Source organism: Scyliorhinus torazame, chromosome 14, assembly GCF_047496885.1.
Source record: "Scyliorhinus torazame isolate Kashiwa2021f chromosome 14, sScyTor2.1, whole genome shotgun sequence".
NCBI lineage: Eukaryota > Metazoa > Chordata > Chondrichthyes > Carcharhiniformes > Scyliorhinidae > Scyliorhinus > Scyliorhinus torazame.
In genome coordinates this window covers 104,561,835-104,706,013 of record NC_092720.1, presented here as the reverse complement: position 1 = coordinate 104,706,013, position 144,179 = coordinate 104,561,835, and the positions used below count along the sequence as shown (strand labels likewise).

Here is a 144,179-nt window from a genome sequence, read left to right as displayed (position 1 = left end):
CCGGAGCACCCATAGGAAACCCACGCAGCTACGGGGAGAACGTGCAGACTCCGCACAGACAGTGACCCAAGCCGGGAATCGAACCTGGGACCCTGGAGCTGTGAAGCAACTGTGCTAACCACCGTGCTAAAGTGCTGCCCATATATTGCATACATATGAAGCAACAATCACTTTGCACCAACACAAATTGTACAGTAAGTGTTATGGTCTGTTTTAGTCATTTTGGATTTATTGTACTGGAACCTTTTCTTGCATTGCAAGCAAGGCAAACAAAAAAAAATAACACAGCTCGATAGATACTCTGGAATTTTAAATGATTTACCCCATGGGCACAGAGACACTTTGCAGAACCTCTACTATGGAATCCACCCTAATGTGCATAATCTACATGAAAACATATTTTCTAATACTCCTATTACCTGCATATTTCTACAAATGAATTGCATAAAATAATGCATTAAAAACTTAACCTCTGCACATATTTTTGTTAGCTTTTCCATGACAAGTGTTGTAACTCCACCATTGGCAGAAAGATGTAGTGGGGCAAGATGGCAAATACAAATTCAGGGATATATAAATGAAACATACAATATATGGCTTTAAAATGGGGATTGAATTATGTTGCATGCCCTGATCCAATTATCCTCTGCCCATTAGCTTTCTCTGGAATGTCACATGAGATGGGCTAGTTAAGGGGAGAGCTAATCTCCATTAGGGCCCACAGGGAGAAGAGAGAGGAGGGAGAGGGAGAGGTTTGTGGGGGAGATTTTAAGGGTGGACAGGAGTTATGCAGAGGCCCCCGAGGAGGGGCTACTTAGGGAGCGACGGAACCTCCAGACGGAATTCGACCTGATGACCACGGGGAAAGCAGAGGCACAGTGGAGGAAAGCGCAGGGGGCGACGTATGAGTATGGGGAGAAGGCGAGTCGGATGCTGGCACATCAGCTTCGTAAGAGGGAGGCAGCGAGGGAGATTGGTGGAGTTAGGGATAGAGGGGGGAATACGGTGCGGCGTGCGGTGAGAATAAACAAGGTATTTAGGGACTTCTTTGGGGATCTGTACAGGTCTGAGCCCCAAGCGGGGGAGGAGGGGATGTGACGATTCCGAGATCAGCTGAGGTTCCCGAGGGTGGAGGAGGAGCAGGTGGCTGGTTTGGGGGCGCCGATTGGGCTGGAGGAGCTGGTTAAAGGATTGGGAAACATGCAGGCGGGGAAGGCCCCGGGGCCGGATGGGTTCCCGGTTGAATTTTATAGGATATAAGTGGACCTGCTGGGCCCGTTGCTAGTGAGGACATTTAATAAGGCGAAGGAGGAGGGGACCATGCCCCCGACAATGTCCAGGGCACTGATTTCTTTGATCTTGAAGCGGGACAAGGATCCATTGCAATGTGGGTCGTATAGACCAATCTTGCTCCTCAATGTTGACGCTAAGTTGCCGGCGAAGGTGCTGGCTACGAGAATTGAGGACTGTGTCCCGGGGGTGATTCATGAGGACCAGACGGGATTCGTGAAGGGTAGGCAGCTAAATACAAATGGGCGGAGGCTCCTCAATGTGATTATGATGCCCTCGGTGGAGGGGGAAGCGGAGGTAGTGGCAGCTATGGACGCGTAGAAGGCATTTGATCGGGTGGAGTGGGAGTATCTTTGGGAAGTGTTGCGGAGGTTTGGGTTCTGGGAGGGTTCATCAGCTGGGTCAGGTTGCTATATAGAGCCCCGGTGGCGGGTGTGGCTACGAACCGGCGGAGGTCGGAGTACTTTCGGCTGTACCGGGGGACGAGACAGGGGTGCCCCTTATCCCCCTTGTTGTTTGCACTGGCAATTGAGCCTCTGGCCATGGCACTGAGGGAGTCCAGGAAATGGAGGGGATTGGTTCGGGGGGGAGAGGAACACCGGGTGTCGTTGTATGCCGACGACCGTTGTATGTTGCGGATCCAGTGGAGGGGATGGCGGAGGTCATGCGGATCCTTCGGGAGTTTGGGGACTTTTCGGGGTATAAACTCAATGTAGGGAAGAGTGAGCTCTTTGTGGTGCACTCAGGGGACCAGGGAAGGGGGATAGATGAGTTACCGCTGAAGAGGGCGGAAAGGAGCTTTCGGTACCTGGGGATCCAAGTATCTAGGAGTTGGGTGGCCCTGCACAAGCTTAATTTGACACAGTTGGTGGAGCAGATGGAGGAGGATTTTAAAAGATGGGATATGCTGCCACTCTCACTGGCAGGTATAGTGCAGTCGGTAAAAATGACGGTCCTTCCGAGATTTCTCTTTGTGTTCCAGTCCCTTCCCATTTTGATCTCCAAGGCCTTTTTCAAACGGGTAAGCAGGAGCATTATGGGATTCGTGTGGGCGAATAAGACCCCGAGGGTGAAGAGGGTGTTTCTGGAGCGTAGCAGGGGGGGGCTGGCACTGCCAAATCTGTGTGGTTATTATTGGGCATCCAATGTGGCGATGATCTGTAAGTGGGTAATGGAGGGAGAGGGGGCGGCGTGGAAGAGGTTAGAGATGGCGTCCTGTGTGAGCACGAGCCTAAGGGCACTGGTGACGGCACCGCTGCCGCTCTCGCCGACAAGGTACACCACGAGTCCGGTGGTGGCGGCGACGCTGAAGATCTGGGGGCAGTGGAGGCGACACAGGGGCGAGGTGGGGGCCTCGGTTTGGTCCCCGATTTGGGAGAACCATCGGTTCGTCCCGGGAAGGATTGATGGGGGGCTTCGGAGCTGGCATCGGGCAGGGATTAGAAGAATGGGGGACCTGTTCATCGATGGGATGTTTGCAAGCCGAGGGGCGCTGGAGGAGAAGTTTGGGCTACCCCCGGTAAACGCTTTTAGGTGCATGCAAGTTTGTGAGGTGGCAGGTGAGAGAATTCCCGCTGCTTCCGGCACGTGGGATTCAGGACAGGGTGACTTCGGGTGTATGGGTTGGAGAAGGCAAGGTTTTGGCGATATATCAGGAGCTGCAGGAACAGGAGGATGCCTCGGTGGGGGAGTTAAAGGGCAAGTGGGAGGAGGAGCTTGGGGAGGAGATAGATGAGGGTCTGTGGGCTGATGCCTGGAGTAGGGTTAATTCTTCCTCCTCTTGCGCCAGGCTCAGCCTAATACAGTTCAATGTTACTCACAGAGCGCCTATGACAGGGGCGAGGTTGAGTAGGTTCTTTGGAGTGGAGGACAGATGTGGGAGGTGCTCGGGGAACCCGGAAAATCTCGTCCATATGTTCTGGTCGTGCCCGGCACTGGATGGGTTTTGGAGGGGTTTTGCGAGGACTATGTCCAAGGTGGTGAATGCCTGGAGGTGCCGGAGCTGCTGGAGGGAGTGGAGGCTGATGTCATGGCTTTTGCCTCTCTGATGGCCTGGCGACGGATTCTTTTGAGTTGGAGGTTGGTTACACCACCAGTAGTTATGGCCTGGGGTTCTATACAAATTTCTCCAGTTGGAAAAAATTAAGTTTGCCTTGAGTGGGTTGGCAGAGGCATGGTCGAGGCATATGTCCTGATTTCTCGAGGAATTAAGGGCTATGGAGAGAGAGCGCGGGTAAATGGAGTTGAAATCAGCCATGATTGAATGGTGGATTGGACTCGATGGGCCGAATGGCCTTACTTCCGCTCCTATGTCTAATGGTCTTATGGTCTTATGGTATGTGGATATTTGAGGAGCAGTTTGTCACGGCGGGTGAGGGGGGTCTAAAAGGGGAAAAATATACAAAATGTTAATTCTGTTTTGTTGAAATGTGTTGTTATTGATTACGTTTGAAATAAAATATCTATTAAAAAAAATAAACCGGAAGCTGTTGGTCAATGCAGACCAAAGAGCCTTTGGGAGAAGCAAAATAGTTTTGATTGATCTCCCCCTAGTTCTATATAAAGAACATGTTTACACATCAAATATTATTCGGCAATAAAATACCTCACTTGCTTGCGTGAAAATATATGCCTCTCAACTACTGTTGCCCAACATTTTCTTATATCGCCTTATAGAAGCAGAAATTATAAAACACACCATTAAATATTTACGTTTTAGCATAATTTCATAGTGAACAGGTTAACTAGGTATTGATTTCACGCTACAAACTCTGTATGAAATATCAACTAAAAAAGGTGACATGAATAGAATTGTTCAAAAGTTTTTGAATAATTTTTTGTGCATTTGGAAATTCCAGATACAACACTAAGTACATAGTGTATTTGTATAATGCCTTTAGCATAGTAAAATGTCTCACAATGCTTGACAGGAGTGTTATCAAAGAAAACCTGACACGGAGCTGCATAGGAAATATTAGGACAGATGATGAGGCCAAAAGCTTGGTCAAAAGATAGTTTTTAATGGGAGTTCCAATGGAGGAGGGAGAGGTAGAGATGTTAAGGGAAGGAATTCCAAAGATTAGGACCTAGGCTGCTGTGCAAATTGGCTTCATATTTCCTACATTACAACAATGACTACACTTCAAAGACAAATTGCTGTAAAGTGTGTAGAAACATCCAGTGGTTGCAAAAATGCTATTGCACATTTTTCTTCTTTAAGGAGGCACAGCCGCCAATGGGTGATCGATGAAAATCAGGAAAGAACAAGATTGGAGGACCAGAATTGGAGGAAAGCAGAGATCTCGGGGGTAATAGGGCTGCAGAACATGACAGAGATAGAGAGAGATGAGGCTATGTATGGAGGGTTTTAAAAATAAGGATGTGAGTTTTAAATCAAGGCATTGTTTTGGCAATAACTAAGAGCCGATGTAATTCAGTGAGCATAAGGCTGATGGTAGAAATGAATGATATTACATAGAATTTACAGTGCAGAAGGAGGCCATTCGGACCATTGAGTCTGCACCGGCTCTTGGAAAGAGCACCCCACCCAAGGTCAACACCTCCACCCTATCCCCATAACCCAGTAACCCCATCCAACACTAAGGGCAATTTTGGACACTAAGGGCAATTTATCATGGCCAATCCACCTAACCTGCACTTCTTTGGACTATGGGAGGAAACCAGAGCACCCGGAGGAAACCCACACACACACGGGGAGGATGTGCAGACTCCGCACAGACAGTGAGCCAAGCCGGAATCGAACCTGGGACCCTGGAGCTTGTGAAGCAATTGTGCTATCCACAATGCTACCGTGCTGCCCAAATATTCCATTAATATCATGAGCAAAATTGTGTTAACCATTGCATTCTGTAACAATCACAAGTTAATAGAAGTATTTTGATCATTTTTTGGGAGAGATGAGACGTCAGTTTCTAAAATTTGACATTCGATCCAGTTTGGTGTTTTCCTTCTCAGAACGTGGATGTCACTGACTGGATTTCATTTATTGCCCAACACTTGTTACCCTGAGAAAAGGGGTGTTGGGACCTTTCCTTCAACTACTGTAAGTGAAGTAAAGGGGCCATAGTCCCAGATGATCATAGGCTGCTTTCCCCTATGAGGGGGAGAGCTGACTGTTGGTGATTCAACCTGAGGATCACCACACCTCAGGCAAGGGGCAAGGTTGAGAAGGCAGCACCTTCATGAATAACATCCGCTAGTATGGGAATTGAACCCACACTGTTGGTCTCGGACTGCATCACAAAGTTGTCCAGCCAACTGAGCTAAACCGGCCCCAGCTGTAGTCCTTATGATAATAGAGGGCTTAAAATAATGTTGACTAGGAAATTTCAGGATCTTAACTCAGTGGTATTGAAGGAGCATGTTCAATGGACAGTGGTACGTGACTTGTAATTGCTGGTGTTCTCAGTGATAGAGGTCACAGGCTGGGAAACACTGACAAAATAAGCTTGTGGTCAGAGTTGTGGCAGTGTATCCTGTTCATAGAGTGCAGAGTGGTGTAGTAGATGGTTATCAAGAACATCAGCAGGGCTGCTGATCAAATAACATCTTGGATGGTGTCAAGCGTCTTCAGTGTTGCTGTGACTGAAACCATTCAGATGAGTGGTGAATATTCCATCAGGCTACTAACCTGAGTTTGGGGAGATGTTGAAGTGGCAATATGAGGTGACATGGTGAAACACTCCAGCCTTCTCTTGCATCTATTGGTCGGTGCAGTTAAGCTTCCATTTTGCAATGACCACTATATAAAGTATCTCAAATTTGTATTAATTTGACATTTGATTTGATATTTGTATTAATTTGACATTTCTCACATCTCTGGGTAGCACGATATCATGAGTGGCATGGTAGCACAGTGGTTAGCACCGTTGCTTCACAGCACCAGGGTCCCAGGTTCGATTCCCAGCTTGGGTCACTGTTTGTGAAGCGTGGGTTTCCTCCCACAAATCCCGAAAGACGTGATGTTAGGTAATTTGGACATTCTGGATTCCCCAACTGTGTACCTGAACAGGTGCCAGAATGTGGTGACTCAGGGCTTTCATGGTAACTTAATTACAGTGTTAATATAAGCCTATTTGTGACAATAAAGATTATTATTATGATGTAAATCTTCATTCCTTTTAGTAACAAGTTAATGTTCTTATTCATTCCCAACAAGAACTATGACTGTACAATATTACATTATTTTTAATAATTGTAACCACTGTAAATGATTAAAATTCACATTTCTATCCTTGCAGTACTAAAATCACATGTTCATAATTGTCCTTGCGCAATATTGATTAAATGTCCTTTTCCTATTATATTATTTGACAGTATTAATTTCCATTTAAAATACATTTTAATAATAGAGATTTCATCCAATTTAAATGTTAACCAAACTAAAAGTATGTTGAAAATGCAAGATCATTGAGCAAATGCATACACCAACATTATATCAAAAATACATGGAGAAGTTAAAATGTAGTCTTACTGCTTGATAGCTGAGTCAGTCCGAACATTAAAAAAAAATCAGAAATATTACGCTGACAACCAATTTAATATTGCCACTTGGGCTTGCAGTGTAGTGCATTTGTATGTACTGGAAGCTACATATACTAATGCACTGGGTCCTGTTCTTTACAGCCAGAAAGAATATGTACACAAATCGCACCTGTTTCCGCTAAACAAAATAATTAATAGCCATTCACTGGTTCGATAAGACCTTAAGATCGCAAGACATAGGAACAGAATTAGGCCACTTGGCCCATCGAGTCTGCTCCACCGTCCAATCTTGGCTGATATGTTTCTCATTCCCATTCTCCTGCCTTCTCCCATAAACCCTGATCCCCTTATTAATCAAAAACCTATCTACCTCTGCCTTAAAGGCACTCATTCCACAGGGTGATGCCTTGACCAATCAGAGTCAAGCTGCCTGGTTTAAATTTCAAACAATGCTTGGCAGTCAACTGTCTGTCACCACCAACTGGTGCATTCTCCATAGCAACGCCTCTACCAATCTGAGTTCAGCTGCCAACCATTCAGTACCATCTTCTCATATAAGTTGTTGTTTCCCCTGACATTGGCTTTCTTGCGATTTTCCTGATGAGTAAGAGGAATGTGTGGACAAAATGTATTTTTTCAGCAATACTCAAGTTTTGTTCGAAAATTCCAAAATCTATAAAATATTTGTGATAACCCTTCCGCCGCAGCAAACTGTTCAACGGCACTACAGAATAATTTAAATGAGGGTTTTAAACAGAGCAAAAATGGTCTCGAGAAATGCTCTTGAAATCAGCTTTTATAAGGCTGCATGTTAGCGCAAGAGAAGTTGAGCAGGATCTGTGAAAGGCCATCTTTTCATTCAGACGAATTGCTGTTTTTACATCAAAGCTCCTCCTCTGTTTCATGACATGAAAGAACCTCTTCACCCTGCGCTTTGTAAAGCTGTCACCTTGTCTGGTTCTTGAAACAACGTGCCAATATTGACACCGATTCTGAAGTAACAACTGTTTAGAGTCAGCGGGGTATCTATAGAACCTCCTGCCAAGACTCCGTTAAATAGGCAAGGAAGGCCATACTGCGCGATGTACGTTAGCACAGTTCTCCGGCCACCACGGGGGAAAATAGTCACTTCCATATTTTGAGGAATGGAAATGCTTTCATATTTCCAATTTATTTTTCTTGCAGCAAATGTGTGAAGAGACAAATCATTCTTCACAGTGTGGCTTTCTGTATAGTTATACCGAAGTGAATTGTAAGGCGTCGCAATGTATGAGGGATCAGAGGGTTGCTGTTGGAGTTACATAATGGGAGCTTTGGACAGATCCACCCCTCCCCATTTTTCTAGCCATCTATAAAAAGAGTAAAATTCTGTTATTTTTATTCCACCCATTTCCTTCCAAGTCATTTCAATCTGGCTGGAGTAAACAGATGTCCCTTTTGTGTTGGGTTGGCTATAAATTTGTGAGAGTGACTGGAGAAGGGCAAAACAGCTTTCCAAAACTATACAGCACAATATTTCAATGTCATAGCTGATATATTTTTTTAAAAATCTCTGCCTGCTGTCTATTTACTGAGGTTTCAGTTGATTTCGTAAAATATTCTGTCTGAGGATTCCTATGAAACCACTCGAGGGCTTAAATGTTCTCTCTTATCTGATCTGAAAATTTTAGGCCTGCCAATTAAATTTTGGCAACATGCTGTTGCCTGCAATATGATTTTGTTAGCATTTATGCAAAAGATAGTAACTAATTATAAGCACTGGTAATAACCATAATTAAATTTTCTTTAACAGTGAAGGAACTACTTAACTGGTGCTATTGTTGAGACCATTACCAGCCCAGCTGTGGATTGTGTTATTTGAGAAAAAAAAACTCAGCACAGAATTTATGAAAGCAGATTTACTAATGAGACACCCGCCCATATTGACAGCATCAGCCATGGAGCTGGTGTTGTTTTTAGAGGATATTCCACAAATTGGCTGAAGGAACAAAGGCAACAATATGTCACTGGGAGTCAGTGTGGAGTATGCCAAAAACTCAGAAAATATAGAGAGTCTGAAATTAGTGGTAATGTAGAATAGTACAGAGGTAAGACATAAATATCGCTGTAAAATACTGACAGAAGTTGCATAGAGACACAATGTAATGTCATAAAGGGCAGCGTGGTAGCACAGTGGTTAGCACTGTTGCTTTACAGCACCAGGTTCCCAGGTACGATTCCTGGCTTGGGTCATTGTCTGTGTCTGTGTAGCCTGCACATTCTCCCAGTGTCTGCGTGAGATTGCCCCGGGAGCTCCGGTTTCCTCCCACAAGTCCCAAAAGACGTGCTCTTAGGGAAATTGGACATTCTGAATTCTCCCTCTGTGAACCCAAACAGGCGCCGGAATGTGGCGACTAGGGGCTTTTCACAGTAACTTCATTGCGGTGTTAATGTAAGCCTAGATGTGGCAATAAATATTATTATTATTAATTATTAGGCATACCGCATACTGGGGAGGGCAAACTGCAGGTCCGCAATTGTTTTTTAAAAAATATTTTTTTATTCTCCTTTTTCACATTTTCTCCCAAATTTACACCCAACAATAAACAATAATCAGTAACGACTGTAATGTCACTCCCCATATCAATAACAACGATCCCATCCTCCCACCAAACCCCAGACATTGGCCCGCATGTTAACATAAACCAATGACAAAAAGGAATCAGGAATCACCCATAGTCACCATTAACATATACAGTTCCCCCTCCCCCCAACCCTCCCAACCCCCAACCCCCCTAATGTTCGATATGATCCAATTCTCGAAAGTGCATAATGAACAACGCCCATGAATTGTAGAACCCCTCTATCCTTCCCCTCAGTTCAAATTTGACGTTTTCAAGCATTACGAATTCCAGCAGGTCCCCCCGCCACACCAGGGCACAGGGTAGAGAGGTTGATCTCCACCCTAACCGGATCTGCCTTCAGGTGATCAACGAGGCAAAGGCTACAGCATCTGCCTCCGCACCCGTTTCCAACCCCGGCTAGTCCGACACCCCGAATATGGCCTCCCGAGGGCCCGGGTCCAGTTTCACATGCACATCTTTAGAGATTACCCGAAACACCTCCTTCCAGTAATCCTTCAGCTTTGGACAGGGCCAAAACATATGAACGTGGTTTGCAATTCACACACATCGTCTACCCCTTCGAAGAGCTGGCTCATCCTCGCCCTTGTAAGGTGAACTCTGTACACCACCTTCAGCTGTATCAGCCCCAAACACGTACACGAGGTGGAGGCATTCACCCTCCGGAGCACCTCACACCAGAACCCCTCCTCCATACCCTCTCCCAACTCTTCCTCCCACTTTGCCTTGATCCCTTCTAGTGGCTCCTTCTCCTCCTCCAAAATAGCCCTGTAAACCACCGATACTACCCCCTTCTTCAGTCCCCCTGTCGTCATGACCTCCTCCAACAATGTGGAAGCTGGCTCTACTGGGAAGCTCTGTATATCCTTTCTGTTTTATAAAAAAAAAATTTAGAGCACCCAATTCATTTTTTCCAATTAAGGGGCAATTTAGTGTGGCCATTCCACCTGCACATCTTTGGGTTGTGGGGGCGAAACCCACGCAAACACGGGGAGAATTTAGAGTGCCCAATTCATTTTTTCCAATTAAGGGGCAATTTAATGTGGCCATTCCACCTGCACATCTTTGGGTTGTGGGGGCGAAACCCACGCAAACTCCACACGGACAGTGACCCAGAGCCGGGATCGGACCTGGGACCTTGGCGCATGAGGCAACAGGGCAAACCCACTGCGCCACCGTGCTGCCCTCTGTATCTCCTTTCTGGCAAAGTCTCGAACCTGCATGTATCTAAATATTTCCCTCTGCTCCAGCCCATACTTCGCTCCCAGCTCCTTCAAACCTGCAAAACGACCCCCAAGAAATAAATCTTTTAGTGTTCAAATTCCTTTCTCCTCCCATCTCCAAAAATTTCCATCCCATTTCCCTGGCTCAAATCTATGGTTCGCCCGAATCGGCATTTCCCTTGACCCTGCCCCTAACCCGAAGTGCTGTCGAAACTGCCTCCAAATTCTCAACGAAGCTATTACTACCAGACTTCCTGAGTATCTCCCCGGGGCCGTCGGGAGCGGCGCTGTCGCTAGCGCCTTCAATCCCGACCCCTACACAAACTCTCCTCCATTCTGACCCACTGGGAGTCAACCCCTCTGACCCAGCTCCGTACCTTCTCCACATTCGCCACCCAGTAATAATACATCAGGTTCAGAAGACCCAAACCCCCTGTCTGCCTTCCTCTCTGGAGTAGCACCTTTTTAATTCTGGCCACCTTCCCTCCCCATATGAGGTAATCATCCCTTAAATCTCTCTAAAAAATGCCTTTGGCAGGACAATCGGCAGGCATTGAAAAATAAACAGGAATCGCGGCAGCACATTCATTTTAACCGCCTGTACCCTACCCGCCAATGACAGAGGGAGACCATCCCACCTTGCCAGATCAGCTTTCACTCTCCCCACCAAACTAGAAATGTTGTACCTACAGAGCCCCCCGCCCCAATCTCGAGCAAACTGCACCCCCAGGTATCTAAAGTGAATCCCTGCCTTATGGAGCGCGATTGTTATAGGGGACTCTATATTAAGGGACACAGATAGGTGCTTCTGTGGATGTGAAAGAGACTCCTGGATGGTATGTTGCCTTCCTGGTGCCAGGGTCAAGGATGCCTCTAAACAAACACAGGACATCCTGAAGGGAGAGGGTGAACAGCCAGAGGTCGTAATACACATAGGTACGAATGACATATGCAGTAAGACTGATGAGGTACTGCAGAAGGAGTTTGGGGAGTTAGGTAGTAAGCTAAAAAGCAAGACCTCTAGGGATGTAATCTCAGGATTACTCCCTGTGCCACGTGCCAGTAAGGCTAGAAATAGGAGGATAGTGCAGCTAAATATGTGGCTAAACTGGTGGTGTAGGAGGGAGGGTTTCTGATTTCTGGACCACTAGGATCTCTTTTGAGGCAGGTGTAACCTGTACAAGAAGGACAGGTTGCATCTAAACTGGAGGGGCACCAATATCCTGGCTGGGAGCTTTGCTAGAGTCACTCGGGAAGATTTAAACTAATACGGCAGGGGGTGGGAACCAGAGCATTAGCTTAGAAGGTGTATAACTGAAGGGAAAATGGAGAACAAAAGTAAGAGAACAACATCACCCTGTCTGCTCAAATGCAGTGGTTTGAAATGCATTTCTTTCAACGCCAGAAGTATAGTGGGTAAAGCAGATGAACCTAGAGCTTGTATTAGTACATGGAATTATGATGTTGTGGCTATCACAGATACGTGGTTAAAGGAAGGACAAGATTGGCAACTGAAAGTTTCAGGATACAGATCCTTCAGGAGAGATAGAGGGGGATGCAAAAGGGGTGGGGGTAGCATTACTGGTTAAGGAGAATATTATAGCTGTACTGCGGGAGGACACCACTGAGGGCTCATACAATGAGGCAATCTGGGTAGAGCTCAGAGGAAGGGGGCAATCAAAATTTTGGGCGTTTATTACAGGCCTTCCAACTGCCAATGAGAGATAGAGGAGCAGATAGGTAGAGAGATTTTGGATAGGTGCAAAAGTAACAGGGTTGTTGTGGTAGGGGATTTTAATTTCCTCTATATTGACTGGGACTCACTAAGTGCACGGGGCTTAGATGGGGCAGAGTTTGTAAGGTGTACCAGGAAGGCTTCTTGATGCAATATGTAGATAGTCCAACTCGGGAAGGGGCAGTACTGGACCTCGTATTGGAACCACAATTCCGTAAGTTTTAGGGTACTTTTGGATAGGGATGAGGATAACCCTCGCATTAAGGTGCTAAACTGGGGAAAGGCAAATTACGATAACATTAGACAGGAATTGAAGAGTTTGGATTGGGTGCGGCTGTTGGAGGGTAAATCAACATAGAACATGTGGGAGATTTTCAAGCAACAGTTGAGTAGGATTCAGGAAAGTCATGTTCCTGAGAGAACAAAGGATAAGTATGGGAAGTTTAGGGAGCATTGGATAACAAGGGATATTATGAACCTCGTCAAAAAGAAAAAGGAGGCTTTGTACAGTCTAAAAGGCTGGGGACAGTCGAAACCCTTGGGGGGTGATAGTAATCAACTATTTTCTGATAGGTAAAAAGGCTGTTTTAATGTAAATTTTAAAGCCCAGTTTTAATACCCATTTTAAAATAAGATTTCAATACTCATAACCTCAGGTCATGACAGAACACATAACTTCAACAGAAGCACAAAAGCCTGACACATGCATAAACTAATTGTAGATTAAAACAACATTTCTGCTGACCAAATTAACAAGCTATTGTTCTAATAAACAGATTTTCAAAGTCAGTTTGACATTAAGAAATAAGCTGTACCAGTAATCGAGAGCAAGGTCAAATAAGCACCATAGCAATATGAAGGCACCATTGTCCAGAATGTGGATAAAGCAAAGTCAGCAGAAAACCAGTAAAAACCAGTGTTGATAATAGCACAAAATCGCATTCCATAACATACACAAATATTCAAACATGAAACATTCAGAACTTATGTTGCACATTGAGGATTGACAGTTAACCATCGAATCAAATGTATTTGATTCTCACCCAAACCAATTAGGACGACATAGAGGTGTAGACAGGTGACTTTAGACTGATAAAATTCTCTTTAAACATGCGGGTCCGCAAAGCCATCTTTATTCCGGGATCATTCTATACTTTGATCTAACTACTCGCTATCTTTATTTTCATATTTTCACTTTTCCACTCTAACTCTTGAAGTAAATGTTTTGCCGTAAGCAAGAAACCATTTCTGTATTATTTTGAAAGTTAAATTGTTTATAAGTTACTTCTCATTAAGTCCTTTGCTAGCCGGATTTTATTGAGAATAGATTTAAGTTTCTCTCAACTGTAATCAAGTAGAGGCAATAAAAGATTCTTATTTGCATCCGAGACGTTCAACTCAAATTTCTACTGAGTTTCAGTGTTGCAAGACTTCACTAGACCTGCATGGTAGATCTCTACAGGGGGTATAAAGAAAGTAGAACATAGAACATACAGTGCAGAAGGAGGCCATTCTGCCCATCGACTCTGCCCCGACCCACTTAAGCCCTCACTTCCACCCTATCCCCGTAACCCAATAACCTCTCCTAACCTTTTTGGTCACTAAGGGCAATTGAGCATGGCCAATCCACCTAACCTGCTCGTCTTTGGACTATGGGAGGAAACTCACGCAGACACAGGGAGAACATGCAGACTCCGCACAGACAGTTACCCAGCGGGAAATCGAACCTGGGACCCTGGCGCTATGAAGCCACAGTGCTATCCACTTGTGCTACCGTGCTGTGCTTAGGAAGGTACTTAAGCGGGGAAATTAGGAGGGCTAGGAGTTTGGCAAGTAGAATTAAGGTGAATCCCAAAGCTTTTTATTCATATGTAAAAAGCAAGAGGGTGGCCAGGGAAAGGATTGGACAACTTAAGGACAATGGGGGAAATCTATGTGTTGAGCCAGAGGATATGGTGAGGTACTAAATGAATACTTTGCATCAGTGTTCATCAAAGAAAAGGACTTTGTGGAAGATGATTCTTGGGTAGTGTGTGTGGACAGTCTGGGCCATGTTGACATCGAAAAGGAGGAGGTATTGGGTCTTTTAAAAGATATTAAGGTAGATAAATCTTTTTTTTTTTTAATTTAGAGTACCCAATTATTTTTTTCCAATTAAGGGGCAATTTAGCGTGGCCAATTCACCTACCCTGCACATCTTTGGGTTGTGGGGGCAAAACCCACACAAACATGGGGAGAACGTGCAAACTCCACACGGACGGTGACCCAGAGCCGGGATCGAACCTGGGGCTTCGGCGCCGTGAGGCAGCAGGGCTAACCCACTGTGCCACCGTGCTGCCCTTAAAGTAGATAAATCTCCTGGCCGGATGGGATTTACCCCAGAATACCGAGGGAAGCAAGGGAAGAAATTGCTAGGGCCTTAACTGACATCTTTGTATCCTCATTGGCTACAGGTAAGATCCCAGAGGACTGGAGAATAGCTAATGTGGTACCGCCATCTAACAATGGTAGCAGGGATAATTCTGGAAAGTATAGGCCAGTGAGCCTCACTTCGGTAAATGATAGGAGAGAATTCTCAGCGACTGAATTTATACCCATTTGGAAACAAATGGACTCATTAGCGATAGACAGCATGGTTTTGTGAAGGGGCGGTCGTGCCTCACTAACTTGATCGAGATTTTTGAGGAGTTGACAAAGATGATTGATGTGGGGAGGGCAGTGGATGTTGGTTACATGGTCTTCAGTAAAGCCTTTGACAAGGTGCCTCATGGCAGACTGGCACAAAAGGTGAAGTCACACGAGATCAGAGGTGAGGTGGTAATATGAATACAGAATTGGCTTGGTCACAGAAGGCAAAGGGTAGCAGTAGAAGTTTCTTTTTCGAAATGGAAGGTTGTGAATTATGGTGTTCGACAAGCATCTGTGCTGAGGCCTCTGTTGTTTGTAGTATACATAAACGATTTGGAGGAAAACGTAGCTGGTCTGATTAGTAAGTTCGCGGATGGCATCAAGGTTGGTGAAATGGCAGATAGTGTTGAGGATTGTCAGAGTATACAGCAGGACATTGATAGGTTGGAGACTTGGGCAGAGAAATGACAATGGAGTTTAATCAAGACAAATGTGAGGTACTGCATTTTGGTAGGTCTAACATAGAGGGGAAATATACCGTCAATGGCAAAACTCTTAGGAATATGGAAAGTCAGAGAGATCTGGGCATGCAGGTCCTCAGATCTTTGAAAGTGGTAACACAAGTGGATAAAGTAATCAAGAAAGCATACGGATTGCTTGCCTTCGTTGGACGGGGCATTGAGTATAAAAACTGGCAAGTCATGCTACAATTGTATAGAACCTTGGTAAGGCCGCACTTGGAACATTGCGCACAGTTCTGGTCACCACATAAGCAGAACGATGTGGAGGCTTTGGAGAGGCTGCGGAGGAGGTTTACCAGGATGTTGACTGGCCTGGACGGCGTTAGCAATTTGGAGAGGCTGAATAGACTCAGACTGTTTTCATTGGAACAACGGAGGTTAAAGGGTGACGTGATAGAGGTATACAAGATTATGAAGGGCATGGATAGAGTGGATGAGCAGGCACACTTTACCAGGGTGGAGGGGTCAGCCACCAGGGTGCATAGGTTTAAGGTCCATGGGGCAAAGTTTAGAGGGTATGTGCGAGGCAGGTTTCTTACACAGAGGGTGGTGAGTGCCTGGAAAGTGTTGCTAGGGGAGGTTGTGGAAGCAGATACATTAACGGCATTCAAAAGGCATCTTGACAAATACATGGATAGGATGGGTATAGGGATAGAGGGAGACGGCACAAGGAAGTGCTGAGGGTTTGGGCCAAGGTTAGTATCATGACCGGTACAGGCTTGGAGGGCCGAATGGCCTGTTCCTGTGCTGTATTGTTCTTTGTTCTTGTTCTTTGCAAGTGCTAAAACAAGTGAAGAGGGCACTCAGAGAGTGCACATTTCTGCCATGGTGTGTTATCTTGATGTTATTACAATTACACAACTCTTCTTTGAGGTTTTTCCCTGCCTGGTTGTCGCTTGTAACTACAAAGCTGAAAAAAGATTTTTTTAAATTCAGGGCTTCCATTTCACCGAGGAGTCTTCAGGGCAGTTTACATCCAACAACCTGCATTGAAAACTCTGCTCACCTTTAGACAGCTGACAAATTTAATCACAGCAGCTGGGTCAATCAAAACGTTCTAAGTAGACCACCGGGGATAAGTGGTGGCCCATTTGGCAGCTCCTGCTCAAGGTGGTTTATTTGGTCCTTTTCCCCGTTTGCTGGGCGGATGTTTTGGTGGGAAAAGGTGTAGAGGTGATTGAGGAAAGTTAAACCCTGCCGGTGGTGCTGGTGGATGGATCCACGGAACAGAAGTGGGTCGAGAAAAAGGGACTTGTTGGAGCAAGCAATTCTTTGTGCGCCACAGGTGAAGATGGCAGAGGGTAAAGGGTCCGCCCTGCCTGCCCAGTGATTGACAGAGCAGCTGGTGGACTTTGTAAATGAGAAGTTCAGCCAGCAGAGGAGGAAAGTCCAGGAGGATCTGGCCAAGGTGGCTAAAAGCGGGGATCGATCGGGTGGAGCAGAGGCTGGAGTCCCAGGACCAGGCTATTCGGAAAGTGGAGAAGGCGGTGGGGGAGCACAAGGAGAGTTTACCTCGTTGGCGGCGGAGATTGGAATGATGCGAGAGATCCAGAAACGGCTAAAGGAGAAGGTGGAGGATCTGGAGAACCGCTCCCGAAGACAAAACTTAAGAATCGTGGGGATGCCCGAGGGCATCGAGGGAGCGAACGCTGGCTCATATGTAGTCAAGATGCTGGAGCAGTTGATGGGGGGGAGGGCCTACGACCAGCCCCTGGATGTCGACCAGGCGCATAGGGCGCTGATGAGGAAGCCGCAGGTGAACGATCTGCCGAGGACAATGGTGGTGCGGCTCCAGCGATTCTTCGACAAAGGGAAGATATTGCCGTGAGCTAGGCAGTCAAGGAGGTGCACCTGGAAAGGTAAGGAGCTCCAGGTGTACCAGGACCTGGGCGCGGAACTGACGAAGACGAGAGCCGAGTTTAATCGAGAGACGGCTGCACTCTTTAAGAAGGGGGTGAAGTTCAAAATGCTGGAGCCTGCCCGCCTCTAGGTGACTCACACCGACCGAGAACATTATTTTGAGAAACCAGAGGAGGCAACGGTGTTTTTAAGAGACAATGGACTCGCAGGAAAGGATGGACATTGAACTATGGAAGAGGTGAGAGGAGATGTGGGTTTTCACTGCCTTTTATGTGTTTACTGCCTTTTGTTTGTTGGCTGTGGGAGAACTTCTCTTCTTTGAGAGGTCCTTTTGGGTTTGGGGGCGGGATATTTGGGAAACGAGGAGGATGAGTGCACCTTTTTCTTATTTCATTGATATCTGTGCTATGGAGGTGAGCAAGCGGGAGGTGGAGGGGAATCAGTGGGGGGTAGGAGGTTTAGGCACCATGGGCAGGGGCTGTTAGGCTAGCTGGGTGAGCTAGTTAACGGGAGCACAGTGGGGGTTGACTAGGTGGTTAGTGTAGGTGAGGTGGATGGGATTTTGGTTTTGATTAGGGGAGGGGGCGGGGAAGGCTTCTGACAAAGGTATGGCTGCTGTGGTGCAGCCAGAAAGGAATTGGTGCCGGTGGACATCCGAGGGTGGGCCTTGAAGGTCGCGTGACTTGGGGGGGGCTGGCCGAGGAACGGATATGATTGATCGGGAGGGAGAGGGCAGGGTGCCTCCCTATCAGGTTTATCATATGGAACATGAGAGGGCTGAATTGGCCGGTCAAACGGTTGCATGTGTTCGCGCACTTGAGGAGCTTGAAGGCAGATGTGGCCTTTTTGCAAGGAACGCTTTTGAAGATCGGGGTGCAGACTAGGCGAAGGAAAGGGGAGTAGGGCAGATCTTTCATTCGGGATTAGATATGAAGATGTGGGGGGGCGGGGGTATCGCTGCTGATAAATAAGCGGCTGGAGTTTGAGGTGGGGAATATTGTGGCAGATTCGGGAGGTATTTACAATACCCAATCATTTCTATTCCAAATAAGTGACAATTTAGCGTGGCGAGTCCACCTAAACTGCACATCTTTGGGTTGTGGGGGTGAAACCCATGCAGACACAGGGAGAATGTGCAAACTCCCACAGACAGTGACCTAGGGCTGGGATCACACCCGGGTCCTCAGCACCGCAGGCAGCAGTGGATGGTGCGGTGTGATCCAGATCGCAATCCACCCACATTTAGAAATGTTTTTGAAGGTTGGAATGAACTGCCCCTTGCTTGAGGTGTGTGGGACCTGAAGACCCGGCAGGTCCAGTTCCTCAGAGAATGGAGTGCTCTTTTTAAAGGGTGCCCCAATCCCAGGCTAACACTCGGCCCCCCCACCTTATCGCTGGCATCAGACCCTCTTCCCCAATCGGCAGTACCCGTGAGTACCCCCCACCCTCAGGTGAGTGAGATCACACTATGGGGTCACAAAATGCCCCCCCATTGCTCCGTCTTCATGCCACACCCCCTTCATGCTCCCCACCCCATCTAATGCTCTTCCAGCCCCTCCCCTTCAGGCCACGCCCCATCAGGCCGTGCCCCTAGCCAGTGCCAACCTGGCAGTGCAAGGTTGAAAAAGCCACGGTGACAGGGTCAATGCTAGGGTATTTCCCTGCCATGTCCCTGATTACCCGGGCCTCTGAGCCCCCAGGCGTGGCCATCAGGTCTGGTCTTTGTTTTGTAGAGACAAGTAGTGATTCAGGCCAGCTTCACATTATGCTGGCTGGTGGGAGAATTGCAGGATCGGAAGAATCTAGCTTGAAACAGATCCTGCGCACATAAATAAGGATTTAAATAAGCTAACCTGGTTCACGCCCAGATCACGCCAGCTGGAACAGGCCAAGAGCATCGGAAACTGTTTGTTGCCCAGTGTGCATCCCATTTGGGCCTCTCCCGGCATTCTCTCAGCATCGTGATTTGCGGTGGGTGCAACGGGACAGGAGCATCACCCCAATTATTTTCAGTGTATTGTTTATAATTGACCTACGATATAGATGAAAGGGTTTTTTCGACCACACTTGAGTTTCCTCGCACTTAGACTTTTCATTCCTCGTGCCACAAGTTGGAAGGTAACTCTACGGTTTTCACCCCAGTGACTATTTTTCATTTGTGAGCCTGAAAACTGAATGCTTATCATGGTTTTAAACTATGAATGATCATAGTTCTCCTCATTATGTTATTATGCAAGATTGATCCATATACACACTTTCCAACAGGAGTTAAGAAATGAACAAATCCACAAAATAACTCAGTTGAAAATGAAGACTTGTCTGGTCTATGTGACTCAGTGCCACATCTGGCAATATATGAAGTCAGGGGTGAGCAAAAAATGACATTATCAAATGAAAGCAAAGTGAAGCAAACGGAGAGTTCTGGAAGAGTGATAAAAAATTGTACATACGTTTTTTTTGTCAGCTGTGTTTCTGACACGTATGGAATCAAAACAACATGTTTAAGAATATCCATCCCAAACTACTAAGAACTCTGCAGAAGTATATTTGCCGATTACCTGATTTGGAATAAGACCATAAGACATAGGAGCAGGATTAGGCAACTCGGCTCATCGAGTCTGCTCCGCCATTCAATCATAGCTGATGTGTTTCTCATCCCCATTCTCCTGCCTTCTCCCCATAACCCCTGATTCCCTTATTAATCAAGAACCTATCTATCTCTGTGTTAAAGACACTCATTGATTTGACCTCCACAGCCTTCTGCGGTAGAGTTCCACAGATTCACCACCCTCGGGCTGAAGAAATTCTTCCTCATCTCTGTTTTAAAGGATCGTCCCTTTAGTCTGAGATTGTGCCCTTTGGTTCTACTTTTTCCTACAAGTGGAAACATCCTCTCCATGTCCACTCTATCCAGGCCTTGCAAGTATCCTGTAATAGACAGTTATTCCCCACTGGGACACATCTCACTGTCCTAAGCCCAGAGAATGTGGATACAGATTGGCAAGTGCCAATATGTAATTATAATTTTCCAGCTCAGTGGAAACCATTCAAGCCATTGCATCCATGACAACTCTCTGAAAGAGCTACCCAATTAGTCCAATCTCCAGTTACTTCCCTACATCCATTAAAAAATAATTCCCAAAAATTCATCCACTTTTCTTTTAAAAACTATAATGGATTCTGCTGTTAACACTGTTTTCAGTAGCTATTCCATGTTCGAGCAATCCTTTGTATGAATATATATTTCCCTGATGTCTCACTTAATTTTCAGGGGATTGATTTTTAATTTAGACATACTGGTTTTCCCTATTCACCTTCTCAAGAACACTCATTAGTGACTCTGATTATTAATTTAAGCAGCAAAAATCACATAACTTATCAGCACAGGATGTTGCTAAACTTTGCACTCTCTATCTGCCTGTGACCATCTCATCCATTAGGGCATTTGAGATTTATCTTGATCTGTATGGGAAGATCCCTCAGTGAATGATTCTTTGTTCTATTAGTGAGTCACAATAGCTGATGAATTAGAATATTATTGACCTGAGTGAATTGGGTATTTGAGTGACACAGAGCATTAACTTAGTTCTGACCACCAATAACCAAGTATATCACCTCAGAACCAAACTGACCTTAACAGCGACCTTGCTAACCTCTTCCTCAATAAGGACAGTCAAATGATAATCTACAAGGAAACAATGAATGTGATCCAGTTTTCACTTTTGCAGGGGTTAACAAGAATTCATTTCCACATGGTTCTCCCAATCATTCACAGTTACTTCAGCTGAAATGTGGTCGTCCAGAAATAAACAACGCAAATGCCATTTACACAATTTTGCTGGTTTTCAGAGGTCTTCTGCTGAAGTTGAGGTGTATGGTTAGGAGTACCCCGAGTAAATTTACCCCTGGGATGCATATACATGTGACTTCTACTGAGCGTCCATTTTAACCTTGGTAGAAGAGCTACGGAAACCTTGGAAAAGCAACATAAACATATATTGTGGAAGGTAAGGAAATTCCTGGTGGGTGTTTTTACTATCCTGAATAAGAAACTATCCTTGTTTTTTTACTATTTTTCAGGATATTTTTACTATCTTGAACAAAGGAGCACTGAATAGGAAAATAAGCAGGTTAAAATTAAAGTTGGCTTTAGAATCATGTTGCATGACTTCCGGTGACGGTGGGTGGGAGGCAACCGCACACTGGAGGGCTCCCGCTGGGGAATAGAAATTTTGGGGTTTTAACGCCCGGTCCCAGGGGCAATGGAGGTTGAAAAAGCTGTAAGAAGGCACAGGGAGGAGAAATGTCCAAGATTGGGAAAAAAACAGCCGTGAAAAAGGGGGTTAATGAAAGCCCGCCGGTGAGTGGAAAAGTCAGCGCTGGAACTATAAGGAAAACAGAGGCTGGAGTACCAGGGGAGGCCGCATCGCTCACAGCAGAAGCAATTACCAAAGTGATGGTTGTGGAACTTGGAAAAACAGTTCACAAAGCACATGGAAGCAATGAAGAAGGAGATGGGGCGGTATTGAAAGTGCTGGTGGAGGAGGCGATTGCCCCGGTGAGGGCGGCAGTATCAAGGGCAGCGGCGGAGGCGCAGGAGCAAGGTGAGACACCGAAGGAAGTGGAAGAGGTATTATCGCAGCACTGTGATCAACTCATGGGGCTGTTTAGCACAGGGCTAAATCGCTGGCTTTGAAAGCAGACCAAGGCAGGCCAGCAGCACGGTTCGATTCCCGTACCAGGTGCCGGAATGTGGCAACTAGGGGATTTTCACAGTAACTTCATTTGAAGCCTACTTGTGACAATAAGCGATTTTCATTTTCATTTCATTTCAACTCACCTCGATGGGAAAGGAGTTGCGGAAGGTGACAGAGACCAACAAGGGTCTGCGAGCCAAAATGGAAGACATGGAAAACAGATCCAGGCGGCAGAATCTGAGGATCGTGGGTCTTCCTGAAGGGGTGAAAGGCCCGAGGCCGACGGAGTATTTTGCCACGATGTTGGCGGAGCTATTGGGGGAGGGGGAACGATCCCTCGTGATACAAATTGGATTGATCTCATCGGTCGTGGAGGCCTATACCAAAGACGAGTGAGCCGCCAAGAGAAGTAACTGTGTGTTCCCGTAAGTACAGCGTGAAGGAGAAGGTCCTGTGCTGGGCAAAGCAGAAGCGGGTGGTGCAGTGGGCTGGAGCTCTTATATGCATATACCAGGACTTTACGATGGAGCTGGCGAGGAGGCGGGCTGCCTTCAGCCGGGTGAAGGCTCTGTAAATCAGCAAGGTGCAGTACGGCATAGTATATCCAGCTAAGTTGAGGGTGACCTACAAATCCAAGAACTTTTATTTTGGGACGGCAGAAGCGGCAGAGGAGTTTGCGAAGGCAGAAGGACTGTGGCAGAATTGAGAAATGGGACTGAGAGCGGGTCGTGTACCGATGTTGCCTCATGTAACTTTATTTTCTCACTGCGTGTTGGTGTATGTACCAAATGAGTTGACGCTGTATTTTTGGACAAGGGAAGAGTTGGGACTTTCATTTGCAATAATGGTTCTTTGGGGTGTGGGTGTGTATGCTGGGGTTGTGTGCTAAAGGGGATTTCTTGGTTTTCCTGGGACCGGGAAAGGGGGAAGGAGACCCGGGTGGGGGCCTCCACGCTGTCCGGTTTAAGCCGGCAAGTGAACGAGAGTGAGGTGGGGGGAGGGGCTGCGGCCATCGGAGCCTGGCAAAACAGGTTTCGGTGAGTCTAGCCGGGGTGAAAAGTTGAGGGAAGGAACCGAGGTTTGTGGGGAGGAGTTTACAAGAGGAAGTGGAGGGGAGGCGTCTGGGAGAGGGGGGGGGGGGGTGTCTACAATTCATGGGTGCCATTCACGGTACTCCTTCGGGGATTGGATGGCATTGAATATTAGGAGGGGGGGGACTATATATGTCAACGGTGACTGGGGCGATTCCTGATTCCATTTTCTTTTTTTCTTCTTTCCTCCTTGGGAGGTTTAGTTTTATTTGATGCTTATATTGTCAGGTGGGCCATTGTTTGGGGGGTGGTGGGAGGATGGGATCATTGTTGTTAATAAGGGGGTTGGCATTGTATTCGTTACCGTTTACTGTTTGTTGGTGGGGTGTAAATTCTGAAGAAAATGTGAAAATGGAGAATAAAAATATTTTTAAAAAAAGAATCATGTTGCATAAATGTAAGGATCACATATTAACTACAAAATATCTTTGTCTTGTTGGATTTTATCAACATTAGAATTCTCAGTTCATCTGCTCTCATAGAGAGTTGCTTCATCCTGGAGTGTCTTGAGGTAGGAGTTTGACCTTTCATGAATACTTGCAGTAGCTCCGTCATGGCTGGAGCCGTTGTCAGATAAACAATGATACATTATGCTTTCGAACATTAAAGCTTCGCGTTTTTCCTGCCCCATTTAGCTATTTAGAACATTTATTTCCAAGCATCCCATCTTCACAGATCTGTTAACGCCTCCTCATTGTCGTTTTGTTAAGAACCATGTTTTAGCATTTTCCTGTCGACTTAAGCAATTGTTTCTTTACCACCTGTGTCAGGAGTCTCACTTGCTTTCAAAGCACTGGAAGAGGTGAAAATTTCACAAGAGGCAGAGTGAGAACCATTAATTCATGAGGCCATTAAAGGAGACCCTTCTATATAATAGTCATTGTAAGCCTTTGAAGTAGAAAGAGATAGCAATTCTTTCAAACCAGAAATCTTCCTTTCTGAAGTGACTGATGAGTAAACATTCTTTTTCCCAATTAAGGGGCAATTTAGCGTGAGCATTCCACCGAGCCTGCACATCTTTGGGTTGTGGGAGTGAGACCCACACAAACACAGGGAGAATGTTCAAGCTCAACACGGACAGTGATCGAACTTGTGTCCTCTGCGCCGTGCCGCGGCCGATGACTAAAGATAAATTCTTTAATAAATGGAAAGTAACATCATTTAAAATATATTTGGTAAAGGGCGGTATGTGTTGCAGTGGTGAGCACTGGGACTGTGGCACTGAGGACCCGGGTTCGAATCCTGGCCCTGGGTCACTGTCCGTGTGGAGCTTGCACATTCTCCCCATGTCTGCATGGGTTTCACCCCCACAACCCAAAGATGTGCTGGTTAGGTGAATTGGCCATGCTAAATTGCCCCTTAATTGGAAAAAGAAAAATAATTAGCTACTGTAAAAAAATTTTTTTAAATAAATACATTTGGTACAAATAATAAATGCTTGGGAGATAAAACCCTCCTTTTGTAAGCAGGCCTTTCAGCAGTTTTGTGTACATTACTGATTGGCTTAATGATTAGTCTAGGAAACGCACATTCTCCCCGTGTCTGCATGGGTCTCACCCCACAACCCAAAGATGTGCAGGATTGGTGGATTGGTCATGCTAAGTTGCCCCTTAATTGGAAAAAAATGAATTGGGTACTCTAAGTTTATAAAAAGAAAATGATTAGTTTAGGAAATGCTTTGGTGAAACGCAGGTTAAATAATTCTGGTACAGAGATAATACCATACTCGGTAAATACTGCAGTGAAAGGATATTATCACAGATATACCGGTATCTTTGTATGGGGTGTGGCATCTGTTCTATGACATGTGTTTCCCTGTTCTTTCCATATTATTGTATGGATTGTCCGTACACAATACATAAGACATTTATCTTATTCTTATTCAGTTCTCTGCCCGAAGGTAGGTCCTTGGCTGAATTACATTTAAATGCTGTGATTTTTTTCAGCTGGAACAGGATGGAATTCCAGGCTGTTGGTGTTAATTTGATCCTCATCCTAGCTGCTCAGACAACTGAGCTAATCAGCACCCCCAAGACACTGCTATGTAACCCTTCTTTTGAACAACCAGACTTAGATGTAAATGTAGTACAATAAAATGCAATGGCAGGCATTTTTTTCAAGTTACTTTTGTATGTTTTGAAGAAGAGGCTTATGATTTGTTTGTGTGTGTGTTAAGATATAAAATCCAATTCAAAACATGGTAAAATAACATGATCAGGGTCCTATATTCGACTCAGATTAACCCTTTCAAAATAGGGCAGAATCAGAATATGAAGCAATCTGTAACTCAGCTGTAAAAGTAAAACAAAACGGCATGGATTACATTTTTTCCAATTTTAAATATTTGTAAAAATGTCATAAAAAGCCCAGTAAATTTTATACTGCTGCATTACAATAACTGTTCCTTGCACAGTTTAATTATATTTTCATTACAATCAACCGGTCCATCCCTTAAACCTGTGTTCCTCCGTAATATTGATCAAAGATTATTATACACCAAAATGCATTCTTAGCATCATTGCATAAGTAACTCCTTAAGTGAGGTTTTATACATTGAAATGAAATGCTAACGATTGAAAAATAAATTCCTTCACAGAATAACATAATGTTAAGAAGCCCAAAAGCAAGTCCTCAAAGGCCATTCTTCTGAGCATCTTTGGACAGTGACTTCCTGAACATTTGAAGGCTTTTGACTCTATTGACCCATGACATTTCTGAAGAGTTAGCGACAAAGACGCTGACATCAGTCTAACGAGGAAAACTTGATAGTTTGGCTAATTGCCCCATTAATCAGGAAAGAAGTAGTAGGAGAAAGAGGCCCTATTCACACTGAAATCAGACGAAAGAAGACGTATAAAATTTATGGGAGCCCGCACACATCGGCAACCTATTACCCAGTCAAATACTTGGTACTCAACACAAGCAGAATGCATTGACAGGCTTAATAGTATATCATTCCCAAGATGTAAATCTAAATATTTATTCATGTTTTCTTGAAGATCAAAATGAAAATGCAAAACATTACATTCAGATCCATTAACCTATTAGCTTATTAACCTATTTGGGCAAACTACTGCGGTGATTTCTGATTAAATTCCATTATTATGTTTATAATTGAGTTCAAGATTTAAACATAACAGCTTCCAGGCTGAATTAAAAATCTATTCTAAATTTGTGATGCATATTAACACTGTTTATCGTGGCCAATGGAACTTGTTTTGGGGGAAGGTCAGCATGGCCAAAGGAAATGAGATGCCATAAAACACAGAAACGAAAAAGTCTAGTAAAGACTCATAAAAGTTATGATGGAGCTTGACAGGCACTTGAAACTTAACTGAATATTCCCTTTTCCAGGATCACTTCAGTTTATTATATAGTGTTCATTAACTTCTTCAGAACTTCTTTGTCACAGCAACTGAGACCATCTATTCAGCTGTCCCTTCCCTTAATTTGCCAGTCCAAACTTCCTCAAAGGTTCCCCTGCTTTAGTCGTGACCTTTTCCTAGCATCTCTCCCATCTCCTGTCTTTGGAAACCATGGTCTCAATAACAATCTCCCTGCTCTTTCCAAAATCCTCAAACCTGCTGTCGCCTGACTCTTTGTAATTCTGTACGCCAGACCATTATGGATGCTTAGTCAAGCTGGGATTGATGGATGTTTGGATTCTAAGGAATCAAGGGATATAGGGATTGGGTGACAAAGTGTAGTTGAGATCGAGATTCATCTTTATTAAATGAGAGCAGGTTTGAAAGGGCCATACGGTCTACTCACTCTCTTATTTCTTATGTTTGTCTGAAAAGGATTCAACACCCTCAATGTCCAACTCGTATGTGTGTTATAGACAGTAAATCATGCAGGTCAATGCCTCGTATCCCGGCAGCAGTCATGATGCTGTCATTCTAAAGCAGTCCGCTGTGCCAACAGCATTTGGCTCACCATGACTAAAACAAAGAGTGGTTACTGGGCAACAAGGGTTACATTTTACCAACAGGGCTGATCATAGAATCCCTACAGTGTAGAAGGAGGTTATTTGGCCCATCGCGTCTGCACTGAACCTGCAAATGACCACCCTATCTAAGCCCAATCCCCGCCCTATCCCCTAAGCACACCTAACATTTTGGACTTTTAGGGGCAATTTAGCATGGCCAATCCACCTAACCTGAACATCTTTGGACTGTGGGTGGAAACCTGAGCACATGAGGAAACCCACGCAGACACGGGGAGAATGTGCAAGCTCCACACAACAGTGACCCGAGGTTGGAATTGAACCTGGGTCTCTGGCACTGTGAGGCAGCAGTGCTAACCACTGTGCCACGGTACCATCCCTCCCCCCCATGTCTGATGTCTGATGACTCTGGTGTACAACCCACATATAAGTGCTCTATGCACTAAACATGAAAGAGATCATAAACTGTTTCAATCAAACCTTACTTTCTGTTTATTTAAAAATTGCCTCTGCTGGACTAAAAATATGACTGTTACAGATCACATGATTTGCAAGCTGGCTACAGTTCTGGAAACTTCCAATAGTAATTCTTGGACAAAGGTCAATCCTCATTCTTGTGAACTATTACACCTATCATTATGTGGGCCCATTGTAAACATGAACCAAGGGAGCATCAGACAATTTGTCTCTCAGCATGGATTTATAACAGAGAACTATTGAAACTCATTATATCTATGGAGCTGATAATAGCTACCATAATTCTCCCAATGTGAACAATATATTTTGACCAGAGGCATTGAAACTGATGTTACCTGGAAACTGACTCATCAACAGTTAACCCCTCATTACATAAGCTCCTCTGGCCTTTGTAAAGTTTTAAAATTACATTCTTGGACTCCCAGAAGTGTCTGCTGTTTAACATCCAGCCTGTCAACATAAAAACAGAATTTCAGGTTGACAACAAAGCCAGCCTCAAGTCTAAACCTCCTTGATGCCTGTTTCTCTGGAAAATTCCTGCCAGTGCCAATGGAGTGGACCCTCTCTATGTACCAACCTCACCTTGCTGCATCATCACCAGCTTTAAAGGAATTTTGCATCTTCTGCTTTCAGCCAACTAAACCCACCTGAACATTAAATCCTACATGAAAGAACCCTGGACTCTGATTGGACTCTGATATTTGCGTGAATTAATATCCAAGGGTGGGATTCTCTGACCCGGAACGCCTGGAATCCGTTCCCCAATGGGACGGAGAATCGGGCGTCAAGGGGAAATCTGGATCGGCTCCAGGCACCAATCCAAACGCAATGCTTTGACCCTCCTCACTGGTGGCGTGAACAAAGTCCACAATACGCGCCAGTGGCGGGATGTAAATAAATGAAAAAGGGTCCTCATGGCCAATTTGCATCTATTTAGCGGGCACGGTGCCCTATTTCCGGCCTCCTGCGATTCTCCGGTCCCCATGGCCGGAAATCACAATGGTGTGGACCACTTGTGGGTTTTTTACCAGTGTGGCCCTAATGTGGCGGACCTCGTTGTGGGCCAATGGTGCAACAGTTGCCCCCTTGGACAACCTCAAGGTGCACCACGCAAAGGTCACACTGGTAGAGACCATCTGAGCCCATCCAACAGCCACCAATGCATTGCCTGCACATGCCTCCTCTACCAGAACCCCCCCCCCCCACACTGAGACTCTGTTATAGGGGTACGCACTGAGGACTGTGCTGATGGCGCCAGTACGGAGGCCGGTGACCGATGCGGAAACCTGGTACAACGAGGCCCATGTGGCCACCCGGGCTGTCATTGAGCGGTGCAACGGACTCCTCAAAATGGGGTTCCGATGCCTCGACTGCTCTGGTGGTGCACTGCAGTGCACCCCCCAAAAGGTTGCCTGCTTTGTGGTGGTCTGCTGTGCTCTCTGCCACCTCGCACAGCAGCGGGGTGACGTGCTGGAGGTGGAGGCGGATGAACATGTGGCCACCTCCAGGACAAGAATGAGGAAGCGCCGGACCAAGAGGGGCTGGAGGATGAGCCCGGGGCAGACGCGCAGGACCAGCCCGATATGGAGAACAGGTGGCGGCAGCAAGGGGCCGGCAAGCCTGGTGTGCCAAGGAGACCCTCATCATTGTCCACCGCATAGGATGCGGCCTCATCCCTTCCCCCCTCCCCCACCTCGCCGATACCCTCTCCACCATCTCCCTCCCCTCCCCCTCCCCCTCCCCTCCCCTCTCCACTCCCCCCATTCCTCTCGTCTCTCCCATCTCCCCCCCCCCCCCCCCCCCCCACCTTGTTCCACCTCCCAGGGTTTGTATAACAGCACTCCAGGATGATGAGACTGTGTTGGCACTGTCAGCGGGTCCTAGTCACGGTCAGGGGGTGATGAGACCTGAGCGCTGGTCATTCTCAATCTATGCCATAGTCTGACTACTGCCTGCCTGCTGAGTGCTTGCTCACACCCATCACCTGCATGTGGTGTGCCTGGTTAGGCGCAGGAGAGGCATCCAGGACCTTCATGCGCAGGGGGGCTGGATCAGGGGATTGTGGTCGGCCCGAATTGCGGAAGAAAATGCCAGAGATGTCATACGTTCTCCCCGTGTTTGCGTAGATTTCACGCCCATAACCCAAAGATGTGCAGGGTAGGTGGATTGGCCACGCTAAATTGCCCCTTAATTGGAAAAAATGAATTGGGTACTCTAAATCTTTTTTTTTAAACAAGAGCATGTCAGAATGGAAATTCTGCTGCAATTATCTCACCTCCTGACTCCTCTAAGCCAGCACACCATTTATTAGGCACAAAACAGCAATATGATGAAATACTCTCCACTTGACCCAATGAGTGCAGCTTCAAGAACATTACTTTAAATGCCTTGTTATTTAAAAAAAAAAAATTTAGAGCACCCAATTCATTTTTTGTTCCGATTAAGGGGCAATTTAGCGTGGCCAATCCACCTGCCCTGCACATCTATAGGTTGTGGGGGTGAGATCCACGCAGGCACGGGAAAAATGTGCAAATACCACACGGACAGTGACCTGGGACCGGGATCGAACCAGGGTCCTCAATGCTGTGAGGCAGCAGTGCTAACCACTCTGCCACTGTTCCGCCCCAACAGTACTCAAGTTAACTCGACACCATCCAGGACAAAGCTATGTGCTGACTGCCACCTCATCCACTACCTTAAACATTCACTCCCTGCACCACCAGTGCACAGCAGCAGTAGTGTGTTAACATCGACAAGATGCACTGCTGCAGCTCAATAAGGCTCCTTCGACAGCACCTTCCAAACTCACGACCTCTACCAACTAGAAAGACAATGGCAGCTGGATCAGAACACCAAACCACTCCCCATCCTTACTTGGAACTACATCACCATTCCTTTATTGTTGTTGGGTCAAAATGCTGGAACTGCCTTCCTAACAGCACTGCAGCAGTTTAAGAAGGAGGTCCATCACCTTCTCAAGGGCACTCATGGATGGGCAATAAATTCTGGCCTAGCCAATGATCCCCACATCCAGTGAAAGAATAAGCAAAAATAAAAGTGCCACTCTTCACTTCCAACAACAATGCATCTCCTTAAGAGGTGCCAGCTAGCTTTAAGTGGTGCTAGCCACTCAGAAAATTGGCTCTCTGCTGTGCATTCAGACAATCATCAGTGAAGTTAGCACTAACTGGATGTTGAAATCATTGAAATGAGCAGGCAACAAGTTGGCGAGCTGTTTGCATAACAATCAAAGGGCACAGGTTAATCTTGTATTGCAATCCCGATCCCCGTTCTCAGGTGTTGTCAAAATTAGTCTCCATGGACTTGAGAGATCAGAGCTGAACGTGCATCTGGACATTATGCTGCTAATATCTTTGGATTACATCAGAAATTTCTTCACATAACAGTTCTTTACCACCAGGAAAATAAATCTTCTTGGGCGATAAGAGGCCCAAGACCAAACATTTCCTTCTTTGGAAAAGCATCATACCGTTACCTTGCAGGGAACCTATGGCAGTGGGGGCAACAAAGGTGAGGGGGGCACAGCTATTGTAATCAAAGGTTCAATGATTACCAAATAGTGGGCGAGACAGCGAACTCAAGTATGACTGAAGCCTGGGCTAGGTTTTGATGATTGATTGGGTCTTACTTGCAGTGGTAACTGGGAAGTGCTTGTTGATTTGCTGAAGCAAGACCCAGTTGTGAAATCTGTGCACCATTTCTGATTTGAAAGATCCCTGAAGGTTGTAAATACATTCTGGATATTTTCTTTCCTGTCCCATCTTTATGTTATCCACAATTGATTGGGTCAAGGTGCTCAACCACCAGAAGTATATAGTTTCCATGAAGCCTGGAATGGATCACTGATATACGTGTGCATGGTTTATAGGGTGGACCTTATAGCAGATACAGTACGACCAAGGATTCCTTTCTCTGCAATTGAGATCAGAAATAAACTGAAGCTAGAGCCGGGGATATGTGCGATTACCAAAAATGCAAGTTTGAATAATAAAGCACCATGGAGAAAAGCATTTTACAATCTTTCCAACCCTTTTTTATCTTGATAGATGAGAGGATAAAACAGGCTTTTATTTTGGTAAAGTTTGAACTTGAGCAATATGCCAAATATTATTTTGAAACAATGAAGAGTTGCCACCATGGCTATTCATTGAAAAAAATACTGTCCAGCAGTACATTTCATTTGTTAACTCGACAACAGCAAAGCAGAATTGCATCCACAGCACTCATTAGAGGCTTGCTTTGACAATTCTGGTTCAGACATTCCAGTTGTTCACTTTCTTTTAAAAAAGGGAGCATGGTCAATCCACCTACCTTGCACATCTTTTGCCTTGTGGGTGTGAGGCCCACGCAGACACGGGGAGAATGTGCAAATTCCGCATGGACAAATTCCACATTGACAGTGACCCGGGGCTGGGATCGAACCCGGGTCCTTGGTGCAGTGAGACATCAGTGCTAACCACTGCGCCACCCCAGTTGTTCACCTTTCTTGTATTGTTTCCTTTGAAGCACCACCTCCATGGCACTACAAGTAAAATAAACTTACAAAAGGTGCATACACAACAGATAAATCACTTTCAATGTACTGGCCATGACTGACACTGCATTTTCAACCTTTTTTTATCTTAATAGATGAGAGGATAAAACAGGCTTTTATTTTGGTAAAGTTTGAACTTGAGGAGTATGCCAAATATTATTTTCAGCATTCACCCTTTATTGAGAGGTCAATGCTACATCGACTCTAACCTAGTTTCTGTGCAGATAAGAAAAAAGAACGGAGAGAACAAGGAGTGGATATGATCACAGTATTTGGGAACAATTGTCCCATTTTAAGAGAACAGAATGCTGCAGGAGAATTATGCTTTTCACTGTAGTTTTCGGCTCCAGTAGCATAGAACATGCAACAAAAAAGTGCTAAGGGCATTGATCACTGATGTTAGTTCTAACAACATTTTTCTTGGAGCCTTCCTAAAGCTTCGTCAAACAAAATAACTTTAATCTTCAACCACTATCGACATACTGAACTATGAAATTTGTTAATCGAACAATATTGTGAACATTTTACTAATTGGTAAAGAAATAAAAGCAACTCAGGATAAAGAGGTTAGAATGACATGTCTATGAAGGCAAGAACCATCTTGCTAAATTACTTCGCTGTTAGGAAATCATTGTGCAAGATCTGCTGAAGCAGGCGGTATAGCTCGCAGTATACATTTTCTCCTTACACTTGTGGACTTCCCAAACTATTGGGGCTGGATTCTCCGTTTCAGGGATTATGTCCCCATGCTATCATGAAAAGTGTGGCCTTTACCGCCAGAGAAATTGGCATCTAAAGGCCACATATTCATAACCCTGCAGGGGGCTAGCAGGGAGTCGTGAAGCTTGCAGCTCCAGCTGCAGATACGGCCCCCCGCACTTCCGGGTCAGAGGCCGCGCATGCGCATGGTGGCAGCCTCACCATGCTTTGCGGACTCAGACCGCGGAGCTGGACCGCGGAAATAACTTAAAAGAGATAATTGCTTTATGGAGGGAATTCAAATGTGCTGTTTGAAAAGGGGAACAGAGTATCAATAACAGTCTTATACCAGTGAGAATGTTGTGTGCTGGGCCACGCCTTTGAAAAGGGGTTTCTGGTTTTACTTGGATTTTGTTATTGAATTGGAACAGTATTTACACATAGATTACTGTAGCTGTGTGGGGGTCTTTGTGTTTGGAGTTGATAAAAGTTCTTGCTGTTGTTGCCAATTTGCGTAGGAGACGTCAATAAGGTTGCCCCTATAAATATTGAGTGATATTGCTTTTCAAAGTCGCCAGGTATCAGATGATACCACCACAAGGTTCAACCGGATATTGATTAAAGATCCAACAACCAGTCAGTTAGTTCAAGTTCAATAATAGTTTATTTACACACAAGATTAACTCACACATGCAATATAAAAACACTACAAGCTAAATTACACCAAACACTATAACAACCTATGCTTAACTTTCAGGCACCCGGCTTTGGCAGAGGAACAAGGCCTTTGTTCGGATCTGGTGTGGCTGGGTCTGGAGAAGTAACTTTGGTTCTGCTGGGCTCATCCGTCTGGTAGCGATCGATGATCTTGAACTTGCTTCTGATCATGGTGCTGCAGTTGGCTTCAGGTATAGGCTGGGCAGTGTCTCTCTTTATCCTTTGGGGTTTCGCGCTCTTTTGGGCGGTCCTTAGCTTTGGACCCAATAAGTCAGCAGGCTTCGATCACTGCCTTAGATTTGAGCCAATAAAGGGGCGGGTGCCTTGATGGCTGGGCGTGTCCTGAGCAGTTGTTGACCTTGGCTGTTTGGGCTTCCTGGGTGAAGGGAGTGGCGCGATGTGTCTGGAATTGCATCTGATACCCGAGTACCAGTCCTTTGTCCTGGGGAAATGGGTCATTCGAATGCAAATCGGCTAGGGGTTTCGATACTGTCTGGTTCTCTGTTAGCAAATATACATTTAGGCTCTGAGTTTGCCTGAATCCTGTATTGGCCATATTTCCCTTGAGTCTTTGCAAGTATCCATGTTTACTTTGTAAGTGGCCATCCCAGATGGCTACAGTCCGTCCTCTTGATCCTAAACGCAAAGCGTGGTGGATCACAATACTGATCCTTCATCTGTTCTTTGGTATGCCGGGTACCCTTGGTCAAGGACAGGTTCTATACTACTCTGTCCTATGTATTGGAGCATTTACCTAAGTTTTTAATATGCATTCATAAATTCTAAAGGGGCACTATAACATTTCATCATTCATGTAACTTCTTTACACAAAGGGGAACCTCTAACTGTCCTTACCTTTAACTTACCTAGACTACACTTATGCTGCTAGCTAATAACCAAAAGGAACTTATATTACAGTACAAAAATTTTAAACAACAGCAGCATCACATTCCTACTTAACTTATCACATTTACCGAAACGCGAACTTTATCAGAAAAGGGTTCAAAAAGAGTGTGGGGTCTGTTGAAGTCCAACAAAGGGGGCTCGAAGTGTATATATCGGGGAGTGGGAGGCTCTCCTTCACCATTTTTGAAGTCTAAGTGTCTGAACGACACTGCAGAGTATTGCAATAACTAATAAGGCTTCTACCGTGTATGAGAGGGAATACCATCTTATGATGTTATCGCATCATGTGGGGGTGTCAGTGTTTATTTTCATGGGCGGTGTGGTGTCCGGGCTAGGGTTTATCGTGTGGTATGGTTGTGTTTGAGGCCAATGTGGTGTGGGTTACAGGGGCCATCGACGCGCGCAACTATAGTAGTCCAACGATGATCATAATGGAGGTCATCAGTTCTGTCTTCATCTTGTATTTTGATCCTTGTATCTTCGTATATTCCTGGGGGTGCAAGCATAATATCTGTTATTACCTTTGTTTAATATCTCGTTTGTCTGTCTGTTTCTCCTTAATATCAATTTCCCATTAGAATTGTCACCATTTGTGACTCCCTCATTTTTTTTTTGAACCAACCATTTTGAAGACAAGACATCCGAAAAGAACATTCTGTTAAAGTGCAGTTTGTGGTCGATGTGTTGAGTGGGAGGCCAATTTCTCCATCCAGCGCTAAGGTAGTTTTTGTAATAGCAGCAAATTTTGTTTCAACCAAGTGTGTTGAACATGTAAATAGCAGTTGCGGTTAGCGACCGAAGGGTTGCCGGAAACATAAGTTGAGTGCAGAGACTGTGGCAAAGAGCATTCTTTAAACCACATGCAAAAAAGAACAGATCAGGGGTAACAAAGACCTGCCAGAGACAGTAAAGAGTTTCAAAAAACTTTTCCAAGTCAGTGATAGGGACATGGGGTGTGTATGAGCAGGGCAAGAATGGGTTGAATCCCTGGGTAGGGCGGTGATCAGTGCCGTTGCTCCACTACCTGGGCTTGGCTGACCGAATACATCGGGGGCCCTCAGGCAGGGCGGGGATTAGTGCCGTTACTCCACTGCCTGGGTGTCCTTACACGAACGGAAAGAGTTTGTAACATATGGACTCCGAGAATGTGCAGACGAGTAATCATGACTGCATCAAGAAATTTAGTGGACGGGTGACATTAATGAAACATCCGAGACTGGAAGGATAAAGTGTATCAAGAAATTCGAGAAAGAAAGGCGGGCAGGCTCCATCAGAAAATAGGGCACCGTAAATCTCAATCGGTTCCTTTATCTCATCATCTGGACACCTCAGGGTTCCATTTCAAAAAGCGTCGGAAAGGGGTTACCATAACGGGAGTTAGACTCTGAGTCATCACCATCTCCCGGTTGCCAAACTCGTGTCTGGCGTTTTCGTGCCGTGGCCGCGTGGGCCGCCATGGGATGTGAATCTTCGTTCCGTATCAATTGACAAGAGTTATCGCGGTGCCAATGGGGAATTCTTTGGTCAGAAGGGGCGGTAGCTGCAAAGGGCAAATTTCTATCGTCGAGCGGTGGCGGTGGCTCTGGTTGTGGCAATGAAAGGGGGTATGAGGGGCCAAACATATCTTGGTCGGGGTCCCTGGGGCTGGAGCGACTGGGGCCTGGGCGGTTGTGCCATTGGTCATTGATTCCCAGTAAGTCTGGAGCGCTGTCACTAGCGTCCGAATCAAGTTTAAGGTGGAAATTCGTTCCTGGGGGCGGAGAAAAGGTCAGGTCTGTGGACATGCTGTCCTAGCTGGGGGAGGGGCGGACTATATTTTTAGTGGGCGTGGCATAATCGTCTGCTATTGCCAGGGAGAGTGAGTGGCTACACTGGGTTCCATAAACCTTAAGTTGGTTGATATGAAACCATTCTGACTTTCCATTAGGAGAGAGGAATGAACTGGGGTTATATAGGGAAATCATCACCTGCTGACCGACTGGATACTCAACGGGGTGTACTGTTTTATCAAAGCAGGCCTTACTCTGTGATGCACCATCAATTGACGACAGACGAAGAGTCGGGAGAAAAACTGTGGCTTTAATCAGCTTAAAGACACCTGCTGGCAGCCGGTCCCAGAATGAGGGCAGGGCTGGAGGTTGGCACCTTTATACATGAGCCCGAGGGGAGGAGCTACAGGCGGAGCCAGCAGGGACAAGCCCAGGCACGTAACAATACAACAGTACAATACAGTGGTCGCATGGGTCGCATGCGGTGGGTGGTGTTGAAGAAGGCGGCCCCCACAAGTTACATGCAGCGCTGCCGAGCTTACAAACAGGTCGGGCCTGGCAGACTTTAGAGAAAGTGGCCCTTCTTACCGCACCTGTTGCAGATCACGCTCCTCACTGGGCAGCGTTGCCTGGGGTGCTTACCCTGGCCACAGAAGTAGCATTTTGGGCCTCCGGGATTGGCAGGTTGCTGCTCGGCACAGGCTTGCGGCGCCCCCGGGTCGGGTGATGGTTTGCCCACGACGTCCACAAGGGTGCCGCGTGGTCGGAGGTGTAGGCATCCAAGTTGCGGAAGGCCACTTCTAATGAGTCCGAAATCCGTACTGTTTCTTGGAGGTCGAGTGTACCCTCTTATAGTAGGCGCTGGCAGATGTAATTCGATTTTATGCCTGCGACATAGGCTTCCCGGATCAGCAACTCTGTGTGCTCGGCAGCCGATACTGCCTTTCAACTGCAGTTCTGGCCGGGTACCCGCAATGTGCGCAGAAATTCGGCTTGTGATTCTCCGGGGTGCTGTCTCCTCATGGCAAGGTGATGCCTAGCATACACCTCATTGACTCCCTTAACATACTGTCCTTTCAACAGCGTTATCGCATTCTCGTACGAGTCAGCGTCCCTGATGATAAGGAATACTTGCGGGCTCACCCGGGAGTTGAGGATTCGCAGCTTATGGGTCTCGGCGACGGCGAACGCGGAGGACTCGGCGTACAATTCGAAGCAGCGTAGCCAGTGTTCAAACGTAATAGTGGGGTCCAGCTCCAGGCGATCAGGTTTTAGCGATGGATCCATCTGAAAATTTTAAGCTGATTAAATTGATGTACCATCAATTGACGACAGACGAGTCGTCGGGAGAAAAACTGTGGCTTTAATCAGCTTAAAGACACCTTCTGGCAGCCGGTCCCAGAATGGGGGCAGGGCTGGAGGTTGGCCACCTTTATACATGAGCCCAAGGGAATGAGCCAAAGGCAGAGCCAGCAGGGACAAGCCCAGGCATGTAACAATACAACAGTACAATACAATACAGTGGTTTACCACACTCTGCTTGTTCCTACCACCTAGTCGGACAGCTGCCGCGAGCTGGGCTTCCTTAACTTTTTCCATTACCTGTTGGACTGCTTTTTCCCGGGTGACTGTGGGACTGGCCAAATCAAGTCCTAATAAATATTCAGTTCCTTTCATGGTCATCCGGTCATAAGGGTGTGGGGGGTGAAACCTGTGGAACTTGATACCGTGATCCTTATAAACATAAGTGCAAATGGGACAACTGTGTCCCATGTAGTGTTGTGCTGTTGCACCATTTTCCTGATAGTCGTTTTTAGGGTTCTGTTCGTACGTTCCACAATGCCGCTGGAGTGTGGGTGATAGGCAATATAGAATTTTTCTTTTATTCCAAAAATCGTCAAAACGTTCTCCATCACTCTTCCTGTAAAATGCGAACCTTGGTCCGATTCAATGCTGCGGGGGAGTCCCCATCGTGTAAATATTTGCTGCGTTAAAATCTTGGCTGTTGCCTTAGCCGTGTTTGTCCCGAAGGGAAATGCTTCCACCCATTTTGTGAAGGTGTCGATCACCACCAACACATATTTAAAACCATTTCTGCAATAGTGGGGGGAGGGGACCAATATAATCTAGCTGTAAATTCGTCCATGAGCCATTAACAGGGCGGGTGTGTCTTAACTGACATTTCCTGGAGTATCTGTCTGGATTATTTTGAGCACAAATTAAACAATTTTCAATATAATGTGTGACGTCTGCTTTTAAATCGGGCCACCAGCACAAAGGTCTTAAGTGGGCAATGGTGGTTTCTATCCCGATGTCCGTGTCCGTCATGAAATTGACAAATAATCTGGTTCCTGTCCTGGGTGGGGACCACATAAATTCCATTTGTTAATACAATTCCATCCTGTACCGTCAGTGTGTCCTTGAATTTGTCGCAGGGGGCTGGGAAGTTACCATTTAAAATTTGCTGAAGAGTGTCGCCTGCCTTTTGGGCCTGTGCTAAATCTTGGATATTCATCTGTGAGACCTGGACTGCATGTACTGGGGCACTCTCGGTGGGTTGCCAAAAGTGACCGTGTCGTGTTCCTGCCTTTGCCAGGGCGTCTGCTTATATGTTACCGGGTGGGGAGGAACAATGATGGCTTCTGACTTTTATTGTGCCATATTTGCGGTCTTTAGCTGTTTCAAGAATGTGCTTCAGTAATGGCGCTGAGGGTTTACCATCGGCAGATATGAATCCTCTTGATTCCCACAGGGGCAGGAATTCCGTTAAACTGTTACAGACATATAAACTGTCCGAATATATATCTGCGGGGGTCAGGAAAGAATCTGAGTGCTGCACTATGTATGCGATGGCTGCTAACTCGGCTGCCTGCGATCCTAAATGTCCTGGTAATTTTAGCGATATCTCCTCTAATGCACGTCCCTGCGCGTCTTCCACATATATACCACATCCTGTAATCCTTTTTCCATTATCAACGGTGGAGGAGCCATCTACATAAATTTTTGAAGATTTATCCGTGAGCTGGGTTTTCTGCGGTCGGATGCCTGCTTTTGTGGGTAGCGATTTAGGAATAAAGGGTCCTGTGTTGTGCCTGGCTGCGATGATTTCACACTCATGTGGGGTTCCTTCATACTGCAAATTATCTGCTGCAAATGTGTGTGTCTTTGTCATTTTTACTGTGATGTCTCTTCCTTGTAAGAGTAGGGTCCAGCATGCTGCTCTAATCTGGCTAACTGAACCGTCCTTGAACCTACCATCTAACAGTAGTTAGGTGTGCTCGGTTAAAATCGTTACGGAGTTGAGGCCTGTGATGTATGTGAAGTACTGAACAGCCCAAAAAACTGCGAGCAAGTGCCTTTCGCAGGCTGAAAATCCTTGCTCCACTGGGTACAAAACACGAGAGGTATAGGCTACGGGTCCTAAATGATTGTGCTTTTCTTGGTGCAGTACAGCCGATATGGTTTGGTCAGTGGTCGCTACTTCAATGGCGTATGGGGAGTGTGGGTCTGGTACCTGCAAAGCGGGGGCTGTACCGAGGATGCGTTTTAATGCATCAATGGCATCCGTTTGCTGTGGAAGCCATTCCCAAGGGCGTTCTTTTTTAGGAGCACGGAAAGTGGGGCTGCCTTGGTGGCGAAACCGTCTATATGGTTCCTACAGTAACCAACCAGTCCTAAAAATGACCGTAGTGCAGTGACATTATGGGGCAAGGGCAATTTAACAATCAAATCAATCCGTTTTTGCTCTATCTCTCTTTTTCCGTATGTGATGACTGTGCCTAAATAAAAGACCTTTTCTTTTAGGATTTGGGCCTTTTTCAGGTTGACTTTACATCCAATTGTGTGTAGGAGATCTAATAATTCGGAAAGAAGCAAAACGTGCTCTTCCTTGGTATCAGTTTGTCGGAGCAAGTCGGCCACATACTGAATGAGGCATTCGGGTCGGGAAAATTTGGATAATCCATTTGCCAATTGTCGGTGCAAAATGGAGGGGGAGTTGTGGAACCCTTGCGAAAGGCCACGTATATTGCTGTCCTTCGAACGTGAAGGCGAATTTATGTTGGCAATTCTTAGCTAATGAAATGGACCAGACGTCATTGCTAATGTCCAGTACCGTAAAATACCTTGACTGTAGTCCCTACTTCAGCATTGTCTCGGGACTCGTGGCAACGGTGGGGGCTGCTAATGGGGTTACTTTATTGAGTTCTCTGTAATCGATGGTGAGTCTCCATGAACCGTCTGGTTTCTATACGGGCCAAATTGGGGCATTGTTTGTTGAGGCTACGGGTCGAATTACACCTTCGTCTAGCAAACTTTGAATTACTTTTGCAATTTCTCCCTCGTCTTGCTGTGGGAAGCTGTATTGTTTCTGGGGCTTGGGATCGGGACCTGTAATGGCGTCTGTTCCCGGGATTTTTCCACAGTCGTGCTTGTGCTGGACGAAGGATGCTTTGTGTTTCCTTAGGACCTCTAATTATCCTACCTGTACTAATGGCTTGTGGATCAATCGTCGCCTACTGAGCAGATTCTATGTTCGTAGTCTTGCTAACTTTTGCCTTAGTTTAATTGCTCTGTTTTATCACCTTTGCTCTTGAGTCGCCAGGTACCTTTATGATACCGCCACGTGGTTCAAGTCCGAGTAATGATCAATAATCCAATACACCGCTTAGTAAGATTTAAATCAAAGCACATTTATTATACACAGTAATCACTACTCATGCATAAATTCTACGTCTAAGCTACTTCGACAGCTAACAGGCCAATACTTAACTTGGAACTGGCCCACCAGGTCAGGGAAACGAATGGCCTTTCGTTCGGGTTCTGAGCCTGCAGGATTCAAAGTTGGTACAGATTGGTAGCTAGGAGCACCTATCTCGTAGCGAGCGTTGAAGTAAGACTTACTGGATATCGGTGGCGGCTGAACCGGTCACTGTCAAGGGTTGGTTCGCGTTGCTGAGTGACCCGGTCAAGAAGAACGATTTGAACTTGTACTTAATTCTTATAGTCCCCAGGGGCTTCCCGCCTTTCGGGGCGGTCCCTGTACCTGGTTCCAAGTGATTGGACTTTGTCCCAATCACTTGGTTCGATTTTCTCCAATGCTGGAGCGGTTCCCTGATCGATGGGCGGTCCTGAGGTGGTCGTTCACCTCCTTTTGTGTAGGCTTCTGCTGGCGCCAAAGAGTCTGGTTTTGCTTTATGTGTCTAAATGTTGCTCATTGTTCCCGGGGATTGCTCATTAGTATGCAGATAGCTGGTGTTTTGTTATGCTGATGGTTGCTGGTATCGATCTTGTCTGGCCTTTCCAGAGGTAAATGCACAGTCAACCTGCAGCTGCTCGTTTGTGTCCTGTTGGCTGACTTTCCCATCAGCCTTTGCCGTTCGTCATTTTAAATCGGGAGTTAGCCATTTTAAGTGGCTACATTCCCTCCTTGTGATCCTAACGCGAAGCGTGAAGGATCACATAACTATGTTGCTTTCTATTCCCTGACCTGGGGGGGGGGGGGGGGACACTTCCTTCATGGCCTCTGCACTGATCATAGCTATGCAAAAATTTTTAACTAACAATTCTAAGGGCGCTATGTCAAACAGGGACATGCATTACAAAACAATAAACTGCGGACCTCTAACTGTTCTTAATACACTACACTCACTTAAACATTTCATTATCCTAACTTCCTCATCCATACAAACAAAATCATAGCAGTTTATACATCAGTCTTCCTGGCTTGGCAGTCAAGCTCAGGATCATACAATTTGCTCATGAACAGTTCTTTACATTTCTTTATTTACAATAAACGCAAGTGAATGTTCTTTATTATAGATCGTGGGGGTCGGGGTCTGGTCGTATCCGAAAATAGGGGATCTGATCCTATATACCGGGGTTCGAGCGCGGTAGGCTCTCCCTTCTCCATTTCCATAGACGCATAGTCTGCACTATGCAGCAGAGTATCGCTAATACCAGTAATGTTTCTAATGTACCAGGTTATAAACCTGGCACACCAAGATGATGTGGTGTCGCTGGTGACTGGGCTCTGGGTACTGCGGGGAAATGAAACATTAACGGCTGGGGGGCTTGACGTCATGGGGTTCGCGTTCACGCGCAACCAAATGTCCATAAATATGATGCTGATCCATATGAAGGATGTCCTCATGGCTCTTCTCTTTCCTTTTCTTTCTTCTCTTCTCCGGTCCTGGAGCTTCTGGAGTTCTGTGGAAACAAGCATAGTGTCTGTAACTATCTTTGTTTAATACCTTGTACGATAGTGTGTCAGTCCTGTAGTGCCAATTACTCCCTTTATAATTGGTCACTATGATGACTCCCTCATTTTTTTTCAAAAATCGAATTTTAGGACAAGACACACTTCCCAATAATGAACCAGTGCGAGGCATCTCGCAGACTGCGCAATTTACCATCCAAATGTCTCAGGATTTAAATAGCATGTGGTTGGCAACGTAAGGGTTACCTGAAACAAAACAAAACTTTTTGAACTGAAAGTGCCAAAATGAGGTGCGTATGGGCCGCGATGGGCAAGAGTTGGATGGAGTCCCCGGGCAGGACGGCTACCAATGCCGTGTCTCTTCTACCCGAGCGTAGTTGACCAGAGGGCAGGGTTCCCAGGCAGGGCGGGTCCCAAGCCGTTTCTCCACTGCCTGAGCAACCGACAAGAATGGGCAAGAAATGTAGTCATCGTGGTGGGCTGCCGTAGTGGTTCTACCTTAGAACCAGAAGGGCAGTTATGAACGGGCGTCTGGTTCCTTAACCAGTCTCTACAGACAAGTCCTCAGAGGTTTCTGCTGAACTAGTGTCTGGCAATGGTGAGTCTCTGTAGGCAAGTCCTCAGAGGTTTTGGCCGAATAGGCGTGGGGCAGTGAGAAAAAATTCTCCTGTCGGACATACAACATTTAACAAACTTACAAACAACATAAAACATACGGCAGGTTCCATCAGAAAGGACACCACTTCTCCCAAGCGGTTCCTTTTAAAACATCATCTGGATACCTCAGTTCTCAGTTGCGAACAGGGTCGCAAAGGGAGTCAGACCCAAAGTCGTCATCTTCTCCCGGGTGCCAAACTCTTGAGTGTATCAGGACTGAAAGTGCTGCATGGTGTGAGGGGGGGCCGCTCTCGTCGTTGCGGACGAGTCGGAACGAGTTATCTCGGTGCCAATAGTTGGTGTCCCGCAGTGTGGGGACACATTCGGGGTCGTCAGTGTGTTTCGGTGGTCGGTGGTGGGGTTTGTTCAGGAAAGTGATCATGAAGGGATCACTTGGATTGTAGTCGAATTCGCTGGGTGTGGGTCCTGTTGCATGGGGATAGTAGGGAGGCGTGCTGTGGCTATTGTCCGAGTCACAGTCGCTGTCTCTGCTGCTGCAGTCAGTGGGCGTTCCGGGGCGGAGTGTATATTTCGGGGGTGAAGTCGAGGTCGAGTCCGTGGCTGGGCTGGACGTGTTGGGGGATGGTAGGGTTACGTCGGCTGTGGGCGGGGCATGGTGTGCTGCGTCGAGCATGACGTGGTGTGCGTGGTTAGACTGTGTTCCATATGCCTTCAGCTGGTTTATATGGAACCACACAGTCTTACCGTTGCGGTACTTTATTTTATATACAGAAGGGCTTATTTTATCCGCAATTGAGTACGGACCCGAGTATTTTGATGACAGGAATGTGCTGGGGTTATATACAGAGAGCATAACTTGCTGTCCTATACTGTACTCAGTTGTATGCACTGTCTTGTCGAAACAAGCCTTGCTCGGTTTCTTTCTGGTGCCCAATTTTACTGCGGCTGCTAGCTGAGCCGTTTTAACATTTTCCACTAATTGTTCTCCTGCTTTCTCGTGTGTGAGGGCCGTCACTTCGGGGCTGGTCAAGTCCAAACCTAATAAAAATTCTGTGCCTTTCATGGGGCGTCCGGTCATGAGGGTGTGTGGGGTGTAACCTGTGGAAGTAGAAATTGTGTTACGCAAAAACATCAGCGCAAAAGGGAGGACTGAGTCCCAAGTGGTGTTGTTCTGCTGGACCATTTTTCTGAGGGTGGATTTTAGGGTCCGATTCATGCGCTCCACGATACCATTCGACTGTGGGTGGTATGCGATGTGGAATTTTTGGGTGATGCCAAATATCGTGAGGATGTTCTGCATGACATGTCCCGTAAAATGGGAGCCTTGGTCAGATTCAATGCTGCGGGGGAGTCCCCATCTTGTAAAGATGTGGTGGGTCAAAATATTGGCTGTGGTTTTTGCAGTGTTTGTGCGGGCTGGGAATGCTTCCACCCATTTTGTAAATGTGTCAATTACCACAAGTACATATTTATAGCCATTCCTGCAAGGGGGCAATGGTCCTACAAAATCAATCTGGAGGTTAGTCCAGGGGCCATTAATGAGGCTGAGTTGAGCCTTTTTGGCATATCTGTCCGGATTATTCTGGGCACAGATAAAACAATTCTCGATGTAATGGTTTACATCTTCCTTTAAATTCGGCCACCAACAAAGCTGCTTGAGATGGGCTGCAGTGGGATCGATTCCCTGATGTCCATGACCGTCATGGAACAAACAAATCAGTTGATTCCTGTCCTGTTCAGGAACCACATAAAGGGTGTCTTTTAACACCACACCGTCATGTGTGGTCAGTTGTAGAAGCCAGTGCATTTTTGAACCTCTCATAGGGATCTGGATATTTTCCTTTTACAATCGCCCTGAGATTGCTGTCCTGTTTCTGGGCCTCCACTAGATCCTCGATCTTTGTCTGTGTCGAAAGTATCCGTGCCTGCATCCTGCCTTAGCCAGTGCGTCGGCTTTCACATTTCCAGGGGGGGCGGAACGATGGTGACTGCGGGCTTTGATTATCCCAAAAGTCCTGTTCTGGGCTCTCTCTAAAATATGACGGAGCAATGGGGCTGAGGGGAGGGGTTTCCCGTCTGCGGAAACAAATCCTCTTGCTTTCAACAGGAGCAGGAATTCCGTGAGGCTGTTGCAGACATAGAGGCTGTCCGAGTATATGTCTGCTGGGCTGGGGAAGGAATCTGGGTGTTCCACTATATACGCGATGGCCTCGAGCTCTGCTGCCTGCGCGCCTAAGTGGCCTGGCAGTTTTAACGATATTTCCTCAAGGGTGCGTCCCTGCGCGTCCTCGACATAGATACCTCAACCTGTTATGCGCTTCCCATCCAAGACTGTGGAAGATCCATCCACATAGATCTTTATGGGCTCACACGTGTCTGTGTGCTGGGGGCTTTGGGTTGAACTACCTATCTTTCTGGGGGGTGTTTTCGCAAGAAAGGGGCCTGTGTTGTGGTGTGGAGAGATAATCTCACATTCATGGGGGTTCTGGGGTACTGTAAGTTGTTGGCTAAATAGGTGTGCATCTTTGTCCTTTTCACAGTGATGTCCCGTCCCTGCAAGAGAAGGGTCCATCTAGCTGCTCTAATCTGGCTGACTGTACCGTCCTTGAGCCGTCCGTCCAGTAAACGTGGGGCAGCACGGTAGCCTTGTGGATAGCACAATTGCTTCACAGCTCCAGGGTCCCAGGTTCGATTCCGGCTTGGGTCACTGTCTGTGCGGAGTCTGCACATCCTCCCCGTGTGTGCGTGGGTTTCCTCCGGGTGCTCCGGTTTCCTCCCACAGTCCAAAGATGTGCAGGTTAGGTGGATTGGCCATGATAATTTGCCCTTAGTGTCCAAAATTGCCCTTAGTGTTGGGTGGGGTTACTGGATTATGGGGATAGGGTGGAGGTGTTGACCTTGGGTAGGGTGCTCTTTCCAAGAGCCGGTGCAGACTCGATGGGCCGAATTGCCTCCTTCTGCACTGTAAATTCTATGATCTATGATCTATGATCTAAAAGCTGGGTGGGGGTGTGCTCGGTGAGAATTGTGATGGGGTTCAGTCCGGTAATATATGAAAAATACTGCTCTGCCCAAAATACTGCGAGCAGGTGCCTCTCACAGGCTGAAAATCCCTGCTCCACAGCATCTAAAAGTCTGGAGGCGTAAGCTACGGGCCTTAACTGGTCGTGCCGTTCCTGGAGGAGCACGGTTGAAAGGGTGCGGTCTGTAGTCACTACCTTTATGGCGTAAGGGGAATGCGGGTCTGGAACTTGTAGTGCGGGCCTGCTATGAGTGCCTGTGCGGGGGCTGCTATGAGTGCCTGTTTTAGAGTCCACAGCATCCGTCTGCTGCGGAAGCCATTCCCAGGGCGCTCCCTTCATTAGGATGTCTGAGAGGGGCGCTGCCTTGCTTGCGAAACCGTCAATGTGGTTTCGGCAGTAGCCAACCAGTCCTAAAAATGACCGGAGGGCTGAAACGTTCTGGGGAAGGGGCACTTTAGCAATCGACTCAATCCTTTTATGCTCGATCTCACGTTTACCATGTGTGATAATTGTTCCCAAATATATCACCTTTTCTTCCAAAATCTGGGCCTTTTTGGGGTTGACTTTACAACCGATTGAGTGTAATAGTTCCAGGAGTTCGGACAGAAGCTCAATGTGCTCTGCCTTGGTGTCTGTCTGCAGTAGTAGGTTGTCTACATACTGTACCAGACATTCGGGGCGAGAGCATTTGGCTAAACCATTTGCCAGCTGTTGGTGGAAAATGGAGGGGGAGTTGTGGAAGCCTTGTGGCAGGCATGTCCACATGTACTGCTGTGCTTTAAAGGTGAAGGCAAATTTGTACTGGCATGCCTTTGCCAATGGTATGGACCAGAATCCATTACTGACGTCCAAAACCGTAAAGAACCGGGAATTGAGTCCCTGCTTGAGCATGGTCTCAGGACTTGTTGCTACTGTGGGGGCTGCTGCGGGAGTGATTTTGTTGAGTTCCCGGTAATCGATGGTCAGTCGCAATGATCCATCGGGCTTTCTCACTGGCCAAATCGGGGCATTATTAGTGGAGGCTACTGATCTAAGTACGCCCTGCTCTAATAAGCTTTCTATTACCTTTGAGATTTCTCCCTCTGCCTCTTGGGGAAATCCATATTGTTTTTGGGGTCTAGGGTCAGGTCCTGTTATTTGTACGGAGCCAGTCATCCGTCCACAGTCGTGATTGTGGGTCGCGAATGCTGCCCTGTTCTTTTGCAGAACTGCCCTAACCTGCTTGTCCGTACTAAGCGTGGTCGGGTTGAACCAAAATTCGCCTATTGCGCTAATTTTGTTCGCGTACTCTCCTATGTTGAGCGTTGCGGGGGCTCTTACGGATTTTGCCATCTTCCAGACACACTGGTTGACTGGATCGAATGAAAGATTATGGGAATTCATGAAATCGATTCCCAGAATATGTTCTGCTGTGTGGGGCAGGTCAACTAAAACTACGGGGTGCTTGGTGGTGATGGTACCGATTTGAATGGGGACAGGGGCTGTGATGTGTCCCTGCTGTGAGTGGCCTGTAAAGCCGCTGAGGGTTATGGTGGCTGTAGTGGGCCACGTGTCTTTTTGAAACAGGGTGGAGGAATTTATTGTGGTGCAGGACCCTCCTGTGTCCCAGAGAAATTCGCTGGGCTGTCCCCGAATTTTCGCTGCAACTACCGGTCGTCCGGACATATCCCAAAGGGTGTCGCAGACCCAACTGGAGGAGCCCGTACACCGTCAGTCCGCTCCGGTCAAGTCCGTCTGATCTGAACGGGCGCTAACGCTATGAATGGGCTCTGTCTTTTTCTTACTCAGAGTGCTCGTCTGCTGGGCTCTCTGTGGCTTTTTAGGGGCATTGCACTCTCTTGCGAAGTGTCCCAACTGTCCGCAGTTGTAACACTCCTGTGACTTGGGTGGGGGTCTGTTCTTTCCCTCATTCACCCATGCGGGGTTCTGGTGTGTTGTTTTTACTGCCTGCCTGCTTTTCCTCGGTATTCTGGACTGCGGGTTTACTTTGTACAGATTGCTCCCAAGCGCGGGACAATCTTTTTACTACCCACTTCTCGTTATGGGCCTCCTGTGAGATATCATAACTCGCGCAGGCTTTCTGTTCTGTTTCTGTGGCATGGGAGATAAGGGTACGGGTCCATTTGGCCATGTTGTCTGGGGACAAATGGGCACGGTCGAAGTCTCCAAAGACTGCTGCAAAGTGAATCCACAGGCGTCCAGCAAACGCTGTGGGGTGCTCGGATTTCTTTTGCCTACATTTGTTGAGGCCATCTACATGGTCGCCCCGGTTCTACCTGATTGCATCCAGGATCGCGGTATGCATTTCTGCAAGGGTGCCTCCTCCTACATTCTGTGGGTCGGGAAGGGCTGCCGCTACTGAAGGATCTGTAGTAACCTAAAATGGCTGATTCCCGATTAATTTGGCCAAAACCCGATATAAAATGGCTAACCGAAAAGGCTGATGGGAAAAGCAGCCAACAGGACTCAAACGGACGGCTGCAGGTAAAACAGTGTATTCGCCTCTGGGGGAAGCCAGGCAGATCAAATCATGCAGCCATTTAACATCACAACAATCCAGCCATCTGCATAGTGAACAGCCATCCCCGGGAACAATTGCTATACATTAACATTTGTAAAGCTACTCCAGACCTCTCGGCACCAAGAGAGGCTAACACAAAGAAAGGTGGGCAACCACCCCCCGATCAAGGAATGCCCCATTATTGGAGCATATCGAACCGAGTGATTGGGACCAAGGTCAAGGTCCGCCCCGAGAGGCGGGAAGCCCCTAGGAACTATAAAAATAGGGGCCAAGTTCAGATCGACCCTTCTCTTCCTGCTCGCAACCTTCGCAAGAACCTTCGACAAAGAAACAAGTAAGCTTGAGTCCAGCGATCGCTACCCGATAGAGACTCCTAGCCATCGACCTGTATCAGCCTTTGAATCCCGCAGGCCAGACCCAATTCGATAAACCATTTGTTTCCCTGACCTGGTGGGCCATTCCTAAAGTTAAGTATTGGCCAGTAGTGGTAGGTTTTGGTATAGACAGTAGGATTATTGTATAAGTATTTATTGCTGTACATATAATAAATGATCGTTGTTTTAACTCTTACTAAGCGGTGTGCTGTATTATTAATCATAACATGAGCTTGAACCACGTGGCGGTATCAGAAAGATACCTGGCGACTCGTGAGCAAAGGTGACAGAATTAGAGCTAATAAAACTAAGGCTAATAAGAGCAACAGATCTAAACTTAAAACTGAGCTTTACATGCTCTCGCTCATCCAGGCCGTACATGGTCGCCTGATGCTTAACTGTGGCAAAGAAATGGTTGGGGTCTGAGGTGGGGAGGAACGGTGTGATCTTATCGCATGCGTCCCGTAATTGGGTCACTGTTAAGGGGGTGGAGTATAGAAATTCCGCATTGTCCGATGTGGCTGTGCGCTGGGTGGTTACTGGGTTCTTTGGAGCTTGAGCTATCTGCTCTGTGGGGGGTTGGGGCGCTTTTCTCTTTTGTGGCTTTCCCTGCGCACATGTTCCCTGAACATATCTCTGCGCTGTTTCGTTCAATTCTTCCCAATCAGGGCCGTTTTTCCTGGTCTAACTTTTCCCCAAAGGTTTCCTGAAAACCTTTCTGAACAGAAAGCAGCGATTGCAGCTCTGCAATCTGCTTCCGGCACTTTGCGTGATCTAGCGTGCTTTGTCTTTGTTCTGTGGTGGCAGCATGGAGTGCTCTTAATGCTGCCTTGAGGTCACTACACTGTTTTTGTAATGCCTCTACCCTGTTTTTCCGTTTCTTCTCGTACCAGGACTGCACGTTGCGTGTCCTGATAGGCCTTTTCGTATTGAGACTGGAAGCTGCTCAAGTGCGCCAGACAAGACTGGTGAGCCCTTTTGGCGTCATCCACCTCTCCATCTTTTGCCGCCAACTTCCTTCTCAATTCCAAATTCTCCTTTTCTACCTCGCTTACATCGACCTTACTCATTCGATGTATGCCCTCAACTTCTTTACGGAGCGTCCTAACGACCTCCTCTGTGCCTCGCAATTGTGCCAAGCAGGACACAATTGCCATCGGCTTGCGAGCTTTCCCCAAGCTCTTTTTGTGGATCTCGCTCAGGTTCTCCCACCAAGTATGTCCTATACTCCCAGGACCTGATTCCTCGTTGTCACAGAATTCATTCCAAAGGGGCCATCCTTTCCCTTTGAGATATTTCCTGATCTCTTCCTCCCAAATGGGACATTGCCCCACTCTACTGCTGCTGGTCGCTGCGACCGCAAATTCCTCTGGGTTCATTAGGCGCTGCATTGCCTGCATGGCCATCTTTCCTATCCGAATGCTGCTCTTCAAATTTTGGGACAGGGGTATTAATCCGAATGCTGCTCTTGAAATTTGGGACAGGGGTATTAAGGCGGTGCTGTAAATACGGGTACGGCTTTCGCTACTTTCCGAAATACAAACTTCCGACAGTTTTGTCGCAACAAAAAATCTATCAGTTTTACCTTATCGCTCTGTTAGTTACGCATGCATACACGCACTTCCGAATTATGAGTATTGATCAGAACTGCTTGAACACTTGTGGTTTTTGGTTTCCAATTGGATCTCTAATTCAAATTCTTGGGTTCTCCCGGAGTGGTTTTCCCCTTCTAGATCGGGTCCCGTCAGGATGTCGCCAAATAATGTTGCTAACTTTTGCCTTAGTTTAATTGCGCCATTTTACCACCTTTGCTCTTGAGTCGTCAGGTATCTTTATGATACCGCCACTTGGTTCAAGTCCGAGTCATGATCAATAATCCAATACACCGCTTAGTAAGATTTAAATCAAAGTACATTTATTATACACAGTAATCACTACTCATGCATAAATTCTACGTCTAAGCTACTTCTACAGCTAACAGGCCAATACTTAACTTGGAACTGGCCCACCAGGTCAGGGAAACAAATGGCCTTTCGTTCGGGTTCTGAGCCTGCGGGATTCGAAGTTGGTACAGATTGGTAGCCAAGAGCGCCTATCTCTTAGCGAGCGTTGAAGTAAGACTTACTGGATATCGGTGGCGGCTGAACCGGTCATTGTCAAGGGTTGGTTCGTGTTGCTGAGTGACCCGGTCAAGAAGAACTATTTGAACTTGGGCTTAATTCTTATAGTCCCCAGGGGCTTCCCGCCTTTCGGGGTGGACCCTGTACCTGGTTCCAAGTGATTGGACTTCGTCCCAATCACTTGATTCGATTTTCTCCAATGCTGGAGCGATGGGCGGTCCTGAGGTGGTTGTTCACCTCCTTTTGTGTAGGCTTCTGCTGGCGCCGAAGAGTCTGGTTTTGCTTTATGTGTCTAAATGTTGCTCATTGTTCCCGGGGATTGCTCATTAGTATGCAGATTGCTGGTGTTTTGTTATGCTGATGGTTGCTGGTATCGATCTTGTCTGGCCTTTCCAGAGGTAAATACACAACCTGCAGCTGCTCGTTTGTGTCCTGTTGGCTGACTTTCCCATCAGCCTTTGCCATTCGCCATTTTAAATCGGGAGTTAGCCATTTTAAGTGGCTACAGTAGTCTCCTACTGTGAGCGTGGCGGGGGCTCTCGCTGTTCTTGCCATTTTCCAAACATACTTAATCACGGGGTCAAAGGAAAGGTTCTGTGAACTCATGGAGTCGATTCCTAAAATGTGTTTTGCTGTTCGGGCCATATCTACTATTACAACGGGGTGCTTGGTGTTAATGTTTCTGATTTGAATATCTACGGAGGCCATAATATATCCCTGCTGGATATGTCATGGAAATCCGCTAAGAGTGATAGTGTCTGTAGTGGGCCATTTTTCTCACTGAAACATTGTGGAGGAGTATAAAGTGTTGCGGGACCCTCCTGTGTCCCAAAGGAACTCTACGGGGTGTCCCTGGACTGTGCCTGTGACTACTGGTCTAGCTGACTTGTCCCAGAGTTTGTCACAAACCCAAGTTGGGGAGTCCGAACACCGTCATGTGCTACTTATGGCAGAATTGTCTGGGCGAGCGCTAATACTTTGTATAGGCCTGGCATTGTTCCTATGTGGGGCGTTTGCTTGCTGATTCCGTTGCTGGTTCGGGGGGCATTGCATTCGCGGGCATAATGTCCCATGTGTCCACAATTATAGCATCCTCGTGGTGCCTGTGCTCTGGGGTGCAGTCCATCATGTCTATCTTTGTTTACCCATGCGGGCTCCTGATGTGTCCTTATTGGATTCATGTTTGCTTCTACCTTCTCCTGCTCTGCCTTTTTATATAGGGTTGGTTCCCAAGCTCTAGAGAGTCTCTTCAGAACCCACACTTTGTTATGTGTGGCGTCTGAGGGGTCATAATTCGCAGAGGCTTTTTGATCTGCTTCTGTGGCGTGGGAGACTAAAATACGGGTCCATTTGGTTGTGTTTTCGACATTTAAGTGTGCGCGGACTAAATCTCCAAATACCGCTTTCAAGTGTATCCAAAGGCGTCCTGCGTATGCTTCCTTCTTTTGTCTGCAGCGATTTAGACCTTCTACGGGATTTCCTCTGTTATAATCAATTGCATCTAAAATAGCTGCCTTCATCTCCTGGAGGCTTCCTCCTCCTACATTCTGTGGATCGGGTAGTGCTGAACTAACGGATGGGTCAAGGCTCATCACTATAAGTTTCACTTCCTCCGGTTCGTCCAGACCGTACATAACTGTCTGTTGTCTTACTCGCTCAAAGAAATGGTGTGGGTGGCTGTGGGTTGGAATGGTTCAATTTTGGCGCAGGCATCTCACAATTGTGTGATGGATAATTGGGTGGTGTACACAAAATCGGGTTTGTCGTCAAATCGGTGACTTGTGCTGTGTGGTGACTGGATTCATGGGGTTGTGTGCTGCCTGTGCAGTCGGTGTTGCGGGTGCTTTCCTTTTCAGGGACTGGGGGGCTCTATTGTGATTTTCGGTATTTTCTATATACCTATAGGCAGTTTCATTGAGTTCTTGCCAATTGGGGTCACCTTCCTGGTCTAAATTTGGTCCAAAGGTGTCTCTGAAACCATTTTGCACTGAGAACAGTGACTGTAACCTTGAAATTTGCTGCCTGCATTTGGCGTGGTCTGCTGAACTCTGCCTTTGTTCCCTTGTGGCACTGTGGAGTGCTCGTAAAGCTGCCTTCAAATCTGCGCATTGCTTCTTTAACTGTTCTACTTGTTGTTCCGTCTCTTCTCTTACCAAGACTGCACGTTGTGTATCCTGGTAGGCCTTATCGTATTGTGTCTGAAAGCTGCTTCGGTGGACTAAACAAGATTGGTGTGCCCGTTTGACATCAGCCATTTCCTTGTCTTTTGCTGCTAGCTGCTCTTGGAGTTGCTCATTAACTTTTTCACACTTGCTAACATTTCCCTCACTCTTCTCCTCTTTCTCTACAAGCTGTCTGCGGAGCATCCTCACAACCTCCTGTGTGCTTCGCAATTGTGCCAGACAGGACACGATTGTCATCGGCTTACGAACTTTCCCTAAACTCTTCTTGTATATTTTGGTTAGGTTGTCCCACCAAGTTTGTCCTATACTACCAGGACCTGACTCTTCATTTGAACAAAACTCAGACCAAAGGGGCCATCCTTTCCCCTTTAAGTATTTCCTTAGTTCCTCTTCCCATATGGGACACTGCTCTGCTCTACTGGTCGCTGCGACCTCGGATTCCTGTGGGTTCACAAGGCGTTCCATTGCCTTTACTGCCATTTCTACTGGTATCTCTTTTCTGTATCCTAAATTTGGGACAGGGGGGCAATAGGGTGGCGATGCAAACAGCGGGTATGGCCCAAGCTATTTTCCGGTTCACAAAACCCAGATAGTTTTAGGCAACAAAATCTAACGAGTTTACCGTATATCCCTGATAGTACGCATGCAAATTACACACTTCCGAATCTTGGAGGTTTGATCAATACGGGTCTTACACTTGTGGTTTCTTTCACTTTTTGAATTGGGTTTCTAATTCAACGTTTTGTAGGTTCTCTGAGTGACAAAATCACTTCTAGGTCGAATCCCACTGGAGTCGCCAATAACTGTTGCCAATTTGTGCCAGAGACGTCAATAAGGTTGCCCCTTTTAATATTGAGTGGTATTGCTTTTCAGAGTCGCCAGGTATCAGATGATACCACCACAAGGTTCAACCGGATATTGATCAAAGGCCCAACAACCAGTCAGTTAGTTCAAGTTCAATAATAGTTTATTTACACACAAGATTAACTCATACATGCAACATAAAAACACTCCAAGCTAAATTACACCAAACACTACAACAACCTACACTTAACTTTCAGGCACCCGGCTTTGGCAGAGGAACAAGGCCTTTGTTCGGATCTGTAGTGGCTGGGTCTGGAGAAGTAACTTTGTTTCTGCTGGCCTCATCTGTCTGGTAGCGATCGATGATCTTGAACTTGCTTCTGGTCGTGGTGCTGCAATAGGCTTCAGGTATAGGCCGGGCCGAAGAATGCCGGTGTGCCAGGGCCAAAAGAGATCAAACACATGAGTGTCTCTCTTTATCCTTTGGGGTTTCGCACTCTTTTGGGCGGTCCTTAGCTTTGGACCCAATAATTCGTCTGGCTTGGATTACTGCCTTCAATTTGAGCTACTAAAGGGGCAGGTACCTTGATGGCTGGGCGTGTCCTGAGCGGTTGTTGACCTCGGCTGTTTGGGCTTCCTGGGTGAAGGGTGTGGCGCCAATGTGTCTGGAATTGTATCTGATACCCGAGTACCAGTCCTTTGTCCTGGGGAAATGGGTCATTAGAATGCAAATCGGCTAGGGGTTTCGATACTGTCTGGTTCTCTGTTAGTAAATATACATTTAGGCTCTGAGTTTGCCTGAATCCTGTACTGGCCATATTTCCCTCGAGTCTTTGCAAGTATCCATGTTTATTTTGTAAGTGGCCATCCCAGATGGCTACACTGTGTGTGTATACAAATGTTAACTAAATTCTTAGAATAAAGCTTGGTTTTTAGATTAAAAGTGCTTAAGAAGTCCGTTGAATAATATCTGAAAGACAGGTATTATTGTGTTCATCCCAGCCAAATTCAACAGTTATAGGTCAGGTGAACTCCATAATATACTTTGGAGTTTTCTAAACACTGGCACATAACAAAATGTTCTCTAATATTAGATGTACTGCATAATATGCTCTTTCATTATATGTAGCACGCTTACCTCTCTCATCTATATATGGTGCCTATGAGGAAGGGGGAAAAAATATATACATTTCCACATTTTCTTTACTTTGGCATATTCATGTAGAGTTTAGAGCCAGAGCTGAGATGAGGCACATTTGTTATGAAGCAAGCTATTTTTTAAACTGGTGAATTCTGCTTTGTCGAAGTCTTTGAAAACCACTTTGCAGGATCACATTCTTTTCCTCATGGCAGACTGTTACAGGAGGTGAAGTCACATGGGATCAGAGGTGAGCTGGCAAGGCAGATACAGAAATGGCTCCGTCATAGAGGACAGAGGGTAGCAGTGGAAGGGTGCTTTTCTGAATAGAGGGCTTTGACTAGTGGTGTTGCGCAGGGATCACTGCTGTCACCTTTACTGTTTGTAGTATATATAAATGATTTGGAGGAAAATGTAACTGGTCTGGAACAAAATGTAACTGGTCTGATTAATAAGTTTGCGGACGACACAAAAGGTTGGTGGAATTGCAGATAGTGATGAGGACTGTCCGGTGATACAGCAGGATATAGAACGGTTGGAGACTTGTGCTGAGAGATGGCAGATGGGAGTTTAATTGGGACAAATGTGACGTAATGCATTCTGGAAGTCTAATAGAAGTGGGAAACATACAGTAAATGGCAGAATCCTTAAGAGTATTGACAGGCAGGTCTGGGGGTACCGGTTTACAGGTCACCAATAGTGCCAAAGCAGGTGGGGAAGATAGTCAAGGCATACCTGCCTTAATTGGCTGGGGCATAGATTATAAAAATTGGCAGTCTTACTGCATCTTAGATAAATAACCTTAGATAGGCCACACTGGAATATATTGTTCAATTCTGGTCGCCACACTACCAGAAGGATATGGAGGCCTTGGAGAGAGTATAGAAGAGGTTTACCAGGATGTTGCCGGTATGGAGGGCATTAGCTGTGAGGAGAGGTTGGATAAACTCGGTCTTTTCTCACTGGAGCGACGGAGGTTGAGGGGCGACCTGATAGAAGTCTACAAAATTATGAGGGGCATGGGCAGGGTGGATAATCAGAAGCTTTTCCCAGGGTGAAAGAGTCAATTACTAGGGGACATAGGTTTAAGGTGTGATGAGCAAAGTTTAGAGGAGATGTGCGAGGAACGTTTCTATACACAGAGGGTAGTGGGTGCCTGGAACTCGCTGCCGGAGGTGGTGGAACCCGGTACGATAGTGACATTTAAGGGGCGTCTTGCCAAATACATGAATAGGATGGGAATAGAGGGATATGGACCCCTGAATTTTAGGTTAGACAGGCAGCATGGTTAGCGCAGGCTTGGAGAGCCGAAGGGCCTGTTCCTGTAATGTACTTTTCTTTGTTCCCACCTTCTGCATCACAAGTGCACCAATATTTGTCTGTGGGGCCACTGAAAATAATGGGCAAACCTTCTCATGAGAGTAAAGGAGAAGGCAGCAAACTGGCCAAGAGTAGGAGCACAGCAGCCAATAGAAATACTGCAGAGCATAATTCATATGCCTGCGCTTTGGGTGTGTGACCAAGAGACACACTACAGTGAAACTTCTGGTTTTATTGGACACTAGCAATCCTACAGATCAATGAGTTTCTGGAATTCCTTTCTTATATCTTCATTCTTTTTTAATCATAGAATTTACAGTGCAGAAGGAGGCCATTCGGCCCATCGAGTCTGCACTGGCTCTTGGAAAGAGCACCCCCCACCCTATCCCCATAACCCAGTAACCCCACCCAACACTAAGGGAAATTTTGGACACGAAGGGCAATTTATCATGGCCAATCCACCTAACCTGCACAACTTTGGACTGTGGGAGGAAACCGGAGCACCCGGAGGAAACCCACACACACACACACGGGGAGGATATGCAGACTCCGCACAGACAGTGACCCAAACCGGAATTGAACCTGGGATCCTGGAGCTGTGAAGCAATTGTGCATCCACAATGCTACCGTGCTGCCCCTGGAAACCCCAGACAGAGGTGTATAAATTAACATCTAATATCTTAATTGTGCTACCCAATGTCAAAATAAGGTAAATTCTGGAACACAATTTTATTAAATTATTACATTTCACATCACAATGCTATTGAGATAATTTTTAAAATACCCAGCATTCATGGACAAGTTATGCATGAAGTTTTAATTTCCATAAGGAAAGCTGACAATTAGGATGTTTTATGAAAACAGGACATTAAAAACCTAAACTAAAAGGTTTATATTGACTATATCTTGTGATGTGAAGCTGTGCAGAGTTAAGTCCTAATCACACTGTCTCAAATACACAACTGTTACATGACTATACTTCTTTCACAATATATGATATAACTTACAGCGCAGAAGGAGGCCATTCGGCCCATCAAGTCTGCACCGGCTCTTGGAAAGAGCACCCTACCCAAGGTCAACACCTCCACCCTATACCCATAACCCAGTAACCCCACTCAACACTAAGGGCAATTTTGGACACTAAGGGCAATTTATCATGGCCAATCCACCTAACCTGCACATCTTTGGACTGTGGGAGGAAACCGGAGCACCCGGAGGAAACCCACGCACACACGGGGAGGATGTGCAGACTCCGCACAGACAGTGACCCGAGCCAGAATCGAACCTGGGACCCTGGAGCTGTGAAGCAATTGTGCTAACCACAATGCTACCGTGCTGCCCCTAATAATAGCTAGAACACAATATTTAGGAGGGAATCTAATAAAGCAATGGATTGTTCCTTGTTCTATGAGTTTTTAAGATGGGCCAAATGATCTACAAGTTTCATTTTGGTTTACTTTAGCCTTTCTTGGGTCCACTGTTTATTTCTTTGGTTCAGAGTTGGTGTGTCGCTGTAATTATACTTCTCCAAATGCCTTCTGCTCTACATATTGTCTCATCTCAGTGTACCTTTCCAACCAGTGGAACATTTGACTTTAGGTCCATCCAACTACAAAATTAATATAATTGGATAGCATATTTTATAAAAGGGATTACAAAACTCCACAAGGATATTTATCTATATGGGTGAAATTAATACATAAACAATTGACTGTCAAAATAGTTTTATGATTAGAACAAAAAACTAGACACATTCAGAAACAGTGTCTCATTTACAATAAACATAGATTTGTCATACAATAACACGGACTCCATGAACATATAGTAAAAACTGAAATTACATTCAGAAATAATTCAATTTGAAGCAACACAATATATGTCATGAAATCCCTCCGTTTAAAAAAAGTTCTATAAAATCTTGCACTTTTCTTCAACTTCTTCAGCTCATTTCAGGTGAGATGCAATTTCTTGAAACTCCCAAAAAGGAGTTTTGTGCATTCATACCTATTCAGCAGATGTCCTTTTGCAAAGTCTAAAACAACTTTCAGCTTGCAGAGTTTCCAAATGTGCTTGTTGCTGTTTCCAGACTATTGGTTGCTATTTCTGCATGTTTTTGCTCTTCGGTTGCAAAGTTCAAGGGCTGGTAGCCAACATTGTGGCTCTGGTCAATCAATCCATTCAATTCTAGATTATGGATTTCTGCGTCAAATGTTGTCGAGTTGCTTTGGGACTCATTTTTCTCCCAGCAAACCAACTCCTAAATTAACAAGAGTTAGAATCCAAATGAATGAACAAATCAGATTTAAGCAATTCCATTTCTTAAAACCCCCACTGCCAACCAAAATCATATTTTGGAATGAAAATTACAAGTAAATTCTTTTAAAGTCTTCTTGATTTAATTTTTTCCGGTCTTTTCACATTTTTAATTCTTCAGAGAGAACACGCTTGCTGAATTTAATAAACTAGAGATCTGCCAGTTTCTGACTAAAGCCCAAATCAATTCCATAATCAGGAACCAAAGAAAATGTTCCCAGACACCAAGATCAGATTCAGTTCAAAAACGAATCATTTAAAGGTTGAGACAGACAGATATTTGGCCTCGCAGGAAATTAAAGGAAAGGAGGGGCGAGTGGTAAAATTAAGTTTTTAAAAAATGTGTTCATGGGATGAGGGCATCACTGGTTCGGCCAGCATTTATTGCCCATCCCCAACTGCCCTCGAATTGAATGGGGTGCTCGGACATTTCAGAGGGCAGTTAAGAGTCAACCACATTACTGTGGATGGGGTTGGTTTAGCACAGTGGGCTAAACAGCTGGCTTGTAATGCAGAACAATGCCAGCAGAGCGGGTTCAATTCCCGTGCCGGCCTCCCCGAACAGGTGCCGGAATGTGGCGACCAGGGGCTTTTCACAGTAACTTCATTGAAACCTACTTGTGACAATAAGCAATCATTATCATTATTATCTGAGTCACATGTAGGCCAGACCAAGTAAGGATAGCAGATTTCCTTCCCTAAACGATATTAGTGAAGCAGCTGGGTTCTTTATTTTTGCACAATCGCTAATGGTTTCTTGGTCACTATTAGATTTTTTAATTCCAGAGTTCTTTATTTATTGAATTCAAATTTCAACATCTGCCATGGTGGGTTTCGAACCAGAGTCCCCAGAGCATTACCCCAGGTCTCTGGATTATTAGTCCAGGGACAATCCCACCAGATCATTGCCTCCCTTTGGAAACCCAAGATTATGCATGATTATACTGAATGGCGGAACAGGCTTGATGGGCCATGTGGCCTACTCCTGCTTATTCCTATGTTCTTAAGAAAGGTTAATTAGCTCTATTTCTCTCTCTCTCTCCACAGATCCTACTTCCCATGACTGAAGGAAATTTTGAAAACAAATACTTACTGTGATATCGATGGTCTTTGGTAGCATATTTGTCTTAAACCAGGGAAAGACTTCAGAAAGCTCTTTCTTTTGGTCCTCTGTAAATTTGGGTTGGTTTCTCTGCATCATTTTCAGCTTCTCTCTGTCCTCCTTTAGAATTGTTTCAATGTCCCTAAATTGTAACAATTATGATCAGCATGCTGATTGCACAGCCCTTGTAGATAAAATTGCATCACAAAACGCCAAAAGCAAACCCCGTCAGTGATAATTATGCTTAACATATAAATAACAGTCTCTGAACAAGGTGACCATTACAAAATACCATATGTCAACAGGAGGAAAAAAACAATATACTTCAGCACTGAAATTTCTTTGTTCAATCCTCACAAGTGATGCTTCACCTGTCAATTTATAACTAAAGTCATTCTAATGAAAGCACAATCCATTTGAAATACTTGTTAGCACTCAATAAAAAGAGGAACAAATAAATTTTCATATGCTCATAATGCTAACAGGTTTGTAAAATTAAAACCTACTCTGTAAGCATATCTCAACTCAGCCAAGCCACTTTGATGTAATATTTTTCCATTTATTTTTTATCTAAAGCAACTAGTTAAACTTAAAAGACTGCGAAACCTGGCTCCACAGCCACCATTTTCTCAGCACTTCACGTGTTGTTTAGCCTCCACTGGCACCTATGGTGCATGCACACTACTGGTTTGAGCCAGACACCATTTTGGCGAGGGTATTAACACACTCGCACCACGGGAGAGTAGACAGATCGTGATATCAACCAGTGTCTTAACGCTGATCTGATGCCAGTGCTGACAATTTGGGGACAGTCCCTCCAACTCATGCCCTCTCTTAAGACTGGTGAGCAAGTGACAGTGTTTCTTCTTTGTCGCTCCTTACCCGCCCAGGTTTCAGTAATTGTGTATCTGAAAGGAGCAGTGCTCCGAAAGCTAGTGTTTGAAACAAACCTGTTGGACTTTAACCTGGTGTTGTAAGACTTCTTACTGAAAGAAGAAAGGCACAAGGGTAGGGCTGTGGCGAGGGGCGGGGAGTAAGCAAGGGGTACATGCTTACAAAATCTACTGCCTGTAACTTAGGAAAGATTGCGGCACAAGGGGGATTGGTTGTGGGAAGGTAAGTTAGGCATGAGGATACCATTATCTTTAATGGTTTCGGTCGACCACTGACCACACCGATGAGCACCTCCTCCGGCAGGAGGAAGACATGCAGGCATGCCTGTCCCATACCGGTTAGAACCTACTGCCTCCAGCTGTGTGTGATACCTTGTCCCAGGCATAGGGAAACGTGTCAGTAAATGCAGTGCAGTATATTTGGGTATGTGCCTGCAATGGTTGAAAAGCTGACAGTGTATGCAAGTTGTTTCCAGGTCTGAGGTTTGCAGCAGTGTGTGAGGGTGAGGTGAAGTTATGAGCATTATGTAGGAGTTGTGATTGATAGAGATCATTGGTAGGTCAGTTATGGGGCTGTGGTGCATTGAGCAGTGTTTAGATTAACTGTGCAGTCAGTTAGATATAGCATTTGAAAATAGGTTCACTGCCCTTGATCACTTCTACGAGGTCACTGAGCTTTTTCTAGCACTGCGTTCAGTCCTCAAGGCTCAAGACTCCAGGCAAAGACTGGAGTTTCCTGGTTATCTGTGGATAGGCAATGTGTGGGATTTTCCTAACCCATAATCTTACAGCCAACACTTGCCATGTTGTATTATTATTGTTTCCTACACCAAAATCACTTACAACTTCCATTGCTTTCCCCACCCACAATACACCTACCTTTTAAGCACAGTGTTGAGTGGCTGTACCCTATAATTGTTTTAAATTAGCAGGCAGCACAAACTTGGCATGTTGCTAGCATTGGCAGCATTTGGCATAGGGAAATCTCCAAACATGATCTCAGAGCCAGTTTTTGGGTCTGCTCAATTTCACAGCTATTATCTTATAAATTTTATACAACTTCATCCTACCATCAGGGGCATTACAATTAGACTATCTGCGCAATTTTACAACTCTAAATATAAATTCCATCATGCCACTTTTATGCAACAGCAGTGAGTTACTGAAATGTTAGAAATATAAAAGTGGGGAATAAGTCCCAGCTGCTTATCACATAACTAAAACATTCAGCAACTGATAAAACCCTAAAATCTGCAGGACAGCTGCCTCAAGGTTGTAATATGCACTAAGCACTTTAAAAAAAGTATGAAAGTAACTATATTCTTCCCCCAGTGTCTGCGTGAGTCTCACCCCCACAACCCAAAAGAATGTGCAGGGTAGGTGAATTAGTTTAGCTCAATTGGCTGGACGGCTGGTTTGTGATGCAGAGCAAGGCCAGCAGTGCGGGTTCAATTCCCATACCGGCTGAGGTTATTTTCAATCTCGCCCCTCACTTGAGGTTTGGTAATCCTCAGGTTAAATCACCACCAGACAGCTTTCCCCCTCAAAAGGGGAAAGCAGCTTTTGGTCACCTGATTTGACCTTACACAGACTATATCAGCCCTTCCATCTCTAGTGGAAAAATGCACTGTTCAAACAAAATATTCACTTTTTACAGGGTATAGGAAGGAGGCAGGAATCATTCACTAAGATTATTGTTAACAAAATGGTTGACAACATAAAAGGTTATAAAAAGGTTATCTATTTATCCATGCAATCTCTTTTTTTATTTTTCCAATTAAGAGGCAATTCTAGCATGGTTAATCCATCTACCCTGCACATCTTTGGGCTGTGGGGGTGAGACCCACACAGACATGGGGTGAATGTGCAAACTCCACACGGACAGTGACCTGGAACCAGGATCAACCCTGGGTCCTCGGCACTGTGAGGCAGCAGTGCTAACCACTGCACCACCATGCCGCTCCTACCCATGCCATCGCTTCTAACAAAGTTATGCTTCAAAACTACAAGTCAGAGGCAGCTCATTAGCAAATAAATAGAACCTTTTCAAATTTATCATCATTAATTAAGTGTGGCACAGAACCCACCGTTGATGTATATCGGGGTCAATTGGATAGACTTGCAGATAATAATAATATAATCTTTATTATTGTCACAAGTAGGCTTACATTAACACCGCAATGAAGTTACTGTGAAAAGCCCCTAGTCACCACACTCCGTCGCCTGTTCGGGTACACAGAGGGAGAATTCAGAATGTCCAATTCACCTAACAGCACGTCTTTTGGGACTTGTGGGAGGAAACCGGAGCACCCGGAGGAAACCCACGCAGTCACAGGGAGAACGTGCAGACTCTGCACAGAGTGACCCATGCAGGAATCGAACCTGGGACCCTGGCGCTGTGAAGCAACAGTGCTAACCACTGTGCTACTGTGCCGAACAGCAAGGAATTTAGATAGAAAATGTCAGTCACAAAGCTGTGTTCAAATGGAATTAAAATCACAAGATGCAGTGACACTGACAACATGATGGGCAACATAAAGGTCAAGTGAAAATTAAGCAAAATAAGCATCTCCATAACATTTTCAGCACAATTGCAGTTTGTGCCAAGCACACTGTTGAAAAGAGAGCTTCAACCACTCCACAAGATCTCCTTATGGATTGTTCGCACTCACCTTGATGGAAGTTGGTAGGTCATCATGGTTCTCTCATCTGTATTTGCCATTGATAACCAGACTGGGTCCTTCAGTACACAGTTGGTGAAGTGATCAATCTTCTTGGCTTTTCTTAGTTTTGACTTGTGGTCATTTTCTGAGGAGTCAATGCTTCCAAAATACTTGCTGGTGTTGCTTAGATGGCTGCTTCCTAATAATGATTAAAAAAAACAAAGCTATTTAGTGGAGGAAAATGGTTAGAGGCGAGACATGGAACTAATAAAGGGTTACTGTTGATCAGGCTTGCTCCTTCCACAGGAATATGCAATTTGCCGAAATGGAGTTTATTCTATTTCATCAAATAAAGACAAGTTCCATAAAACTTTAATACAAAAGCAAAATACTGTGGAGGCTGGGAGTCCAATTGAAAACAGAAAACGTTGGAACTATCAAGCGTGTCAGCCAACATCTGTGGAAAGAGGAACCTTCATCAAAACTGGGAAAAATTAGAAATGTAAGGCACGATTAAACAGCCTCATCAAGCCTGACGGCGCATCAAGGCTGTTAAATCTCGCGAGAGGCCTCTCGTGAAACTTGGGAAGCTCGGAATGTCTCGCAAGTTAGGTCTCGTGAGATGTTGTGATCTGGATCTTGCCCTACTGGGCGCAATCTAGATTTACATATTTAAGGGGCAGTTAGGCTCACTTAAATATGTCGGCACCCGATGCCCAGAGGCCTGGGATCGAACGGCCGCACCAGAGAGACCTCGCCATGGTGTCATTTTAGCAATAGTCCACACAAACATGGAGCAGGTCTAACGGTACAGGGGGAGTCTCCCAGGCCATCGGAGGTCCAGGATGATTGGGCTATGGACAGGGTGCCCTGGCACTTCCACAGCCACATGCACACTCTCGGAAGTGCCGCCCTGGCACTGCCAGTGTGCACCCTGCCCATATAGGAGGTGGGGTGAGTGAGGAAGGGGGCTCGAGGACCCACAGTCCCCCCCCCTTCCCAGAGAGATTGGGGGGGTTATTTAAAAAATGGCGCCCTGATTTCTTCCTGCACTGACGAGCTCAGGACGTCCCAAGTATTTTGCAGTACTTCCCGTTTGTGGCCATTTTAAAATCTCTGATAAAACATTGCGGGTTGTCAAAGCTCTGCTAGAGTAGAAATGATTATTCAGACAAAGTTACCTGTGTCAGTTCCTGACATTCCACACCCATTAGATGGAGAGCCTGAAGAGCCCGAGGCTGTTGATCTGGCACTCCCTGAGCCTGCTGAGCCAGATAGAGAATCCTGAAGTAGCAGATCTAATAGGTCAGTGGAAGTGGAGTGAGCATCACTGTTCTGGGCTTCGGCAGGTGACACAGTCTTTAAAAAAAAACAGATCAATTCAGCTGACTGGCAGCCATTCATTTTATGAATTACAACCGCTGAAATGAACAGTGCATTCAACAGATGTTTTGCATTGAATGAGGCAGTATTGTACAGTATTCGTGAACCAACATGAAATGAAAATCGCTTATTGTCACAAGTAGGCTTCAAATGAAGTTACTGTGAAAAGCCCCTAGTATCCACATTCCGGCGCCTGTTCGGGGAGGCTGGTACGGGAATTGAACCGTGCTGCTGGCCTGCCTTGGTTTGCTTTCAAAGCCAGCGATTTAGCCCTGTGCTAAACCAGCATGCTAATGGTCAGACATGGATACGATTACATTCTCTGTAAACTCTGCAATTGGGCTTTGCCATCTTGCAAGTAACTCTCCTGAAACACAAGGCTATGGGAGTAGCGACCTAGGCTTTGTCCACTCATCAAAAATGGTGTAGGGATTTGGAGGCAGAGAAAAAATAAAAATAAGAGAAAAGCTTTTGGACAAGGCCTAACATGTGGAAAATGCTTAGATGCATTCAGCTCTTGGACCCGATTTTGGGCTGTTCACCTGCCAACGGTGCACCCCTGCCTCGGGATTCCCGGCTGCGTGGGGTGGATTCAATGGGAAATTCCACCGACAGCGGCGGGACCAGAAGACCCTGCAGCCGGTCGACCACCTCCCACCACGAGAAACATGCCGCGGAGAGGCCAGAGAACCTTGTCCCTTGTATCCACTTCTAGCATACAGGGTTAATGCTGCTGCTATCTTGGATCTAGATGCAGTTGCGGAATCAAAATGTATTTCCCTTTGCTCACACACTTCAGGTGCAAAATTCTCCGGAAACGGTGCGATGTCCGCCGACTGGCGCCCAAAAAGGTGCAAATCAGTCGGGCATCGCGCCGCCCCAAAGGTGCGGAATGCTCCACATCTTTGGGGGCCGAGCCCCAACCTTAAGGGGCTAGGCCCGTGCCTGACAAATTTCCGCCCCGCCAGCTGGCGGAAAAGGCCTTTGGTGCCCCGCCAGCTGGCACGGAAATGACATCTCCGGGCGGTGCATGCGCGGGAGCGTCAGAGGACGCTGACGGCATTCCCACGCACGCGCAGTGGAGGGAGTCCCTTCCGCCTCCGCCATGGTGGAGACCGTGGCGGAGGCGGAAGGGAAAGAGTGCCCCCACGGCACAGGCCTGCCCGCGGGCCAGGCCACAGTGGGGGGCACCCCCCGGGGCCAGATCACCCCGCGCCCCCCCCCCCCAGGACCCGGAGCTCGCCCGCGCCGCCTTGTCCCGCCGGTAAGGTAGGTGGTTTAATCTACGCCGGCGGGACAGGCATTTCTAGCGGCGGGACGTCGGCCCATCCGGGCCGGAGAATCGTGGGGGTGGGGGCGCCATTCCCACCCCCGCCGAATATCCGGTGGTGGAGAATTCGGCAACCGGCGGGGGCGGGATTCACGCCAGCCCCCGGCGATTCTCCAACCCGGCTGGGGGGGGTCGGAGAATCTCGCCCCAGGAATATTGGGCGGGATTCTCTGCGAACCGGCAGGGCGGGCCACTCCGGCGCCGAGGAGTGGCGTGAACTACTCCGGCGGCAAGCCGCCCCGAAGGTGCAGAATCCTCCACACCTTCAGGGGCTAGGTCGGCACCGGAGTGTTTGGCGCTGCGCCAGCCGGCGGGGAAGGGCTTGGCGCCACGGCAACCGGCGGCGAAGAGCCTCTGCCGGCCGGCGCGAGTTGGCGGGTCAGCATGTGCTGGCGTCATCGCAGCGCATGCGCAGGGTGGTTCTTCTCCGCACCGGCCTTGGTGGAGGTTGGTGCGGAGGGAAAGAGTGCCCCCATGGCACAGGCCCCGCGATCGGTGGGCCCCGGCCACAGTGGGGGCACCCCTCGGGGCCAGATCCCCAGCAACCCCCCCCCCCCCCCCCCCCCCCGAGGCTCTGCAGGCCGCCCGTGGAGCTAGGTCCTGCCGGTAAGGACCTGTTGTGATTTACACCGGCGGGATCCGCCGAAAACGGGTGGCCACTTGGCCCATCGCGAGCTGGAGAATCACCTGCGGGGGGGGGGCCGCTGCCAGCAGCCACCGACCGGCGTGCCGCAATTCACGCCCCCGCCAAAACCCCAGGACAAAAATCATCCAATCTAATCCGAAAGAGGTAAGAATTAGAATCTTCTGGTTCTTTCTATTTTTCCAAGTCACTGAAATTCTGAACTCCACACTACAAAACAGTCAATGTCTATAAAAATGAAAAAAGCGACAAGACATTTTGCCTTTAAAAAAAAATTCACAAGGAAAAAATTTATATCTTTTTCATCTGTAAACAACTTACCAATTCTGCTTCATCCTTTGCCACAATGTCCACATTTGCAACATTGGCACTGTTGCTCATCCCTCCTCCATCAGCCATCGATCCACTTCCACCTACGATTCCAACAAATGCAATTCCTTCGGATGATTTGGGCATTTCTTCCAACTGTAGCAGATTCAACTGCAAAGGTGAGCTGCACCTAGACTGGAACAACGGAGGGGAAGTGGGGCCATGTGGTCCTCCTGATTGTGGAGTACAGCAACACGATGGGGCACCTCGAGACTCTGGGGCAGGTGCCTTCTCACCTTCTGCTGTTGGACCATAATGTTGTGATGCAAACTGCGGCTGAGACTGGAATGAAGTCTGTGCAGAAAATGGAGTTTGCGGCAAAAAGGCCGATTGCGAAGGGAACGAGGGCTGACCTGCAAAAAATGGCTGGTGCACAGCGTCGGTCATCTGAGGCAGCATGTAATGAGGGAGCACGAAAGCCACCATAGGAGTCACAAGGGGTGCGGAGTACGGTGGAGGCTGAGTGGTGCAATGGACACCCTGAGTATTTTCAAAGTTGTGCAGAGATGGGTCAGTGACAGGAGGCATGCCTCCATGTGCAGAAAATACAGACAGCTGATAGGGTGGCATGACTGTTGTAAATGGTATAGCTGAATATCTACTCTGTGAGACAGCAGATGGGTGCCAGGAGGGTAGTTTACGATGGTTAGTGCGAGATGCGGTACTGTCAGACAATTCTTGCTGCTTGATGCGTTTTGATTTAAGCTTCTTATTCTTCCCGCCTTTTTTGTACACCGGTTCTGCATGATTCCATCCAGCTTTAAATCCTTGAGAGCCTGTGGTAAGATGAAACAGTCAGAAAAGTTGCAAGAACTCGCTTCAAATTAAAACAAAAACATTTTTACTGTTGAAAATAAGTGACTAAAATGGGGCAGAGAGATGACTCAAATATTGATAGCACAACTGAAGCATTAATCCTGTAACATGCCATTTCACTCTTTTGGGGGGGGGGGGGGGGGGGGGGATTTCCAGTTGCGTCGCCATGGGAATTATTACGAGTGGGAGGGGATGTCCTGATGGGCCAGCAAAAGCTCCGTTGACTTTGGGCAGGAATTTCTGGTCCTGCGGCAGACAATACCAGAAAATCCCACCAATTATTCCTCATAGTTGCCAGAGACGGCAGATGGAGACATCTTCAAAGCTATTATATATGTGCATTTTACTACAGCAACTTTTGGAAGATAAATCATCATAGCAATATTGGCATGTTGTAATAAAATGAAACTAACTTGTCAAGCCACATGATTTAGTATTCCATGTCACCTTGCGTTAAATAAGCATTTCAACGCAAGTGTATTTTCTTACTGGTTTCTCAATTTGTGTACTGGGGTTGTTCAATTTATTCATCAAAACCTTTATTCACAAAGGATGGGATTCTGATAAAAATTAGCCAAAGTCTTTCATACAATTGCAAAAACTGGAATCCTCAGGACACATTAGGCGCTGACGAGGCCAAAGTGGGATCTTAAGCTGAAACAATGGCCCACATTTAGTGCAAGCCATTGGGATTCTCTGTTCCCACCGGCAGCGCGCCCCCGACAGTGGGCTTCCTGGCCATGTGGGGTGGCTTTCATGGGAAATCCCATTGACAAGTGGCAGGAGTAGAGAATCGCACTGCCGGCAGACGGCATGCGGCAGTGATACACATGGCTAGGGGACCGGAGAATCCAGCCCATGATCTTGATAATGGAGTGGAAGGATTGGCTGCCCAGAAGAGCGTTAAGGAGAGACCATTTAAATTGTCTGCCAGCACTTACTAAAGGAGATTGCATGGCATTTTGGCAGATAGTGCTTGACCTGGTGCCTTTTCCAAACAGTGGAGAAAATTACTTAAAATAGTGTATTAACTTTACTGATCAGTTTCTGCTGGAGGTTTGGAGAAGACTTTTGCGGACATTTTGGCAGGACCTTTATAACAATTATTCTGAGGATTTCACTTCAAAAGAATTTCACTTTATTGGATATCTTATAGGATTCACCAGGACAATGAGAGTACCCAAGTTATCAACACCTTGCTAGGGGTCCCCTTGGTCTAAAAGAGGAATGGGAGGACATGTGCAAACTCCACACACAGTGGAGTTACCCAAGGCCGGAATCGAATCCGGGTCCCTGGCGCTGTGAGCCAGCAGTGCTAACCACTGTGCAACTGTGCTGCCCTGAGCACCCGAGCTATCCTGGAACTGCTGCTGTGTGTCAGCAAGCCCACGCCACATCTTCAATGGAAGTTGGTGTGTGGAGTCCACAGAAGTGCTCAACAAAGATTGCTTCAAATCAGCACTAAACCTGCAGATATTGGATTTAACACCTCCAACCAAATCTGAATAATGCTAATCAGCAACCAGTCCCACAATTAGGTGCCCAAATCAGATTTTTAAATAGGTGCATATTATATTTGACAATATACATAATTTTAGCATACAAAAGTACCATTCTCATCCTTCTCCTTCTCAGTTGCTACACCAAATTACAGATCTTATGCCATTTAACACTGAAGGGAGTAACACTGAAAGGAGGCCATGTTTGCTGGCTCTTACCACAATCTCCTGAACATCCTTTGCACTGATCCTGTAAATACGATTTTCCAGAAGGTTCAAACGTGTTTAGTTTTCTCAGCTCCTTGAACTTGCTCAAGAATATCTGCTCTTCTTTTTGTGTATGAGCAGCTAAAACTTCTTTGGTGAGGCCAAGTTTCCTGTATGGTTCCTTTTCCTGGTTCATAGAAGGCACGGTGGTGACCAGTGCAGTAGATGCCATGTTCTCTGCAGGATCAGCAATACCAAGACCATCCTCCAACAGAATTTCTATAAAAATTTCAAAATTTTAATTGTAGTTGTAAGAAATCATTTCATTTTAGATAATAACTATGTAAAAAATGGGATTTAGCATCTCCATTATGTTAAGTCATATAGGTCAGGTATGATCTTTTCAGTGTGCTGTCAGGTATTCTTATCAAGGGTTGCAGCAATTAGTATCGCCACTCCTGGCCTGGGGTGGAGGGGAAAAATAAATCATTCATGCTACATAACGTGCATGCGTGTGGCCATGATTATGTATCAACCACAGTTATGGTGGCTAATAATAGTCGAATAGCTTTGAAGATTCACTAATGAGTGGCCAGCTATCAACAAAAGTGGAACCGTGTCCGAGGAGTTTGTGCCGTTAGAAGCGGGAAGCAACGGAATTTTTTAAAAAAGGGTTTGGTGTTACAACAACAACTTGCACTTAAATAACACCTTCAACATAGTAAAACGTTCCAAGTCACTTCCCAAGAATGATTATCGAACAAAATAAAGAAATTGTAAACTGATGATCGCTAGTGCATCACACTGCTCAACTAAAATTGATTCTGGAAAAATTATGCTTAAGAGGTTCATCGCTACATTTTTAACTTGATAAAAGTAGGTTCAGTTTCAAACAGCTTTTTAAAAGTAGTAACACTTTTTGATAAATGATTCACAATTAGGAATTCTTAAACTCTAGGGGTGAGACAGTGAATTTTATTTGATCTTTTCCTGCTTCAAAGTTTGCGTACTGAATGTGGGAGGAAAACAGTACCATTAGTGTAGTAAACCATGGCGTTTTATGGATGACCGTAAACTTTATCAAAGGGACAAGTTTTAAGAAGCATCTTAAAAGGGTGGGTGGGGGTATAGAGAGAGAAACGAGAGAGCGAGAGAAAGGTAGGGAGCACATTTCAGAATGACCCTAGTGGGCCTAGCTAGCTGAAAGTACAGCCATCGCATTGGAGCAATTAAAATAGGGGGATGTGCAAAAAGACGAGAATTGAAGTTACAGTTCTAAAATTACAAAAATACGAAGGCTATGTTCTTAGACAACTGCTTGCACATAAAGGGGGTAATTATGACTTTGGGTGAAAGATCCTAGATTTTCATTTCCATGGAATTCAATCGGATGAAAATCAAATACTAGCTGACTGAGCAGATGTTGCCTTAAACATGCAGAATATTTTTGTCTGATCACATCATTAAGAATTTACAGATTAAATGGTACTAGGACATGTTATTCAAACAATTGTCTTGTACATTCGACTAATACTCTTCAGCAAGTAATGTACAATACCTGCATCTGCCTGCAGTTTCTTGTCTCCCACATGGACAATAGTGCTACTGTAACTGCACTGGCTGGTGACACTTGCTGCCTTTCGTGGCAAGGAGAGTGGAGCAAGGGATGTACCAACAACAGCTCCAATGGGCACCTCTTTTGCAGCCTTAAATGGAACTCGCACAGACTGAGGTGGCAATGGTGATGCTTCTGCCAAATTAACAGAAGAATTCATTATTCACTCACTGAACTTCTATTCATTTCTATTTGGTTGTCATCAATATTACAGAGTAGAAACAAAGTGAAGAATTCAATAGCTTATGTTTTTAACGTACAAGATTTACAATCTTAAGCTACGAATGTATAATTTGCATGGACATGCAGAAGCTTGCAACTCCAAGACAGGACTGCTGTAGGTCAAGTATTCATATTTATACTTTGCTTGTTAATGAATTATCTTTGTGGAACAATTCAGAATTTTACTTTTGTGATAGGAGCCATAAAAAGTTTGGACTTGGTATACAGACAGCAAAATAAAACGTTGACACCCATGGTGAAAATGCATGCAGAAACCTACTGTCACCTTGATGATTAAATTAATCATATTCAGTTAAGTCAGAAATGTCAAGTTATTCTGCACATACTGTATGAAAGCCAGTTTAGATAAATATCAACATATTATGAAATACCTTTAGACACCTGCATGCTATGAGTTTTTTCTTTATCATCGTCAGATGCTGATGAAGACTCACACTTCCTTTTCAGAGTGCTTGGAATATTGTAGCTGTCCAAATATCTGCAAATACCAGAGGCACAAATAAGCTATGCTACAGGAAGTGAACGGATCAATCAGACATATATTCCCCTCACCCCAAGTTTAAAACAGTCTACTGCTACTATTCAACCCCAGCTACAAAAAAAAAAGTGCATGGCAAACGTGTGACATTTTATATGACTGCTTAATTGATGAAGGAGAACAACTGCATTTTAAGGCTTCCAGACCATACAAAACACAAGATGATTCAATGGTAGCACTCTTGCCCCAAGTCAAAAGGTTACAGATACAAGCCTTTATTCAAATTCTCGAACACAATCCATGCTGGTGCTTAGCTCTGAAGGAGTGCTCCATTGCCAGAGATGATGGCTGGAATTTTCCATCCCCACTGCCGTCAGATTCCCTGTGGTGAGGCCGGCGAGCCATTGAAATCTCCGCTCACACCATGGGACTGGAAGACCCTGCCGGTGTGAAGGGCTGGAAAATTCCAGTCAATGTCTTTCAGCTGTGATGTTGAAGTAAAAGTAGAGAATGCTGGAACTACTCAGCAGGTCAGGCAGCATCAAGTGAAAGGTCATCGATCTTTCCAAGGGCCGATGCAGACACTACGGGCCGAATGGCCTCCTTCTGCACTGTAGGGATTCTATGATCCCTTTTACAAAGGAGCTGCCACCTGCATAACTGCAGAAACACAACCAGACTTTCACTCACCTTATTACGCTGTCCAAGCAGTTGACTTGCTGGTAACAATATACTGGCTGTTTCTTGCATCTCGAATCATCCAGGAGCATGTTTTTTACGGCACTGCCAGGTGCAGCACCCTTGGATGAGCTGGCTTTAACGTCTTTGATTTGATTGTTAGTCTCTTTTTGTTGTGTTACTGCAAAACATACATACTTCTGGAATTAAGACAAGTTGTTTCCAACACAAAACTTAAAAAAGAAACAATAACATAAACTGACCTAAACCCACTGGCGTAGAAATTGGATCTTAGCCCAATTGTTTTAAAAAAAAAAAAAAAAAAAAGAAAAATACCCCTCAGTTAAAGAGGAAAAATAATGGGCTGGATTCTCCCAAAATGAGACTCTGTCCCCATACCGGTGTACAAACGGTGGAGTTCTACTCCCGAAATTCCTTGCAAAACATTAGACTAATTCATAGCCCTGCAAAGGGGCTAGCAGGGACCCGGAGTGAATCTTGCAGCTTTTGCTGCAGATACGGGCCCCCTCACTTCCGGTTCAGGGGCCGCGCATGCGCACGCCGGCAACCTCCAGCAGCCGTGCCGTGCTCTATGGCGGACTCGGACTGCGGAGCCAGACAACACAAAATAAGCCCCCTGATCGGACGCGTGCCCCAGCTTCAACCCCAGCACATACCATCCCCGGCCGCCCCTTGGTCTCCGATGCGCCCGCCCCCCGACCAGGGCGACTGCGGCCAGGCGAGCATCCCGACTGACGGCAGGTGGTTAGTTCCATGCTGTCGGGAACTCGGCCGGTCGGTAGCGGGCCCCTAGCAAGGGGCCCCCGGCTAGCAAGGGGCCCCGATTACGGCATCAATCTGGATTCTCTGCCCCGGCGCCGGCCACGATTACGGCGTCGGACTGCGGAGAATCCAGCCCAGTCTCTTTTGGCAACATTGGCACTGTTTCTAAGCTACAAGAGATGTAAGAAATATTTAAAGAATTGATTTGACATAAAATGTTATATAAATCCCTTTATCCTTCTTTAAGATACAGAGTATGCCTAAATTGTGTTTGAAGATGCTCCCTGGCACTTTGACAATACAGCTGATAAACAATGATTTACATGGTTGGTGTGGGCATAGTTCAGCACACACCATTATAAAATAATGAAAAGCCAAGTAATTCTATAGTTTAACAATTGAGGTATTGGACTATGGGAACCTGTGCTAAAAAGAATAGGTGACGACTTGACTTGCCCATTGGCTGTGGGTATGTCAGCTATCAAATTGACCTTTCCTCTTGTGTGAGCTTGGTTTGTGAATACTGTCAGAGTATTCAATATGATGAGGGGGGAGGAATTAAGAGGCTTAGCTGAAATTTTCAAACGGTAAGTTTATTTTGTGCAACCTCGCTAATTTGCTATTACAAAGATGAACTCCTTGAGGTCACGCAGCATTCACATTTTCACAGATCTGAAGAACCTGCTCTACAGTTTGATTTTGTTTTGAAGAAAACAAATTGAGGGTTGGGCTGGGGGAAATCAGAAGTGCTTGTGTCAAAAATAAAAATTTGGATAATGCGATTTTCTCTTTAAAATGACTGTCCTTCAGATACTTGCATCATAGAACATACAGTGCAGAAGGAGGCCATTCGGCCCATTGAGTCTGCATCGACCCAATCAAGCCCTCACTTCCACCCCATCCCCGCAACCCAACAACTACTCCCAACCCTCTTTGGTCACGAAGGGAAATTTATCATGGCCAATCCACCTAACCTGCACGTCTTTGGACTGTGGGAGGAAACCGGAGGAAACCCACGCAGACATGGGAAGAACGTGCAGACTCTGCAGACAATGACCCAGCAGAGAATTGAACCTGGGACCTGACGCTGTGAAGCCACAGTGCTAGCAACATATGCTACCATGCTGCTGTAAAACTGTAGTTCCTTGTGTTGCCAAATATACTTCCTTCCTCCCTTTCTTGCTTGATGTCGTTACTTAGACAAAATCAAAAATGACAGGAACTGAATGTTTACACACGAGGAAAGTACACTGTACTCAGGTAAAATTATATTTCTGTAATATTTAACAATAAGCTGCAGTGCTTTCAAATTGTTGTTTTTACTGGAGCTTTGAGTGATCCTAAACTATTGCAACCCGCCCAGGTAAACAGAATAATGCTGCTCCACGTCAACTGCTAACGTAACCACCAGATATGAATAGCTGCAACTCTAACACCTGCGTTTTGACTCAATACATGTACAGTCAATATGCATTTCAATGAAGATTATTTCAAGCCAATTTATCATGGATGTTTTAGATAATGACTGGAAAATAATTAAACCCATTACCTGTTTTGTGTCTGCGCTTCGATTCATTCTTTCCTCTGCTGTCAATGAATACGGTTTGTCCTTGATTTTTGACCAAATGCACATCCTTACAAATTTTCTGAAATGTCATCTGAAAGAAACAAAGCATTTCCTCTAAAATCACTGGACGTTTTGTATAGATGTTAGAATCTGCTTTTGACACGTGACAAAACTACACAAGGAACGAGCCATAAAGACTTCTCAAGAAAATGATTGAAAACTCAAGAAATAATGAAAGCTGTGATGGCACAGTCATTAAATCACCAAATATAGTAACTCTTGAAAAAAATAATTTAGAGTTCTCAATTCTTTTTTTTTCAATTAAGGAGCAATTTAGCGTGGCCAATCTACCTATCCTGCACATCTTTGCGTTGTGGGCGGTGAGACCCACACAGACACGTGGAGAATGTGCAAACGCCACAATTGACAATGGTTTCATGGTCATCAATAGACTTTCAATTCCAGATTCTTATTGAATTCAAACTCAATAAAATGATGAGATTTGAACTTGGGTACCCAGAGCATTACCCTGAGTCGCTGGGTTACTAAACCAGTCAATGAGAAAGCTAATTCAATGAACTGTAGCAGAAATAGTAATGGAAATATTTAGCCCGAGTGAAGCTAAAAAAAAACAGAATATCTGATTGTGAGTCATAAAGAACTTGCATTTATATAACACTTTTCATGACCTCAGGATGCCCTAAAGTACTTTACAAAAAAATACTTAATTGACTGTAGCATGGTTACTGCTGAAAAGTAGGGAAATGCAGCAGCCAGTTTTGCCTACAAACAGCAAACAGGGGCTCAGTTTAGTATCCCACTGAAAGGAAGCTTCTATCACTGCTGCTTCGAGTGCGATCGAACACTTCCTTGCACCCATTCCAAAATAGCACTGATCGGGTCACGCTAGGCTACCAAGGGCCTGGCAAAGCGGATGTCCTGATGGTAAGTACGTATACCGGCTCCATTATATCCATGGACGTTAAAACAGAACGACCCTGAATGAGGCAACTTAAAATAGGGATTTATTAAAAGTTGAATTATTGCCCACCTAAAGTTACTTTCGACGCAACGTAGGTGAAATGGGCACTCTGAATTGTAAGTAGCCAACTCAATTTCCAAGATCAATGGATGTGTAAATCAAAAGTTTCAACGATGGCTAACTGCTGTTCTACGACATTAGGCAACAAACTAATAATGCACCTTATAGGCCACAACAGAGATCACACTTACAGGTTTGTCCCAGCGGCTCTCTTCATTGATGTTGCCATTACTATCACTGGACGAGGCTACACTCATGAATTGTGCATAAGATCCATTACTCCCCAAACTTCCATATCCACTGGAACCGTTGTTGTAAACTGGCTGAAAGAGAAATGAATGGAAAAGATAAAAGTTTTAACAGGCAATGCACTAAACAAAGATAAATTATGCTGACGTTAGCATGCACTCTAAACAATGTGGATAAGCTTTACCTGTAGCAAGAGCTGACGAATCTGCTCAGTGATGGTCTGTATTTCAGGATGGAGTGTCTTCACTTCAGTAGATCCTGGACTAGCAAATACATCTTCATTCAAAGGACCCCTACATATATATCGGGGAGTTAAGTAGAGATTTTATGCAGTGAGTATCTTCTTTATATCATTTTAAAAATACTTCGCTGTAGATTTCTAATGTACAGTATTGAATGTTTCAAAGGTTATTCTGTCATCATTTGATGGTTATGAATTCACAAAAAATAGATTACTTTTTTTTTAAATTTAGAGTACCCAATTAACTTTTTCCAAGGGGCAATTTAGCTTGGCCAATCTTTGGGTTGTGGGGGCGAAACCCACGCAAACACGGGGAGAATGAGCAAACTCCACACGGACAGTGACCCAGAGCCGGGACCGAACCTGGGACCTCGTGAGGCAGCAGCGCTAACCACTGCACCACCGTGCTGCCCCAAATAGATTACTTCGAAGTTGGTTCCACAGACACACGGTCAACAATTCTGGTCAGAGCAACAGGGGTCAGGAACAACATTTCAGTTCCCTAACTTCTTCCCAAAAGGAAGAAACTCCGATGAATTAGATATAATGTATTTATTTTAAAGCTAGTTTAAAAAAAAAAAAAATCAAGATAAAACAAGTTCATTATTTAACAGTTGTGACACAATCGTTCCATCCTTTTGGAAATTGATGACATATTTCTTCACATTCTCTCATCTCCTCCCATAACTAAGCCTTTCTGCAACCGGAGCATCTGACCAATATACATGTGCTACAAGCTGCTCATCCAATTGAAAACAACAGTGGAGAGGAAACACCAACACCAAGACAGTACGCACAACAAAGAAAAACATGCTGGCAGCAAAATTAGGTTCTGCAGCACCATACTTTGGCACCAAGGATGCCAAATTGATAACCAAGGTATGCCTGTAATATACAGGTTGTGATGCTAATACGCAAGACTGATTTCAGGCCAGCACTGCCAATCGTGAATTTCTCATTCCAGTCAATGTTCTCTCATACACAGGTGCTCAGCAGCAGGAAGGATCACCCCCCCCCCCCCCCCACACTAGTGCTATTTAAAGGGATCATCAGGGATTCTCATGTTCATCGCTAATTGTTTGTGGAACAGCTTGATGCTTTAAGGAGTTGGTGGAAGTTGGTAGAGAAAAAGTGGTTCTTGGTGTGGAAAAGGCCCTGGTCGTGGCTGCATGGGTTCTGGTCAGATGACTTCTTCCCATGCATGGGTGCCACACTCGCAATTCCCCTCGAGATGCAACATGAAAGTGAAATAGAGCTGAGGCAGCAAAGAAGGAGGTAGAAGGGCTGGAGGCCTTATGTATCCAGGGCTGTCCAGGAGCATTTCTCTTGTCTCCACCTAAATCAGGAACAGTGTTGTGTCACCTGCACTTTGCAAAGGTGGTGCTCACAGAACCTACAACATCAGAACAGGGCAAACACGGCACTGCCAATAGTTGAAAAGGTGACTGTGGCTCTGTTTTTTTTTGCCTTACGGACTAGAGAAGATGATATATGTAATACCCCTCTGCTGCAGTGAAGTGACAAGAGAACAGAATTCATTGTGATCTCTCTGAACAGAGAAAGCAAGAGGTGTGTACATAGTTTTCTCAGGATAGTGTGCTTCACTGGAGTGCCAATGAGTGCGCACATATTGCTTTGAGTGCCACATCTATACACGGAGAGGTTCTGCAATGGTAAAAGTGATCACTCGCTGAATGCACAATTGGTGTGCAACCAATTGTGCAAAGAATGACAACTATCCCAGCAGCTATCACAATCCTTTCATACCGCAAATTCGATTCTAATTTGAGAAAAAGAACGTCCAAATTTCAAGCTTAAATCAAATAAATAATTTTATTTTTTTTAAAAAACTTACGTTCTGACTTTGTGCCTTCCAATTATGAAGGATACTTTTCTACTCCATGGATTAACAAAGCTTGACCAACTGGTGTCAATGGTGATATATTCACCATTCTGAGAGCAGAATCGGAGAGGTGAATGTTCAAAAGGTTGTCCCGCATGTTTCAGTACTAAAAGAAAAATAAACATGCTTTAAAAAAACGAGGAACTCATTTATTTACGTCTGGTAACTCCATAACCAACAATCCAATAAATACTCAAACCATAATGTTCAACACATGGAGTGATTGCATTCTGTTGCAGCATTAAAAACCCCACAGATTTAACAAGTTAATTCTTGCTAAGCTAAGGCATTATTGTCTTCATTGACCATTAAAAAAACAAAGTGGCAAACTTTGTCAATACACCTATCCTTTCTTTGAATCCTGAATTCATTATCACTCATATAGGAGTAGGAATAGGAAGAAGAGTAGGCTGCTCAGGCCCTGGAGCCTATTCTGCCACTTGATTAAATCATGGCTGGTGACCTAAAGCAAAATATCTACAGGAATTTTACTTCCTCACATTTTGATGCATCTCCTTTAGAAATTCAAGCTACAATTAGAAAGACTGCCATTACTGTTGATAGAAAATTAGTCCAATAGCTGAGTTGGGGCTGGGAGGAAACTACATGAGGCGATATGGAATCCAGGAAGAAGGGACTTGATGAACTGAATGATCCTTTCTCATGTTTCAGATGCTGTTAGCAACAACACAACTTTCAGCCTCTGGCTGCTGCAAACTGCAATTACATCTGCACCAATAATAGTCACCACTGCTTCCAAACCCATCATCCAATTTTAGAAAGGGAACTGGCACCAGCAGCCGAGACATGAAACATTTGAAGAAGATTAGTCTGTCTATCCCATGGTAGTTTAATTTGACATCTTGGCCCCCTCTTCATTTAGACATTGCAGTCTTGTTTTTAATGCTGTAACTGCTTCAGTTCTTCTTCATCCCTCAAAAAAGAAAATCAATATATAGGCAGTTTCAAGTGAAGTAACATTGGTGTAGCTTACACCACAGTCGGCACCAATGGTCTGTTCCTCAGGAAGCACTGTGGGAATTCTCAGCAGATAGTGAAAACAATCTGAAGCAAAGAGAAAAATAATGCTGCTCATTTAAAAAACAAAAATTAGCAACAGACTTACTCTTCTTATGGATGCCTAGCATCAAAGCTCGATCATCTGGGTGCAGATGCATCAGGACAGACGTTCCTATGAGGTCTTGAGGTAAGTAACCCATCAGAGGAACAGCCCTTTAGAAGAAAATGGAAAGATTCTGATAATCTGCACAATGCGCATCTCCAGTAATATTTTAAAATGTGTAAATGCCAGTCCTGTGCTTTGTTAGACAAATAATGGGCAAAAAAAGCACACAAACTGGACAAACAGAACGGAGTCAAAAATCCAATGAATGTAGCTTATAGCAGAGGAAAGACCAATTTATTTTTCATACTAATTTTGGTTTCCATAATTGGATATCGTCCATCTTATTTCTCATCTTTCAAAATCTATTCACCACCTCCTTGTTCCTTATATTGGTCAGCACGACGTGCTCCATTGTAAGGAAGTAGGAGGAGGCAACTTACCCTGGGAAAGGACAAGGAGTGCAACAAAGCAAGGAAAGGCAGTAGAAATTGTTTTTGCAGGAAATGATGGATAGGTACAGTTTTTATTAAAAATGTAAACATCAGGGGCGGGATTCTCCGGTCCCTCAGCATTGTTTCTTGCCGGCACGCTGTTCGCTGGCGGCGGGATTCTCACTTCCCTCCGCTAGTCGATGGGATTTGCCATTGAAGTCACCCCATGCTACCGGGAAACCCGCGGGAGGGGTGCGCTGCCAGCAGGAAGAGAGAATCCCAACAGCCGGAAAATTCCTGCCCACATATACACCATTATTCAATAGGTGACATCGCAAATCACATACAATGGAGGTTTCAGAACATCAAGTCACTTTTGACAGGATGGCTACTCATGCGGAACTAAATTTTAACGGTCTATTGGAAGTTAAAAAAATGATTTGGAATTTTCAGTTTAAAAAAAAAAAACAAGCTCTCAAATTGATACAAGTAGATTTTCTGTATGTATATTAGTTAGAAAACCAAAGTAGTGGACTCGTACCTTTCATCAACATCCTGGAATACGCAGCTGGGTGTGTGAGTAGTGGTAAAAATCCTCTTATCGTGAGGAATTCTTGGTGCTGAAAAAAAAGTTACTTTTTCAATGAAATTGGCAGGCAGAAAAATAGACATTTCAATATTAAAGTATGTTTCATATTTTAGGGTTCACTTGACTAAATTAGGCTGGAAGCATAACTCCATTATTGTAAAACAACTTCCTAATGGCATTTAGGAAATAAGCTTGCAAAACAAAAAAAGTCAATTCAACAATTTGCAAGTCCATAGTTTTGCTCAAATATCCTTAATACACAGGGTAGGATGGTCTGTGCAACCCCTCCCTTTGCAGTGTACTTTGTGGCGGTGGAGGGAGTTAGCTCGCATTGGCCGGCGGCAGGATCTTCTGATCCCTCCGCAGCCAACGGGATTTCCTGGAAGATCCTGCTGGCGAGAATGACTGGAAAATTCTGGACATAATTAATTAAAGCTTCATACAAAATTTAAAAGCAGGTTCTACTAAATCTTAACATCCAAAATATGAATAACTATTCATTTATTGTGCACTGAAAATAATCCACAAATATTTACAAATTATAGAACGTTACCATTATTGTGATCAGAATAATGTTCACTACAATCCTGGTTAAAGTCCAACAGGTTTGTTTTGAATCACTAGGTTTTGGAGCTCAGCTCCTTCCTCAGGTGAAGGAGCTGTGCGCCAAAAGCTAGTGATTCAAAACAAACCTGTTGGACTTTAACCTGGTGTTGTAAGACTTCTTACTGTGCCCACCCCAGTCCAACGCCGGCACCTCCACGTCATCACTACAATCCTGACTGATAACTACATTTGCATTATACATTTTTGTTAATAACGGACTGCGTGCCATTGAAAATCTTGCAAGAAACCCTAGTTTCTGCCTGTTTCCAGTCTTTAGATAAAAACTGCACTCATTTTTACTTTGATATGTCAAAGCAAAACCTCAATATACTAATGTTACCTGTTGTTTTAACTGACCTGCAACCCAGCTAGTCCTATTCTGCTGGAGCATCCAGCTGGTCTCCATTTGTTCGAGATTTATGCACAAGTGTATTGTATTTAAAGCTGGTCTGACTCATATGTGTGGTTGCCTGCCTTATTACTCACCCAACTCTAGCCTGCTACTTACTGACTCTCAAGGCAGTGGCAGAATGATCAATGTGGAAGACAGAACAGTTAGATTTGTTCTCAGCGGTCACTAAGTTGTTGGCTGGAAAGTGATGGTCCCAGCAGTATTCAAAACATCAGATTTCAATAAGGGTCACTGAATAGTGGTTTTATTCATCAATAAATATAAAGAGGCCAGTAGCAGACCAGGCCAAGAGCAGATATCCCAATACAAAATTGGTGTTCTTGTGGACTTTTAATATATTGGACACTCTACCGTATATATATTTTTTGGAAAAGGAGGCAAGTCTTCCAACCTGATCTATGCAGGCGCTAATAAAATTATTGCACATGTGGTATGGAGCCTGCAGTGAGATAATGAATGTAGCTATACTCACTTCTACACAGATGGGCAAATACCAGATGACATATCTCTCTTGTACACTGATTGTCATGTATATGCCATGTGAAAAGTAACTAGTCCAAAGAGTTGCAAAATACAAATTGTTCACAACTAAAATATTCACTTATCTCAGGAAATTAATTGGGAGGAGAGGATTTGGTTCATAGTCTAATGTAATCGATCCCAGCCTAGGGTGACTGTCTGTGGAGTCTGCACGTTCTCCCAGTGTCTGCATGAGTTTTCTCCGGGTGCTCCGGTTTCCTACCACAGCCCAAAGATGTGCAGACCAGGTGCAGTGCTAACCCCTTAGTGTCCAAAGATGTACATTAGGTGGGGTTATGGGGGTAGGGTGGTGGAGTAGGCCTAAGTACAGTGCTCTTGATAGGGTTGGTGTATGCTCGATGGGCCAAATGGCCTCCTTCTGCACTGCAGGGATTCTATGAATGTACAGCATGTCATTATCAAAATCAGGAAATGCTTACCTTCATAGCCTGAGTGCACTCTTTCAGCAAGCAACAGACAGCACAGTTGGTCATCATCATCTTCAGATGCCCGTACCTTTGTTAGATAAGTAGTCATACGAAAGGGATAGTAATGGATGCTGTGATCTCGCTGCCGGTCTCCACTGTGAAACAGATGCCAGCATAAATACAAAGTGGAGCAACCAATATAAAATATAATGTCCATCATAAAACCAATAAATCTACCCCCACCAACTTCTGAGCCTATACTTATGAATGACAAGAGGTGAGACATTATGTTAAAACTTCAAAAAAGTGGTTTGCCATCTCAATTCCAAAAGTCTTTCAATTTTCAATCCAACAATTCTCTTGTAAATCCAGTCCAATAACAAATACGAAAAACCATCAACATCATGAACAGTTTCATGTAATTTACACTGATGTTGAATGGTTATCTGCTTATAAGATAACACAAATGTCACTGGCCAAATTTTCCCGGCAAAGACAGCTACAACACAGTCAATGTGGTAAGCTGATCAGGTATGCACTGTCCACAAAAAGGATAGATCCATTCTAGCCAATTATCTTCCCAGCTGTTTACTTTCAATCATCCGCTATGTGACGGAAAGTGTCTTTGACCGCGATACAAGTGACACTTGCTCAACGATGACATGCTCGCCCAAGCTCAGTTTGGGTTCGCCCGGCCACTCTGTTCCACACCTCATTACAGCCTTGGTCCAAACATGGACAAAAGAGCCAAGCTCAAGATGGAATGGGAGAGGGCATTTGCCCAAGTGTGGCATCAGGAACCCTAACAAAGGCAAGTTGGGAAACGGAAACTCTCCACTAGTTGGGAGTCATGCCTAGCAGAAGGATTTAAAGTTGTGTTTGCTGGAGGCCAGTCCCTTCAACCCCAAGACATCACTGCAGCTGCTCCTCAGGATAGCACCTTGCTGCAACTATCTCAGCTGCTTCATCAATGATCTTCCCTCCATCATAAAGTCAGAAGTATGGATGTTCACTGATGATTGCAGTGTTCATCACCATCCATTCACAACTCCTCATTTAGGCTTGTGCAGGTTAGTGGTAAATAAGATTCATGTCACACCAGTTCCTGGCAACGACCATCACCAAGACAGGGGAGTATTTTGGACTAAGAGTGACATATTCTATTGACTCATGACTTGTGGTTTCACTTCCAAGTTTAAAAATGGCAAAACCTTCCGCATCACCTGCAATAAAGTGCTATTTCTATCCACACAAGTGGGATCAGAAAAATTACACTTTGCATGTGATAAATATTTTCTCATTTTAAATTAATTAAACATTAGAAACACAAAATATTCAGAATCTGTACAAATAGGTTAGATGAATCCGGCACTCCAAGAAAGGACATGAACAAAATAGTCTCTTAATTAAGTTTACAGGCAATTTTGAGAAGAACAAAAACCTCAAAAAGGGGTATCCTGGCAGATTGCAAAAGAACACTGCGGATTTACTCCTCTGGAGGTCACTGAAGTCTTCTAGTTCGTGAAGGATCTACTTCTTGTGAAGGCAAGGTATTAGAGCACCAGCCCCACCTTAAGGAGGATCACTAATCTATCAGATTCAAGGTGCCCTCATTGTTATAAATGCAAAAGTTTCAGCAAACTCTATGGGAAAAGGTAGTTGTACCCATCAGGTGCTGAAGTGAGTTTTAACACTGAACTATCACAAATTCCAAACTTCTAAAACCCAAAAAGCCACAAATCAACGAATATTAAAAAGACAACACAGAACCATAGAAAAGTTACGGCAGTCTGAAGAAATGTTTTCAAAAGCATCATCCCTGAATGATTAATTTAATTTTCCATTTTGACTATTCAGATAACATCATTGACGATATGATTTATTCCTACACGTCCTTTGCACACAGCCCCCTAACCTGCGAAGCCCCAGTCCCTTTGAGTACTCACCTGATACGGCAAAAGAAAGACTTCTCTTCCATACAGTCTGGAGGTGATGAATCTGAAAGACAGTTACAGTAACAAATTAGAAAATCACAACAAAATTATTGGAAGAGAAAAGAATGAAATATGGTCTTAAAACTTTGCTGGTAGAGTGAAGTCACACAGCACATTCATTGTTAATGTAGTCTTTTGTGAAATGTTGTGAAGGCTTAAGTGACTTGGCACAAAATAATCAAATCTAAAATAGTCACATTTGGCAATACATTTCTCAACCAACGCAATATTTTTCCACATTGTTAATCACTTCAAAATGAATAAGACCATAAGACATAGGAGCAGAATTAGGCCATTCAGCCCATGAGTCAGCTCTGCCAGTCAATCATGGCTGATATGTTTCTCATCCCCATAACTCCTGATCCCCTTATTAAATCAAGAATGTAACTGTTTCTCCCACTCTGGTCATCAAAATCAAACTTTCTTGGCCTTTTTAACATTTGCCCTGTTTTGCTTTGGGGATGGAATTCCTCATTGAAAACAAATTCCCTGGAAACTCTCATGGCTGTAGAGATGAGGCATGTGTGGGGGCAGCCATAATATGTCAGAAGATGAGGAAGCATTTTAGATAAGCTGATAGGCAAGCGGAATATCAAAAGCCAATACAAAACAGTAACCCGCTTCAAGGTTCGGAAATATTGTGACTGATTTTTATCCCCACCACTGGATGGTAAACAAAAGTCATGACATCTACAGCACGTACCATCCACTCCTATTGAATTCTGGGTCTCTATCAGTTCGGCAGGGAACAGGCAGGAGACCCATTAACTTTGCTGACGTACAATACCAATTTTCACAAAAGGACCGTGCTGCAATTTACTGATGGACATGTGTGCATGGCACAGTGCCCCATTGGCAGTAGAACTCAGCAGCTACCCTTGAAGGGGCCACTGCAGACCACTCAAAGGAATTGGAAAACATAAGTTAGTAAATGAGTTCTTCGTGGGGTCAGAAGTGCACACCCAGATGACTGACCTATCCCTCCCAAGAACCTGCAGTGGTTCGGCTCCACAGTGAAGTTGCCAGATTTCACAAACTCTCTGATCAGCAATCTTCTCACCAGGGGAATATTAATGAGGCCTGACTGTGATAATGATTCGGCCTCAGTGCTTAAACTGAGTGAGCTGTCGGCTCACTCTGCCTACCTCACACCTGATGGATCAGTCAATTGACTGCAGTTATAAGTAGTCATCAGGGATTTCAATTGCGCAATACGTCAGACCAACTCAGAAGAACATAAGCGGATCTTAAGGAACGACGCATACATGATTTAATCACACAAGCTCTAATTTATACAATATGAACCTAGATCAATGGTGGTATCATATTTGGAGTAAAAAGTGTGCTATTTTGGGCACCTACCTTCAAGACATAGATAAGATTCAAAAGGGTGACTAGGATTATTATAGAATTTAGAAACTCAAGCCAAGCAAATTCAGGGCATAATCACAGCTAAAAGTAGACAAAAGCGGCCTATGTATGTGCGTCAATACAGCATTTAAAAGACATGGGTTAAAATAATCAAGCAAGACAAAAGATTAGAAGGAACCTCCCCCTCCCCAAACAAATGAACACTCAGAGCCTAATTCAGCTTTAAGAGTATCGCCTCAATAAATGCTGGATTAAGTCTTTTGTGACCAATAATGAAGATAACAAAAATAAGGAGAGATAAGTACATAGAATTATATATAGAATGTACAGCACAGAAATAGGCCACTGGGTCCAGCTGGTCCATGTTCCATGATTCTCCTCCCACCACTCTTAACCTAACCCTCTCAGCATTGCCTTCTATTCCTTCCCCCCCTCCCTCATATCTTTACCTAATTTCATTCTGCCATTGGACTCAACTACTCCAAGTAGGAACTTCCTTATTCTAACCACACACTGGGCAAAGAAGCGGTTCCTGAATTCCCTACTGAATTTAATTAAACCCATTTTCAGACCATTATGTTCCAATGAGTGTGTGTCTCTTTGCTCTTGCAACCAAAATGCACACATCTCACACTTAATCTACACCAAAATTAATTTGCCAATTACAAACCCATTTTTACCATCTTGCAATTTGATACTTCATTGTTCACGGTGGTTTCTGCATTGCTGTTAGTTGCTGAGGGAAGGAGGGATGGAGAGCAGGAGGAGGTGGGAGTCGGGGGACTTGAATAAGAGATGGAGGAAACATATTAACAAACACCTGAATAATAGAGGTGTGAAGATTGATAATTAATTTGGAAGTCTGCTCAATTGGGGATGGAAAATGTACACATGAATTCTCTCAGCACAATAAATGGCCAAGAGTCCACAATATTCTATTTCCAAGAAAGGCAGGGCTGAATGACCTATTGTTATTGTGTTCTCTCATGTTAAGGTCATTTGGAAAACTGATTACTGGATTACATAATTGGACAGCTGTATTTTCCAAATCTGTGTACCAACCAGCTGCTGGCAACCATTATATAATATACATCGAGTGCTGCAAGAGGATCGGTTAATATAACACACACTCACCAGCAGCTGTGCGCACACTCCACGGAGGCAGTTGTGATGGCTTTGTAAAGCTGTAGAAAACACCAACATCCTGTGGTGCAAGAAGCTCCGTGAACTTTACATTTTTGAAGACATCCTTATTGCAATTTAGAATGGAGGAGGCTTGGTCAGAGATGTATACGATGTGCCCCGTGATAAGGGAAACAGTCACGGCAAAGATATCCTGCAAAACAGGCCCAAACCAGCAAGTTGAGAAATATACAAATAAAGCAAGTGGGTATTGTTACTTTCAGCTTTTCAAACAAGTAAATTTTGTCAGTTCTTAATTTACCAAGTAGAGGACGGGTCTGAGTTGTAATGAAATGGAAGTGCTTCAATAGTGAATTGTACTGTAGAAGCTATTGTAGTTTTAGAACCGCTACAAGGAGTTAACTTTCTCAGAGCTTCGTCCAATGTACACTAATTTCAACTCAGTTCAGTGGAAGCCTCATTTACATGTGTAACTGGGATTTCTGCCTGTATGGAGGTAGAGCATGAAAAGCCCTGCCCCTCTCCCCTCCAAAAAAATACAAATGTGCACACATGTATCTCCATTTACAAGTTTAAACAAATTTAAGGAGGAAATAGATGGGTTTTTCATTAGCACTGGGATGAAGGGTTATGGGGAGCGGGCTGTAAGCTGGAGACGAAGCCAAGATCAGATCAGCCATGATCTCATTGAATGGCAGAGCAGGTTAGAGGGGCTGAATTGCCTACTCCTAATTCTTATGGTTTATGGGGTACGAGATAACGTCTTATTCCATACCTATCAAACGGTATCCTCGGGTTTTTGCCAGTTAAAATCCACACACTGTTACTTTTATCAAAACCCATCACTCAAATTACTTAATAGTGGTCTCATATTATTTACAGCAGTGGTTTCCAACATCACAGATGTCAGTCTTAAGTCAATTAGGTTCACTTTGCCTGATGTCAAGAGACAACCAAACACAGCCAAGTACACTGCCTGTAGCAAAAGCTGTGGGTTCTGAAAATATCCCAGCTGCATTGCTGAAGACTTGCGCTCTAGAACTAGCTACACCCTCAAGTCTAGCTCCTCTAGTACAGCTACAACATTAGCATCTATCTGACAATGTGAAAAATTGCACAAGTGTGCCCTGTTCACAAAAAAGAACAAATCCAATCTGGTCAATTACTGGCACATCAGTCTACTCTTGATCATCAGGAAAATGATAAGCAAAGAAGTGTTACATTGGAACAGCAATAGGCTATTCAGCCTCTTCTGTCATTGATTAGATAACGGCAGATCGGTATCTCCATTTCTAATTTTTGTTGCATATATAGCATCCCTACAGTGCAGAAGGAGGCCATTTGGCCCATCAAGTCTGTATCGATCCTCCGAAATAGCATTCCTCTTATGCCCAATCCTCCGTAACACCACCTAATCTTTGAGCACTCAGGAGCAATTTAGCAAGGTAATTCCACTGAGCCTGCACATCTTTGGACTGCGGGAGGAAACTGGAGCACCCGGGTGAATTCCACACAGACATGGGGAGAATGTGCAAACAGTCCACAGTCACCCGAGGTTGGAATCGAATCCTGGTCCCCCCCGACGACGCTGAGGCAGTAGTGCTAACCACTGTGTTATAATCATGCCTGGTTGCACAGTAGTTAGCACTGTTGCTTCACAGCGCCAGGGGCCCGGGTTTGATTCCCGGCTTGGGTCACTGTCTTTGCGGAGTCTTCACATTCTCCCAGTGTTTATGTGGGTTTCCTCAGGGTGCTCCGGGTTCCTCCCACAAGTGCCGAAAGACGTGTTTGTTAGGTGAATTGGACATTCGGAATTTTCCCTTTGTGTACCCGACCTGGTGCCGTAGTGTGACGACTAGGGGATTTTCATATTGCAGTGTTAATGTAAGCCTACTTGTGACACTAATAATGATTATTGATTAGTATAATTATGTTCCTCAATATACTAACTTCGACAAAGTATAAGTTGCTTGGTTTTCATTTAAGGAATAGAGAAATGTTTACAAGGATAGCATTTATATTAGCTTTGTGCTGGAAGAACCTATCACAAAGGCTTATGTATGATACTTTGTTAATTTTCAGTACTTACAGCATTTTTCAAGGTGTATTCAGAAGTGATGTTCTCCACCTCATCAACTGTGAAGGAGTTCATACTCAAATTGCTTGGTTCAGAGTCGTCGTTCATTAGAAATTTGTAGTATTCTTCATTAGCTGCAGCAAAAAAGACAGAAAAAAACAATAGTTATATTTAAACACTTTTTGAATTAAAAGTGTAATAAAAAAAAAAATCAGTCTCATCTCAAAATACTTAAAGACGAAAGCTATCTTTTCCTTGCTGATCCCTTATGTAAAGGCCCCGAGAACACTTTTAAAACAAAGCTGTGGGGCAAGTGATGAAAGAATCTAGTCAAATTATGATAACGAAATGAAAATTAAGAGTGTATGATTCTTGTCATTACAATGCTTTCTTCTAGGGATGCAACAGCTGGTAAGAGAATAGGAGCGACTTTAGCCCTAACTGGATAGCAGACAAACATGCAGTTAAAATCGTCCGGGTTATTAATCTGCCCTAGCTATGGGAAGATGACCTGTCTTTAACCTGTTCCACTAAGCAGATGGCAACAAAATGCAGCCAAAACCAGCAGGTTCCGGTTACTTAATTGGAATCGGACTGCAATTTTAATTTGATTTTCTTTAAGAATTGCCCTCTACATAGTGACAGCCAGTTCCATATATCCTAATATTCACGATAGTGTATGCAGGTAGGATACAGGTGCAAGTACCGCTCGCTTGCCAATCCTCAAAAATGTTAAGTCTCTTGAAAATATATTACTGCAAGCCTACCTCCGACTTGTTTGATACATCGCAGTGCATACTTCAGCGTAGAAAGTGTTCTGGATTTTCCTTTTGTCGTCTTATCAGATGGCAGATGCCTTTTTAAGACACTCAGTGCTTTAATTAACTCTTTCTGTTTCTTTGCTTTAGCAGATTGATCGCTACTGCAATACAAATACAAACTCACAGCTTTAGCCCTGTATTTAAAATGATATTTATAAGCAACACTCATTGCCGTCACAAGCTACAACCAAGCAAGTTACATAGATTAATATAAGCAATCAGAAAGCAATACTGGCTTTGCGCCAATTCTCATCATGGTAGCCATTTCATTCACGGATTTAGTTTGAACAGGGCAAAATGTGTGTAGCTTATGGTGACTCCACTCTTGACTATTCCCCACCGCCATATTATTGAAAAATAGTTCAGTGAATTTATTCAGAGTGGTTGAGCCATAAAAGCCAGTAACGTCCCACTTTTGTTCCACTGTCCATGCTGACTAATCTGAAGACAGGCAACATGACCGCTACAAGTCAGCACAGGTCCAGTGGGTTTGGAAAGGGAGTGAAAGGAAAGCCAAGGCTCGCCACTCCTCAGCACTATCATGTGATCCTTGCGGAAATGTGGAACGTGGCATCAGGTGACTACGACAATCCACATAGCTGACTTTCACTCTTAAGGTCCACAATTAAAAACAGGCAGGCTGGAGGAGATCTCATTGGCAACTTGGAAGTTGTAAAACCATATCTAGCAAGGGATGAAGATATTCAGGAAAAGGATATGGGGAAAAAGAAAGCAACACTTAAAACTGCTCCATCAGCGTGTCATTATGTCTGTTACCTCTATAGCTTGCAGAAGGAAGAAACCCACTATTTTAGGTGATGCGAACATTTAGAATCAGCACACATCCAGCTTCTTAGGACTGTTAAAGGGAATTTATAATTATTAGGTCAGACAGCACAAATTAAAATATCTTGCTTTCTTTATTTCTTAAGAGATTATGACTGCAACACAGATTTGGCTGGGACTAAAAAATGTACTGTAACCTGTCGTAGACCAATATTCATAAATGAAACAATTGGAATGCATCAATGTGTTGCCGTCACTGTAGAAAGCTATCAAAGAAACCTTCTGTATCAATAAAAAGGTGTTGCAAATGTCATGTTTCCAACGGAGGTGGGGAGGGAATAGGAAGGAAAAAAATACTTAAATAGGGGAGGTTTATTAGGTCTCTTAATTACAGACTGGGCTGTTCCCGCTGAAAAACTCCCATAGTCAAGAATCAGATATGAACTGTCCCCTCAGCATTAATTGGTAACTTATTCAGAAAGGCAGGTATAGAAAATGGAATGTATTAGTCCATGTGGTGATAAACAGGTGTTAAAGTACATGGGTGAGCAGATTAAAGGGAGTTTACTGTGCATACATGTGATGCATTTGGCCACAAAGTATTTGTTGCCAGAGTAAATAAAATTATTTTTTTAAAAACATGGTGAGCAGGATTCTCCGGTCTGCCAGCCCTGTTTTCCTGGGCGGCATCCCCTCACTGGCAGCGGGATTCTCTATTCCCGCCTCCTGCCAATAGAATTTCCCACTTTGGCCACCCCATGCCGCCGGGAAACTCGTGGGTGTGGGTGCACTGCTGGCGTAACAGAGAATCCCGCTGGTTATATTTTGCATCATTCCTCACATTAAAGGAGCTAAAAAGAATTACCCAAAAGAGTCAGGAAGAACCAACACCTACCTGCAACCACTTGTTGAAGGATTGTCTTGTTCCGAGCTAGCACTAATGAGACTGAAACCATTTGAGCTGCTGTGAAGTGACAGGCTCTGGGAATTGGAACTGCACAATAAAAAATAAAATTGCATTACTTTACCACCAGGACAGACATTATCTCTGCAATAAATGTCCAAAGCAACAGCAATGTTCAAACATATTAATCAGTTTTACCCATTTACCAAGCTTCATGCTAAGCATTACCTAACTTAATAAAATTAAGTTAGTGTCCAAAGCTCAGATGGGAAGGGTTGCAATTTAATTAGTAGGCAGCTACAACCCATGGATCGACTGCTGTGGAGCTGTGATGGGAGGCACTATTCATTTCAGGGACTGGGCCTTATTAAAATGAAGACAGCAAACTACACACTCTGCACACTGATGGAATTCACCAGTTCTGTGCCAGCAGAATATTAAGTGGCAGGGAAATAGAGAGGCTGGGGTACTACCACAGTAACCTGGAGCAGGTTTGGCCCATGATATTCCTGCAGAGTCCAAAGAAGCATTCCTGCTCCTCTGGGCCCCACAAAAATGATCTAAACACTTACCTATTCAGGTCTCCTCTGCTGCATTGAGAAGTTGTCCTCAGCAGACATAATCCAGCCAGCCAAAGTGACATTAGGGTCCTGCCTGCATCATAAAACCAAGTCATGTTGTCCTTTCCTGATTTAGCGGTGCCTCGTGATCTAAGGAAACCCCATATGGCAGCTGAATGGAACCAAGGCACCAAATATACCGTTACGATTTGAATCTCCCTATTGCCTGGTACACTGGGAGGAGGGAGTTAAAATTGAATATTTTGTTTCATAGATGATGGATATTGCTTTTGCTGTTCCATATATCATGCCGCTTGTGGTGCTGAAGGGATGCCAGAAGCTAAGCCGCTCTATACATGCACGCTCACAAACTTAACATGGGAGTTCCAAACATCCATTTTCTGTCTTAGAAGCCTAAACACAGGGACCCAGGATAAGTTACCATTATCTCGACTTACAATGGGATAGTCAATATAAATACTGCAAACATTTCCAGAAAAACAATACAATAATAAACTCAAGGCTTATTGCTTAATTGGAATCTGGTTTACACAGGAAGACTGGGTGCAAATCATAGGCATGCACAACAAACAGTTCAGCAAGATTTTATTGAAACAATATGCACCGTAAAAAAAAAAATCCAACATAATTTAAAGCAAGGGGCTCTCACCAAAATGACTTGAGAACCGTGACAGTTTCTTGAAAACAAAAATGCTACATTTGTCAAAAAAACCTGTTAATTCAGCAAAATTATTTTCTGAACTAAAATCCATCCATCCTTATCCTAAAGCAAGAGGTAAAATAAAAAACCCTTTCAGGATAGATTTTCTGTGCACTTTTTGCAATGAATCAATGAGGTTTCTGGAGTCATGATTTTGCTGTAGAGAGGTGAGGTGTCATCCTCATGTTTATTTTTAACTCCCAACATTTTGTTATTTATTTTGATGAGTTCTATAGGTAGCCATTTGTATCTTGTTTTCACTAATTTTCCTGCAAAAGGCAAAGCAGTAAATCCCATTTGTTAGGATGGGGCAATGTGTCAGGGAATGCCGTGTAGGGCATGAACACTGGAGTACAAACTTCTAATGGTGTGGAGAATTCTCCAGGGAAGGTACCTTGTGTAGCATTAGAATTATCCAGGATTTTTAAAAAAAATTTGTTCATGGGATGTGGGCACAACTGGCTGGGTCAGCATTTATTTCCCACTTTGTTGTGGATCTATAGTCCATGTAGGCCAGACCGGGTAAGGACGACAGATTTCCTTCCCTAAAAGACATTTGTGAACCAGATGGGTTTTTACGACAATCGACATGGTCACTTTAAACTTTTAATTCCAGATTTTTTACTGAATTCAAATTTCACCATCTGCCATGGAGGGATTCAAACTTGAGTTCCCAGAGCATTACCCTGGGTCTTTGGATTACTAGACCTGCGACAATACCACTTCGCCACTGCCTCCTCCTACGTATGGAATTCTTGGAACACCTCAAGTACAAGAATGAAGGTAGTATAATAATGTAGTAAGCTACATCATCCACTTAAATCAACATTTTAAATGTGCTTGTACCAAATTACCCCCATTTTTAAAGCAGCGTATTCATTTGGGGCAGCACGGTAGCATTGTGGATAGCACAATTGCTTCACAGCTCCAGGGTCCCAGGTTCGATTCCGGCTTGGGTCACTGTCTGTGCGGAGTCTGCACATCCTTCCCATGTGTGCATGGGTTTCCTCCCACAGTCCAAAGATGTGCAGGTTCGGTGGATTGGCCATGATAAATTGCCCTTAGTGTCCAAAATTGCCCTTAGTGTTGGGTGGGGTTACTGGGTTATGGGGATAGGGTGGAGGTGTTGACCTTGAGTAGGGTGCTCTTTCCAAGAGCCAGTGCAGACTCGATGGGCCGAATGGCCTCCTTCTGCACTGTAAATTCTATGATTTATGTCAGATGGGTCACCACCGATAGTGGCAGAGGAATGTGGTTTGTGCATTTCAGCTTTTGCATGCAAATTAAGGATAGCAATTTCTCAAAGCTCTTAAAATGCTTTTGAAATGGCAGTGCCTGCCGACTCCTCCAGCAGTTATGTAATACCATTGCAGCACATATCCAGCCTTGAACACATCGCACATGTGAGCAACAGCCTGTGTTATACAATCACAGTTACGTGATCTTTTGAATGCTTCATGGTCAATACCACTTTAATCCAACTGGTTGTAGAAGGCACGCAAACACAAAACCTGCACCATTTCTCATTTGACAGGCCATTTTAGAGCCGGAGCATGCAAAAGAAAATTCAACAACATTTTCCAAAGGAAAAAAAGCAAGAGGAAAATTGGCACCTAAACCATCTTACCTACTTCACTGCAAATTGTTAATTCACTATACACATATATTGTTGAATTCATCACTTGGCTCGCACTTGAGATTCTCTATACAGGTACTAATGAACGGTTTGAATCTTATCTCAAGATATTTACTTCAAAATTTCAATTAAAAAAAGACAAGAGTGTATAGCAGCCATTCAGACTCAAAAGGTCGCAGTTTCAGTTCACAATCTGTGCCTGGTTAGGATCACAGCAGACAGAGCTCATCAGCAGGTTAGAGAGCAGAAAGTCAGTCCCGGTTCTCGCTACTAATTTTCATTCATAACCTAATGTTGGAAGGAGATGCTAAACGAGCCTCAACTGTAATCCCTGCCCCAATAATGTACAGATTGCAGACAGTAGATTCACGGATGCACAGCCACTTGGGCAAGGTGCTGGGTGCAAATGAGGAAAGAGACCTTCTCCCCATCTCCGCAAGTAATCAAATATCTTCAGGCAAGGCGAAGATTTAAAAAGATATTTGTATATGTACGTATCTTGTATAGAACTAGAATTGCCGACGCAGCTCAATAACCTACAGAGGAATAAGTGAGCTGCAGGATGTCACTTTATTGATCTCTAAGAGTGCCAATCATTAAAGCAAATTAATTGAATGGCAAAAGAATGAATCAATGGCGTTGATGCCATCAAAACAAGTTTAATTCCTTTGAAGTGAACGAAAAGATGTTTTCCCATAAGATCACTTAAACTCCTACAACTGTCCGTTATTGGTATTACATTCTTTATCTTTAAAAAAATTTTTTTTTTTCCTTTTCTGAGTTACCAAGCCAGGGCTCAGAGTGTGGGTCAGGGGCGAACCCCTAATCCAGCTCCTCGCCTGCTCCAAAAAACTAATTCAAATTGAATCCAATTCATGGTCCCCACAAGAGAGACATACCAGATCTGAACCAAAGGCTCAATCTACAGACACATGATCTTAGCCAAAAGGCCGAGAAGCGATATTACATTCTTTATCAGCGTTAAAGATAGCATTAACCAGAGGGAAAAGAAAATGCCAAACCTCAATACTGTACATCCATATTACTTTAAATACATGAGTAGAAATTACTTGGAACCAACCTGGCAGTAGGATTAATATTTTCAAATGAGAGAGGCATGAAAGGAAGCCTCTTATTTCGGATATATATTTCATCAAATCTTCGTTTTCTTTTCTTTGTATTAATACTTCAAAAATTACACAGCAAACAAAAGAATGTAATATTTTATAACGTGACACAAGAGAAAACAAAGTATATATACTATTTGACAGCTACAGCATAGTCATGCTGCAGTTTATCTGACATTTAAAAAAAGGGTAAGCGTATAATTTGTACAAGTTATTTCCCTAAGTTATGAATATGGATTTTTCAAATTACAATCCATTTCATATTTATTGCTGATACATGCAACATGTTCAACATTGCTTGAGCAATGAAATTAACATGTTTGGCAAAGCTGCAAAAGACAGTTAAAGATTTAGCTCCAAGTTACTTGAATTTGCACATCTGAAACATTAAAAAAATATAATTTGGGTCAAAGTGACTACTGGAAAGTACTGGATGACCAATATTGCAACACTCAAATAAAAGTTAAAACTAGAATGATGCAAAGTAAAATAGTTAAACAGCCCAAGGAGTAGGACAAGAGTAAAAAGGATTTATTTCTTCCTTGATCTCCCTCGCATTAAATGCTGTTGAGCTGGTGGGCCACCTACACTTCCTCCTCCAACATTGTAGCTATGAAACCTGCTAGTAGGAAATATGCACGATCAACAAGATTGCCTCTACCGTACAGTTTTCCTTTCACGTGGGAAAGTGCATGACCTTCACACAGCACAGATCAAAAGCTCATCAGGTAACTGCTTGAAAGAGGAGGTGGGAAAGCTAGAGTAGTGCAAAGCAACATGCCACTACTCTGGTCACACTCACTATGAAATCTAAAAGGACTACAGTCATACATTATCAAATATTCGATCGACAGGCATCATCAAATGGAACTTGACAATACTGTCAATTGCAGAACATACAGTTGATATGTAAAAATGCTACTGTATTGATTTTACCAGTGAAAACTTGAACTTTCATGTTTATTGTTTTTGATAATTACATTGTAGATAATGCATGGAGTAGTAGGCAAGTGTCACAAAATGCACATCACTATATCAAACACATTCAGCACACTTTAGAATATTGCAGGTGGTTTGAGGGCACACCATTTGATGCAAGCAAAAATAATACACAAAAGTAACAAGAGAAATTTCCAAAAGACATGAATTTCAATGTCGATATTATTCCATTATAATGCAATTACCAGTTTGTACTGGTACTCTGTCAGATCTTGTTTTACAATTGTCTTCCAGTAAGAATCCCATTATGATTTACCCATAATCAATGTAGTAGGAAAAAGACAATAGTTTGTCATCTGTTTTACGCAAACTTTTTCTGGTGGGGATAAGAGACAAGGGAGAGGAGAACATTGGAAGGTTCCAGATGAATTTTCAGACCTTTTTCCCATCTCTGTTTTAGAACACTCCTGGACAATTTAAAAAAAAAAAAAAGACACTTCAAATTGATAAAATGAAAAGAAAAATACTACAGTCGTGGTAAACCTATTCTTATTACTTCCAATGTTAGTTGTTCAACTCAACAAAAGTGTCAAACAAAACCTTAGTAAATGTGATTGAAGTCACATTGAAGTCAGTGTTAATTCCACAATGAAACACTCAACAAGCCTAATTTTCGAGTGAAAGTCCAGAATAAATTGGTGACAATATCAATAGGGGTGACTCAACAGGCACGCGCTATTAAATCCCCCTTCTGGTAGCACAGACTTTTTAAAAACAGGAGGAGCAATAATGCACTCCATTCCTTAAGTGCAATTTTAGAGTCTCCTACCTTTTGCTGCTCTCCAATGAATCCAAGAGTAAAGCTGAATCTTTTCCATTTTGGCTGGCGCTACTGCTCGAGCTCTCGGAAAATTCATTCCCATTTGAATCAGTCCCACTTGAGCTTTTCATCTCCACATCATCAGGCAACTGCTGCACTCCCTGATCTTGTGCTTGATCCTGAATATTGGCACCACGTGAATGCAGGACCAACTCAGCCTCTTGGAACCCAGATTTCAAATAAGTGGCCATTCTCTGATATCAGTCTAAGGATGGAGAACAGGAAGAAACTTTTTTTTAAAAACGGTAACCAAGGCAGGGGTCAGAAACATATGGGCGCGATTTTCCCAAATGGGAAAGTGCTGGCAAGCGCGTTTAGCCGCATGTTTCCCGGTGAAGGGGCTGAATCTCAAAGCCTCAGGTACCTCAGGAATTTGCACATTAGAGTGAGGCTTATTGCCTTGCTCTAATATGCAGATTTGCCTAAACATGATCCTGCCCACTGTGGGCGGGATTTACATCGTAACGTCTCCAGAGATCGCATTGGATCTTGGTAGGCGTGGCAAGCCGGGTAGATCCTGGGAGCAGGGTCGCATGGCTTTCATCAGCCATGCTGCGCCAGAGTGAGCGTCTTACGGCGCAGTGTGGCCGTTGGATCCCACCCATACTGTTCGGTGTTCTTCTCCTTGGGTACCTTATTAAAGTCTATCGGTAAAAATAGAAATCGACCAAAGGTTACTTTTAGGATTGATGATGACCTGTACAAGGTCACAAAATCAAATTTAAAGTCATATTTCCCCAATTTTAATCACCTACAACCAGTTTTTGTATACTCAGAAGGTGATCATTCACCAAGTGATACCCTGTAAAAAACACCATAAAACAGAACTAATGCAAAAGTATTCACAAGAAAAGTCGATTGTTGATGCCCTATCACAGCCATGGCATGGGAAAAGACTACATGTGACGTTTGCTTTTTTAAAAACGAATAATTGTGAAATGATACATTCTGTATAGAATGTAAACTATATATAATCTTAAGAAATGTTCAGAATTGAAAAGGGTTCAGAAAATGAAACCATCTGTGACTATTTTAATAATTCCGGCTGCGAGCGGCCTTCAAAATGGCCAGGAAGAGATTACAAAAATGCGGCCACATGCGCACTGCGGCCCCACTTTTTAAAAATCTGGTCGCAGCCTTTTTTTTTCATGTTCGGGGGGGGCCAAAGGGACCCAAAACCATTTCCTCCATTTTTGTCAGCAACAAACAAGGCAAGAGAAAATGGTGGGTCGCGCAGGTTGGCTGACGTGGGTCGCGAAGGTCGGCCGGCGTGGGTCGCGAAGGTCGGCTGGTTGGTAAAAATGGGTCCCCGGAAAAAAAGTTTTAAAAACACTGCCTTAGGTAACAGTAACTGTAAAGATAAAAGACAGTTTGACATTTTGGATATGTAACCTTTCTTCAGAGCCAATTAAGCATTACATGTTAAATGGCATGGTCTGTCTTTCCTCAGCATGCAAAACCAAACAAATCCCTTTTGCATAGAACATATTCCACGGGCAAAACATTTTCAGACACCAAGATCAACATTAATTTTTGACCATGACAGTTTAGGACAAAGCACAAAATTACTGTAGGACAATTATACAACACATTGATCAACAGGAAACTGGACTATGTGCAACTTCTGACAGAGATTCCAATCTCTGGAACATGCAGAAACAAGCTACTGTGAACAAAAGCTAACTTTTAATACTGATAGTAATTTTAACATAATCCCAGAGCAAACTACCATGACAATATCCACCAAAAATATGATTCATCATAACTATAGGTATAACTGAAACTAAAATATATCAAGCCAAGTATAGCACATACACATTCAATCACAAGGTTATGTTTCTGGATTAGTGTTAATCCGAGGGGATTATCTGATTCTGTTAAATTAATTTAATTGCCACTTCACTCTGGGTCTATCAATCATACTTCATCTTGAATTTAACAAATTTACAGGAAAAAATTGTTCCACCCTGATGCTCAAGCGATACATATATAATGTAATATATCTCCACAAGATCCAATCCTAATAGAAGGATGGAAGAATAATGGGAGACCACAGACAGATGTATAAATATATTTGATGCAGATAAGAAAATGTGAGCACTCTGATTTTCCACATTCATTTACCAGTAATGCAACTGCTATCTCTGAAAATACACTTTGTAACACCGTACAAATTAATTCTGCTCTACTATGCCTGCAGCAACCATCACTTGGGTGTTGATCCACTATCATAGTTGCAGTAAACGCCAGACATTTATCTGCTGCCGTTTGGAAGGGGTGATCTTACTAGTTTGACGATGTGCACTAATTACCATGTCATACCTATCCCTACAAAATCCAGCAGGAAAAGAAATAGAAATATTAACATATTTCAAAAAACCCTGAAATTTGATGAACATTAAAAACTGGAAAGAGCCTGCAGAATAATTAGTTATTTCCAATCATACATGTCATGAAACAGTCAGATAAATTTCAGCAGCTTCGAGGATACAGCTCTAATTACCATAATGTAACAACTGTGAGCCTCCCACTGGTAGTACTGTGAAAAATAAAGCCAACTGTACCTTACATTGTAAGAAAATTGGTAGAAGATTGTGATACACAATTTTAGATAGTTACTGTCATTATGTAACCAACACACATTACACGTGTATCACTAGTGATCTAGTAGTCTGGAATAAACCATCCGTCCTAAACGTTTAGCACAAGGGATCCCAACACAGTTTTGGTCAAATTAACTCTTGGGTAAGAGGGAGAACCAATGGATGGTTCTGTACAGAGTGGGCCGAATGACCTACCGTGCTGTCAGATTCTATGAAATGGCTAAATTAAGGATCGTCTGATCAGAAGATTCGTTTAAAAACAGTATTGGCATTTCCTCGACTTCACTATTTCAAACTGGAACACACTTAGAAAAAAAAAACCAAAATGTTTTTGCAAATTAAATTAAAAAGTTGGCTGCGTAATAGTAACCATGATTTAGGTTTAAACAGCTGTAAACAAAACTTGAACCAAGTGACAGAAAGGAAATAACGAGACCGTAACTCAAAACATTGCAGATCAAAGGGAAAAAAAACTTAGGCAACGAAACTGATCAAAACAAATAAATACATCGTTTGCAACTGTTTGCAGGCTAGCTTCACCTTACCTGGCTGCGTGTTATGCAAACACTGATTCACGACCAATAAATGGAACAGCACAACGAAGAACAGACAATGTTATTTGCGAGCACGATTTCCCCCTGCCTGACATCAACACATTTCCCAGCACTGATGGGATGATGCAACTGTTCTCTTAAACACAGGGATCCAATCCGTTTATTAAAGCCACAAATACCCAAATCGTTGACCACACTGGCAAGTCTCAGGCAGCAGAGTTATTAGTTGCACATTTTATCTGAACGATCCAAAGTGTCAGAAAAGGAGAACTAATATCCCCCCCAGCTTTATGAAGAACTTCGTGTATGAATAGGTAACATGCAAATGCAAAAGTAAAAGCTTACCCTTTTCAGCTGCGTCTCCCCTGCTGCTGCTCTTCGCTGCCAACACAAGGCAATCCCCGCCGATCGCAGTGTAGCCACTTTAGTTCGCGCGCCTGCACACACCAGGGAACGTGACATGCCCGGCCCCGCGGTCTCCCCATTGGCTCACGGCCTCCGCGTCCGGGGAGCCAGACCATTGTTACGTCAGGGCGGTTGCAGAGCGACGCGCTGCCATTGGCCGCCCTGGCTGCCAATCTGCTGCTCATGCTGCACAACCTTCACGTGGATTCCAATGTGTTTGTCCTCGGGCTGCGCAGCGTTCCAAAGACACCACTCAGCAAGCTGCTGGCAGAGCCTATCCGCGAGCCTCGCTGATTGCGTTCAGCTCCGGCTCTGTGGCATTGGCTCCCCAATCGCATGCTTTTTGCAAGCGTGACTTACTCTTGGGTCAGCGCGGCTTAGGTCAGGTGGCTGGCAGCGCGGTGAAAGGTGCAGTTGCGGACCGAAACAAAGGCTCGAAATTTGCTGCATAATGGCGAGATTTATTTATGCATTTCTTTTTTTTAAAACTTAAAACACGGCAATTTGTGACCAGCAAGTTATACGCTGAGAAATTACTCGGCATACTTTACACCCATACCCTTGCAAAATCGCCAGCAATCTACCCCGAGGGTCAAGAAATTGCTGCCTACGAATTAAACTGGAGAGTTGCAACTGATTAAAGACCTTGTCAATAATGTTCGGACATCTTTACATTAATAAGATCCATTGTCCTGACGGGCTACTCACCCATTCCTGGAGGCCAGAAAAATAATTGAAACCAGACTCTTAATCCTGCAGGCAATAAATTGTTCTTGAGGTTTTTTTTTAAATAACGAAATACAATTTATTTTTTGTTATCCTTCCTGGCTTGTTTCTTTTCTCCGTTCAATCTTTTTTTAGACTCAATTTTCTTTCTGCATTTAATTGGACTCAAATTCATCCCGTTGGGTTTGCTATGTTTCTTTATCCTTAGGTTTATTTTTTTAAGAAGATCGACTATTGATCCCGTGGTTCACAAGTCACAGGTGTCCTTTACACTCCAATTGAACAATCTTTATACTTAATTGCAGAATCACAGAATTTTTACTGTGGAGAAGGAGGCCATCCAGCGCAACATGTCTGCACAAGCTCTCCAAATGAGCCATTCATCAAGTGCCATCCTCCCACCTTCTCCATTTGAACCTCCATATTCAGCCTGGTTCTCAAATCTGTTTTCTTCCTGACATTTGCCATAAGCACACACCACATGAACTGCCACAGTTCAAGAAGATGGCTTACCACTACCTTCTCAAAGGCAATTAGGGATGGGCAATCAATGCTAGCCACATCCTGTAATAATAAAAAAACGTTTTCTTTCCTAATTTCTATGCCTGTTGTCATGCAGAGAGTTCTTGATTTGGTTGTCCCTCTTCCCTTTTTGAGGGTACCGTAGCCATCTGGGAAGACCACCTCCCAATTACAAAATGGACACTTGCAAAGAATGCAGGAAAGATTGGACAATACCGAAAAAGCAAGCAGGTGCAAGGTCTCTCAGACAGGACCGGTACTGCTAAGCCATCTACATACTAATGAGCCATCCCCAGGAACAAAAGGCAACATTTAGGTAAACAATGCTAAGCCAGACATCCCGGCGCCAGAGGAGACTAAAACAAAGCAAACCAACGGCCACCTAGGACACGCCCAGCAACCAGGGAACCCACCCCTCTATTGGAGGATAATCGATAGGAACGATTGGGAAACGGCCCAATTAATTGGGGCCAAGTTCAAGGCACGCCCAAAAGCACGTGAAGCCCTTTTGGGGTATAAAAAGGACTCCCAAGAGAGGATCGCTCTCTTGGCCTTGGCTCTCAGCGAGGAGAGACCTGCCGAGCAGCTACGCCAGACCAAGTAAGTTCCATGTCAACGCACGCTACGAGATAGACGCTCCTAGTTGCTATCCTGTAACAGCTCAACCCAGCAGCCTCAGAACCGAGCAACGGCCATTGTTCCTCTGACTGAGTGGGCACCCGAAGCTAAGTATGGGCTTTTAGTAATAGTGATAGTTTAGGTTGGAGAGTTTTATGCATGAGTAGATTTGACTGTGTAAATAAATGAGCATTGCTTTTAAACTTACTAACTGATGAATCGAGTCTTTGATCAGTATTCGGTTTTGAACCTTGTTGCGGTATTGAAAGATACCTGGCAACTCTTGAGCAAACGTAATTAAACAGAGCCAAATTAAGAGACAACAGCAAGTTAGCAACAGTACGTACTTTAACCTGAACTGTCTCTTCTTTGGAGGTAGCCCATTGTTCAGCTACTATTTATCCTGCTACCCTTTGACTCCAGTTTATTTGGCCCAGATCTGTCTTTACCATATTGAACTATTTTCACCCTGGGTTGCTCTTTGTCCTTATGATACATTGATCGCAGTCCCCTAAATGTTCTGCTACTGACAGTGGATGTGCTTGATCCACCTCATTCTCAAGAACCATGTCTAGCAGTGCCTCCTTTCTCATTGGACAGGTCGCACACTGCCATAATAAACTTTCCGGAATACACTCTAGGGACTCCTGTGCCTCTCTGCCCTTTACCTCTCAATTGATACTCAGGTAATTCAATTCTGACCTGGATTCCTGGGGGTTGTGGGGATGGGGTCGGGGAGCAGGGGGGTGGGGGGGGCTAGTTCCTCTTTCTCCAGCACTGCAATGCTCCTTAATCAATACCGCCAACTTACTTTCCTCCATTTCCTTTTTTACTGAACACCTTGTATCCAGGAACCTGGTTCCCACACACCTGTCACCTTAGTTTAAACCCTCTCAATAGGACTAGCAAAATGTCCCACAAGGAACTCAGTCCTGAGCCTATTTAGGTGCAACTCATCTGAAAGCTAAAAAGAAATCCAGACAGTTTTCTTAACATGGAAAACTAAATCCTCATTATACTTATTTTGCCAGTTTCTTGTATGTGGTATTTTTAAAGGATAGGCTTGCAGACCACAAAGGTACGAACAAGCAAGAGCTTTATTGGAAAGGTGTTTTCTCACAGACTGCTAGGACTAACTGTTCGCCTGCCCAAACTGCCGATTATGTCATCAGTACATCACATGATCAAATCTTAAAGTGACCTTGTATCAACGAGGAACATACATGAATACACAACTGATGCACAATCAATTACTCTCGAGACAAGGTGAGTCATAACTAATAGGCTTTAATCTGCTAGAACTGTTCCCCAGCAGCTTTGATACAAAAAGTGAAGGCTGCTGGGATGGCATCGGTTCTTATACTCTGCCTCTCAGGGCGGATCTATGTACATCAGCCAATGGTAGACTCCTGGGCCTAGCCAATGGTCATCCACCTCTCAGGTACCGCAATACCTGGTATTACCACATTCACCCCCTGTTAAAAAGAACCCAGCGGAGTGAGGACCAGCGTTAATGTCGCCTTCCGCATGGTAGGACCAGGTATGGAGGTGCCGTGATGTCAAGGGTAATAGCAAAGTGTTCATGGTGCAGCAATCAGTCGATCGGGTGGCCTGGTCGTCCTTCTGGAGCGCCTGGGCTTCGGCGGTGATCCTGATGGGCAACCCCGGCGGTTGCGACTCCGGGAACGTGGTGTCGACCTCCCAGGCAGCTTCGTCACCCCTAGGCAGCGCTGTTGGGGCGAAAAGTGGGCAGGGGGAGGGGTGCCTGTAGGGGGCGTCGGTGCTTGTTCGGGCCTAGGTAGGGGCGGTAGGAGTACTGACCCTCTGGTCAGGTGCTGCGGGGAGGGTGGGGGTGGGGGCAATGGTGCGGGTGGGCGTGGGGCTCCGGCGGGCGCCAAGTCCCGAAGGGAGACCGTGCTTTGGCGGCCGTCAGGGAACTCTACATAAGCGTACTGGGGGTTGGCGTGCAGCAGGTGGACCCTCTCGACCAACGGGTCCAACCTGTGCGCCCTCACATGTCTCCGAAGCAGGATGGGTCCGGGTGTCGCTAGCCAGGTTGGGAGCGAGGTCCCGGAGATGGACTTCCTGGGGAAAACAAGGAGACGTTCATGAGGTGTCTGATTTGTGGTAGTACAGAGCCGCGACCGGATGGAGTGAAGGGCCACCGGGAGCACGTCCTGCCAGCGAGAGACTGGGAGATTCCTAGACCGTAGGGCCAGCAGGACGGTCTTCCAGACCGTGCCGTTCTCCCTCTCAACCTGCCCGTTTCCCCGGGGGTTGTAACTGGTCGTCCTGCTCGAGGCGATGCCTTTGCTGAGCAGGAATTGACGCAGTTCGTCACTCATAAAGGAGGACCCCCTATCACTGTGAATGTATGCGGGGAAACCGAACAGTGTAAAGATACCCTGGAGGGCCTTGATGACGGTGGTTGTGGTCATGTCTGGGCAGGGGATGGCGAATGGGAACCGGGAGTACTCGTCAATCACGTTTAGGAAGTACGTGTTGCGGTCGGTGGAGGGGAGGGGGGCCTTTGAAATCCATGCTGAGGCGTTCAAAGGGACGGGAAGCCTTTATCAGGTGCGCCCTCTCTGGGCGGTAGAAGTGCGGTTTGCACTCCGCGCAGATTTGGCAGTCCCTGGTGACTGTCCTGACCTCCTCGATGGAGTAGGGCAGGTTGCGGGTCTTGATAAAATGAAAGAAACGAGTGACCCCCTGGGTGGTTGAGGTCCTCGTGGAGGGATCGGAGGCGGTCCACTTGTGCGGTGGCACAAGTGCCGCGGGACAGGGCATCAGGAGGCTTATTCAGCTTCCCGTGATGGTACAAGATCTCGTAATTGTAGGTGGAGAGTTCGATCCTCCACCGCAAGATCTTGTCGTTCTTAATCTTGCCCCGCTGTGCATTATCAAACATGAAGGCAACCGACCGTTGGTCCATGAGGAGAGTGAATCTCCTGCTGGCCAGGTAATGCCTCCAGTGTCGCACAGCTTCTACTATGGCCTGGGCCTCCTTTTCGACCGAGGAGTGCCGGATTTCGGAAGCATGGAGGGTGCGGGAGAAGAAAGCCACGGGCCTGCCCGCTTGGTTGAGGGTGGCCGCCAGAGCTACGTCGGACGCATCACTCTCGACCTGGAAGGGGAGGGCCTCGTCAATGGCACGCATTGTGGCTTTTGCAATGCCTGCTTTGATGCGGCAGAAGGCCTGGCGGGCCTCCGTCAACAGGCGGAAGCTTGTGGACTGGATCAGAGGTTGAGCCTTGTCTGCATAATTGGGGACCCACTGTGCATAATAGCTAAAGAACCCGAGGCAGCGCCTTAGGGCCTTGGGGCAGTGAGGGAGGGGGAATTCCATGAGGGGGCGCATGCGCTCAGGGTCGGGGCCTATGACTCCACTTCGCACTACGTAGCCTAGAATGGCTAGACGGTCGGTGCTAAACACGCATTTATCCTTATTGTAAGTCAGATTAAGGATATCCGCGGTCTGGAGAACTTTTCGGAGGTTGGTGTCGTTGTCTTGCTGGTCATGGCCGCAGATGGTGACGTTATCAAGATACGGGAACGTTGCGTGTAAGCCGTACCGGTCAACCAAGACCCCGTTCGTGACACCTAAGGGAACCCTTAAAAAGTGATAGAGCCGCCCATCTTCGAAGGCAGTGTACTGGCGGTCACCATTATTGAAGGGTAGCTGGTGGTAGGCAGACTTGAGATCCACCGTGGAGAAAACCTTGTATTCCGCAATCCTGTTCACCAGGTCGGCTATACGGGGGAGAGGGTACGCATCCAGCTGCGTAAACCTGTTGATGGTCTGGCTGTAGTCAATGACCATCCGATGTTTCTCCTCGGTCTTTACCACCACTACTTGAGCTCTCCAGGGACTGTTGCTAGCTTCAATGACCCCTTCCTGTCATGATATTCAAACACACACGTCATGATAGACACACCAACAGACAAATCAGAACACACAACACCACAACCAATCACAGAAAGATATAAAAGCACAAACACGATACCTGGTGGTCAGTATTAGCTGGAGACGAGGACCAGGACAGACCTGCTACACGACACACTCAGGGAGACAGCACATGCAGAGTATCCAGAATGAACTGTATATAAGAGTTAAAATAAAATAGAGTTGTACCACATACAACTGTGTCGGCTCATCTGTGCACCAGAGAACCCAACACCACATGGTACAGGAGTGGATCGATACCTGCCGGCATACCTCAGTGTACAGAGACAACCAGCAGTGCCCAGGCAAAATGATAGAGCTCCCGGTTCCGCAGCCGCTCCAGTGCCACGGCGATCTCTGCGAAAACTGGCAGCGATTCCGGCAAGTGTTCGAATTGTTCCTGGTGGCAGCTGAACTCCAAGACCTGGATGATAGCGAAAAAATTGAATTTCTCCTCACCATCGCCGGTGCAAGGGCAAGAGAAATATTCACAAGGTTCAGGTTCTTCAGGAGGCAGCAAAGGTACGATTACCAGGCAGTCCTGGACAAATTCTCCAAGTACTGTGAAGAAAACGCAATCCAAACGGCAAGTAAAGGTAAGAAAAGCGGCAGTACTCACCTCGTGGCCGGGTTCCCGGAGCCCGAATTCCCAGAGGCCGAAATCCCGGGCCTGAGAGAGGGCTGGGTCGAGGTCGGCGGCCATCTGGCTAAAGGTATCACGCTAGCACAGTTGCGCGAGCAGTGCGCAGAACCGGAAGTTTCGTTTGCGCATGCGCGAGATGCTGCGCATGCGCAGTCAAGAAAACGGCCATCAGTAAAGGAACAGCGATCTGAGCATGCGCAGTTGCTTCTTACGTGCTACATAGCGAGCGTCAGGATGTCAGAGGCCCCAGACCGCACCAATTTAAAGGGGAAACGTCCCAAATCCAATTTAAAAGGGAAACTTCCCAAATCAAAAAAACAAAAATCTGTTAAAGCCTAAAACAACCTTCCCTCACCTGGAATGACAGCACATTGCCGCAAATTGACCCAGGAGATGAATTTGACCTCTGAAGAACCCTCCGACAAGCAGTTACCTACGCACAAGCCGATGATTCCGACCTCAAATACTTCGATGACGATCTTTACAGTGTTTCCGGACCTCGCGAGCCCAATGATAGCTCCGTGGTCCTATACGACTATGACTCGGACGAACCTTTCGTGTTGCACATTGGCGGCCCCCACATTGAATCCGACGCAGATGCGGATTCATTTTTCGGATTTGAGGATCTTCAACCCAGCAGATATGACGTCCCAACTTATCAGTACCGGATGATGCTGCAGCCTGATATTAACAGACAGGGAGTGGTGCAAGCACACGGAGAGCGCCCTGCTGCCACACAGAGCGTGGTCCACGTCCCGCTCAACGTTCCCGACTCTATGAAAGAAGACATGCAAGACTCCAGAGCGCAGTCCTCGCATGAACCAGAAGTGACTCCAGAGTCACAAGCCTCCACAGCAAGCTCGTGGACAGACTCCACAATTGCAGAAACGCAAGACTCCAGAGCGCAGTCCTTGCACGAACAAGAAGTGACTCCAGTGTCACAAGCCTCCACAGAGAGCTCGTGGACAGCCTCCACGATAGAAGCAACGCAAGACTCCAATGTGCGGTCCTTGCAGGAACAAGACCATGAGGGTCTAGCAACCTCTCCTGACCAACCAGCGGCAGACGATGCAAGTCTGCCATGCTCACGTGAACAGCAAGAAGGCTGTAACAGCCTACCATGCTCCACTACACAGCAGCATGACCATGACGGTCTCTCATGCTACAATGAAGAGCACAGCGCTGAAGACTGTTCCAGCCCAACTGAAGACAAGCCAAAGGAATCGCCTCTTCCAAGCCCGAAGAAAAAAGGTTTATGCGCTGACCTTCAGGATCATTATAGCCGAACAGAGATTAATAATGCTGCACGGTCACAGAAGGATGCTGAGGATTTGCTAAAGAAATTAATTGAATGTTTAACTTGCAAGGAGCAGACTGAGAATTGCCAGTGTTTTAGTACGGATCGAAAAAATGGACAAGACATTGATCCTCAGGTAATGGAAATAACACAACCTGAATCATATCTACAGCAGGGACAAATGTCTCCCTTCAACACAACGCCGCAAAATCCCAACTTCGGAGACCAGCAGTTAGTCAGTAATGACTCTTCAAACCTTGAGGGGAACATTAATTGCATTGAACCTATACACACTCCACTGATAAATGAGCAGAACATTGGAGCAAGAATCCTGAGGACACCGACATCGAGTAGCCAGATAACGAATTTAAAACCCGCAGCAGTTTCAAGTGAACCAAGTGTGCTTTCCACTAATGGTGAAGATGCAGATAAGGTCGACCCGATTATCCATTGTACCACACTAACCCCAGTGATTAAGCAGTTACGTATGGAGAGTATAATGTGGGCAATTGAGAACAGTAAAAGAGAGACTGTGACCATGCCAGTCCCAGCAAAATCAGACCCAGAGACCATGAAGGCATGTACATTAGACAAAGATACATATGAGGTACCTGAGAAGAAAAGTGAAACGGAATGTTCTTTGGAAAATAGTACAATGTCGATAGAAACATTGGATCCTATATTCGAGACCATACATATGGGAGAATTTGGGGGTAATAAACAAGGTTCTGCAATGTCTGGGGGAAGATTTAAAATTCCAAAGAAGAAAAGCCCAAATGAAGGACAACGGCAAGACAATGACAGTCCACCGACATGGTGTGCACCACCAGATGAAAACTCTGACAATTTACCCAACCCTAGTGAACAGCAAGCTGCTAATGAGGATCTATCCACGGGATGTGAGACGAGTGACGACAGCATCCCACTTCCCATGCAAAAGGTGCAAGGTGACAGACCTCGCCTAGTGCGTACTGAGGCACTCGACGATCACAGTGGGACCACTGACGACTGCGGTGGCGGCGCACCGCTTCCACCCTCGATGGCTCGAGCCTCTCCACTGGTCGGTGCATTCCTGCATGTTCCGACTCCAGAAGTGCAGCTTCAGGGAATCTCGGCTGCCTCCAGTGAACCTGTTGGGACTCCGGACGGGGAGCATCGACGGAAGGCAGACCGGACTCCAGATGGGGAGCAGCCAAGCGCCGACTCTGATTCGCGCACGCCAGACCTTGCTCCGGACGGGCGGTGCCGCAGCCTCGGTGATGGCACGCTCAGGGTGACGGCGGATGCCACGGCGACAGGGAATGGATCGCGTGGCAGTCCCACTGGGTCGGCTGTGGCGACCAGCACCGGCGGTCCAAGACGGACACACCAATTCGCGCCATCGCCAGACGTTGATGCGAGCAACAATTCTCTCTCCAAGGCGACATGCTTCGACGTTTCTCTGTGGAGTCGCCCTTCCGGCACAGCAGGTGGCCGGAACCAGCGTGCACGGTCTCGGTCAACTTCCACATCTGGCACAGTCATCGCCTTGCATGATATTAGTGATGGTGCTTCTTCGATGGCAACGACCCATCGGCTACAAGATGCCGTCCACCACAAACATAAAAAGAAAAAAGACTCCACCTTGTTCCTGGCATGCAGGGCGGATGGATTGGTGCGTAGGCGCAATCAGCGAGCTTTGCGCCGCCTTCCACGCTCGCAACTGAACCGTACGCACACGCCGGATCCTCCACTGGTTCCCAAGGATGACTTTGTGGAGATGCCACGGATCATGTCCCTTCCATCGCCACCAGAACCAAACCACAGCCAAGGCAACACTAACAAAGATGTTGAATGTTATATTTGCACGAATGAAAAACCAAGCACTGCACGAAGTACAACAAATGGAAAAGTAGAGACTTCGGCAGCAGCATCACCTCCAACAGTCCAAGGTGAACCAGTGTGAACCCAAATCTCCACAGCTGAACCGTCTTGAGGACCAGCCTATTCTTGAGGCGGTCACCTATTAGACTGGACTTATAACTCTGTTCATACGTTCAAAAAGTCAAACACTTCTGTATTATAACCTGTTGTTGTTTATCGTTCCAGATATCGTCTGACCGGACCACTGTTCAAGTTGTTTTTTTTCTAGCATTCATGTTTTGTTATGGTACAACCTTGTTAGTGTGACGCACCCGACATCGCCCCATGTAAATAGTTACGTCATATACACACGCTGTACACAACACACACACACACTCTTAGATGCACTCACGACACAATTATATTTATAACCACGTAGGCACATATCTTTGTAAAAAGGGGGGATGTCATGATATTCAAACACACATCATGATAGACACACCAACAGACAAATCAGAACACACAACACCACAACCAATCACAGAAAGATATAAAAGCACAAACACGACACCTGGTGGTCAGCATTAGCTGGAGACGAGGACCAGGACAGACCTGCTACACGACACACTCAGGGAGACAGCACATGCAGAGTATCCAGAACGAACTGTATATAAGAGTTAAAATAAAAGAGTTGTACCACATACAACTGTGTTGGCTCATCTGTGCACCAGAGAACCCAACACCAAACTTCCCTCAGCAGCCTTTGGACCTCCGACCTGATAAAGGTCCGGTCCTGGGCACTGTACCGTCTGCTCCTGGTGGCGACGGGTTTGCAATCCGGGGTGAGGTTCGCAAACAGGGAAGGCAGGTCGACCTTAAGGGTCGCGAGGCCGCAGACAGTAAGGGGGGTATAGGGCCGCCAAATTTAAAAGTCAGGCTTTGCAGATGGCACTGGAAATCCAGCCCCAGGAGGGTGGCTGCGCAGAGGTGCGGCCTGACGTACAGCCGGAAATTGTGGAATTCCCTGCCTTGGACAGTGAGGTTCGCTAGGCAGAACCCCTTTATCTCCACCGCGTGTGACCTGGAGGCCAGGGTGATCCTTTTGTTTACGGAATGGGTGACAAGAGAACAGCGCCTTACCGTGTCGGGGTGAACAAAACTTTCCGTGCTCCCAGAGTCGATCAAGCACAATGTCACGTGGCCATTGATGGAGATTGTCGTTGTAGCTTTCGCAAGCGTCCGGGGCCGACTCATGTCCAGAGTCACCGAGGCCAGGTGCAGTAATGGAGAGTTCTGGTCGGGCAACGTGTAGTTGGCTGTGCTGGGGGCCTGGGGCCCCATCCAAGATGGCGTCAGCCATGGGTCACACATGGAGTCCGGAGATGAAGAAGATGGCGGTGAGGGACAAAATGGCGGCGTCCAGCGTGGTGTCCGGGGGGGCAAAATGGCCACGGGTCGCACGCGGTCTGAGGATAGGGGGGGTGGCGGTGGGCGCTGGATGGCCGGGGCCTGAAAAGGGGGCTGCCGATAGTCGCTGGAGACCGCGGCCACGGCGCGGGCCTGGCCGACCCGACAGAGTGGCCCTTCTTGCCGCACCCTTTGCAGGTCGTGGTGCGGGCCGGGCAGCGCGGGCGGGGATTATTCGTCTGCCCACAGAAGAAACAGCGTTGTCCGGCGGCGGTAGCGGGCCGGCTCGCCGCACAGGCTTGCGGGGTTAGAGGGAAGGTCTGAGGGGCTGCCGCAACGGGGTGCCACGCAGCCCAGGGGGCCACCCGGCGTCAGGGAGCATAAGCCAGCGCGTTGTTATACGCAACGCCCATGGACCCCGCCAGGGCCGTGCCTCAGTAAGTCCCAGTGTGTCCATTTCTAGGAACCTTCGGCGGATATCGGGGGATGTCATACCTGCCACAAAAGCAGCCCTGATCAAAAGTTCCATGTGCTCGTTCCCCGAAACTGGCGGGCAGCCACAGTTTCGGCCCAGCACCAGCAGCGCCCGATAGAAGTCTTCCAGCGTTTCTTCGGGGCTTTGCCTCCTAGTCGCCAGCAGGTGATGGGCGTAGACCTGGTTCACAGGGCGGATATAATGTCCTTCTAGCAGCTCGATAGCCGCAGCATAATTCTCCGCCTCCTCGATCAGAGGGTAGACCCCAGGGCAGACCCGCGAGCGTAGAAGGTGCATCTTTTGTCTTTCCGTGGGGGTGTTGGCGGCCGTGTTGAGGTAGCCCTTAAAACACGCCAGCCAATGTTTGAAGATAACAGCAGAGTTGTCCGCGTGGGGGCTGAGCTGAAGGCACTCCAGTTTGATATGGAGATCCATCCTTTCAACTGAAGTTGTAGCAGATTAAATTGATGCACAATCAATTACTCTCAAGACAAGGTGAGTCATAACTAATAGGCTTTAATCTGCTAGAACTGTTCCCCAGCAGCTTCGATACAGAAAGTGAAGGCTGCTGGGATGGCATTGGTTCTTATACTCTGCCTCTCAGGGCGGAGCTATGTACATCAGCCAATGGTAGACTCCTGGGTCTAGCCAATGGTCATCCACCTCTCAGGTGTCGCAATACCTGGTATTACCACAACAACATTGTACATCTCTCACTTGTTCAGTTGCATGATAAATTGCACTTGATAACAAAGCGTTAACTAAAAGATTTGCTTCTATTATGACAACATGCAGTACAGTTTGATGGCTGTACTTCTGACAGTTTCAAAGTGAAGAATGGAGTGAAACACTGTTTGGTATCTTCTTCTCCATGCTCCTGAACTTTGACTTCCCTGCAAATATGGAAGGAGCCTACTTGCACACAAGGTCAGATGACATGCTCTACAATCTATCAAGACTGAAGACAAAGTCAAATACACATTGCGTCCTGAACCACTACATTGACAATGATGCACAAGTCATTCACATGGAAACTCAGCGACAAAGACTCATCGACTGTCTCTCTCATGCATGTAACGTATTCTCCCTGACTATAAATATCAAGCGAATCCTGGTTTTGGAACAAAAAACACGATATTTCATCTCCACCGAGATCACACTACCCTGCTGGTAGTAGTTAGTAAATCCTGCTACCTTGGGTCCAAGAAAACAGACAATCTGTCCCTTGATGCAGAGTTGATGCACACATAGGGAAAGCAGCTACTGTTTTTGGCCGACTTACAAAACACACATGGAATAACATCAAACTGTCCTGTGAGACTGAGCAAAGGGTTTAAATGGCCTGTGTTCCCAGCACTTTGTTGTATGGCCATGAAACATGGATGACTGACAGCTACCAGGAAAAGAAGCTCAACAATTTCCACCTTCACTGTATGTTGCACATTATGGCTATATCCGGGCAAGGAAAAATCACAAATGCAGCAGTCCTCTCAAAGTCAGAGCTCCCTAAGCTGATTAGCACACATCACACAGAGGTGGCTTCATTCGCTCCGGCTCATCCATAGGGCAAAAGATGCTCGCACAACCAAGGAATGTTTTTGCAGAAGTGGCTGGAGCCCTATGACCAGGAGGATACCCAAAGCACCGCTTTGAGGGTTGCAAATGTGAAATGAAGGCCCTAAGCATTGGGCCTCACACCTGCAAGTCGCTAGCTGATGACAAGAGGAAAATGGCGACTCCTCCTGTAGGCTGGTGATGATGACCAGTGGCTCTAGCGGCTTGGCTACAAACCCCAATGCCAAAAAACTTCTGAGATGGAAGGATGCTGATACACATGAACATAGAACATACAGTGCAGAAGGAGGCCATTCGGCCCATCGAGTCTGCACCGACCCACTTAAGCCCTCACTTCCACCCTATCCCCATAACCCAATAACCCCTCCTAACCTTTTTGGTCACTAAGGGCAATTTAGCATGGCCAATCTACCTAACCTGCACGTCTTTGGACTGTGGGAGGTAACCGGAGCACCCGGAGGAAACCCACGCAGACATGGGAAGGACGTGCAGACTCCACACAGACAGTGACCGAAGCCGGGAATCGAACCTGGGACCCTGGCACTGTGAAGCCACAGTGCTATCCACTTGTGCTACCATGCTGCCCATGAGTATCTGATCACTAGCATTCAATGCAGTGTTAGTGTTCAGAGGCTTGACGATTGGAGAATTATATATAGAATCAATGCTGGCAGGAAACCTGAACTTCATAGATTAAATTAAGATCCACGTTTTTATGGAAGATCTACACAAGATAAACTTGACTGCCACCCGAATGTTCTATTTTTATCAGCTTCTGTAAGAAACACATTCTAATAAAGGTATTTTAATCCCTTATAGCCTAATTCTTACGTATTGAAGTATTATGCTGATTTAGTATCTTGCATATCATATGACAACAGGGCATTTTGTAATCTGTAAGTAAATCTGAATAAATAGCTTTAGCATGTACAGTGTTCTCCTGGTTCTGCTTTTTGGGAGAGGCATAAGAATGCAGAGGACTCTCAAATAATCCCTGGTGTTCTATGACATAATTAAAGGACAATTGTTAATCATGCACATTCTGTTCCAAACGTAGCACATGTTTCAGAATGTGGGACACGGTACACAAATAGAAACTGCCTTTGTTTCATGAGCACAATAATAAAACATTTACACTGTGGGGTTGAATTTTATGCTCCCCTGTCGGTGGATTTTTGGGTGGGGGAGGCTCTGCAAAATTCCTTGGATGTCTTTAACATCACCATCCTACCTGCCATTTTATGGTGGGATTGATGAGACATCGACCAGCTTGGCTGTCCTTGCCCTAATCGAGGTCCTTAAGTTGGCAATTAACGACCACTTAAGGGCCAATTGCAACGCAGACTCAATTTTCAGGCTGGCAGGAGAAGTTCTGGAGTGGGAGATGTCTGGAAAGTTACCCTGCTCAACTGTCAGACAGGCAAATAGAGGGAGAGGGCACCTTCTTCATTGGCCTCCTTTCCACTGTGAGCAACCCTCCCCTCCTCACAAGTTCTTCCCCCACAGAATCACTCTCCACTCCTGCTCCCTACAGCCTCTTCACCCCATTCTCCCCACCTGCCTCGGGCCTCAGATGCTCTTTCTGTTGCACACCCACCTGTACTTACCTGCTCCTGTATTCTGTGACTTTGAACCTGGGAACTGCTTATAATCCTGGTCCTGGCCACTTACACTACTGGCCCGCTGGGTTGAATCAGATTGGCCAGTAGGTCTCAGCGATGAGACTTTCTCCCGATTGAGGGGTGGAAGTCCTTACTTTCGCTAACTAATGTCTATGAGGCAGCCAGTATGAGCGGGGACGCATTCCCCACTGACTGCATGGGTGGGAAGGCAGGATACCCCACCATCCAAAAAATTCTGCCTATGGAAAAACATTAGAAATCCCCGTAATTTACTAATTTTTCACGTAAATCTTAACCAGAACGTAATTGCAGTTTATCTTTGTGGGTATGTTAATTTACCTGTGTTCTCCTTTTCCACTTTTCTGTGAACTATCTTTCCAAAAGTGCAAAACTTAATATTATTTTGACAAATTGTAGCATTCTGGGAGCAAAACCAATGCTCACCTGGCGAGACTGCTGCTCAATTTCCTAATTCTTATAGGATTTATATCTTCTTTTCCAGGCTTCAATCACAAAGTAAATAATGGCACTGTTGAATTTGAAAAGGGGAATTACAAACAGGTGATCTTTGCTGTTATTTAATACTCCACCTTTACAATGGCATTTCTACCATTAAACTATTAATTTCATTAGCATTGTTCATGTTTGTCAATGGTAAATTCTCATTGAGGGGACAAATCACCATATGGTATTCAAATTTTGAAACGACGATACTAACAGATCAAATCTAGGCTCTGCAGTCCTGCCTCATCAGGAGGGTCTACAAATATCCCCATCCTCAATGATAGGGGAGCCCAGCACATCAGTGCAAAAGACAAGACTGAAGCATTTGCAACAACCTTCAGCCATAAGTGTCAGGTGGGTGATCCCTCTCGGCCTCCTGTGGAGGTCCCCAACATCACAGATGCCAGTCTTCAACCAATTTCATTCACTCCATGTGATAGCAAACAGTGGATGAAGACACAGGGCACTGCAAAGGCTATGTGCCCTGACAACATTCCGGTGTCACGGTCGAGACATTATTTTTTTCTTTTTTTTCTTACAAATTTCGAATACCCAATTCATTTTGTCCAATTAAGGGGCAATTTAGCGTTACCAATCCACCTAGCCTGCACACCTTTGGGTTGTGAGGGTGAAACCCACGAAACACTGGGAGAATGTGCAAACTCCACACAGACAGTGACCCAGGGCCAGCATTGAACGTGGGACCTCAACGCCATGAAGCTGTAGTGATAACCACTGCGCCACCGTGCTGCCCAATCACGGTCAAGACATAATGGCAAATATACATATATTTATTCATTAATTGGAATACTTTATGAAGTATTTTTTCCCAGTGCTCTTATAAATGGATAATTGCTGAACTAACACATGGTTCAGCCAATCACCTGATGCCTTGCAGCAATTTCAAGGTAACAATGGCCATAGCGACGAGAAGTCTGGTGCAGCTACCTCTGCACAAAGGAAAACCTTCACAAGACGTGACCACCAAAAACAAAAGGAGTCCAGTCTCCAATTAAATACTTGGATTCCAGCGGTGGGAATATACATCCTGGGTCCAACAGCGAGGACCTCCCTCACCCCCGCCCCCCCAGAAACTGCACTGTGAGAATGTCTGTTGGAACTTAACTCTGGCAGTTCCTGTTTGACCAACTAAGTGAATAGAACTCCAGGGCTGTCTGCCAAACAGCTGGTAGCAGCAGAAAGAACCTGCACCCTCATCAAATCGGCCAACTGCCGAAACCTCGGGACTCGTGCCTCCAAGCTACCTCATTCCATGCGCCTTTACCTGTCATGCAAGCCTCGCTCCTGAAAGACGAAGCCTTTGAGAATCAGCCAAACTTCCCTCGATAGGAACATTCCCGTTGACTCATGATTCTGCACTTTGGACACATGTAAAATCGATACTTGTATTTTAATTGTGGTTGTTCCCGGAACCCTCTTCCTATTTTCTCTATCCCCATTTATTGTGTGTAAAAAGGGGTAGACATTAAGAATCCCGTTGTGTGTGAAAATAAACCAACCCTCTTATTTTCATCTTACCTTGAGTTTGCTGTGCAAGTCATCAATAGAGGATTGGAACAGTTCTAAATTTAAGGTTGGGGGAAATACACCACCATTTTTAAAACGGGAAAATTAGACTATAAAAACACCTTTCTGTTTACAGCCGGGTAGAGAGTGGGCAGTTTAAATCGAACCTCCCTCCTGTCCGAGATACCGGTAAGAGTAGTGAAGACTTGTGTTCCAGAGCTAGTTACCCCTGAAGCAAGGCTGTTCCAGTACAGTTGCAACACTGGCACCTCTCCAGCAATGTGGAAAATTGTCCAGGTATGGCCTGTCAACAAAAAGCAGGACAAATCCAACCCAGCCAATTACTGCCCAATCAGCCTGCTCTTGATCATCAGCAAAGTGATGAAAGGTGTCATCAACAGCGCTATCAAGCGGCACTCACTCAGCAATAACCTGCTTACTGTCACTGGGTTCTGACAGGGCCACTCGGGTTTGTGACCTCTTTACAGCTTTGCTACATATATGGACAATAGTGTCATGATATTCATATAAACATATCATGGCGCAAACACAAACACACACTGATGGACAGATCAACGGACCAATCAACACACACGCCACATCACAGCCAATCACCAGTGAGAGCACACACACTATAAAACAGGGACCACCACAGTTCCCGCTCATTCCAGCAGGAGATAGCTTAGAGCACGAGCTCACACCGTGCCACTCAGACATGCACCATGTGCTGAGTGCCTCTCTAAGATAGTGCTAGGGCTGGGTCCACAGGTTAACTGGTAAAGTACGAACCACAGCCAGAAGTTAACAGTTGTTGTTATCAAGAATAATAAAACAGAGTTGTACCATCTACAACCGTGTTGGTTCATTTGTATAGCGGAACACCCAACACGACAAATAGAACTGAACTCAAGAGGTGAGGTAAGAGTGACAGTCATTGCCATCAAGGCAGCACTTGCCCGAGTGTGGCAGCAAGGATTCCGAGCAAAATTGGAGTCAATGGGACTCAGGGGGAACGATTGCCACTGGTTGGAATCAATATAAGGCAGCAAGGAAGTTGTTGTGGTTGTTGGAGGTCAGTCATCTCAGTTCCAGGACATCACTGCAGAAGTTCTCCAGGGTAGTGTCCTAGGCCCTGCTACTTCACCAATGACCTTCCAATGACCTTCCATCCACCATAAGATCAGAATTAAGGATTATTGCTGAAGACTGCACATTGTTCAGCAACAGTTGTGACTCTTGACACATGAACAACATTCAGGGCGGAATTTTCTTATTTTTTTAACTAAGTGTCAACTCAGATGGGAAAAGTGGTGTGTTGCCCATTGGGTCCACTTCCGGCTCTTCTCACCATTTTTTTGAAACATAGTTTTAAAAAATCCTGGAAGTGCGTTCTATGGCATCACACTGGCGGCACTCACAACCATCTCCTCAAGGGCAATTAGGGATGGGCAATAAATGCTGGCCTAGCCAGTGACTTCACAGCCTGTGAAATCATTTTTAAAAATCAAAAAATTAGCTTAGGTTTTCTTGTCTTCTGTGCATTTGCTTTTTGAAAGCATAATCATAGCATTGTCTTCATGAAGCTTTCAAAAATCAAGCTTCAGTCTATGATTGATTGATTTCCATTATCAGTGTCTGTAACTTTTAATTAAGTTTGATATATGGTTCATTGGTTTGTTTACTAATGAAAAACAGTGGCTAAAAATATCAGCCATAATATTTGATTTGTCTACGTAACTACTTGTTTTCCAGGAAATGTGCTAAAGGTTAAAATGCCCTCTAGGAGAAAAATACTTAATTTAAAGCGAAGTTAAAGCAATAGAATTTATTTTTCAGCTTTCTCAATTTCTAAATGGAATATTAGTCAAATTAATGAAGTATGTAGGTGGAAGTTCATCATTGTTGCCAACCCCACAAGATAATACACATTGCAACTTTTAATGCGCAGATATACTTTAAAGAAAATTATATTAATATATGGGAAATAATGTCCATATAATACTAAATTAAATCATAAGATTATAACATTTTAAATATAGTTAATTCAGAGAATCATAGAACCCCTACAGTGAAGAATGAGGCCATTCAGCCCATCGAGTCTGCACCGACCCTCCGAAAGAGCACCCTACCTTGGCCCAATGCCCCGCCCTATCCCCATAACCCCACCTAACCTTTGGACAATAAGGGGCAATTTAGCATGGCCAATCCACCTAACTTGCACATCTTTGGACTGTGGGAGGAAACTGGATCACCCAGAGGAAACCTTGCAGACATGGGGAGAAAGTGCAAATCCACACAGACACCCGAGGTTAGAATTGAATCCGGGTCACTAGTGCTGTGAGGCAGCAGTGCTAAACACTGTGCAATAGCAGTGCTAACTACTGTGTGCCAGCAGTGCTAACCACACTGCTGGCACACATTCTCTGTCATGACTCAATAATTTATCTATTATTTAACAGTCCTAAAAAAAAATGCAACTTAAATTCAGTGCTGTGCTGCTTGATGTAAAGTGGCAGAATGAATGTTCATACCAATTCATCATGCCGCAAGGTTTCTGAGGAAGTACAACAGGCACATCCTGAAAGGGGCAGAGAGAGAATGGGGTCAGAAGATCAGAAGGCTCCTTGCACAGATGGCAAAAACTGCGAGAAAAAGATATGTTCACTTGCATCGTGGAGATTGGACTACACTTCATTGACTTTCATTCATTAGAAAAAGTGCCAGACTACACAATTGGATATAAAATGTAGAATTCATTTGGGTATAATTTAGGTGGGACACAAAGTGCAAAATAAAATGTTCCTATAATGCAACATAGGAGAACATTCTTGACATGTGTGGGTTCACATACAGCAGAAACTTAGCAAAAAATTACAGGTGACCTGCCTACGGCTTTTTCATCCATTTGCAGTATGCCAATAAACCACAAGCAGCGTATGAGGTCTTTTTGGTGTTGGTCATAACACATTCATCCATGTTGTTGATAGGACATTTATGTTCCATTTTGACACTTGGAAAAACAGATTATCCACTAGTGTGGGAATGTTGCACTGAGTGTAGCAGATCACAGTGTTAAAGGGTGGGATTCTCCGACCACCCGCCGGTCAGCTAATCGCTGCAGGTTAGCGTGAATCCCACCCCCGCTGTCCTGCTAATTCTCCGGCCCCCCAAACATCGGCGCTGCGTGAGTCGCGCCGCCCGCCTCGGAGAATGGCGGGGTCCGTCGCGACTCAATGGGCACCGGGGCTGCCCGAATTCTCCGGCCCGCGATGGGCCGAAGTCCCGCCCATCTTTTGCCAGTCCCGCCGGCGTAAATTGGAGTAGGTCCCTTACTGGCGGGACCTGGCGGTGCGGGCGGGCTCCGGGGTTCTTGGGGGAGCGCGGGGGGATCTGGACCCGGGAGGTGCCCCCACGGTGGCCTGGCCCGCGATCCAGGCCCACCGATCCGCGGGCAGGCCTGTGCCGTGGGGCCACCCTATCCTTCTGCACCGGAGGCTGTACCGGTCCGCCATTCCCGGTGCGGAAACAAAACCCTCTGCGCATGCACGGGGATGACGGCAGCAGGCGCTGGCATTCCCGCGCATGCGCCAACTCGCGCCGGCCAGCGGAGGCCCTTCGGCGGCGGTTGGCGTGGCGCCAAGCCCTATCCCGCCGGCCGGCGGGGCGCAAACCACTCAGGGGCGGCCCGACGCCGGAGTGATTCACGCCACTTCGTCCCGCCGGGACTCCCCGCCCCGCCGGGTCGTGGAGAATCCCACCCAAATCCTTTACTTTCATTGAACCCAGTTGTGTTGAGAGGACTAATAGGGCGGGATTCTCCCCTACCCGGCGGGGCGGAGGGGTCCCGGTGGGACAGTGTGCCGTGAACCATTCTGGCGTTGGGCCGCCCATAAGGTGCGGAATCCTCCGCACCTTCAGGGGCTAGGCCCACTCCGGAGTGGTTTGCGCCCCACCGGCCGGCGGGAAAGGGCTTGGCGCCGCGCCAACCGGCACCGAAGGGCCTCCACCGACTGGCGCGAGTTGGCGTATTCACGGGAGCGCCAGCGCATCCCCGTGCAAGCGCAGAGGGCTTTGTTTCTGCACCGGGAATGGCGGACCGGTACAGCCTCTGGTGCGGAAGGATAGAGTGGCCCCACGGGACAGGCCCGCCTGCGGATCAGTGGGCCCTGATCGCGGGCCAGGCAACTGTGGGGGCACCTCCCGGGGCCAGATCCCCCGCGCCCCCCCAAGAATCCCGGAGCCCGCCCGCGCCGCCAGATCCCGCCGGTAAGGGACCTACTCCAATTTACGGCGGCGGGACTGGCAAAAGATGGGCGGGACTTCAGCCCATCACGGGCTGGAGAATTCGGGCAGTCCCGGCGCCCATTGAATCGCGACGGACCCCGCCATTCTCCGAGGCGGGCGGCGCGACTCACGCTGCGCCAATTATTTGGGGTCCGGAGAATTAGATGGAAGGCGGGGCTTCCGCTTGTGTATCGTTGACCACTCCCTCATCACTTGGACCTATCAGATACCTGATCCTATCCCAGGCTACTCTAAATGGCAGCTACCCCAGATTGGCTCCCTGACCTGCCGCATTCACCAGAAACACCTCATTCTTTTTGACATTCAGCTTATAGCCCGAAAAGACACCAAACCAAAGCTCTCTAATATGGCCATAAATCTCCCCATACTCTCCAGTGGGTCCGACACGAACAGCAATAGGTCATCTGCGTTCAGTGACACCCAGTATTCCTTTTTTAAAAAAAAAATATTTTATTGAAAATTTTTGGCCAACCATCACAGTACATTGTGTATCCGTTACACAGTAATATAACAATATAAATAACAATGGCCAGTTTTATAAACAAGAAATAAATAATATATAAACAAAAACAAAACTAAATGGCAACTGCCTTGTCCCAGATATATATTCTCCAAAAATATGTTTTAACAGTCCAATATACAATTATCTATAACAACAACCTATACATATTATACTTATATATTAACATCCCTGAGAATCCCTCTGGTTCCTCCCCCCCCCCCCCCCCCCCCCCGGCTCCCCCCCCCCCCCCCCCCCCCCCCCCGGGCTGCTGCTGCTGTCTTCTTCTTTTCCATTCCCTCTATCTTTCTGTGAGGTATTCGACGAACGGTTGCCACCGCCTGGTGAACCCTTGAGCCGATCCCCTTAGGACGAACTTAATCCGTTCCAGCTTTATAAACCCTGCCATGTCATTTATCCAGGTCTCCACACCCGGGGGCTTGGCTTCCTTCCACATCAACAGTATTCTGCGCCGGGCTACTAGGGATGCAAAGGCCAAAACATCAGCCTCTCTCGCCTCCTGCACTCCCGGCTCTTCTGCAACCCCAAATATAGCCAACCCCAGCTTGGTTCGACCTGGACCCCCACTACCTTCGAAAGCACCTTTGTCACCCCCACCCAAAACCCCTGTAGTGCCGGACATGACCAGAACATGTGGGTGTGATTCGCTGGGCTTTTCGAGCATCTCGCACACCTATCCTCTACTCCAAAAAATTTGCTAAGCCGTGATCCAGTCATATACACCCTGTGTAATACCTTAAATTGTATCAGGCTTAGCCTGGCACACGAGGACGATGAGTTTACCCTACTTAGGGCATCAGCCCACAGCCCCTCCTCAATCTCCTCCCCCAGCTCTTCTTCCCATTTCCCTTTCAGCTCGTCTACCATAATCTCCCCCTCGTCTCTCATCTCCCGATATATGTCTGACACCTTACCGTCCCCCACCCATGTCTTTGAGATCACTCTGTCCTGCACCTCCTGCGTCGGGAGCTGCGGGAATTCCCTCACCTGTTGCCTCGTAAAAGCCCTCAGTTGCATACACCGGAATGCATTTCCTTGGGGCAACCCATATTTTTCGGTCAGCGCTCCCAGACTTGCAAACGTCCCATCTACAAACAGATCTCTCAATTGTGTTACTCCTGCTCTTTGCCATGTTCCAAATCCCCCATCCATTCTCCCCGGAGCAAACCTATGATTATTTCTTATCGGGGACCACACCGAGGCTCCCGTCTTTCCCCTATGCCGTCTCCATTGCCCCCAAATTTTCAGAGTAGCCACCACCACCGGGCTTGTGGTGTATTTCTTCGGTGAGAACGGCAACGGCGCCGTCACCATGGCTTGTAGGCAAGTCCCCCTACAGGACGCCTTCTCCAATCTCTTCCACGCCGCTCCCTCCTCTTCTCCCATCCACTTACATACCATTGAGATGTTGGCGGCCCAGTAGTACTCACTCAGGCTTGGTAGCGCCAGCCCCCCCCCGATCCCTACTATGCTGCAAAAATCCCTTCCTCACGCTCAGGGTCTTCCCGGCCCACACAAAACTCATGATACTCTTCTCAATCCTTTCGAAATAAGCCTTTGTGATCACCACCGGGAGGCATTGAAACACAAAGAGGAATCTCGGGAGGACCACCATTTTAGCCGCTTGTACTCTCCCTGCCAGTGACAGGGATACCATGTCCCATCTCTTGAAGTCCTCCTCCATCTGTTCCACCAACCGCGTTAAGTTCAACCTATGCAATGTACCCCAATTCTTGGCTATCTGGATCCCCAAGTAGCGAAAGTCCCTTGTTACCTTCCTCAGCGGTAAGTCCTCTATTTCTCTGCTCTGCTCCCCTGGATGCACCACAAACAGCTCACTTTTCCCCTTGTTCAGCTTATATCCTGAAAATTCTCCAAAAACTCCCCAAGTATCCGCATTATCTCTGGCATCCCCTCCGCCGGGTCCGCCACATACACCAATAAATCGTCCGCGTAAAGAGATACCCGGTGTTCCTCTCCTCCCCTGAGTACTCCCCTCCACTTCCTGGAACCCCTCAATGCTATTGCCAGGGGCTCAATCGCCAGTGCAAACAATAATGGGGACAGAGGACATCCCTGCCTCGTCCCTCTATGGAGCCGAAAATACGCAGACCCCCGTCCATTCGTGACCACGCTCGCCATCGGGGCCCTATACAGCAGCTGTACCCATCTAATATACTCATCTCCAAAGCCAAATCTCCTCAACACCTCCCACAAATAATCCCACTCCACTCTATCAAATGCTTTCTCGGCATCCATCGCCACCACTATCTCCACTTCCCCCTCTGGTGGGGGCATCATCATTACCCCTAGCAGCCTCCGTATATTCGTATTCAGCTGTCTCCCCTTCACAAACCCAGTTTGGTCCTCATGGACTACCCCCGGGACACAATCCTCTATCCTCATTGCCATTACCTTGGCCAGGATCTTGGCATCTACATTTAGGAGGGAAATAGGTCTATAGGACCCGCATTGCAGCGGGTCTTTTTCCTTCTTTAGGAGAAGCGATATCGTTGCCTCCGACATAGTCGGGGGCAGCTGTCCCCTTTCCTTCGCCTCATTAAAGGTTCTCATCAGTATCGGGGCAAGCAAGTCCACATATTTCCTATAAAATTCGACTGGAAATCCATCCGGTCCCGGAGCCTTCCCTGCCTGCATACTCCTAATTCCTTTCACTACTTCCTCTATCTCGATCTGTGCTCCCAGTCCCACCCTCTCCTGCTCCTCCACCTTAGGAAATTCCAGCCGGTCCAGGAAGCACATCATTCTCTCCTTCCCATCCGGGGGCCGAGCTTCGTATAATCTTTTATAGAATGCCTTGAACACTCCATTCACTCTCTCCGCTCCCCGCTCTATCTCTCCTTCCTCATCCCTCACTCCCCCTATTTCCCTCGCTGCTCCCCTTTTCCTCAATTGATGGGCCAGCAACCTGCTTGCCTTAGAATTGTTTTCATAGAATTTACAGTGCAGAAGGAGGCCATTCGGCCCATCAAGTCTGCACCAGCTCTTGCACCCTTGAGCACCCTACCCCAAGGTCAACACCTCCACTCTATCCCCATAACTCAGTAACCCCACCCAACACTAAGGGCAATTTTGGACACTAAGGGCAATTTATCATGGCCAATCCACCTAACCTGCACATCTTTGGACTGTGGGAGGAAACCGGAGCACCCGGAGGAAACCCACGTTCACACGGGGAGGATGTGCAGACTCCGCACAGGCAGTGACCCAAGCCGGAATCGAACCTGGGACCCTGGAGCTGTGAAGCAATTGTGCTATCCACAATGCTACCGTGCTGCCCCGAACTGCCTTCTCCCCATACTCATACTGTACACCCTGTGCCTTCCTCCACTGTGCTTCTGCAGTACCCGTTGTCAGCAAGTCAAATTCTACGTGTAACCTTTGCCTTTCCCTGTACAGTCCCTCCTCTGGTGCCTCCGCATATTGCCTGTCCACCCTCAGAAGTTCTTGCAGCAACCGTTCCCGTTCCCTACTCTCCTGCTTTCCTTTATGTGCCCTTATTGATATCAGCTCCCCTCTAACCACTGCCTTCAGCGCCTCCCAGACCACTCCCACCTGGACCTCCCCGTTATCATTCAGTTCCAAGTACTTTTCAATGCACCCACTCACCCTTAGACACACCCCTTCATCTGCCATTAGTCCCATGTCCATTCTCCAGGGTGGACGCCCTTCTGTTTCCTCCCCTATCTCCAAGTCTACCCAATGTGGAGCGTGATCCGAAATGGCTATAGCCGTATACTCCGTCCCCCTCACCTTCGGGATCAACGCCCTTCCCAAAACAAAAAAGTCTATTCGCGAATAAACTTTGTGGACATAGGAGAAAAACGAAAACTCCTTACTCCTAGGTCTGCTAAATCTCCACGGGTCTACTCCTCCCATCTGCTCCATAAAATCTTTATGCACCTTGGCTGCAGCCGGCCTCCTTCCAGTCCTGGATCTCGACCTGTCCAGCCCTGGCTCCAGCACCGTATTAAAATCTCCCCCCATTACCAACTTTCCCACCTCTAGGTCCGGGATGCGTCCTAGCATGCGCCTCATAAAATTGGCATCATCCCAGTTCGGGGCATATACGTTTACCAAGACCACCGCGTCCCCCTGTAATTTGCCACTCACCATCACGTATCTGCCCCCGCTATCCGCCACTATAGTCTTTGCCTCAAACATAACCCGCTTCCCCACTAGTATAGCCACCCCCCTGTTTTTCGCATCTAGCCCCGAATGAAACACCTGCCCCACCCATCCTTTGCGTAGTCTAACCTGGTCTATAAGTTTCAAGTGCGTCTCTTGTAACATAACCACGTCTGCCTTAAGTTTCTTAAGGTGTGCGAGTACTCGTGCCCTCTTTATCGGCCCGTTCAGCCCTCTCACATTCCACGTGATCAGCCGGGTTGGGGGGCTTTTTATCCCCCCCCCCCCCCTGTCGATTAGCCATCCCCTTTTTCCAGCTCCTCACCCGGTTCCCACGCAGCTGTGTCCCCCCCAGGCGGTGCCCCCCCGCCCACCCCACCCCATGCCAGCTCCCCCTTCTCCCCAGCAGCAGCAACCCAGTAACCCCCCCCCCCACCCCCCCCCCCCCCCGCTAGATCCCCCACTAGCGTAGTTACACCCCCCATGTTGCTCCCAGAAGTCAGCAAACTCTGGCCGACCTCGGCTTCCCCCCGTGACCTCGGCTCGCACCGTGCGACGCCCCCTCCTTCCTGCTTCCCTATTCCCGCCATGATTATCATAGCGCGGGAACAAAGCCCGCGCTTCCCTTTTGGCTCCGCCCCCCATGGCCAACGCCCCATCTCCTCCACCTCCCTTCCTCCCTCCACCACCACCTGTGGAAGAGAGAAAAGTTACCGCATCGCAGGATTAATAACATAAAACTCATCTTTCCCCCCCTTTTCCCCCCTCTTCGCCCCCCATACTCGCCCCACCACTTTGTTTCAAACGTTCTTTTTTAATAACCCGCTTATTCCAGTTTTTCTTCCACAATAAAAGTCCACGCCTCATCCGCCGTCTCAAAGTAGTGGTGCCTCCCTTGATATGTGACCCACAGTCTTGCTGGTTGCAGCATTCCAAATGTTATCTTCTTTTTGTGAAGCACCGCCTTGGCCCGATTAAAGCTCGCCCTCCTTCTCGCCACCTCCGCACTCCAGTATTGATATACGCGGATCACCGCGTTCTCCCACCTACTGCTCCGAGTTTTCTTTGCCCATCTAAGGACCATCTCTTTGTCCTTAAAACGGAGGAATCTCACCACTATGGCTCTAGGAATTTCTCCTGCTCTCGGTCCTCGCGCCGTCACTCGGTATGCTCCCTCCACCTCCAGCGGACCCGCCGGGGCCTCCGCTCCCATTAACGAGTGCAGCATCGTGCTCACATATGCCCCGACGTCTGCTCCTTCTGCACCTTCAGGAAGACCAAGAATCCTTAAATTATTCCTCCTCGCGTTATTCTCCAGCACCTCCAGTCTTTCCACACATCGTTTATGGTGTGCCTCGTGCATCTCCGTCTTCACCACTAGGCCCTGTATATCGTCCTCGTTCTCGGCAGCCTTTGCCTTCACGACCCGAAGCTCCCGCTCCTGGGTCTTTTGCTCATCCTTTAGCCCTTCGGTCGCCTGTAATATCGGGGCCAACAGCTCCTTCTTCATTTCCTTTTTAAGTTCTTCCACGCAACATTTCAAAAACTCTTGTTGTTCAGGGCCCCATGTTAAACTGCCACCTTCCGTCGCCATCTTGGTTCTTGCTTGCCTTCCTTGCCGCTGCTCCAAAGGATCCACTGCAATCTGGCCACTTCCCTCTCCTTTTTCCATCCGTTTCCAGGGGGGATTCCCTTCTGGTTTACCGCACAGTGCTTCTAGCCGTTAAAATTGCCGTTGGGGCTCTTATTAAGAGCCCAAAAGTCCGTTCCACCGGGAGCTGCCGAAACGTGCGACTTAGCTGGTCATCGCCGCACCCGGACGTCACACACCCAGTATTCCTTACTGACCCTCACCTCCCCTGCCACTCAACTGACCCCTTAAGGGCAATTGTTCAGGGCTCTATCGCCAGCGCGAACTTCAGCGGCAACAGCGGACACCCCTGCCTCGTTCCCTTGTGCAACCAAAACTCCGTGAACTCATCACATTAGTCCATACACTCGCCACCGGGCCACATACAACAGGCCCACCTACCACAAACTTCGGGCCAAACCCAAACCTTCTCAGGATCGCAACAGGTATCTCCACTCCACCCGGTCAAAAGCCTTCTCCGCGTTCATAGAGTCCACCATCTCCGGCAGCCGCCCCTTCGAGGGGGTCGTGATCGTGTTTAATAGCCTCCTAATTTTACTGGAAAGCTGCCTGCTCTTTACAAAGCCTATTTTGTCCTCCGTGCGCACCCCCAGAACACACCCCTCCATTCTCCTCGTCACTAACTTGGCCAACACTTTCACATCCGCGTTTCGCAGTGAAATGGGCGTATATGACCCACACTCCAATAGGTCCTTCCCCTTCATTGGGGTTCGCATGATCGATGCCTGAGTCAATGTCTCCGGTAGCTCCCCCTTCTCCAGCACCTCCCCAGCAAGTGCGGTGCCAACTCTGTCACAAACTCTTAAAGAACTCCGCTGAGTAGCCGTCCGGCCCCAGGGCTTCCCCCGACTTCATCCTCCTTGTACTATTCATCACATCCGTCAGCCCTAATGGCTCCTCCAACACCTGGCTCCTCTCTTCATCCAGCCTTGGGAACTCCCTTCCCTATCCGCACTCTCTGAATTTCCCTGGAAGTTGCCTGCCTCCATAGCTGGTGGGCCAGCACACGGCCCACCAACCGCAACTTTTCAAAGAACCCCTTATCTGCCAAAAGCCCCGAATCCAGCCTCCATCCCAGCCTCTGCTGCTGCCTCGAACTAAGTCTAACCTCCAACCAGTGTGGTACATTGTCCGAGATCACGATTCCCATGTACTCTGCCCCACCACCATCGCTAGCCTCACTACAAAGAAAATCAATTCTGGAATATACCTTGTACACATGCGGGAGGAAGGAATATTCCCTCTCCCCCGGTTCCTAAACCTCCACGGATCCACCATTCCCATCCGTACCAAAGACCCTCAGCAGCACGGTAGCATTGTGGATAGCACAGTTGCTTCACAGCTCCAAGGTCCCAGGTTCGATTCCGGCTTGGGTCACTGTCTGTGCGGAGTCTGCACATCCTCCCCGTGTGTGCGTGGGTTTCCTCCGGGTGTTCCGGTTTCCTCCCACAGTCCAAAGATGTGCAGGTTAGGTGGATTGGCCATGATAAATTGCCCTTAGTGTCCAAAATTGCCCTTAGTGTTGGGTGGGGTTACTGGGTTATGGAGATAGGGTGGAGGTGTTGACCTTGGGTAGGGTGCTCTTTCCAAGAGCCGCTGCAGACTTGATGGGCCGAATGGCCTCCTTCTGCACTGTAAATTCTATAACTCCTTCTCCATCGTCAACAATCCACCCTTGGTTCCAGCACACAGTTAAAGTCACCTCCATAATCAACTGATGCAGGACTTAATAACTAAGTCTGGAATTATTCCCAATCACCCCTTCACAAACCCACATTGTCCCAATTTGTCACATGTAAATTCACCAGCATCACTGGCATCCCCCCCAACACCCCAGTCGTGATCACAGACCTCTCACCCGGGTCCCACACTTCCTTGGCCCCTACAAACTCCGTACTTTCACTCAGCAAGAGAGCCACCCCACCCCCCAACTTTGAATCAAACCGAGTGGAATACCTGACCTACCCATCCCTATCTCAACCTGACCTGATCCTTCATGTGGAGATGCGTCTCCTGCAGGATAACCACCCCCGCCTTCAAAATCCTCAAGTATGCGAAGACCCAAGACCTCTTCACCAGCCTGTCCAGTCCCTGTATATTCCACGTTCTGAATCTTACTGGAGACTTACACCTCCATTCCCCTCTACTGTCCGCCATCATCCCTTTCCGATTCTACCTCTTTGAATTTCGCTCTGAACCGGGCCCATCCAAGATGGCCTCATCTCCACCCAGGAACATGCTCAGTCTCCAACTCTGCCACATTGCGTCTCCCCCTCCCCACCCCTCCCCCTCCCCCTCCCCCACCACTTGGCTATCCCCTGCGGTCACCTCCCCCACCTCACTTCCATTCACCAGCATTAATTGCCAGCGTGGCAGCTCCTGCCCAAAGGCCCCTCCTACCTACCTCTCCACCCTCCCCCCGCCAATACACCTAACCTGCATATCTTTAGGTTGTGGGGGTGAGACCCACGCAGACACGGGGAGTATGTGCAAATTCCACACGGATTGTGACCTGAGGCTGGGATCAACCCGGGCCCTCAGCACCATGAGGCAGCAGTGCTAACCATGGCTCCCCCGCTCTCGGCTTTTGCCTTAGGGACCTGTGTGCCCTGTCCACATCTGGGGTTCGGCAGCCTCAGCAGCACCGAGGAACAAGCTGCAATCTGGCTGCTGGGGCAATTATTGCTGCCAGGGGAGTTTCTCTGTTGGCTGTAGAGTGCTCAAAAAGGTGAGTACCACAACCCTGGAAGCCATCAGATTCCATCGGAGAATCTCCCCTCCCAACCACCATGTAGGCAAAATGCTTGCGAAGGTGGGAAGTGTTCCTTAAATGATACTTAAGCATTTCCTACCTTTTCCACTGCTGACAAAATGGCATGGCGGTGGGAAGATGCAATCACCTCCCTTTCCCTCATGTTTGGCAGAATTTCCACCTCTCAGTCTGTCAAATTCAACCCAAGAGTACTATCCATTTTGTATAGTAAATATGGCAATACATTCCACCATTAACTTTAGATTTCTGGGGGCAGCATGGTGGCGCAGTGGGTTAGCCCTGCAGCCTCATGGCGCCGAGGTCCCAGGTTTGATCCCGGCTCTGGGTCACCGTCTATGCGGAGTTTGCACATTCTCCCCGTGTTTGCGTGGATTTTGCCCCCACAACCCAAAGATGTGCAGGGTAGGTGGATTGGCCATGCTAAATTGCCCCTTAATTGGAAAAATTAATTGGGTACTCTGAATTTTAAAAAAAACTTTAGATTTCTGGTAAATATTTATGTAAGTAAGGCATTTTAATTTTTTCAGGCAGGTTTTTAGTGTATGTAGGTGATTTTGATTACTAGTTTTAATTGTGATTTGTGTAGCCGAGTAAATAATTTGCATGTGAAATGAAATGAAAATCACTTATTGCCACAAGTAGGCTTCAAATGAAGTTACTGTGAAAAGCCCCTGGTCGCCACATTCCAGCACCTATTCAGGGAGGCTGGTACGGGAATTGAACCGTGCTGCTGGCCTGCCTTGGTCTGCTTTCAAAACCAGCAATTTAGCCCTGTGCTAAACCAGTGCTTCAGTTAATGAAGGAGCCAGCTCTTTTTCAACATTTTATTCTTTGAGGTGGTGTTATAGCAGGTTAAAATGGTTATGTGCAGATTTTTGTAGCACATGAAAGTATCCTGCAACTAATGTTCAAAGCACAGTGGATTCTGGAGGCATGCATGGTATAATATTACATATAGTGTTTTTGAAGATTGCTTTCAACTGGTATGAATCGACGAAACAAAAATACTGGCACTACACAGCAGGTCTATCAGCAATTTAAAAATGAGAGAAAATTAGGTTCACATTTGGGTGTTAAAGCAGGTTAGCTTTGTCAACAATGGCCATTGTCTGTGTGGAGTTTGCACATTCTCTGTGTGTCTGCGTGGGTCTCACCCCCACAACCCAAAGATGTGCAGGGTTGGTGGATTGGCCACGCTAAAGTGCCCCTTTATTGGGAAAAAAGAATTGGGTACTCTAAATTATTGTTTAAAAAAAAGCTTTGTGAGAACTGCATGGTGGCGCAGTGGTTAGCACTGCTGCCACGCGGTGCCGAGGTCCCAGGTTCGATCCTGGTTCTGGGTCACTATCCGTGTGGAGATTTAACATTCTCCCCGTATTTGCGTGGGTTCACCCCCACAACCCAAAAGATGTGCAGGGTAGCTGGATGGGCCATGCTAAATTTCCCCTTGGGAAAAAAATAATTGGGTACTCTAAATTTATTTTAAAAATAGCTTTGTCAACCAAATCAATTTGCAGTTCTTTTTAAAAATAAATTTAGAGTACCCAATTTTTTCCAATTAAGGGGCAATGTTGCGTGGCCAATCCATCTACCCTGCACATCTTTGGGTTGTGAGGGTGAAACCTACACAAAATGAAAATGAAATGAAATGAAAATGAAATGAAAATCGCTTCTAGTCACAAGTAGGCTTCAAATGAAGTTACTGTGAAAAGCCCCTAGTCGCCACATTCCGGTGTCTGTTCGGGGAGGCTGGTACGGGAATTGAACATTGCTGCTGGCTTTCCTTGGTCTGTTTTCAAAGGCAGCGATTTAGCCCTGTGCTAAACCAACACGGGGAGAATGTGCAAACTCCACACGGACAGTGACCCAGAGCCGGGATCGAACCTGGGCCCTCGTCGCTGTGAGGCAGCAGTGCTTAACCACTGCGCCACTGTGCTGCCCAGTCAATTTGCACTTCTAGAGAGACATCAACATCGAAAACAATCCTAAGGTGTGTCACAGAGTGTAATTTACAAAAAATGAATGTCAAGCCAGAGAAGGAGATATTATGGGGGGCGATGCTCTGGCATTGCACACAGTGCGTATCCCGCTATGTTGGGAGAATTGTGGGAGAGCCCCGACACGGGATTTGCGGCAGTTTTCGATGCTCCTGGCCTGTTCCAGCTGGCATGATTAGGATCTCATCCAGAAAGACAGACGCTGATCACAGCTTATTTGCAATTTAATCTCATTAGTGAGATTAAAGTTGAATGCAGCGGCCTTCCGGTATTCTGTTGCCTCCCTCCAAGGGTAAGTCACGACTAGTCCTTAAAAGTGGGCACTAGGTGAGCAGTGGAGCCAAACGCAACAAGAAGGTGGGGATCATGGGGAAATAGGACACCCGGTACGGAGCCTCCTTCCGCAATATGGTAAAATGATTGAGATCAGTCAGCACGCCAAATACACCTGCTCCTTCTGCGGGAAGGCAAAAGTGAAGCGCAGAGCTCGGTATCTGGAATGAAAACAGTGGCTGGAGGATTCGGCCTACAGTGTTGGGCCTACAACACCACCTCAGTCGTCACAGTGAAGTCTGCAATTCGCCGTCTGCGGGAGCTGAAGGACCAGTGAGAACTGGTCGTGAAATCGACCCCTTCCGAGGTTTATGTATCAGCAAATTTGTTAATAAAATGCGAAAGATAAAAAGAAAAGTGGGTACTAAATGCCATGCGCTCCAAAGGGTAGCAAGGAGTTGAGTACCCCTCTCCACGTATCTCCAGGGAGCACAAAGACAGAACAGCCGCTGGTGAGATGCCGTGGGTTGGGGGGGGGGGGGGGGTCCTTCAAGGCAGCTGGAGATTGGGGGTCTCAGGTTGGCCTGGAGAGGGCAGGTTGGATCCTCCCCTGGGATGGGGCTCACTTTGGGTCCGTGCAGCCTTGAAGCTTGTTTTCTTTCATATTTAACACCCCATAATCGGGAAAACCACTGTTTTTTATTTGTTATGGAATGTGGGTGTCGCAGACTAGGCCAGCATTTATTCCCATTCGTAATAGCCCTTGAAGGGGGGGGGGGGGGGGTTAAGAGTCAACCACGTTGTGGATCTGGAGTCACATGTAGGCCAGACCAGGTAAGGATGGCAGATTTCCTTCCCTAAAGGACATTAGTGAACCAGATGGGTTTTTATGATGATCGGCAATGTTTTCATGGTCATCATTGGACTTTTAATTGCCGATATTAATTGAATTCAAATTTCACCATCTGCATTGACGGATTTGAACCTCAATCCCCAGAGCATTACTCTGGGTCTCTGGTTTACTACTCCAGTGACAATACTGTGGTGATGTGCATCAATGTAAATACATGTAGGCTAGCTAGACACTAGAGGGAGCACCAGAGACATCACACACACACACTCAACCAATAGATCAGATAGATAGGATACGACCAATGATCATTTACGATACACAAGGAGGTGACACGACCACAGGGGGGCATTACACCAACCCATATATAAAGGACACCACACACATGATCTGCCTCTTTCCAGTGGAGACAGTCAGTGAGTTCAGACACAGGGTTGATTCAATATTAGACCCACCACGTGGATTTCAGCAGCTGGTTAGTCAGTCTTGGTAGCTATAGTAGGATTAGCAGTAGTGTCGAACTCGAGTAATAGCAGTGTAAATAGTTTAATAAACGTGTTGAAGTTATCTCCACATCTGAACCTTCCTTTGTCAAGTGCACCACAAGGAAGCCGCTTATGTTACACTACAATATAACAAATCATGGTACCAGGCGTGAACTGTTTCAATCCAGATAGCCATACCTCAGCGTACAGTGACAACCAGCAACGATACCCAGGGAAGATGTTCGAGATCCGGGTTCCGCAGCAACTCCAGTGCCACGGCAATCTCCGCGAAAACTGGTGGGTATTCCAGCAAAAGTTTGAAATCTTCCTGGTGGCAGCCGAACTCGAAGAAGTGGCCGATCCTGATAAAACAGAGCTTCTCCTCACCATCGCCGGTGCCAGAGCAGAAGAAATCTTTTAAAAATTCAAATTCTCCTAGGGGCAAAACAGGAGTGACTTCCAGGCAGTCCTGGACAAATTCGGCAAATACTGTGAGGAAAACACACTCCAACCAGCAAGAAAAGGTAAGAGAAACGCCAGTACTCACCTCGAGGCCGAAATCCCAGAGCAGAGAACAATTTTGGTCGGCGGCCATCTTTCTACAGGGACTGCACTTGCGCAGTTGCGCGAGAAGCGCACAGAACGGAAACGGGAATGCACAAAAACAGCCATCGGTAAAGGAACAGCGATCTGCGCTGCGCAATCGCTTCCTACGCGCTATGTCACATGCATCATGACGTCAGAGGCCCCGGATGATGCCCATTTAAAGGGGAAACGTCCCAAATCGAAGAAAAAAATCTTTTAAAGCCATAAAACAACCTTCCTTCACCTGGAATGACAGCACAATGCCTCAAAATGAACCAGGAAATGAAATTAACCTCCGAAGAACCCTGCAACAAGCAGTTACCTACGCCCAAACTGATGATTCCGACCTTGAATACTTCGATACCGACCTTTACATTTTCTCTGGACATCGCGAGCCCAATGCTAGCTCCGACGCAAACAGTGATGATATGGTCCTAGAAGACTACGACTCGGATGAACCTTTCACCTTGGTAGGCTACCCCTGTACCAAATCCGAACCGCAACTAGACGTGTTGCACATTGGCGACCCCCGTATTGAATCCGAAGCGGATTCGTTCTTCGGATTTGAGGATCTTCAGCCCAGCAGACATGACATCCCAACTCATGAGTGCAGGATAATGCTGCAGCCTGAAACCAAGAGACAGAGAGCGGTACAAGCCCACAGAGAGCGGCCTGCTGCCACACAGAGCGTGGTCCACGCACCGCTCAGGGCTCCCGACTCTATGAAAGAAGACACCCAAGACTCCACACCGCAGTCCTTGCATGAAAAGAAGTGACTCCAGTGTCACAAGCCTCCACAGCGAGCTCGTGGACAGACTCCACGATAGAAGAAACGCAAGACTCCAGAGTGCAGTCCTTGCACACACAAGACGTGACTCCAGTGTCACAAGCCTCTGCAGCGAGCTCATGGACAGCCTCCACGATAGAAGCAATGCAAGACTCCAACGCGCAGTCCTTGCAGGAACAAGACCATGAGGGTCTAGCAACCTCCTCTGACCAACTAGCAGCAGACAATGCAAGTCTGCCATGCTCAAGTAAACTACAAGAAGACTATGACAGTCTACCACGCTCCAGTGTACAGCAGGACAACCATGACGGTCTATCATGCTCCAGTGAAGAACAAAGCGACAATGATAGTCCAAGCCCAAATGAAGGACAACAGCAAGACAATGACCGTCCACCCACATTGTTTGCACCACCAGATGAGGACTCTGACAATTTACCCAACCCAAGTGAACAACAAGCAGCTACTGAGGCTCTACCCACGGTATGTGAGACGAGTGACAACAGCATCCCACTTCCCATGCAAGATGTGCAAAGTGACAGACCTCAGCTAGTGTGTACAGAGGCAATTGACGATCACTGTGAGACCACTGGTGACTCCGGTGACACCACAATACTTCCACCCTCATTCGCTCAAACCTCTCCACAAGTCAATGCATTCCTGCATGTCCGACTCCAAATGTGCAGCTTCAAGAAATTTCAGCTGACTCCAGTGAACCTGCTAAGACTCCGGACGGGGAGCATCAACAAACCAACACTGACTCAGTTAAAACAGACCAGACTCCAGATGGGGAGCAACCAAACGCTGACTCTGATTCACGTAAGGCGGACTTTACTCCAGACAGCGAGTGCCACAACCTCAGTGATGGCACGCTCAGGGTGACAGCAGATGCCACAACTACAGGAGATGGATCACTTAACAATTACACTGGATCAGTAATAACAAGCAGCGACTACAAGCAGTCCAAGAGGAATACACCAATATTCACCACAGCTATATCCAGACATTTTATCCACACTAGCAGTGCAGCCAATGACAGCTCATGCTGGACAAACCCAGTATTCAGGCATGCTGCAGCCAGCAGTCTATGCAGCATATTCTCAAACAGGCCAGCACTACGGATTGCCCATTACTGGAATCAAGACCGAAGGAGGACTACCGCAAGCGCAATCTGCACTACAGACGAGATGCCTTAGTTACAGCCCAGGATTTGCTGCACCCCAGCCTGGCCAGACGGCATATTCCTATCAGATGCAAGGATCTAGTTTCACACCATCATCAGGTATTTATGCGAGCAGCAATTCTGTTTCCAATTCGACAAGCTTCAACGCTTCTCAGCAGGAGCAACCTTTCAGCACAGTATGTGGCCAGAACCAGCATGTGCAGTCTTATCCAACTTCACCATATGGCACATCCTTGACCTCGAATTATACTGTTGATGGTACCTCTTCAACGTCAGCACCTTATCAGCTACAAGATGCCATCCGACAGCATCATCACAAACATCGAAAAAAGAATGGGACTCCAAATCAGACAGCGAAGTGATTTGACCACTTCTTGGTTCCTGTGGCACAGGGACGTTGATGGCGTTCATAACCAAGAGAGACATTTGACCATGATGATTGATGATTGATGGTTTATGGACTCACACAAATGATTTGGACTTATTGTTTAATCACTATTCCCATGACTTGTATATACCTTACCTTATCTACCTGTTCTTTGTTCAATTTTCTTAAAGTGTACAGAAAATATGAACATATAAAAAAGGGGTGATGTGGTGATGTGCATCAATGTAAATACATGTACGCTAGCTAGACACTAGAGGGAGCACCAGAGACATCACACACACACACACACACTCAACCAATAGATCAAGTAGATGGGATACGACCAATGGACATTCACGATACACAAGGAGGTGACACGACCACAGGGGGGCATTACACCAACCCATATATAAAGGACACCACACACTGATCTGCCTCTTTCCAGTGGAGACAGTCAGTGAGTACAGACACAGGATTGATTCAATATTAGACCCACCACGTGGATTGCAGCAACTGGTTAGTCAGTCTGGGTAGCTATAGTAGGATTAGCAGTAGTGTCGAACCCGAGTAATAGAAGTGTAAATAGATTAATAAACTTGTTGAAGTTATCTCCATGTCTGAACCTTCCTTTGTCAAGTGCACTACAAGGAAGCTGCTTATGTTACACCTACAACATAACAAATCAAATACCACTTTGCCACCATCTGCCTGTCCTAAAATCCTCTCACGGGTCAGAACCATTGTGCTGCTTGTTTCTTGGAGAAGCATTTCACTGCCCTTGAAGTTTCAACAGGCTCTATGGTTTCAATGTTGCAGTATGCCTTATTTTATCCCTTTGTACTTGATTGTTTACATTCCATTTCACACCCCACTGACATTTATGAGCCTCTGCGAATTCACCGTTGCAGTATGCCTGTTTTTGTCCATTTGTACATGGTTGTTTGCATTGAATTTCACACCCCATTTATCTTTACAAGCCTCTTGATCGACATTTGAAGGCTATCTCATACACCCGGCGCTGAATGTAACTATGCAGGTGCAGCAGGCAGTAAAGAAGGCAAATGGTATGTTCGCCTTCGTCGCAAAAGGAATTGAGTACAGGAGCAAGAAGTCTTGCTGCAATTATACAGGGCCTTGGTGAGACCACACCTAAAATATTGTGTGCTGTTTTGGTCTCCTTATTTGAGGAAGGATGTTCTTGCTCTCGAGTGTGTGCAGAGTTACTAGACTGATTCCTGGGATGGCAGGACTGACATCTGAGGAGAGATTGAGTCAGTTAGGATTGTATCGCTGGAGTTCATAAGAATGAGGGGGGATCTCATAGAAACCTATAAAATTCTAACAGGACTAGGCAGGGTAGATGTAAGAAGAGTGATCCCGATGGTGGGGATGCCCAGAACCAGGGGTCACAGTCTGAGGATATGGGGTAGACCATTTAAGATGGAGATGAGGAGAAATTGCTTCAACCAGAGAGTGGTGAGTCTGTAGAATTTGCTCCCACAGATATGAAGTAGTTGAGGCCAAAACATTGGGCGGGATGCTTCGCCTCGCTGTACCATATTCCTGCCTCACCACGCCGGCGGTATGCTCCGTTATGCCGGCCGGTCAATGGGGTTTCCCATTGTGGCGCAGAACCATGCCGTCGGGAAACCCCCAGGCATCGGCAAAACGGAGCACCCTGCTGGCGGAGAATCCTGCCCATTGTATGTTTTAAAGCAGCAGTTAGATATAGCACTTGGGGTGAAGGGGACCAAAGGATATGGGGGAACACGTTACTGAGTTGGGTGATCAGCCATTATCATAATGAATGATGAAGCAGGCCCGAAGGTCCAAATGGCCTCTTCCAGCTCCTATTTTCTATCCTATGTTTATCTCAAAGGAGGGATTAGCTTTGTTTGTTTTTATAACACTGAACGGTCCATTAACTCTGAAATGCTTCATCTTTATGGCAGATGTCCTTTCTAGCCGCATTTGTTTCTACAGTGTCTTTTTTTCTACTTCGAACTACTTACTAGAAAGATCAGGCGCTCTGTCTGAGTGCTTTTTTTCATAGTGGGTTTTTAAAGCCTGAAGTGCTTCCTAGAAAGAGCAGGTGCACAGTCCAATAGCATTTATTTTAGGCTAGATATATTTCAACCTCTGATGCCTGAACAGCATGTCTGCACTGGAAGAGTTTTTCCACCATCGAAGGAGTTGGCACCATTCAGACATTGAATGAGGACCTTCTTGCAGCCACTGGAATTCACTGAATGGACGTGATGAACATGCTAGGGGGCTTCGAAGCCTTTAGCCCCTGGTAGTCAGGTATAAGGCTGGACAGTACCTTGACCCTGTCCCCTGGCCAGGTTGGCATTGCCCTGGGGGGTGGGGGATAAGAGGGTGACCTGAGGGGTGAGCCCTGAAGGGGGTTGCATCACCACGGTATGGGATTGCTCAGTTGGGGGGCCCTGATGATTGCGATTGAAGGGGTGGTCTTTGCTGGTGAGAATACGGGGGAGCGGAGTGATCTTTGCCGCTCAAAAGGGGTGGCTGCAGGGTTATCCTAAGATTGGGCTGCCCTTTGAAAAGGATGCCATGATCTCAGAGGATCAGCCTTGCTGGCATCGTCAGATCCTTCAGCGTGATTCACCCCGGCTTCAAAATAATTCCTAAGTGTGGGTGGATTGAGATCTGGATGGTACCGATCCACCTGACGGGAATTGCACCTTTTTCCCAACGGATACCACACTTACAAATTCTTTGGGAGAATTGCACCCTAGGTGGCGCTCCAAAAGTTCGGACAATGAGGGTGAGCTTATCCGAACATCTAAAAGAAGTAGATAGAGGTGCGGAAAACAAAAGTGAGGGAATTCCAGAGTGTGGGGCCAAGGCTTCTGATTGAAGGCATGACTGTTAATGACGGGGGTAAGGGAAGGAGGTGCATGTGACCAGGAAAGATAATCTTAAATTGGGTTGCTGTAAGCTCCAAAGTTAGAGAGGAGATTAGGAAGGAAGGAACTTAATTGCAGTAACAAGAACTTTGAGGATTGGGAGTGATTGCAGGGCACCAACAACAGGAATCATTTGTGAGTGGGACATGATTCAGGCTGACATATAGGCATCAGAGTTTTGGATGCACAGAACCTGAAGAATGGACCTGGAGAAAATTGGAATAATGGAGTCTTGAGGTAACAAAGGCTTAGTGACAGGGCAGAAGCAGATGATGTTACGCAAACAGAAATAGATGGTCTTTTTGATGGTCAGGATATGGAGCTGACAGCTCAGTCTCAGTCCAAATAGGATACGGAGGTTGTGAAAAGTAGGTTTTTCTATTCTCTGCTAAGATACTAGTCTCAACTGCAGAGCTGTGGGTGAACACCAAGTTGAGGGCAAACATCTCTTTGCAGTCAAAGAGAATGATGAAACAAATTCCTATCGAATGTACCTTGCAGTTATTTCTCGAGCAATAGATGAAGAATTGGGAGTGGGCTCCCTGTGCTTTGGTTATTTGACTAGGGGTAAAAAACAAGAGGCCACTAAACCGCCACAGAGGCCCTAATATTAATATGAAGGAGCTTCTGGGGGACTTCCGGTGGCGGCCATGGAGGAGTAGGTCGCACATTTGATAGCTCCCGCCTGTGACAGACATTTGGACCTTTTTCTCCCGTTTTTTCCCGGGTTTTATTGGATGAATCGGTGGAGAGTGAGACAGTGAGGAGAAATCCCCCTCCAGTGTCTGGAGAATTGGACCAGAAGTGGCCGTGTAAAAAGACAAAGTTCTACAAGAAAGACGCGAGCAGAGCTGGCAACGCGGGAAAGCATGGCGGAGAAGCAGGGCCACGGGGAGATGACACAGTGGTCGACGGAGCAGCTGGTGAAGTTTTTTGAAGATTGTTTCGCCAAGCTTAAGAAGGACACGCTGGACCCGATCAAGGCTTCAGTTGATCAGGTGGTGCAGAATCAAGAAATCCACGGACGTGCGATCCAGGAGGTGGAGAAAAAGGTGTCCGAACATGAGAATTACCTAACCGTGCTGGAGACCAAGGTGGAGATGATGAATGACCGTCTGAAAGAATGCAGGAGAAGCTGGAGGACTTGGAGAACAGGCCCAGGAGGCAGAACCTGCGAATCGTCAGCCTCCCTGAGAGCAGTGAGGGATTGGATGTGAGGGCCTATGTGACAAACATGCAGGAGAAGTTGATGGGGGCTGAGGCGTTCCCTCGACCCCTGGAAGTGGATAGAGCGCACAGAGCCCTCGCGAAGAAGCCCCGAGCGAACGAGCCACCGAGGGAGATGGTGGTACGTATGCACCGGTTCCTGGACAAGGAACACATTCTGCAGTGAGCCAAGAAAGAACAGAGCAACAGGTGGGGGAATTGCGAGCTGTGCATTTATCAAGACCTGGGCGCGGATTTGGCCAATAGGGGAGCCGGGTTTAATCGGGCGAAATCGGCCTCTTTATGAAGGGGGTGAAGTTCAGGATGTTGTACCCAGCGCGTCTGTGGGTCACATATGAGGACCGGGAATTTTACTACGAAACACCAGACGATGCATTGACTTTCATCAGGGAAAAAAGACTGGATGTGAACTAAAGACGCTGAATCCTTGGGGAGAGTATTGCAATGGCGATTTGTTGACAATCACTTTTGTGTTGGTTTGAATTGTTATGGGCCAGGGTTTAGAGAACCCCAAAGTGTATCATGGAGTTCACCTGACCCAGAACTTTTACTAGATTGTGGTATGGGGAGCTCACGGCTGACTCTGCAGGTGTGGTGCAGCAGAAATGGAAAAGTATTTTTTAAAGCAAAACAATGTTTATTCTATGAACTCAAGTAAAGCTTTTTAAAACATACTGTGAACATCTTAGCAACCATTGATTCAAATACAACCCCAAAGAATACAACACTAAGTAAACCTTTAAGTTTTCCTTTTTAACATCCGTACGACTTAAAAAACAAAACCTTTATCAGAAGCACGTCAGGTTAAAGTCACTAAATTCTGAATTCACCAAATGATCAAGAGATAGTCTTTTGATGGCAGAGAGAACAGCAGTACACCTGCTTGGTCCGGCTTCAGCTCCAACACTAAAAACGAAACTAAAACACACCCTGCAGCAAACACCCTAAACCAAAAGTAAAAAGCTGACAGACAGCCCAGCTCCACCCACTCTCTGACATCACTGCACACTTCCCTCCAAGAAAAAAAAATAAACCATCAACTTCAAGATAGTTTCATTTTTCACCTTTTCACCATCCTTTATGCACATAGTAAATATACTTTTTCGTTTCAAAAAACACACGCAAATAGCTATAATAATATAGCAAATTTTTTTTTCTTCTTCCTCCAAATGGAATCCTTCTCGATTGACAGTCTCTTTGATCTTTGATCTGATTGTATTTCTGTGGGTAGTCCATATCTAGTAAAGAATTTAAGGAACTCCCCCACAATGTTTTTAGCTGTAATATTACGTACTGAAATGGCCTCTGGAAACCTAGTAGACACATCCATTATAGTCAAAAGATATTGATTCCCACTTTTCATTTTAGGAAGCGGTCCTACGCAATCAATTCGGACCCTTGTAAAAGGTTCCTCAAATGCTGGAATGGGTAAAGGTGCGCTGGTTTTATCACTGCTTGAGGTTTCCCTATCACTTGACATGTGTGACATGATTGACAAAATTTAACTACATCTTTATGTAGCCCAGGCGAATAAAAATGTTTCTGGATTTTAGCTTGAGTTTTCCTTATTGCCAAATGACCTCCCACTGGTACCTCATGTGCAACTCGCAATACCTCCTTTCTATACCCTACCGGCAATACTACTTTTCATCCGCCTGCATATGTAAATGTCTCCATGTTCTCATCAAGACATCACTTTTATGGTAATAACACTCTGCTATACACGCAGATTCCTCTTCCATGTATGCCTTCTGATACATCCGTTTTATTCCTACATCTTTCCGTTGTAACTCCGCCAATTTTCCTGAACCAAAAATATCCGCCTCATCCTCCACCTGTTCTTGTTCTTTTTCAACCATCCGATCAAAAATCGTTTCTGATAATTGCACTTCAACTTCACTCTTTGATTTCTCCTCTTGTCTTAATCTGTGACTTTGCGACCTTGTTACTACACAATCCGGAAAAATCCCAGGATATTCGTCCTTCAACACTTCAGTTGTCTGATTCTCCACTGGCTTATCAACCATAGTAGGCATCACTCCCACCTGCGATCCAGCTATATCATTACCCAAGATAAACTGTATTCCTGGACAAGTATGTTTCTCTATTACTCCTACTACCACTTCACCACTCTTAACTGGACTTTCCAACTTTACCTTAAATAATTGAACACTACTCCTCTCAACCTG

General features: G+C 46.0%; 1 protein-coding gene and 1 pseudogene across 2 annotated transcripts; one reads left to right on the top strand and one right to left on the bottom strand.

Annotated features, from left to right (window-relative positions):
• Positions 1 to 58,265: 58,265 nt before the first annotated feature.
• per2 (period circadian clock 2) lies at positions 58,266 to 101,258 on the bottom strand. Of its 2 annotated transcripts, XM_072474578.1 has the most exons (24): positions 101,148 to 101,258; positions 97,595 to 97,850; positions 95,781 to 95,885; positions 91,774 to 91,872; positions 90,039 to 90,193; positions 89,284 to 89,405; positions 87,186 to 87,387; positions 84,633 to 84,684; positions 82,699 to 82,841; positions 80,674 to 80,752; positions 79,702 to 79,808; positions 78,528 to 78,681; positions 76,616 to 76,724; positions 76,374 to 76,505; positions 75,123 to 75,231; positions 72,803 to 72,971; positions 72,006 to 72,112; positions 71,335 to 71,526; positions 69,789 to 70,055; positions 67,207 to 68,030; positions 64,711 to 64,888; positions 63,539 to 63,728; positions 59,965 to 60,115; positions 58,266 to 58,815 (listed from the first exon to the last, which is right to left on the bottom strand). In XM_072474578.1, the coding sequence occupies exons 2-24, from the start codon at positions 97,834 to 97,836 to the stop codon at positions 58,603 to 58,605; spliced, it is 4,101 nt and encodes a 1,366-aa protein (XP_072330679.1). In that variant the 5' UTR covers positions 97,837 to 97,850; positions 101,148 to 101,258; the 3' UTR covers positions 58,266 to 58,602. The 2 variants fall into 2 exon arrangements, with proteins under 2 accessions (XP_072330679.1, XP_072330680.1); XM_072474579.1 differs by lacking the exon at positions 95,781 to 95,885.
• A 12,326-nt stretch (positions 101,259 to 113,584) lies between these two features.
• Positions 113,585 to 133,916, top strand: LOC140389044 (large ribosomal subunit protein eL43-like; annotated as a pseudogene).
• Positions 133,917 to 144,179: the final 10,263 nt, after the last annotated feature.

Bases quoted from the DNA above. Each gene is read 5' to 3' on its own strand.
- per2 (XM_072474578.1), bottom strand. From the start codon at position 97,836: ATGGCCACTTATTTGAAATCTGGGTTCCAAGAGGCTGAGTTGGTCCTG. The intron at 90,194-91,773 runs GTAGGTGTTGGT...TTTGTATTGCAG, and splicing joins CCTTCAACAAGTGGTTGCAG to TAGCGATCAATCTGCTAAAG. The intron at 71,527-72,005 runs GTATTTCATAAT...TTAATTTGGCAG, and splicing joins TAGCATGCAGGTGTCTAAAG to AAGCATCACCATTGCCACCT.